We start from the raw sequence: 112,841 nt of genomic DNA, 5'->3' as shown, positions 1-112,841 counted from the left end.
GTTACTTAAAGGACAATTATGAGGCACTTTGGACATCTTCACAATATTGTTTATTCTTATAACAGTGATAAATAATATAATATTATGAAACTCAATTATTTCGTTTAAGAAAAAGCACCGCTTAAACAGGACATGTGCTGAATTACGACCTTAACTTTATTCGTTGTGCCAGACCTTGCGAACTTACTGCAATCAGATAATAAGGTCTCATATATTATTAGCTCGTATTTTTAATTTTATGAACCAGTTATATATGACAAGTTTAGATTCGCCGTACCTACTCTTATTACCAGCTTGGATTAGAGTAAAAGGAATTACTTTTAAACCCATGACCGTGCCTTAATGCAAAATAGATCGTCTATACTCCAGCCTTTCTTGATGAATACTGTTACCAACAAAGAAATTAGAAATGGAGGTAGAAAACGCATGTCATTTTATAACTTATTTATTTTAAATTATGCATAGTTATAAAATGTTATTTAAAATATATTAGCCGTCTCTAATTGTTCTAAGCTTATTATTCTATTTTATTTTCATTAATTTAAGAACAAGTTAATTATAATTATTACTAGTGATTTATATCCCCATTTGTAATTTGTTTGTTGGTAAACAGTACTCATCAAGAAAGGCTGTAGTATAGTGTGAAATTTTCTCAGTGAATTTTTTTCTAACCTCATTATTTTTGTCTATCTATAAAATATATTAAGCTTTTCTTCAACCGCATGTCGCGTTACTTATGCCCATTTTAAATTATGAACCAATAAACTATTTCAACTTTTTAAATTTGTAGATATTCTGTTTTAAATTCGAAGAAGTTATTAAAATGGATTATTTAAGTAATACTGCACTAGTCATGTTTTGTATCAGCATGCCTAGTGGGAGTTTTCAATATTTTCATACTATTACTATCGCGTTGACGTAAGCGCGATTTTATATGGAATTGAAACAGTTGTGCAGTAGTGCCGCTAGTTTAAATTCCTTAGAAAATCGCGTTTACGCTAATGCGACAGTATCAAAGTGCCACTAGGCCCTAACTTCGAGCTTCCGAACTTTGCGTTTTGTAGCCTTCGTGTTTCACTGATTGTTATAACAAGACCGTAGTCACGCTGATAAGCAGTTGCGGTAGCGAGTGCGATTTCTTAAACATTATGTTAGAACAAACATTGGAATGGAAATAGATTTTACTCTGGATTAACATATAGACTACTTTTTATCTCGAAAAAAACCACGGATTCTCTGATTTCCGAAAACCTGATGATTTAGATGTTATGATTGTTATAATATTTTGCTATTATCCGCGATAAGCCGACGACTAAAATAAATAAATTATTATATATTCATGATGAACTGCCGCAAAGTAACGCCTGCTTCTATCCGAATGTTTGTTACTCTTTCACGGTTCGGCTACTAAACCGAATCATCTGAAATTTGAAGTAAAGATGGATTATGGTCTGGATTAACACATGGGCTAGTTTTTATCCCGGAAAAATCCTTGCTACCTGAGGGATTTGTGAAAAACTAAATTAGTAACCTAAGTAAAATTCATAATAAAAAGCCACCAGAAACTAGCTGGGCGTATTCTGATAAAAACACCAGAGATTCAGTCGATTTCTATTGCAGTATCACTTTCTATGAATTTTTATAGCATATTGTATATTGAGGGAGGTATATCGTTGTGAAGACTGTATCACTGCGTCCGCTAGCGCGCCCGCGATAAGTTCATTCATGTGGACTCAATAGATTACGTGTCGTACGAGAAGCGTGCTCTGAGACGTGTGATAAATGTCAGGCGGGGCTGACACACATCGGACACGCTATAACGTGCTATAACTCGCATGCTATTCTAGTTCATGACCATTATAAGGAAATTATGCGCGATAATAAAGCTACCATATTACTCTCTGTTTGATTAGGTTTGACGGCGCTTATTTATTTAGCGCTCCGTCAAATCTTCATAGTTTTTATTCAACTTTTCTTTTGTAAAGTTTTTTATAGTTAATTAATTTGATAATTAAACATTTGATTTTTAGTTTGTTTGTTATGAAATAAATCAAAATCAACTCGACCTATTTTATCAATTCTTTCACCATTAGAAAGCTTAATCTACACCGAGTAACAAAGGCTTTTTTGTGTATACGAATAATATTTTAGTCGTATCTTTTAAATGTTACTACCTACTAATATTGTTTCTTCTTCAATTCACCCAGAGATCTTGGGTTCATTCCGCGCCTATGTCGGTTAGTAAAGTCCTTAACATCTGGTAATGACCTTTTTATAATCGGCAGACATACACGTTTGGGGTACTTGAAGGTAAAAAATATAAAAGGTAACATATGAAAAAAAAACAAAATATTTAAATATTTGATTCCTCATATTTATTACCCTAGCTTTTAACACTTATTTACATTAAGAATTACAAAACAATTATTATATTTTACACTCATCTACATAAAAATAGGCGCAGGTCATTTTTAACAAAACAGCTTCAAACAGACCGAGCAGTATAATTATTTATATGAATATTTATATTTTTCTTTTAATCTTACATAGTAAAATTAAAAGACTTTTTAATAGATGCCCAGCATCGTATAATAAATAATAAAATACCGCATTATTTAACAAAAATTATGCGAATAATTTTAAAGATAAAACTGCAATAACTACACTGTTGGGTCTGTTTAGGAAATTCGGACTAGTGGTAGGCGGCCACTGGGGCTACAGCCTTGACCACTGCCCCCAGGGGTTCCTTATGAACGACGGCATTGAAGCCGTTGTGAGGGTCAGCCGTGTATTCCACCACACGGCGGGTACCATCAGGCTCCACTAGTGAGTAAGAGCCTTGGACGACGTCTCCAGAACGGGATTCTTGCTGGCTCTTTGAGTCACCTGAAAAAAATATGATTACTGCTATGTAATTTTATGTCATTATATTCAGAAGAGATTGAGATAATTTAGAGATACTAATAATTACAGACAAAGTGGAAAAAAAGAGACTTCGATGACGTAGTCCGATGCGTTGGTCAGACCAAATCCGCGCCGCTCTCGACACCAAGGTGACACCTACACGAGGGTTTGAAAGTCGCCGAAAGAAGCCGAGCCACATAGCGCGACATTGTCAAGTAGCAAGCTCATTATTGAGGTCGTGACGCCTAACACAAGTTAGAGATCACGTCCCTTAATAATGAGGAATACTCGTATGTCGCAAGGAGGAGGAATATTATGTCACGTGACTACGCGTAGACATAGTTTCAGTAGAAATATCGAGATAAAAAATATCTTATCCCAATCCAAAAAAAAAAAATATTCAGTTAGAAAACACTTTTTCGTTTTGGGTCGTAATAGTACAATATCTTAACTGACGCATTCTGGTCTACGAAAGGAACAACTCCATAAATGATAATCATTATTTTCAATCCATTTTAATGGCCCACAAAAAAGCCTCCGTCATTATAGGAGACGGAACGTGCTACTTACTACTAAATATTTCATAATCAAATCCAGTAACCGGAAATAATAATTTTAGCGAGTTGATGATGATGAAATAGTGTTAATATTTATGTTATTTACCAGTTAGAGCATCCTGAATGTCATAGGCGTATGAATATTGTGGGTTGGGGTCGTAGTCTTCGACTGGTGCAACCTTGGCCACGGCGTATGGCGCGATCGCTGGCCTCGCGACAGCAAAGGCCGGTCGTGCCACTGCCACGGGCGCCAGTGGCGCTGCCAGAGGAGCAGCGAAGCCGTACGGCCTGGCGTAGCCTACTGGAGCTGGCAGTAGCCCAGCTGATACGCTGGATACTACGAGGGCGACAGCTAAGAAGACCTATAAACAAAAAAAATAAGTAAGTACATGATTAAAAAGAAAAACCTATTACCAATGCGATATTACTAATCTACGAGTATATAGTTCTATGCTAATCATTTACAGAGAGTTTATAGTAGGGGGTAATCTCTTGATCTACAGAACCGATTTTGAAAATTCTTTTACCACTAGAAAACCACGTTATTTGTAAGTGTCATAGGCTATGTTTATTTCCTGGACCCGAGAACTACGCGGGCCAAAAAACGGGGCGTCGGCTAGTCCTATTATTATGAATGCAAAAGTTCTGTTACGATGCATCCGATAGGTACGATGCGGGTATGTGGACGCCTGCCATAAGCCTAGGGTGTCAATAATTTATACAAATAAATAAAATTTACTTGTCTGTCTGTAAATTTAAATTAACAGCTTTCACTAAAATGCATATGAAACTATATGCATTTAGTAAAAAGCTAAATGAAAGTGTCTAATATCTAAAACGGCTGGACGTATTTTAGTGGGAATTTCATTGATAGATAGCTGATGTTACTAGGAACAGATATAGGATAACTTATGAAATATTTTATTCCCGTATTTCTACGGGAACGGGAACCACACGGGTGAAACCGTGAACCGTCCCCTAGTCTTCTACTAGTAGACTATTTGGGTCTAATAATGAGTTTTCATTTGTGGGAATCGATCCCACAGCCATGGCTCCAATAGGCAGGTCAAATAAGCCGTCAAACAATATCAAATTATGGTAAAGACATTATTTAAAAACAATATACCTTCATATTGATGTGGTGCTAGCTCTTAGTACCGAGTGGCTGTGATATCGAAGGGTTGGTTCGTCGGTTTATATACTGCACTGCAACATCACCCGCCCAGAAACGGTCCAGTTTATCATGAGCCGCTGTACCTGAATTATTTATGTAGCCAACAATGTATTTAGCTGCATTTAATACACTTCGCGATTAGAATAACTGGGTCACTTATGATTATGACACACGCACGACACAGTAGGTACAAGGTACCTAATAATTACAATAAATAGTTTTAGAAATAATAGAAGTTCAAACTTCATATGTTTTCTCAAACAGAAAAGTAGCATTTACGGTTAGTTTCATTATGGCTGGTGGGAGGCCGTGGCTAGTTACCACCCTACCGGCAAAGACGTACCGCGAAGCGATTTAGCGTTCCGGTACGATGCCGTGTAGAAACCGAAAGGGGTGTGGATTTCATCCTCCTCCTAACAAGTTAGCCCGCTTCCATCTTAGATTGCATCATCACTTACCATCAGGTGAGATTGTAGTCAAGGGCTAACTTGTGAAGAATAAAAAAAAATGTAGGATGATGCGGGTGACAGTTCGTTTTACTCTTGAAAGTTTGTCGCAATTCACGATAATAGTACGTATTATGAACGTCATACAGGCGACTGACACCGTACTCATGCTATCTGAAAAACACTTTAGTAATAGAGCTTTTGTGACAGCTTGTCTGGGAAGGAACTGCAACTTCTCTGGCGCAATAGACCTTAGATGGTATAGTCACATAGTTACTCCACTGATAACTGAGCCGTTCAAGAAACCCTGCTACCATTGTTAACTGCATAGTTACTTTACATGAGATGAAGTCTCACAAAAGGACTATGTTGTCATCGATATAAGTCCATGTTTATTTCTAGCTGTCAAGCTATTGCGGGCTGTAGGGATAGGTTGTTGTGTGTAAGTCGTGTTTGTGAGTTGTGGGCACGTTCAGAATAAATTTGTGACAAAGTTAGATGACAAAATAACAAGATCTGATTTTTTAAAAGCTATGGACGGTACATCTTGTCTGTGTTCAGTTCTAGTTCAGTTCTGAAGTCCGCGTGGAATTCAGTTTTTCACAAATCCCGCGGGAATCATGGACTATTTCGAAATGAAAATGTATTAATACAGATTTTAATTAGCTGAAATTTGGAATGCTAATAAATTTTATTAGCATTCCAAATTTCAGCCAAATCGCTTCAGTAGTCGCAGCATAAAAGAGGAACAAAGATTAGATTAGAAATTAGACTTAAACATAAACTTTCGCCTATAAAATATTAATTTGATAGCTGAGAAAGGGAGTGTTAATCGATTGTCAAAGAATACCTTAACCCTATAACATCCTGTAGTCACAAGTCCAGGACTCTGCTCGGAGTTTTCTCTCTACCACGTGATGGACCCGGCACCTGTACAGTGAATCCATGAAATGCCATGGAATGGAATAAGATATTCGTCTCTCTCCTACCTAGTATTTTAATCTACCTATATATCAAAAAGTAGTTGCTATCGCGTATCTACACATACTGGACGGATCGAGCCATACATGATGCAGTCTACAGCAAGTAGGTTTAATATTACATCAGCCACGTATAATATTAATAAAGTCTGCCTAAACGAGGTATCCCGCAAAACGGCCTTCGCGAAATCGACTTTTTATTGTATTGAACATACAAAAATAATAATAAAAAAAAAATTTACTCTCAAAAGTTTTCTTTTGTTGCTTCCGCAGAGTAACATGAGTGAATCTTTACAAACAACGTACTGAAGCCGGTGAAACCCATTAAAAAAAAACGTCACGCGTCTCCTTGACAACCGTATAAACAAATGTTTTTTATAATTTGTATTTCAAAATTTAACACCAACTACGTAAATTAATACATACATCATCAACTTGCTTGCTGAAATATTAATTTACGGCTGCTTTTTGAAAGAAAGAAAGAAAAGCTGAATATTTCAGACAGACCCAAAGATTTTATACTATTAGATATGGTTACATACGTACAAAATCGTCGCAAAAAGTGATACGAATTTAGCAACTGAGCGCATTTATTGTTTACTATATTATGTATTTATTTATATATAGTTTGTACACTTTCTGAACACACAACTCGTCATTGTAAACAATATTTAGATGAAATGAAAACCACCTTTGCTCGTCTCAGTTTCGACGCGCTCGTGACATATCTATTAATACTAAATCTTTGGACAGGCCTCAAACCCAGGACCTCATGATCCGAAGTCACATATGCTAACCACTGAACCCAAGAGACATTTTGATTATATTTATAATCACTGTATGGTGTATGGAGACATTTATTAATTTAAATCGTGCTATAGTTATAGCGATAAAACAACTAAGTTTTTGGGTCACAGCTGTGGGCTGTGTTACCAAGTGCGTGTGTGGTTCATACATAATACCTACTCCACAGAATAAAGAATGATACAGAATGAGTCTATACAAGCAGCGCGGTGAGGCCGGTGAAACCCATAAAAAAAATTAAACGTCACACGTCTCCTTGACATCCGCATATACAAGCTTTTTTCATAATTTGTATTTTTTTACTGACGCGACACTTCGTGTACTGACTCGAGAAAGTAAAGCATGGCTGCATCCTTGTCGTATTCCTTACGCTCTATCTGCCAATTATTCTTTAATCTGTGAACTACTCGAGATAATTCATAATGCCCTGCCCTTTTATGGTACGCCTAAGTAATAACACGTCTATTTATGTTTCAAGAGCTGTCAAAGATATAATAGGTGTAAGTATATTATTATGATTATAGCAATAAAGGTGGGTCTAACCGTGACATCGTATTTGTATAAAGTAGTTAATCTAACATTAGTAAACTAATTAATTTAATTAAAGAGCCATGTTAGTCCAGTGGATAGGACCTCTACCTTTGATTCGGAGGGCGTAGGTTCGAATCCGATCCGGGGCATGCCTCCAACTATTAAATTATGTGCGTTTTAAAAAATTAAATATTACGTGTCTCAAACAATGAAGGAAAAACATCGTGAGGAAACTTGTCTCTCGGTCGCAAAGAGCAAAGAGGTCGGTCGGGACTTTATTTCCGTGAAATTTAATTTTTTCTAGATACTTTGTCATAGTATCCTAATAACCGATCTCAATGAAAAAAATAATTATAAAATAGCTTTCCCTAAGCTTAACTAATTTAATTAGCTTTAAAAAATTATATATCCATGGAAAAAAGCTGAACCCTTTGAACCATACTCAAACTCCCGCAATTTGTTCTTTTTAATACTATTAGCGCCATCTATCAATGCTATTTATAACTAGTCTTAAATGTTGGCAAGAATCAGCAAGATTAGTAATTTGTTTGAAAGAATACATCTATCTAATTATTGTCAAATGATATTTCATCTTTATTAATAATAATCATTTTGACATTAATTTTGATTTCAATTATTTTTATTTTTTACACCACGGCAACACGCCAACACTCACTGGTTCTCCTGTCAAAAACATACGTAATTCAATATGGCAACATATTTATTTTGTATTGAAAACGTCACTTCGTATTTCTTTTTGTAATGAATGTAAAAATCTAACAAACAGTGTCCTTTGTTATGTTTAATAAACAGAAAAGGTGTGTGTGCCGTTTGTGTTAGTGTTTAACATGGCAGACTTCGATGCGATATACCCAGACGAGACGGAGCCCGAGGAGAACATAGAAGAGACGCATGTGACATTAGTTCCCGACCCGATAGTAGTCCGAGGGGCTGGAAACATGACAGTGTAGGTTTCATATCAGCTGTTTACCTTCCACTTGAGAATTAACCCATTTCCGTGTACAAAACATCGATACCACAAGGTGCACTGTGTAGCTCGCTGCAATGCTATTTTTGGTTCTTTGTTGTCTTAAGTTTGTAGCATTGTACGTTTTCTTGGACAGAGACATTGACCAGACGTCAAATTTTCATTGTAATTATTTAGTTTAGTGTAATTTTGAAACTCCCACATTCTGGGCATTAATATAGCTATTCAATTCTTAAATTTATATACAGGATGGTTTTTTTTTAAATAATTAATATTAGATATGTTTTTAAACAAGATTATGCTATATGAATATGCACCTTTCTCCTTTTTTTAAATTTAAATCTTTCGCTATAAGTAGTACCTAGTATGTCCAGTGTTTAACCTCTATGTTTACCATTAATGAAGTCCTGTTTAAAGCTTTATTTCTTTCAAAATATTTACACTAATAGCATAAATTTTAACAGTATGATACTACATGCCGATGTGCCAAAAACATGTTAAGCTATCTTCACTTATTATTATTAATATCTACAATTACAGAATAACAGAGCCGCAGACTTAAGCCAGATTTATATTTTTCTGATGTGTTATATTGTGACGCATTAGAACAGAATCTGTTTCATACATTTTTTATGTGACGCATCAGAAGCCATCACAACATGTCACAACACGCAAGTGTAAACTTTGCAATACAAAATTTATGACACCGATTCTGTTCTGATGCAACACATCACTGCAGACAAATGTAAATCTGGCTTAATTCACTAACTTTGACGTTAGTTGATATTTATACAAAATTGATTTTTTATGAAATAAATGTCATCTGGTGCCTACTGACAGCCATTTGTGGATATCACACAGTAGGTAGATGACATTTCTCAGTTGATTTGATGTTTATTTTAATAGGTTGATATTGACCAAATTAGTGAAAAGGCCAGCAGACAATAATCACTATGTTTTCATTTTATTTAAAGTCAAAAATGTTACTCTATTATTAGTGGCATGCACCTCATAGATGCAAAAATGTTCTGCTTTCGCTGAGGACATATTACGAACCTGTATTGGAGTAGGAAGTTCCCATTTTGAAAAAATTTTACATATGCTACCTACCCTGGTTAACAAGCTTATGCACACCACTGTCTATTATAGTTACCCATATTCTAATCAGGAGACCTATCAGTACTTAAAATCACAATACATAATTCCAATAAAAAATCTCAAGAATTGACCAACAACTGGTCAGTCATTAAAGCAGCAGACCTTTTGTAGCCACATTAGCTGCACAGTTTGGACTGGAAATCTGCAAGGAATCAAGAATTGTGGAAAAGCTTGGAGAAGGCCTTCATCCTAAAGGACAATCAGAGAAATTCCAAATAAAGGCTCTTATTTTTTCTCTTGTTTCTTTATTTGTCCTTCTTTTAAATTTTTAACAATATTAGTATAAAAATATAATACAAAACACTATTGAAAATTTATAAAAACAAACCCTCCCGCTGCGGGACATTTGAGTGCCCAAGCAACCGGCGGCCAGGACTCAAGAGTGAGGAATCATCTCACAATATGTGCCATCTCAAGAATTACTGCTATCTGTATCTGACTCTTCATCCAACAGTTAAGTGAAAGCTTGTTAAGATGTTGGTCGAGGCTTTTTCGCTATAAGACCATTGACATTGTCTCGTGAGTAAGGTCCCAAGTTATTTCATACTTTTTCTTTTTCGACTTTAAGAGACTATACCAGATTGTCATCTTTCAGCTTTAACCAGATTATTGTCTTTCGGCTTTAACCAGATTAGATATATTATTATTATATAGATAGCTCTTATTATTATTATCATTATAAACAGGCTGGACTCATCACCTAGACCTAGAAGTTGTAGTTCCAACTCTGCAGGCTGGACTATTATCATACCCACTGATACACCTTTCTGACTGATTGGAATATTTGTTGATATATAAAAGATATGACTATTTCTTTAAATGCCTATCAGTTATAATAAAAAAGTGTTGTTTACATCAATTCAATAAAATTTCACAAGTGTAAGTGCAAGCTCATAATTATGTACACACTAATGAATAAAATCTTAATGACTCTTGACCTTTACATGTTTGCATAACATTATAGTACAAAGTATTTATAAACAGCAATGCAATAATTAATAACACCCATTGGGTGCAATCATGATTAGTGATTACATTTTTCTTTGTTTGAACCAACCAAGTCTCAATTGCAATAGGGTACTTGACTCATATCAAATTTAATATAAACAATATTAATTTTGTTTGGTACATGGAATAAGGGTCCAAAATATATCAATTAGATTATTAAAAGTTAAGGATTTCTTATAAAACTTAATTTAAAAAACATATTTTTTTTTTCAAATTTCCAAACGTCAAGAACTCTGTCGTCCATTTTGTGAGTTATTTTTGTCAAACATTCTGTTTGGTAAAGGATTTGTTAATGTGACAGTATGAAACAGTTAATATATAGACTATCATCGCCAACAGCTTTTTGGCTCATATTGTCAAATAAATATTTAAAAAAAAATATTTTCATGTAACTTAGTTTCAAAAATATATGAAAAAAAAAATTTAATCTAGTCTCGATAATTAACTATTTGAGACCATATATTATAAGGTGAGCCAATAAAAGGCCAACTAGCCTATTGTTATAAAAAATATGCCTTGACCTGTAACTGCTGTAGAAAAGAGTTCTAATATCTAAGTGATAATGTGCAGATTAAGGTTTTGTTAATTTATATATTTGACTAGCTGACCTGACAAACGTTTTGCCTTATCAATATTAAAAATTCTAGGGGCTGATGGTAAAAGAATGAAAATTAAGGGTTATTTTCTTCTACTCTTTTTAACTTTTCAGGTTAAAGAGGGTTGAAGTTTCAAAAATCTTGAATAACATTATTTTTAATATTGTTCTGGTAGTACACATACTGTAAATTTTACAAATATAATTTGAAAAATGAATCACTTTCCATACAAACTGATTTAGTTATTGTGACAAAAAGTATCTTATAACCTTCTATGTATTAAAATCATGCCGAATTTCATTCAAATTAATTCAGTAGTTTCAGCATGATGCCCAGACAACAAAAATACAGACAGACAGATAGACAGACAAATAATTTAAAAAAATATTTTTGGCTGCAGTATCGATTATATGTATACCCTCCAATTAGGATTTTCAAAATACCTTTAATGTACAGAATTTCACCTTTTAGTTGCTTCACCTTCAGTTCTATTATAAGACGTATACATAGATAATCAAGTATTCTCAAATTAGGTTTTAGCAGATATAGGAGGAAAAACACTACATTTGTTGACCAAAATATCAATCTTGCTGCTGTATTTGGGTATCATACCCTGCTATTAAAATAATTCAGTTAAAAGACTGCTAATGCCTTGTCCCTGGTCATTCCCATATTATTTATCTGTAAGTTACTAAACGCTAACCACAACAGTAATTTACATTTAGGTAAATATTTATTCATTCTTGTACATTGTAATGATAAACACTGTAATAATAATTATGTCGTAAGGCACGGATGCTCGATTTTATCAGCAACTTCATTAAGCTATGTGTATGTAGTGAACTGTTAATGTTAGTTTGTCGAGTTTACTAGTCCAAGGCTAATTAAACCCCACATATTGTTATTAATTAGGTATCTTTATTAAAACCCGAATGTTGTAGAGTTCATGCAGGGTCAGATAATCTGACACATTTTTTTATTAAAGCAAGAGGTTGTGTGACCTTGTTGTTTGTTACAAAGCAAACTTTTTAGAACTATGGCTTTAAAAGCACTATTTTCGACGTGATTTTTTTGTTCCTACTCTGAATGTGTAAGTGCCGTAGGCTCCTTAATGGGATCTCAGCGACGTTACTGGGGGGGTTCAAGCGAGCGCACAAGCGTCGCCTGATGGGGCCGAACGCAGAAGCAGAATAGATGGACGGAACAACTCTCGAAGGGCGTCTTCGCTGAGACTCGGACCTCAGCTTAGAAGAAAACTTATATTATTTTTACTGCACCAATTACAGATTCGGTCTAAGCAACCGGTTCAGCGGAGAGTTCCCGTCTGGGCTACAGTCGCGCGTCGCGCCCGAGGAGTACCAGGCGACGGTGGCGCGTATCAACAGCGTGCTGAAGAAGACGCTGCCCGTCAACGTCAAGTGGCTGTTCTGCGGCTGCGTGTGCTGCTGCTGCACGCTGGGCTGCTCGCTGTGGCCCGTCATCTGTCTCAGCAAACGGGTCAGTTCTATTACTGTGTCGGTCTAAGCAACGATCAGGGCTTTAGTCGCCCAAAGAGTACCAGACAACGGTGGCGTGCATCTACAGCTTGCTGAAGAAGACGCTGTCCGTCAACGTCAAGTGGATGTTCTGTGGTTGTTCTGTGGCTGCCTGCGCTGCTGCTGCGCTCTGGGCTGTTTGCTGTGGCCCGTCATCTGCCTCAGAAAACGGCACAGTTCTAACACAGACACGACTACAGAGTCGGTCTAACCAACGGTAAGCAATGATGGAAGAATTGGACATGGTAGCCATCAATGTTCCAGGGTTGTGCATCCTACATATTTATAAGTCTCTCAAACTTCCTTCCATGTTTGATTGAAAAAGGGACACTGGCAATTACCCGGATGGTCACCTATCATGTGCAGTTTTGCACAATCGGTTGATAATGTAGAGCAGCCAGAATCTTCGAGCTACTCTTGTATTATTATTTATCATTTTGTTTTATATCCTATTTTTCGGAAACTGCTGTAAAATACTCTAACCGAATGTTTCGCCTTCTAACCGTTTAAGCTTATAAATATGTTTGGAAAATACCTTTAAAGATAAACTTTCCTAGACGATTTTGTGGACACAAGACTCTTAGCTCACGACACAATCGGATAAGGACGATTGATAATAACTACATTTAAATGAAAAATAATAATATGTATAACATTTTCGTTACAGACTCAACACTCCTTAAACAAACTCCTGGAATGGGAGAACAGTCGGCTATACCACAAGTTGGGACTACGGTGGCGTCTCACCAAGCAGCGATGCGACTCGTCCTCAATGATGGAGTATGTGCTACTCATAGAATTCATACCCAGAATACCTATATACAGGCCCGACTAAACACTGTTTTAACTGTAAACATTGAGTTATAACACATAGGAACGCAATCCGCGCACGCGAAGTGTAGATTAGTTATTCATACTAAAATTAGAAGGATTTCTGTTGCGTTTTGACACAATTTAGATTATTTGTGGTATAGAAATGAACAAGCACTTGGAGAAGGATATAAAATTCTTTATGTTGCAAAACAAAATTTCTAAATAAATTTATAATAATTAATTTCTTGTAAACCATAAATGATGTTAAAAATTGGTATATTTTCGATTGTTTAAATGTAATGTTTAAATAACTATTTTAAATTAAAAAAAGGGGTTTAGGGGGATGTAAGATTATGTGGAAAAAGATATAGTCACGCTATGGTTAGACACAGTAGGTACGTACGGTACAGTAGGTAAGGTACTAAAGGTAATGTTTCCAAAACAAAGTGCTCCTGACTGCATTTAGGCAAGCTCAATTTCGGCAGTAGTAGAAATTAGCTTACGTTATAGAACGAGTGCTTGCGATAGTCAGACTACCTCCTTTTTAACTGATTAAAAAAAGGGAGGTTCTCAATTCTACGCGTACGTTATTTTTTTGTTTGTTACCTCATAACTTCGTCATTTATTAACCAATTTTGAAAATTCTGTCCATCTGTCCATTCGATGAATTGATTGATAAAATGTCACTCTAAGGTCAATTCCTCTGCGCGTGCGCAGACTGCGTTTCTATGCGTAATAATTCTGACTGTAAATATGAACACTTATCGTAAATTAAAGCGGCGGATCAAATGGGCGACATGTTGATACGATTTAGACCTTATTTTGTATGGTATAAGGTGCATGTTTGTACTCGGTTTTATGCGAAACTAATTTACTTTGTAATTGTTTAATTTCTAACCCAAATGTTACCTGTCGTAACTCATAAATTGATGAATAGGTGATTTTTTTGACCAATATATTAATCCTTATCCAATTTGTCAGTTACAATAGGCAATATAATTTTAACTTAATTGCTTTCATCTCAACATTTTAAAAATAGCAGGCCATAAAAATGCGAAAATGTCTTTGAAAAACTTATCAAGATTTTCTATCTATGTCGAAGAAAACTTCATATTGAAATACATGAAGAATTCGTGGCTTGGAACTTACGCCTTATAAGCTAAGGTCTATAATTGATTGCTCTTATTTTAACAATATAAAATGTATCGCATCACAGTGCCGCCATTTTGATTCGAAGGTAATATAGACAAGTACCGCAACTTATGAATTGAATAAGCAAATGCGTATCCTAAATACAATCTCAAAGTTATGTGCATAGTGGCGTGCTAGTCCGTCAACCCGCATTGAAGCGGCGTCGTGGGTTAACGCTCCTTTTTTATGTATGAGCTAAGGTCTGTAACCAGCAATGCGATTTAGATTGAAAATAGAATTGCGGATTGTATTGTATTTTTAATTAGTGGTGGCTTATATAAGGCAGGCAAGGCTTTTTGTCTGTCATGGAGTGCACGCCACTTTGGCTGTGCAATTTCAAAACATAGCAAGTGACATGAATCTTTAACAGGAAAATCAAAGATCAAGTTATTCATGTATATAAATTACGGTATTCAGATTCACAAAATACAAAATTGTTTGAAATATTATTTATAATTTCATATACAACATCACATACAGAAGATTAAACAGTACAGTATGTATAATCATGCATTCTGAAACAAAAAATATATAATTAAAAAAAATAAAAAGTATTAATTGCAAAAGAATTATAGGCAGTGTTTGGGTTGATGTAAGGATTGTTGTTCCATACACATCTTCTCGGGCATTTCAAAGTAATCCCACTTCACACTTATATTATGTGTGCAAAAGTGTGTATGTGTTTGTAAGTGTTTTTACTATGTTTGTTTCTCTTTTACGCTGCGGCTACAGAAGCGGTTTGGCTGAAATTTGGAATGGAAATAGATTTTACTTTGAATTAACACATTGCTACTTTTCATCCCGGAAATATCCATAGTACCGCGGGATATGTGAAAAACTGCATTCCACGCGGACGAAGTCGCGGGCGTTTGTAAGTTGTGAAATAACGCTTTTTAGGGCAATCATGTAAAAACTTGTATTTCTTAAAAAATGTCACTTACTAGGTTTTGAATTTGCGCAGTCACTTGTACAGTATGTCGGGTCTGTGTATATTGTAAATAGGGTTAACAATGTCGCCAAGTAAGTGTTTACAATGCTTTTTGTGTATAGATATGACATTAATGAATTTGCAAAGCTTCAGTTGCCTTCAAAAGCGGTGTTATCTTAGTGTGTAATGTAGTTTTAAGTGTTTGTGGTGATATAAAGCTTTGTTCGGACTGATGGGTGTTAGGTCAGCGCTCGTAGATGGGAAGATATACCTTAATATAAGGGTACTAAAGACCTTAACTTAATATACTTTAATATAACCTAAATAAAGTCAGAATTTTAACAGGCATAACAACATTATACGTTTATATTGTTATGTATACACGCTTACACGTCAGATATTTATATTTATTTATATTCATATGAAGTTTTTTTAAGTTGAGCAAAAATCATGTAATGACGGATTTTTTTAATGTTTTAAAAAACTTTCTCAATAGTTTATTATGTTTTTATGTTAAGGTATAACCTTTTTTATGGTAGTCAAAGGTTTCCACGCGAAGTTGCAGACATCCGCTAGTATAACAAAAAAGTCGAAATTCTAAAATAGGTTAAAATAAATAGTAGATCCCTATTAGAAACGACCTTCACCCATCTGTTTAATGATTTTTTATCAAAATTTAGAAAGTTAAAAAATATATTGCGAGTAGGTTGTCCAAAAATTACCGGACTAAACTATTATTAACCATTATTAACTATCATTTATGATAGTTTGACCGGAGTTTATGAGGCAACCTATTCGCGATATATTTTTTAACATATTAAAGGAGACGGTGATGGCGGAAATAAAAGAATATTTTTTTTTAACTATTTTTGATTATACAAAACTACGAATTTACTTTGATTTGATTCTTTCGAAATAATATTCATTCTCTCCCAAGAAATGGAACACTAATCCTATTAATAAAATCCTTGTGTTTTTCTAAATTTCAATAATACGGGGTATAAGAGGTACCTGTAATGGATCATCTCCTTTGATATAAAACACTTTTCATTCATTAAACAGATGGGTGAAGGTCGTTTCTAATACGTATCTTAGACTTAAATGACGCCGTCAGTCCGGACAGTTGTTTTAAGTTGTTGAGGTTATAAGACCTGTGTTAAGAGGCAGAGGCTAGAGATTATGTGAATTAAATTTCTGTTTTTTAAATTTAATTTAGCAATTGAAGCTGTCATTATGTTTTCTTTCGCACAAGTGTAAAAGAATCGATTCGCTCAAGTGACATTACTCCAGATTTTACCATCTGAACGTTTATGTTACCGCAAATCGTTACTGCCTTTGTATATTACGAATTTAATAAGCAAATTTTTACTTAAATCCTTATTTAAGTTATAATTTTATTAAATGTTATAGGCGTACCATGTGACTCGGTCCTCGTATACGTAGTAAAGTAGTATAAGGTATGGCGACAGGGGAGTTAGTGAGGGGCAGGGGCAAGAATATCTAACACCATAATATTTTTTTATTAAAAGAAAGGTTACGAAATAAGGTTAGGTCACAGAATCTCGAAAACCGGTTTGACGTACAAAGTGACTTTGAAATTTGGCAGACCGCTTAGAACAGTTTTTGCAAAAGGGGCGAAGTCAGGGGCGTTCGCTAGTTATATTACACTCTAAATTAGCTTCACTTGTAACTATGTATGTAAGAAAATCTTGGAATCTTAATTTAACGCACATCCCGGTCTTCGATGTTCGAGTTCTGATGACAACACATGACTAGCTAATAAACGTCATTACAAATCCAATATGGCGGCCTCCCCAAGATGGAGGACTGGCTGTTTGAAATCCAACCCCATGATATGGATATCAAATAAAAGGGTTTGTTGTCAGAAATATGAAAAAATAGTCACGTGACTTAAATCCAATATTTGTAATTTCATTTATTATTTCTATTTATTACTATTTACTATTTATTTCATTTATCATATAAACAGGCGATTGTTTTGCCCCTGCATTTCTCTGTCCTCCTTTGACGTCATACTCATCCATGACATAAAAGACATGTCTTGTGTGTGACATAAAAGAGTAGAAATTAATAAAAATGGAACTAATAAATAATTAATTAATTATGAAACATGCCAATAACAAATATGCCCGACTAGTTTCGAACCCATAGGGGGCCCTTAGTCATGAGCTGGTTCTTGCATATGCATATGAATAGTTTAAATTCTAAATGAATAAATAATTATCATTTATTATCAAGTATCAAGGTAGTTTCAATCGTAAATAAATGACAGAACACAGGGTTACCATAAGAACGACAATAAGTTACTACAGCGCAGATGAGGACTGAGTTATGCGGTTCGTCTATATCGAGGGTTCCATTTGCCTCTCATAAGCAAACATCGGTGCTGATTCCAATGTCACACAAATATCTGAACTAAATTGAGAGTTCTTGGATTAGTGCTATCACAATCACAATATATCCTTTTAGAAAAGGATAGCACAAGTTTTAGATATGAATTATTTGATTTAGAGATTTCTGTATAATAGTATAACCGAATTTGCGCCATGCCAAGGTAAATATGCTTGTCCGCAAGTCTTGTTTTTTGATGAGAAGTGTATCTCGTACAAAGGAATCGTCTTAACATTTGTAGAATCTTTATACTAAAATCGGGTTATGTGTTAATAATAATTGAATGAAATAAGTCATTGAATGAATTTATGAAAAATCTTTGTGTTAACGTCTACATCAATGAAGTCCGGCCGCTCAGAGATTGCATTTCTGGCAGATCATGATCGAATGTACAAGGTTGTTGAACTGCGCTGTTTCAAGGTTATGCCAACTGTTTGTCTTTGTAGTGATGAGACAAAATAACGAGGTAATAGGCTACTTGACACTTTTTTAATATGGTCCTAAATTGTTCATTATTGTTCTACTAGATCGATTTTTTTTTTTAATTTTTTTAAACATTATTACATGAAAGTTTTAGTTTTCAAATGTGTTTTTGACAATACGAGCCAAAACGCCTGCTGACCATGACAACTATTTCATGATAAAACACTCACTATAATAAATCTCTTACAAATCGTTTGACAAAAATAGTTTGAAGTTTAGCGCATCAATTCAGTTAGTGACGTCACAAAATGGACGACAGCTATTTTGACATTTGGAAAATTTTAAAAAATACGTGATATTTAAATTAAGTTTTTTAAGAAATCCTTAACTTTTATAAATGATATTTTTTAATTTTTAAATGATATTTTTATAAATCATATTTCGGACCCTTATTCCATGTACTACACGAAATGATTATAGTTTATATTAAATATGATATGAGTCCTACCCTATTTTAATTGAATGTGTTTGTCCCATTCGATCCTCCATCTGTCAGAAACGCAATCTCTGAGCGGCCGAACTTTACAGAGTTTGTTCCACACTCCCTCTGGCGTCATCAGCCGCCTGTACTGCGTAGTTGAAGCCTGCATTGTGAGGTTTGCCTATAATAAATCTTTGATTAGATAGAACACGCGATGCTTGTCAGATGGCATGTTATAAGTGTACTTCAGTTTTAATGTTATATATTGTGTACTTTATAGAGCGAGAGACAATGGCCAGATCTTGGCCATTTTATGAAAGCTGAAAGTCTGTCCTACTATAAGTACCTAAGTATGGAAGGCAATAATTAGTTTAGTACTTATTGTATTGCTATAATAGGTGACACTTTTTAGGGTTTTAAATTGTATATTTTTTGAGACGTGGATTACATGAAAATTTTAATTTTTAAATATTTATTTAATAATACGAGCCAAATCGCTGTCGGGCATGATGATCTATATTTAAACTGTGTCATGACGTCACGTTGACAAATCCTGTACCAAACGGAGCGTTAGACAAAAAATAGTTATCAATTAGTTTGAGGTTTAGTAAATCGAGTAACATGTGACGTCACAAAATGGACGACAGCGTTTTTGACGTTTGGAAAATTTTAAAATACATGATTTCTAAGTTAAGTTTTATAAGAAATCCATAACTTTTATTAATTAATATCGATATATTTCGGACCCTTATTCCATGTACAATGCGAAATTAATATTGTTTATATTAAATTTGATATGAGTCAACTGCTCTAATTGACTGACTGTCAGCTATTATGAAATGACGAAGGTCAGGCTATCGCAGCGTCTTACAGTGGAATTCATAGACGTTGTAGGGGTACCCCCAGGGGATCATTCAGCCGCTTAGTGTCGAATTTAACCTCTATTTGAAATTTGACGCTCAGCGGGTGAATGATCCCCTAGGGGTGCCCCTACGTCTATGAATTTCACTGTTAGATCACAGACACAAGCCTTTTATGAGGGAGGGGATCAATTTTGCGTCGACCAGAGTTTGAGAGCGTATGTTATGCAGTCTTATGTTAGAAAATATTTCGGAACTGTGTTATTAGAGAAGTAATTGTTTATAGTAGTGTATTGTTTAGATATTTACGCCCTCTTTTCCCTTTTCAACATGTTGTCATGGGTTTTTAATAATCTACTAATATTATGTATAAGCAAAGTTTGTCACCGAAAGCGCAACGCATACGTGGACCTATAGACTCGTTTTTGATCGCCTGAATGTTGTTACGCCAAGGTCATCCCTTACTCATAAAGGTGGATTAAAATTTAAACATCAATTTTTCAAAGCAAAGTGTTTAAAGTTCACTTTACTTTTGACGGCCTCCGTAGCGCAGTGGTATGCGCGGTGGATTTACCAGACGGAGGTCCTGGGTTCGATCCCCGGCTGGATCGATTGAGGTTTTCTTAATTAGTCCAGGTCTGGCTGGTGGGAGGCTTCGACCGTGGCTAGTTACCACCCTACCGACAAAGACGTACTGCCAAGCGATTTAGCGCTCCGATACGATTTCGCTTAGAAACCGAGTGTGGATTTTCATCCTCCTCCTAACAAGTTAGCCCCCTTCCATCTAAGATTGCATCATCACTTACCATCAGGTGAGATTGTAGTCAAGGGCTAAACCTTTATTAATAAAAAAAATAAAGACGAAATTTGAGATTTAAATCCTAATCCATGTTTATATACGAGGTCAGTAAAGGTTTACTGTATAAATTCATATATAATTTTAAAAAAAATGCCATTATTAAACACAGTTCGTGAAGTCTTGCCACCGCAAAGTTTTATTGAGCAACGGTTGAAAAGCGAACAGGGTATGTTGACATTAAGTTGTAATTTAAGCGAATGTAAATATTTTAAGTACCTACATATAATATAGAGTATTTTTGTTCACATAATAAATCTCACTATGTGATGATAGACTTGTTTTATTGTAAACTTATTTTAATTGATTTAACCCATTGACCTCTTAAACCCCGCTAACTTATACTATCATCATCATCATCATCATCATCATATCAGCCGATGGACGTCCACTGCAGGACGTAGGTCTTTTGTAGGGACTTCCAAACATCACGATACTAAGCCACCAGCATCCAGCGAATCCCTAACTTATACTATACTACCCATCGATCTCCTGTTAAAAACTGAATACACAATCTGCGACCTAAAATGTCCCCACTCAGTGAGTGCCAAACACAACTTCTTGGCACTCAAATTCAAGTAGTCGCATTTGCAAATTCAACCTTAAACTCATCACTTAAGGTTGAATATGGGATTTATTGAATATTGGACTATATTTAAAGGCCTTTAGGTATATTTTTCTTTACAAATAATTTCTAAAACTGTCAAAGCAAAATTGGCCAGTTATTAAGTGAAATTTCTACATGATTGTGCATCCTTTTATTATAAGAGGTCAATGAGTCTCTCAAGGATGTTTTTAAATATTTCATAATACTTAAAACTATCGAAAAATAGTTAATTTCAATTTGAGATGATCGAAATAACCGACGAATCCAACCCAACGAAATTAGCCTTTGACTAGGATTTCATCATAAATTTCCTCACGATGTTTTTCCTTCACTGTTTGAGACACGTGATATTTAATTCCTAAAAAGGCACAGAACTGTAAAGTTGGGAGGTGCATGCTCCGGACCGGATTCGAACCTACGTCCTCCGAATTGAAGGCAGAAGTCATCCACTGGGCTATCACGGCTCTCTTCTACTAGAATTTCACCTGACGTTAAATGCCGATACCTACAGTAGGTATAATATGGAAACAGGCTATCTTTAAAAATGTACTAATTTTACATATCAGAATTAGGTACCTATTAATACTTTAATTAAATAAACCGCTTTTTTATATAATGTTTATATGTTATGGACATATATCATATAAACTTTATATAAAAAAAGCTTCTAATAGGTACAGGTCCAGTACTTACAATAAGGTTCCAGCCCTTTAGTAATGTCATTGGAATTTTGAATGAATGAATGAAATATACTTTATTGTACACCAAAAATAATAATTACAGGCAAGAAATTAACTTAAAAACTAATGTACAATTGGCGGCCTTATCGCTAATGAGCGATCTCTTCCAGACAACCAATCGAAAAAGAGAAAATAAATACAAGTAATAATGCATAATGACAGGGAATTTTGATAACTAAATAAAATATTTTATTATGTGGAATCTTGAAGTCACAATTAATGAAAATACATTTTTATTGTTAATTTTTTATTATAAATAAGTTGACGTACTATAGACATTAATATTATTTATACGATCAGAATACTTAAGGCACTTAATATTATGGTCCCACCAAAATAAAAAAAAAACTTACAAATAAATGACACATACAAAACTCATAAAAATACGCACATAATTTCATTAAACATATATTTTTACAGATAATTGGAAAATAAATTAACAAAATAGAAGCCTTTGGCTGTATTTAAGACAAAAACATCTTACTTTTTACATCAAGGATCATATTTTTTTACATTATTACCTATTAAAAAAAATTTTGATTTTTATAGACCGAAAAAAAAAAACAAATACAGTCCTTTAAACGCGTATGTTGATAAAATGTTAGCTGTTATTTTGACGTAGGTATTATTTTTTAACTGCTAAACATAGGTAATTCTCCTGAATACACTCTCGTATAGCGAGTCTCTTGAAGGTACATTAAAAAAAATGTCCGCTTGCAAATGAGAAATCGATTTAAATCCGACAAGATTGCCATTTCACCTGACACCTTTTCATACATAGATGATTTTCCTTACATTTTGATAATCAATCAATTAACTTAATGGTAATCGTTCACATATCCGTATCGTACGTATCGGACGCATCGCATTAAACGCTAGTATTCTTTGTATACATTGGCGTATCTAGAATTGTTTCCTAGAATGGGCCTGGCTTGTCATACCGCTGAGTAGAGTCGACACTCGACACTCAGTATAGACGATTACAATTTTTGTGGACGCTGTGATTTTTCGTTCTATATTTTGTATTTTGCCGTCCATCATAGAATTTGAAATCAGTAGCCCAAAATTATAGGGTTTATAGGGTACACCTATGTTTGTATAGAAAGTCACACGAATCGCACGAATCTACGGTAAAATTAAAAATCCGTTTGATGCGATGCGTCCAATTCGTACGATGCGGATATGTGGACGCCTATCATAATCCTCAACAAAAGATGAGATAGTAATAAGACGATTTAATTTTTAGTTTCTCTAAATAGCACTCGATTCCAAATATAATTTCGATTTTAATAGTTGTTTTATAATAAGTTTATGTATATCACAAAACCGTCTTTACAACTATCTATAGCATCTATGTGAGTAATATTTTCAGTAGTAGGTATAGTACTTAGGTCTTACACATTAAGACCTGTTTTTAGATAGATAAAATACTTAGATCTTGCACATTTAGACCTGTCTTCTAGAAAGTTGACGAGTTGTACACATATTTTATAGAAAAAAAAAACCAAAATATGCGAAACATTAGGCATGCACCCGAAAAAACTTCGCGAGAAATATTACAAATTTTTTTATTTATGTACAAAAATAAAAAAGTAATAAAATTTACACATAATCAGATCTCTCGTGCATCACACAACCATTACGAAGAAAAGTAATAATAATATCATAAGGCGTTTTAATTACTATGACTATGTTATGCATAATAAAAATAATATGTTATTTACGTTATCAACCCATATACGGCTCACTGCTGAGCTCGAGTCTCCTCAGAATGAGAGGGGTTAGGCCAATAGTCCACCACGCTGGCCCAATGCGGATTGGCAGACTTCATACACGCAGAGAATTAAGAAATTCTCTGGTATGCAGGTTTCCTCACGATGTTTTCCTTCACCGATTGAGACACGTGATATTTTCTTAAGAAACTATGTTATTTATTTACACTAATTATGTCATACAATACATTAATTACCGTTAAGTTTTATTACAAAAAAACATTTTCGCCTGTTGCCGGTCGGTCGTTAAGGTCAAATGGTAATAAAGCTATTTTAGATTACTTACATTTATTATGGCAAACCCATTAAACATAAAATGGAGGCTTTTAATACATCATCTATTTTATTTTATCTTATTTTTGTATGGCCAATAGGCTGACGTTTGACTCTATAGTCTGGTGAGTTCATCGATGACACTCCCATGATATGCGGGCGACGGGGGGAAAGACTGAGCGGGTGTGAAATTGTGCGTCCGGGGAAGTCGTGGGCTTTTCATTCATCGCTACACGCCCCCCGGCCCGCGCGGACCATCGGGAGTGTTATGAACGAAGTTGCCAAGCTATACAATCATGGCTCATAGAAAATAATGTTGAGGTCTAAAATGGGTCATGCTTATACTTCAAGTCAAGGCAAGTCACTCTTGCCTTGAAGACGTTTAAATTGTATGTAGCAGACGCCGAAAGGGCATTTCAAGTTAAAATAATACAGATATACATATATGCAATTGTTTTCAATATTTTTCATATAGGTATACATATAAAAGAACCAACCAATTTGGCGGAGTATCGTATAATCGCTTACCGATAGATTATATTTTTACACAAAATTATACACCTCTTAGTGCCTGTGCATATATGGCGAGGCGTAGCGAATTAAAGTGTTGATATCACCAGCTGGCCTATTCACTAATTTGGTCTTTAATATCAACCTATTAAAATAAACATCAAAAACATTACGAAATGTCACCTACTGTATGATATCCACGAAGGGTTGTCAGTAAGCACTGGATGACATTTGCTACATAGAATCGTAATTTCGAACTAAGAAATTTCATCTACACACTGAATGATATCCACAAAGAGTTGTCAGTAAGCACTGGATGACATTTGTTACTTAAAATCTCGATTTCGAACTGAGAAATGTCATCTACCTACTGTATGATATCCACGAAGAGTTGCCAGTAGGCACCGGATGACATTTTTTTTACAATCTCAATTTCGTATATGTCAACTAACTTACGTCAAAGTTAGTGAATTAGAGTGCTGGTATTGTCATTGTTGGACGTTGAAATAGTCGCAAATTAATTTACACATATGCTCTACTCGCTACTCGGGGATTTCATGACGTGTTGATTAATATTCATCTTTAGTATAGTTTAAAAATATCAGGATACGAGATAGTTTGATAGTAACAAATGCGCGTCGCCACGCTTCGCCATATATGAACCGGCCCTTACAGTTATTGCACACAAGGGTTATAGCATGATTTAAAAAAAAAAACGCTTACACGGCGATATTGTTAATAAGAACACCTAGAATGTGATAGAAAAGTACAAAACACTCAGTCTTGGTGCTAGTCCCACATCATATCACATCTTACAAATTACATATATTACTGGACGATTTCATAAAGATATTTATTTTGTTACAGTCGTATATACGAGTATGTTGATATGACTGATTGCGTAACTCAATAGGATCAGCTCGCTAGCATTTACAGCTCCATATATAAAATGTATTAAATCAATGTCAAATTCCTAAACCTGTCCGTTTTACAAAGATAATAGGGTAGTTGACTCATATCAAATTTAATATACAAAACAATATTAATTTCGCATAGTACATGAAATAAGGGTCCAAATATATCGATATTAATTAATAATAGTTAAGGATTTCTTATAAAACTTAATTTAAAAATCATGTATTTTTCCTAATTTTCCACACGTTTAAAACGCTGTTCATTTTGTGACGTCACAATGTTACTTGATGTGCTAAACATCAAACTAATTGTTAACTAATATATTTGTCAAACGCTCCGTTTGTAAGGGATTTATTATAGTGACGTCACGAAACTGTTGAAATATAGACTGTCATGGCCGACAGGAGTTTTGGTTGGTATTGTCAAAAACATATTTAATAACTAAAATTTTCATGTACTCACGTCTCAAAAAATTAAGAAAATTTTATTTTCAATCTTACCTTATCTTACGATAAGGAACTAAATAATACCATTAAAAAAGAGTGTCAACTAGCCGATTTGCTGTCAAACGGTTCCGATCGAGTTACGTAATTGCCCATATTATTTTGTTACATAACGAGTAGTTTCTTCTCTAAAAAGAGCTTTAAAAAGGTTTATTGCGATATAATCTTTCCCCCAAACACTTAACTTTAGTTTTACATGTTGTACACTAGTTTAGTTTTAGGTTCACTACTCCACAAAACTATGATTCGTTTTGTGGAGTAGTGTAGTTAACGGATAGTGTGTAAGCTGTCTAATGACCTATGTATAACCTTGAACAAATTTCACAAGGAACACACGTACGTTACACTAAAGTGTTTCTCAGATAGCATGGGTACGGCGACAGTTGCCTTATGACGTTCATAATATTATCGTGAATCGCGGTAAACTCTCAAGAGTAAAACGAACACTCACCGTACCCATGCTATCCGAAAAACACTATACACGCACGGAAGATATACAACGATAGAGTATAAAGGAAATTCTGCTAAATTATTCTCCTATTAACAGCTAAAGACTAACTCATTTGGACGTAATTGACTGGGAACTGTCCCTTCGAGCCGTTGCATTCACCGTAATACCATTCCTGGTTGATTTTGGACAGCACAGTGATCTTGTCACCTATACTGAAACGTAAATCACCTGGCTGCACCGGCGCGAAGTCGTACAAGGCCGTCGCGAGGCCGATATGCGCGGGCCTCTCGTTGGGAAGCGGGACCTTGACTTCGACGTAGTTCGACGGGAAGAGGCCTTCCTCCTGTTGCAGGCCTCGGCGTATCCTGCCGTACATCCATTCGTCGTTCTCTCGCCTTAGCAGATGAATCTTGGAATTCGCCTGTAACAAGAATTATACGATATTATAGACTAACGGACGCGAGGTTATTATAGACTTCTTTAATCCAGCCCTTACAGTAGTATCGCTGTAAAAATGGAGTAACTTCTCCCGTTTTCCCATCATTTCCCTTCACTGTTCTGCTCCTATTGACCGTAGCGTGATGAAAAGTATGGTATAACCTGCCCAGGAATATGAAGAATAATTGTACCAAGTTTCGTTAAAATCCGTCCAGTAGTTTTCATTTCTATATCGAACATACAGACAGACAAAAATTTCATTGATAGCATTTTTGGCATCAGTATCGATCACTAATCACCCCCTGATAGTTATTTTGAAAATATATTTCATGTACAGAATTGACCTCTCTACAGATTTGCGTAGTTCATTGATTCGTTAATGCTAGCGACTTCTAAATGAGAGTGGGCTATGAAATATTGATATTTTCTTTCTTACCAAAACTCTCGGTACCAGCCATAAGTTGGGATGTTGGTCATATTACACACCTCGGAGAGCACTTCGATTCTGTCCCGGTCTTTATCATAAAAGTCTGATAAATCATTACATCACAACTATCATCATCATTAACAACCCATGTTCGGCTCACTGTTGAGCACGAAGGCCCAACCCAAGCTATCATTTTACTCCGCAGCTTTTTAATCACGATATTTTTCCTTCAACGTTTAAGACACGTGATATGTAATTTCTTAAAATGCACACAACTGAGAAGTTGAAGGACACGGACCGGATTCAAACCCACACCCTCCGGAATCGCATTCAAAGGTCATATCCACTGGGCTGTCTGTGTCTGCTGTGGCTCTATTTTGAAATTAATAATGTGTAATTTGTTATGCTGTTTTGTATGTATTGAGTATATTTCACGCCCCCTTCGTCATCTCTCTACGCCCCCGAGACAGGAATTCATCAGTGATTGGGAACACCAGACCTATACAATGTACATGGAATACCTATTTACAGATTTTCCGTGAATAACAGACATATCCGTGTGACAACGTCATTAAATTCAAATCCGACTTTATACACATTCACATCTACGCCCCTCGAGGGAAAGTTAGCCCTTGACTACAATTTAACCTGATAGTAAGTGATGATGCAATCTAAGATGCAAACTAGGTTAACTTGTTAGGAGGAGGATGAAAATCCACACCCCTTTCGGTTTATACACGACATCGTTGTCGGTAGGGTGGTAACTAGCTACGGTCGAATCCTGCCACCGCCCTTTCTATCGATTCAAAGCAACGAAAGAGATATCGACGTGTAGACAAACGTAGAAAATTATCCCATGGTGCACATCTTAGGACTACTGGCTCTACTGAATAATTTGTCTACCTACCGATCAGGAGTCCCAGGTCAGAAAAATAAAACCATATCTACGAGTAACAAAAAAAGGAATTTTCAAAATCGGTCCATAAATGACGGAATAATCGCTGGACAGACATAACAAAAAAATCATACAACACAAGCTGAACGTAGAACCTCCTCCTTTTTGGAAGTCGGTTCAAAATTAATAGCTATTCCCGAAGTGTGTTGCAATACTATTCTAAGAACGCGCCTGTTGCAAAATGGTTGTACTAATTCTGAAATCTGCCCGTGCATTTGGATATAAATTCATCACAGTGTTGCCAGAATCGAATTTTTCTATTATTTTAATTTTACTTTCTGTAACCCAAATACAGTTACTTTTATTAAATACCAGCGGACCCTACCCAGATTTAGCTGCTTAGTTCTCTTTCCCGTGGGAATACGGAATAAAAATATAGGTGCCTATAACACATACAGCCTTTCTTGATGAGTACTGTTTACTAACAAAGAAAATTTTGACGGCCTCCGTGGCGCAGTGGCATGCGCGGTGGATTTACAAAACAGAGGTCCTGGGTTCGATCCCCGGCTGGGCAGATTGAGATTTTCTTAATTTGTCCAGGTCTAGCTGGTGGGAGGCTTCGGCCGTGGCTAGTTACCACCCTACCGACAAAGACGTACCGCCAAGCGATTTAGCGTTCCTGTACGATGCCGTGTAGAAACCGAAAGGGGTGTGGATTTTCATCCTCCTCCTAACAAATTAGGCCGCTTCCATCTTAGACTGCATCATCACTTACCATCAGGTGAGATTGTAATCAAGGGCTAACTTGTAAAGAGTAAAAAAAAATGAGGGTATTAAGCCACTAGTCATTTCACACCTAATTAATACAAATTAAAATTTATTTCTTCTTAAATTAATGAATATAAATTTGATTAATAAGCTTAGAACAATTAGATATGGTTAATAATTTAATATATCTTTCATTGACGAAAGAATTCTTTCAAATTGGTCCAGTAATTTCAATACTAACGAACAAACAATCAAATCTTTCATCTTTATAATATTACTATATTAATTGCTAGATAATTTTTACTTTCTTATATAAACGTAATACCTACCTAAATGCTCTGAGTTACAAAAGATGTGCTATAAAAAGACACGCGAATAATAAAACTAATTGCAATATCGTCGTCGGAACTCGGAGACATAAAAACTTGCAATCAAGTTAGGTATTCCTAAAGAATTGCATAAATGCAAGCGAGCTCACTAGTTTCTATATCTGCTGATAGTTTTTTTTTAATGCTTCATCGAAATATTTTTAAACAACTAGGGTTGGCATAAAATAAATATTTTAGTGAATAGATAAATTATAGTTATAACCCTAAATGATTGCATAGACGTATGACTTATGAAGTTAAATTGTTTAACGGTATGTATGGCTTTTTTCAACGGGTTAATGATTAGATGTCAATTTTAATAATTTTATTTAACATGGTATGCATCGATGTCCTATTGAAAAGTGGATGCACAATCAGCGACCAAAAAACGTCCCGACTCAATGAGTGCCAAACACAACTTCTTGGCACTCAATTCAAGTAGTCGCATTTGTAAATTCAACCTTAAAGTCAATCCTTAAGGTAAAAAAAAATAATAATAAAAGAACTCAAAAATTAAAAAAATTAAAAAAAACCCGACTGCCTAACCTGCTTGCACGAAGTCATCCGCGTATTATGTGTAGCAATTAATGAACAACGTTTTTTTAATTGTAGTTTTTTTTATTATAGCCATGATATACCATTTTGAAATCCTCTTAATGAGCCCTTGATTTTAATACCCGTATCGCAATATTCGAAAAAAAAAAATTTTTTTCTCGAGTCTATAGCGACTCACAGTCGTCGTGTTGGTTTTTTTTTAACTTCACCTATCTAAGAATACTTGGGTTATTAAGACGAATCTAACGATATCTTAATTACGTACATCCGTTCAGCTATTTGGAAGATATGAGGTAATAAAGTATATTACATACATAGAAGATACGCGCGAAAAACATAACCCTTCTTGCAGTCGGGTTAAAATGTATGAAGGTACAAACTAACAGACGATTATCTGAAAATGCACAAGTCAACAAAGATTACCAAGCCCTAACAATTGCGCAAAAGAAAATAAAATAACATAACGATAGCTCAATGACCTGGATCTAGGTTGCTCAACACCAACCTACTTCTTACAAATTGTAAAATGTAAGAAATATTGCAATTCAGCAGTTTATCGACGCTCTATAGCAGTTAGCATGTATTATTATTCAAAAAATATATATTACTGTTTATTTCACTAAAACTAAAAAACAAAACGTTGAGAGATTTTGTGTTTTTTGTTTTTTTTTTAATTTAGTTTTTACTGAAAAATCTAAGAAGGAAAGAAAAGCTCAGTACATATTTATACTCGTATACATTAATGTTGATTAATACACAGATTCACAGTATCAATACTAATGTTATAAACCTGAAGAGTTTGTTTGTTTGTTTGCTTAAACGCGCTTATCTCAGAAATTACTGGTTAGATTTTAAAAATTCTTTCAGTGTTAGATAGCCCATTTATCGAGGAAGGCTATAGGCTATATATTATCCCCGTATTCCTACAGCAACGGCAACCACGCGGATGAGACCGCGCGACGTCTATTAGTAATCAATAATTCGACCATTTCTGGCGTTAAGTTTTAAATTAGACTCAATTTTAAGTTACAAAGTGATAGACTAGAGTGTGATAGCTTATCAAATTGAGGTTAGCTGTAATGACACTAATAACTTGGCCTAGCATGCTAAATGTAGGTACATTGCCGTGTACTTCATATTGTTATAAATATACTCAGAGGCATAATTATCCGCCCACTTTAATATACTCGTGTCATATTAAAGTGGGCGGATAATTGTGCCTCTGAGTATATATATTGCGTACCCTTAACATTGGTTCCGAAATTGTATTGAAGAAGGAATATTCCAATAATAGTCATCATATCATCGTTATTAACCCATATTCGGCACACTGCTGAGCTCGAGTCTCCTTTTAGAATGAGGGGTTAGGCCAATAGTCCACGTTGACGCAATGCGGATTGGCAGACTTCACACACGCAAATAACAATTATTTTTTCTAAATAAGTAAAAGATTAATTTTCTTTTTTCGATTTCTTGACGGTGTTTTTCCTAAAATGCACACAACTGTAAAATTGGAGGTGCATGCCCCGGTCCGGGTTCGAACCTACACCCTCTAGAAGTCATATCCACTGGGCTATCACGGTTCCCAATAATAATATCATCTGCATACTAGATCACGCTACTCCTTGAACTGTATTGATTGATTCGTAGAGTATTGTTTCTTTTGTTTGTAAATTATTTGTTACTATCCGACGCCCCGCAGTTTTACCCGCGTAGTTGCCGTTCCCGTGAGAATTCGGGGATAAAATATAGCCTATGCTACTCGCTGATAACACAGCTTTCCATTGGTGAAAGAATTTTAAAAATCTATCCAGTAGTTTCGGAGCCTATTCGCTACAAACAAACAAACAAAAAAGAACTTTCTTTTATAATATTTGTGTGGATACAAAGATTTGGATACTACCACACGCCCTTAGATTTAGAGCAGGGTTTCTCAAAGTTTCGGCTCCAGGAACCCCTTACTAACAAATGGAAACCCCCCCATGAAAAACATTAATTTGACTGTTGAAGAAAATAAGTATTATGGTAGGACATACAGTACCAAATGATATGTCTTTGTAATATTAATGTGATGGGTGTGCTTGTTTCTTGTCGCAAATGGATTCAATGTTAGGAGTAATTTTGGACAATTTTAACCTTAATTCTGACTTGGTATCAGTTATCACGCCACCGTTAGGTAAATCTTGTCGCGAACCCCCTGCCGTCGAATGGCGAACCCCATTTTGAGAAACCTTGACTTAAAGCGTTAAATAACAATACATGTAAGTAGCAATCATTTTCCTGTCCGACACAGATATTGCGGATGGAATTTTTATCACAATTATCAAACAGTGTTCTGCAAATCGCCAACGTATTGCCCGATACGTGTAATGTAAACAATATAATGTACCTAAACAATGAAAGAATCGTGTAAACAGAAAAACAAAACCGGGAACTACGTCACGCGATCGCATGCGCCGTATTCGGTTACCTGACGTCAGAGCCGTTGAATCAATATCAGCAATCAATAAATATTTGCTAATTATTGTTATTGTAGAAGATTCGTATCAGAAACGTCTCTTTATTGGATGAAAAGTGTTTTATATCAAACTAGCGGACGCCCGCGACTTCGTCACTTCTCCCATCCTACGCCTACCCTACCATCATCATTAGCAACCCATTTTCGGCCCACTATTGAGCTAGAGTCTCCTCTATGAAGCAAGGGGTTAAGCCAATAGTCCACCACGCTGGGCCAATGCGGATTGGCAGACTTCACACACGTAAAGAATTAGGTAAATTCTCAGGTATGCAGGTATCTCACGATGTTATTCCTTCACCGTCTGAGACACGTGATAATTAATTTCTTAAAATTTACCCTACCATACCCCTACTCAACCCTACCCTTGCCCTGGGTATTCTATGTTTCGTCTCCTGGTATCTCCAACAATTTTCAGCCAAATCGGTGTAGTCGTTCTTGAGATATAAATAGTGTAACTACGTCTACTTTCCATAAATAGGTATATAGATATAGTACATCAAAAGATATATTGCGAATAGGTTGCCTAAAAATTTCGTGGCCAAACTATTATTAATCATTATTAACTATCATTAATGATAGTTTGTCCAGTGGCCTAATTCACTATTTTGGTCTTTATTATCAACTTATTGAAGTGGACAACAAAGTATCATCTACATACACCGTAAGTACCGGATGACATATTTTGTAATTTGTATCATAGTATGTGGATTTCATTTTGTCAATTGATTTGTTTTTAATTTTGATGGGTTGATTATAAAAACCATAATAGGAAATAGGCCAGCAGGAGCTTTTGAGCGATTAATATCGACTGCATCTAGTGTCAGCTTTAACGTTTTGTATGTTCTGTGAATTAGACTATCGAATTATGAAAGTCCATATATACTATGCACAAAAATTAAGGGAGCAGAAAAAAAATCCAAATTTTTGGGGGATTTTCAACAGGCTGTAACTTATACAAAAATGGTCGTACAGCAAAAAAATAAAAAGCAAATTGTAGCTCTAAGTGTTTAGTTTTTGGATCTGAGTTTGAAAATTTTTTTTTGAAAATATTTTTCGAGTAATCATAAGAAAACCACCGAAAAAAAAAATTTCGAAATTTTTTTGGTTTTTTTTTTAATCTACGGACGTGGAAAAAATTTTTTCGACTCAACCTCCATATGGACCGGATAGCTTGTTTATTCAGATTTAATTTCGTTTTGTTTAAATCTCGATACGAGCATTTCTCGCTGAGATATCGATGTTTGAATGGAAAAAGATCATTTTGTCTTTGATTACCAATATCTCAGCAACCAATGATCGCACAGAAATTTTGAGGTTGGTTTCAAAAACTTGAATAAATTCTCTACAAGGATTGGCAATTGAATTTTGAAAAAAAAATTTTTTTTCAATCATTACATGAATTTGAAAAAGCATCCAAAAAAGGGCTTTTTGTCGTTTTTTGGAAAATCAAGCGCCCAATCAAAAATATTGCGGAAACCACTGACGTTAAGTGTGCCTTTTACTGTTCAATATACCCACAAAAACCCTACAAAGTTTCAATTCAATCCAGCCAACCGTTTTTTTTTCCCACCTGATCGAATTTTTGAAAAAATTAAAGGAGCAAGAATTTCGTTCTGAAAATGTCATAATTTACGCTTTTGTGCTTGCGCACGTGTATGTGTGTGGTTTTATCAGAGATTGAGACCCTGTGGTTCGTCACTTCCACACACACACACACACACACACATACATCTTCGGAGAGTGCGTTTGGAGTCACAATATACTGTGGAATACACACATACACGTGCGCAAGCACAAAAGCGTAAATTATGACATTTTCAGAGCGAAATTCTTGCTCCTTTAATTTTTTAAAAAACTCGATCAAGTGGGAAAAAAAAACGGTTGGCTGGATTGAATTGAAACTTTGTAGAGTTTTTGTGGGTATATTGAACAGTAAAAGGCACACTTAACGTCAGTGGTTTCCGCAATATTTTTGATTGGGCGCTTGATTTTCCAAAAAACGACAAAAAGCCCTTTTTTGGATGCTTTTTCAAATTCATGTAATGATTGAAAAAAAGTTTTTTTTCAAAATTCAATTGCCAATCCTTGTAGAGAATTTATTCAAGTTTTTGAAACCAACTTCAAAATTTCTGTGCGATCATTGGTTGCTGAGATATTGGTAATCAAAGACAAAATGATCTTTTTCCATTCAAACATCGATATCTCAGCGAGAAATGCTCGTATCGAGATTTAAAAAAAACGAAATTAAATCTGAATAAACAAGCTATCCGGTCCATATGGAGGTTGAATCGAAAAAATTTTTTCCACGTCCGTAGATTAAAAAAAAAACCAAAAAAATTTCGAAATTTTTTTTTTCGGTGGTTTTCTTATGATTACTCGAAAAATATTTTCAAAAAAAAATTTTCAAACTCAGATCCAAAAACTAAACAGTTAGAGCTACAATTTGCTTTTTATTTTTTTGCTGTACGACCATTTTTGTATAAGTTACAGCCTGTTGAAAATCCCCCAAAAATTTGGATTTTTTTTCTGCTCCCTTAATTTTTGTGCATAGTCTAGTTTAGACCTAATCGTACAGACGGCGAAAAGCGACATTTTATTATAGTTACTGTGTTAAGAAGATGACAGAACCTAATTCGTTAAACAATATTTTAACAAAGAAATTATCGTTAGTATACCAATTCCCCGAAACAATTTAGTTAGCACATATTAAATGCACTCCAGGAACAAATGATTGAATGAATAATTGTCACGAACGCGTCATGTACGTTATGAACGCTAACAGGTTCGTCCGTGAGCTCGGCCGAGGTAAAATTAGAATAACACTGGAAAGGTTTTACCTCACTACACATAGACTAGTCGATAGTCATTACGATATACAGCTTAGAGTAATCGGCTTAAAACGGTAATACTGAATTACGAGTGGCTCAAATTCAATTAAATTACTCGTAACAAGAGGTAATAGACCCGTTGACTTTCGCTAACTATGGACTATACTTGGAGTATCTAATCGTGATCGAATGAGGAGATTCGCATAAGAACCAAAGCCACCGACATAGCTCAATGAGTCGCTTATTGAAGTGGCAATGGACGGGGCACATACTCGTAGTTCGAATAGCCCATGGACGTTAGAAACCGAGCTGGTACAGTGCCGGATTAAGGAAATTTGATGCCCTAACCAATCTTTCCCTGTGTGCCCCACAAGAGTTACATGTTCCTCGATTACAGGTGGTATTAACATTCATTATTTATGTTATTATAGAGGGGAGGTATCAGTGTTGGTATAAATAAGAGGGTATTTGACGACTTACGCTCAGTTGTTTGTTAGGCAGCGTAGACACCATCACGCTGCCAATCACGTTATTGATTTTGTGCAATAATGTGTTCTCGTTTTTTTTGTTTCCCTAAACGGGTTGCCTTAAATAGCTTAGAATAGTCCTAGACTGAGCTGGAATGGTCTCCCCCACTAGGTAGACCGATGACATATAGCGAGGTAACAAGGAGCCGCTGGATTCATATGCGGCTTACGACCATGGTGTTTAAGAAGCCTTTATAAGAGCCCTATGTCTAGCGGTAGAAGTCCATCATCTGATAAAGACAGCGAGAGAAAGGAAAGAAAGAAAAATACAATTATTTCAAAAATTGTGCCACGCTTTAACACTATTGTATTGCCTGATACCCAGACCACTAGACAAACACAAAAAGTAATTAATCATCAGAACACCACTGTCATAATTGGCACAACCTTGAAAAAGGATCCAGCTCAGCATTGTGCTGCATGTACCAAGCAAATGGTGAACATATTATAGAAATGACCCGTAGTATTTTTCTTGTTTTGTTTTTTTTTTTTTAATATGCTAACTTGACCGTTTAATTTGCCTCATTGGTTGGTTAACTTGTGTGGCTTCAGATTGATGTCATATACTTGCGTGATTTATTATCTACTCGTATGTTGTGATTTAGCTGCGCGATTCACATATTTGAGATAAATCTGTAATAGGATATATATCGAGTATCGACTGAATAGGGCGTTCGCGAATTGTTTGTTTTTCGCGTACGTGGCTTCAAGCCAAATAGCTGGCTATTATTAGGATGCATACGTTAAATGTTTGTTCTTATCATATTCGCTTGGCCAACTACAAGTTCATGGACACAAATCACTTGCCTTTTTCTCAAGGATCTATTTGAATTGCCCATTCAAGGTCCATTCATTCATTCAAGGTCAAAGCTCCCCTCATTGAAGGGTATTTCTATATAGATGCTATTCCAATGTGATGGGTTTAACATGAAAACTTTTTGACGACCTCAAACCTTTTTGCCCCGGTGAGGCCTATTGAGGTTTTTTAAATTGGTTCAGGTATGGCTGGTGGGAGGCTTCGGCCGTGGCTAGTTAAATTTTCATCCTACGCCTAACAAGTAAGCCCGCTTCTATCTAAGATTACATCATCACTTAGCAACAGGTGAGATTGTAGTCAAGGGCTAACTTGTATAGATAAAAAAACAGAAAAGAAAACTGACTCTCTGACGATCACTATGAGATATTAATGATACCGCAACCGACAGCTCAACATTGTCCTCAAGGCACGGTATTCTAACACCATACCAACTTCTAAACTCACGAACTATACAGAGAATTTCTCGAAAGAAAATAAAGGTCAATATTTTCATAGCCCTATCCAGAATTCAACCCCCTCTAGCTGGACTACATGGATTGATCACATCAATTGATTTTAGGAATCATTTACAAAGCCTATGTCCATCGACTAATAATGATGATTCGCTTTGCTTGACTTATGTTAACGCCAGTTACCGCTAAACAGTTGTTATTTCCTTCTACAGATTACAGTATACAAGCCAAGTTTTGTAATAAATAGATATCGGAATGACATAAACTGTTATAAAATAACAATAAAACGCATTATGTACCGGTCATGTACCCCGCATCAATGAGATTATACGTGTACGTAACTGCAATTACTGGAACGACTCGAGACAGACTTGTGTATGTAAGGTTAAGGGTCGAATCTTTATTGCGAGTATATCGACTAAGGAGTCTTCATTAAGGCATTAAAGGGAATTTTGACCTCGTTTTCCGCATTGCATTGTCCTTGTTAATAAACGGTGAATAAGTAATTGACACTAATACATTATTTATTCAACCTTCGATTTCTTTATTTTTTTATGTCCTGAGACGAATATATTGGGAATCCATGGATTCACCGTGCGGGTGCTGGGTCCATCGCGTGGCAGAGAGAAAAACTCTGAGCAAAGTCAAGGAAGCCAAATTTGGCTAGGCAGGGAGAACAACACGAGCGGAGAAAGAATTCCTTAACCCTACATCCATTGGTCACAAGTCCTATGTGAACAATGGATGTAGGGTTAAGGAATTCCTTGACAATCTATTAACACTCCCTTTCTCCGCTCGTGTTGTTCTCCGTGCCTAGCCAAATTTGGTAAGATCCTAATAGAGTAGCTTTGGATACCCGTTCTAATATAGAACTCGCTGCAGTTCTAGAGAGACCGAGGTCTTTAAGCAAGTTATAAAGAGATTTTGCTGGTTATCATCTCGCACCTACTTCTACGGCGTACAGACTAACCACATAGCCATTTTAGTTAGTTCATTTGTTAGGTCATAATATTTATTCACTTTTATACTGTGGTCCTTCAGAATGTTAGTCTTCCCCGGCACAGTAAGCTCTACAAGTACTATTCGCTTAGTTTGTTTGGACTAAAGGAAAATGTCTGGTCTAGATCTCGAAATAGCGACATCTGGGATTTTATAATATTTTTCATACGTATCCATTAAAAAGTTCAATCAGGTGCAGAACCTAGTTTAGTTCATATTTCATCGTGTAATATAGGCTACATTTTATACCCGTGTATAATCCCACGGGAACAGGAACTACGCGGGTGAAACAACGCTGCGTCTGCCAGTGTATCATATAATTATGAAAAGTTATGATTATTAATTTACAAGCAACCCAATTAAGGTTGGTAGCTGATATAAACGCCGGAAGCTATATTTTTGCATGCTAGATATAACCAATAAAGTTTACTTCTACATGCGCCGTATGGCTATTTATACTAATTTTTATTTTGATCCATAACAAAACGAATCAAGACACATTTTCGCTTGAGAGCCACGGTCAGGAAATTAATGCCATTATAAATATTGCAGGCGTTGTATTTAGAGCGGAACTATCTAGTGATTTTAGCGATACTGTAAAAACACATGGGTCGTGCGAAATTTCATGGTGTAGTGATATGAAATTTTCGTGTGTTTTTAAATAAGATATCCTAACATAGATTCATATTTTATGGAATACTAGCTGACCCGGCAAACGTTTTCTGCCTTATAAACTGTCATGCAAAATTACTAAAATTTCACTTTGGGATATAATAGAAGGGAGAAAAATACGTAACGACATGTTCTAAGACTTATACCAAATATACAAAAAAAAGTCTCATTGTAATCGATCGATTGTCGATATGTATAGGAGTGCGACTACCATCAATGTAACATGAGATGAAATAAATTACAAAGTCTATATGTCCGTCTTTTCGCGATAAACTAGAAATGTACTAAACTGATTTCCGTAGTTAGCCCTAATAAATAGTGATTCATGAAGAAGGTTTAGATTAGATTTATTAATTTTTCGAGGTTTTGTGTGGTTGAAATATGACGAGAGTTTGAAGGGTAACCTATGGGTTTTTGAGGTATTTACCACGCGTATAAATTCTTGTATTTAGAATACACACAATAACACGGCCTCCGTGGCGCAGTGGTATGCGTGGTGGATTTACATGACGGAGGTCCTGGGTTCGAGCCTCCGAGCCGATTGAGGTTTTCTTAATTGTTCCAGGTCTGGCTGGTGGGAGGCTTCGGCCGTGGCTAGTTACCACCCTCCTGACAAAGACGTACCGCCAAGCGATTTAGCGTTCCACTACGATGACGTGCTGAAAGCGAAAGGGGTGTGGATTTTCATTCTCCTCCTAAAAAGTTTGCACGTAGATTGCATCATCACTTATCATCAGGTGAGATTGTAGTCAAGGGCTAACTTGTAAAGAATAAAAAAAAAACAACGAAGCAGCTCTCGTCTCGTCTTTAGAGCAATAACCGTGACCGAAATTATTAAAATGGCTACCATTACATACTATACTTAGTTCCACTATATGTATATATATATATGCAGTACACTACAGTAGTCGCTTTCGATTTCTACGTTTCTAATAAGGCGACCACTGATAATTTTTATTACTAGCGGACGCCCGCGACTTCGTCCGCCCTTAAGCCTGATCCGTTCCTATCGCAAAATCCTTTCTTAGCGGACCTCTACTAACTATAACCTACATGTTATCAACCTATATTCGGGTCACTACTGAGCTCGAGTCTCTTTCCAGAATGGGTTACAAAAGAGATACAAAAAGTGTCATATAACCTTCGTGTTATGGTCTCAAACTGTGCTGTCTCATTGAAATTCATTCAGTAGTTTCAGCATGATGCCCGGTCAGGAAAAAGACAGACAGACAAAAAATAATTCCCGTACCAGATAATAACGACAACTGCGCAGTTTTCACTATAGCAAAAAAAGTTGCATTCCTTCAAAAAATACTTATTAATAACACCTGAAAATTTGGCACAACAAACTAAAAACACTCGCAAAATATATGAATACTCTTAGTATACGTTGGAGTTGACGTTACCTAACATCAAGGATGAAGTGACCATTTTGTCTTTATCATTTTGTTATGGACATATATATATATGGATTTCATTTTTAATTCTACTCCTAAAATAAAAAAATCATCTGATGAATCGGTTATATCAATCGCTATAGATGTTGATTTTATAAGTTTTGTATTTTTTTTTTTAAAGAATATTTGCCATATCTTTTAAATATGACTTATATTCCCATTCCCCTCCAACTAGTCGGGAATGACTGTATTAGGAGTGGGTACGACAACAGACCAACGGGGCGGGGATCGAACCACCACACCTCGGTGATGAGTCCGACCGCTCTTACCGTTGAGCTACTGAGGCTCTAAATGTATATTAATTAGGTACAAAGCTAAAAGTTGTACTGAAAGTATCAACGCGCCATGAAATTTTCTGGGATAAAAGTAACCTATGTTCTGCTTCAAAATGAAATTTCCGTGAAAATGTAATACAGGCAGATTTACTTTGACATTTATTATATTAGTATGGATAAGTAAATAAAGGTATACTCACATTAAAACATAAATCACCGGGAAGGTTTGAAAAATAGTCGAACAATGCAATCGCATATGGCTCTTCATAGTCATCTGATGTGTCTGGCAATTCAAACTCTTGGTCCTCCGGCCACACCACTGGTAGATCATCGTCCACAATCTCTGGTGGAGGAGGTGGAGGTATGCTTGGCATGGGTGGAGTTGACTCTCGCTCTGTTGACTCTTCGTGCTCCCAACTAAAGTGTTTTGAATCCTGCAATATATTGGTTAATGTCATAAACTGTAAAGCTATTTTGACGCCTCTTTTACCGTTAAGCATTGGCGTGCACAGAGCTGTTGTAAAACGTACAAGCTCAAATCTGAGATGTCTAAGATTCTATTCCAACAGTATTTCCCTCAACAAAAATTCTCACTATGCTCTACTACTACTAAAAGTAATGTGTTGAAAATTAAAATACATCTGTGACTTGTCAATTATAAACACGAAATTTTTCCTATTAGCCAAGAATTAATATTTCCTGTTTGGGGATACCAACTTCATACATAAAAATAATAATACCCCTTATTATCATCATATAAACAACTATGTTAATCATTATACTGAATGATTCACTACATGAATTTTAATTGATGATAAAATGTTGATAAGAATCTGATTTTTGTTTGTAGAATTCTGTACTTTGTATAAAAATGTGTAGGTATAGGTCAAATCTTTAGTTATCTTAATATTTATTTTCGCATTTTCATACGTCATTAATCTTTTATATTGTCTTAGGTCAAGGGTTTATTGTCAAATTGTATTAAAGATTTTAAAATCATTTTTGATCCAATATTCTGAGATTGATAAAACAGATCTATAGGCCAAGAATGTGTTCACCATAACATACTTGTCTACATGTTTCTTACATATTGGTATCTCTTTTGTCCCATTGCAATCAAAGTCAAATACAGAGCTTTAAATTTTGCTGCTATTGGTCAGCAAAATATGAAATATGTCACTGACAAAGTACAGTTAGCATTATGGCTACCTATTTCAGAAAGAAATCAGATGTGCTGGATTAGATGCAGTGCTGAAAGAGCTTCGTAATTATTTTCATACAAAAAGAAGAACACATACATCTTATTCCTGTGATTGGTACCAAACTTCCACAAAACAGCTGGACCATTTTTTATGAAATTTTGTGTGTGTGCAATTTTCAGACCTGCCCAAGGTCTATTTTTCATACCCCAAAATGATAATGACAAAGTCAGCTAGTGATATACAAACTGGCTTAGAAATGGTTATACTAATAAATATAAATGCAAACTCTAGCTATGATCATATTAATGACTCAGACTGTTTGCAATCTAATCAGTTGACGTAACCATTTTTGTGTAAAGACCCAGTCTGCCAAGATAATTGTATTGTATACCAACATATAAGAAATAATCTAATTAGGTTTCAGTATTTCATTACTTTCCAAAACCTAAGACTGTACTTATAATGATCAATAGGTAATCCTAGATTGTATAGGAGAGTGGTCTGATGAGTGTGACTTAGGAAAATATTGTATAATTTTGATTTTTAATGCATTATCTTTGTCATAAAACTGTTTAGCGTAAAAAAAAATATACATACAGCCAAACGTAGAACCTCCTCCTTTTTGGAAGTCGGTTAAAAACAATTTTTTATTTTATTTCATACTAGTGGACACCCGCGACTTCGGCCGCGTGTAATTTAGTTTTTCACAATTCTCGCGGGAACCAAAGATTTTTCTGGGATGCAAATTAGCCTTGGTGTTAATCCAGAGTAAAATCTATTTCCATTCCAAATTTCAGCCAAATCGCTTCTGTAGCCGCAGCGTAAAAGAGGAGCAAACATACTTACACACAAACTTTCGCCTTTATAATATTTGTGTGATTAGTGTCAAAAAATTCCTTCAAATTCCAAACTAAAATTTGAACCTGCCTTTTATGTCTTTAATAATTAAATTATTTAAGGATTTATGAGCATTCCATAAATACATTGTGGGAGCCAAGACCATTGTGTGGCTGAGAGAAAAACAGTCATTTCCTTTGATATGGCAAACAGCGCTTGGACAGTATATTATTTTGTGTAGCTCGCTAATTTCCTAATTAGTGTTCAGCTTTTCAAATGAAAATGTTCCCAAGGTTTAATTGTCTCATTTGAATTTCATACCAGCTAATTATTATGAGTTAACTACTCATTATATTTGAGTATCCTATTCATTTTTCTATTGTAAATTTTAAAAGCTGTATTGAAAGAAAATTATTGAAATATAAACCGTTGGACTGTAAATGAGTCATAATTATCTAAAGCTTTCAGCTATAGTCAGGCAAGTTCGATGATGACACTCCTATGATATGCGGGCGACGGCAAAGAATGAGCGGGTATGAAATTGTGCTTGCAACAGTTGTGGGTTTTTCATTCATCACCACACACCCCCCCGCCTGCGCGGTCCATCAGGAGTGTTATGAACAAAGTTGCCAACCTACATCTATTCTACTTGAATAGTAAAAGCCAAGCAGATAGCAATCTCAAGGTCAAACCCATTGCCTATAAACAGAGCAACATTATTTAAGATATGTAAGGAACACATCCTAAAACTGATGCTATTTTGCCTCATAGGTGTGTAATTACACAGACAAACTAAAATGTTCCTAAATAAGCCCTGTCACAAAAAGTATTGCTTATAAATTTTATGCCTTTAATTTTGAGAATTGTTAATAAATCCTACTATAAGTATCTTAATATGCAAAAAGTCATTCATCACGAAACCTCAAAATGCACAAATGGCTCAAAAGTGGGTATACAATAAATTCAGTACAAAGCTCAAATTTGGCAGCGATATAGTTTATAGTTAGTAAGTATTCACTAAGAATGCTGGATTAAAGAGGTCTAAGGGCAGACAAAGTCGCGGGCATCCGCTTGTTTAGTATAAAAATCACTCACCACATTGTCTGCAAAGCCATTAGTAACTTTCTGTATGGGTGTTGTTGTATTGACACTCATTGATGTTATTTGGAAATTGCTTCCAAATGTACTCTTTAATAAAGCAGTGTTATCTGGTGGTTTAGGCCTCGCCGGTTTAGAGCGAATTATTGTAGGACCTTTCAATGGTGCTGCCGAATAATGACTTGTGTTGCTTATTGTATCAAACGGATCAGCATTCAACGTTGGTTTCTTAGGTATACTGGGCTTTGAAATTGGAGGAGAAAATGGATCAACCATAGAGAAATCATCTAACGTGTCCTCCTTAGTTAATGGTTTTCTTGAATGCAGAAAGAGATCAAAGTCATCTTCAAATCCACTCTCGGCTTGGGAGGCATTACCACCACTGAATGAGTTATGATGGTTTGTTGAAGTTGTAGCGTCAGAACCAAAACTGTCGACGCTAACACCATCACTGCTGGACCTGGTTGTAAAAGTCGGTGAACTGGGCGGAGACGACAGATCTATCAAAGTTCCCATTTGTATATTAACACGTTCACATTTAGGAAACATTTTACTAGTGTCCACTTCACTGCTTAAATCTGTAAAAGTTTGGTTTGTTGCACTTGGGTGATTCACTGTGGTTTTCTTATTTCTTGATAGAAGAGACGTAAGTACAGTCGGTTTACGTATAAAGTGAGATGGTTTGGCCGGAACTTCTGGCTGTTTCGTCAGTTTCGGTGGAGGTGGCCGAGGTGGGGGCTTCTTTTTTTGCCCGAATTGAGGAGTAGGCTCAAAGACATCAGCACCAAATGGATCGTCATTCCAATTTGTGACAGGAGAGTACCTGTTCACGGCTACTCCTGGCACTCCAGGGGCAGCTCTTGTAGGGCCTTTCATACCTGGACAAAGATTCCATGTGTTAATATACAAAATAATTTCACTATACTCCTCAATTTAAATACTCTTTGTAGTAGAATCTGCATACAGTGTTAATACAGTGGCAAACTTGACATTTTAAAATAACTTATAAAACAAACAAATCAGGACAACTTTTTGTCAAATTGATTTAATATTTATTTAGATACAAAACTTATATATTAATTATTAAAAACCATAAAATCATTTCAAGGAAGTCATCAAACAATCTATGTACATCAAGTAAGGACAACCAGTCATTAAAAATATATGAATACAACCTGAAAAACTTGATGGCTCCAAAGTAATTATACTAATCACAAGTCACAGAATAATGAGTACAAAATGCGTAATTTCGCACTACAGTGTGAATACACTAATTAAGAAGCACTGGAACGACCGTTACTGTGAAACTGAAGTCTGAAACTGTCAGTACGCGGTACTTCGTCAACACAGCTGATAGCTGCGCGCAATCCAACGGATGTTTGACGCGATAAACAATAGATAAAACAGATCCACCCACTCAGGGCACATGTGCATTGCGCTTTAGCAGTTGACGACTTTACGCAGTATCCACTGTGTGCCAGGTACGGGACAGCACGGCCTTGATAAGTTGTTATGCACGTCATAACAACGCACATCAACGTATTATTTATATAAGTTTTTTTTATTCTATTCTCTATTTTTACAAATATATTGAAATTACTATTGAGTTAATTCTATAAAAAATATTATATACGTACCATGCTTATTGAACATTTCCATTGTTACTTTCGTATTCGTATTAGATTTTCTTGTCTTGAAGTAATGACACAACCGTAAACGAGTAAAACTTGTAAACTTATAAATAATTAATATCACTCTTTTTGTACCCCATGTCATACGTTATGTATACACTAAGTAATCATTTTGTATGGCGAAAGTATTTTATTTAATAGCTTTATTGTAAAATAATATTAAATAAAATATTTTGTATCACCGTTAATTTATCGTTTCTTCCACAGACGCACAAACAAATTACAAAACGTCAAATGATTATTGAAGCACAGAGACAAGACAAGACGTCGTTTCCATTGACGTCACAGAGTACCATAGAGTTGTACTTTGAATATAGGTAGTAGTGTAGTAGTCATCAGCTGCCATCTCTGTTTAACGCCATCTTTTGAGCAATGTACGACTACACTGAATTTATTGTATACCCCTTAGATACATATAGGTATAGATACATAGATAATAGAGGATATGTGACAAGTAATTATTTTTGAGGCTTCCGGTAACCATGTTTGGTCTCTAAATTGAGATAGGGCTGTTTTATCGATAATAATTAAGCACTCGACATAAAATTATACAAAATATTATGTTTACTAAAATGAAACATTTTAAATTCTGTCTTACTTATTATAATATAAAATTCCATACAATTGTTTTTCTCATGATAAGTGATAATGTGGTATTTTGTATTTAACACAGATTATTCAAATATATACAGATGTAGCGTACGTAACATGACGGTGTCGTACCTGCTAGGAATATGAAATTCAAAAACGAATACGTTCTCTTTTCAGTACGGTACGAACCGTCGCATCAGTAATTTTCAATATTATTCAAGAAAAATAGCGTTAATTGTTTCTAAATATTTTAAAAACTAAAGAAATAAGATGGAGTATTTTTTTATTGATTATTATATCAATTTACGTAATTGTTTTTATATGCAAATGTCAAGGGTTACTCTCTCTCTGGTTACTCTGTGGTATTTAATAAACATTGTATAGTATAAATTATTTAAACTATACAATGTTTTGTATTGGCACTCACGAACGTTGGCCTGTGTTTATGTCTTGATTGTGTAACGATTACTATCTGATGAATATGATGTTGTCCTAGACCACCAGCCTAATACTAAACCAAGGCAATAGGAAACAAAAATCATAATTCATCAACAAAATTTATTTATAGAAGTTGCAAAAGTTACAATTTTTGATACAACGTTATACGTTATACATAACAAAATTGACACTTTTGTATAAATGGTCTTTTATAATTATCGTTCTACTAGACAATTTTTTTTTTAAATATTTTTTTTGAGACGTTGTTACAAGAAAATTTTAGTTTTTAAATATGTTTTTGACAGTGCAATACTATACTAGTTATATTCCATTTTGGGAAACAGCATTCTCATGACTCTCTTATAACAGATTAAGGTACACTTCTTGCTAGGGTTGTCTTACTTGTTGCTCAGGTGATAAATTCTGCAATAGGTAAATTTTATTCTTTGGTTATATCTACTAAAATATTACTATAAAGGCAACATTAGTATTTATATGAGTAGGTACATAAAGCAACCAACCAGTAATTTTTTTTTTCAAATTTGTAAATTATATAATGATTTATTTATTTTGCTATCATCCGCGAAAATTCGGCGAACCCATGCGACAACGTCACCCAGGTCCGACAAAATACTCTCTACGTACGTTTCACCCCGAAACCGGAGCATCCTCAGGAGATGTTGACTCTACAACGTGCAATTGCAAAGTCAATTTTTTTTTGCAATTGCACGTTGTAGAGTCAACATCTCCTGAGGATGCTCCGGTTTCGGGGTGAAACGTACGTAGAGAGTATTTTGTCGGACCTGGGTGACGTTGTCGCATGGGTTCGCCGAATTTTCGCGGATGATAGCAAAATAAATAAATCATTATATAATCATGATGAACTTCCGCAAAGTAACGCCGGCTTCTATCCAATATTTAAATTTGTAAATGATATCTTTCTCTTACACTATTGGACACAATAAAAAAAAAATATATAAGTAAATGTTAAAATTAAAATTTGCTATTATTCAGATATTTTAAAATGGGGGAATTCCTATATTATCACAAACAAGAATGAATACGATGAAAAAGCATTCTCACCGGGATAGATGGGCAGGCATTGTCTTTGAGGCGCGGAAAGCATAATGTTAAATTAATGTAATCCTTCTTAAAATAATCACTACGTAAGTAGCTGTATCGTGATGGAAATTAAGCCTGTTAATGTTGTTTAGCCATTTTTGTCTTAAATCATGATTTTTTGAAAATCTGAAAAATATAAAATAACTATACATATAGAACATAAAATAATTTATTAATTTATACGTTTTTGCTTATTTATCTATTCATCGATATTGTAAACAATACTTGCCCAACACTACGTATACGGTCAAACCAAAACTCGTGAAATAATTCAATTCTTTAAAGGATTGACCATAAAACCACGTATTGTAAAGCTTTGAATTAGTCAATGGGCCTAATTTAAAAAAAAATACCTTTAAAATACTCAATATCAACAGAAAAATCAAAGATTTTAATACTTACTTGTGAAATAAAATTCCCGCTAGTTTTGATTGGGTTTTATTGGTGCAGGCAACAACTGCACACTTCACTATTGTATAATATTTAATTTATTTTGCGATTCACAAGCTATTGGTTATTATTTCCGTAATATTTCGAATACCGTTACGCCGGAACCACAACAATAGCCATTTTTGGTTGACAAAAACAAAAGATAATTTGGTCTCAACTAACATAATTGATGTTGTCATGTAAAATATGTCTAACCTCTTTACGCAATGACTAAAAAAATATCTATCTCGTTCCATTAAGGTAGCTTTCTTTAAGTTAGAGAGGTTACGAAAAAATTTTGTTTATTCTTTAAAAATTAATATCGTGACCAAATTTGACGTAAATTTGTCACAGGTCCATTATATATAGGTGTCAAAGCATATAGGTGTCAAAGGTATACCCACTTTTGAGCCACATACCACCATTGTCACTAATGCATATCACCATGGATTTTTATGGATTTTAATTTAATAAAATTTATTAATTTTAACAAAGATACTAATATTAAGAATCTAGGCCATACAGGAATATCAAACATCGAAAAAGCAGACCAACTTGCAAAACTCGGCGCTAGGATACCACAGATAGGACCTGAGCCTTTCTGTGGTGTTCCTAAAAGCTTAGCCAAACTCACCCTGTTACTACAACACTCTCATTCTCTGGAGAAAACGTTCAGGAAAGAATCACTCTAACGCACTGGTAAAATCCTTCAATAAGAAGACTGCTTCAGAACCACTAGCGCTCATTATGAAAAACCTATGTATCTTATTGAATACATAGGCTCTTACCAGACCTATGGACTTAATAGACGTCATGTTAAACCATATGCTCCGTGACACAAATCTGTGCAGACTCTGTTTAGTGGCAGAGGAAACACATCTGCAATAGCCCAGCTCTAATACAAAACTTTGAAATGCCCTAGGTGGAGGACCTAGGGCATTTCATAGTAAACCCGTGGAAATAAAAGTAAAACACATCCCAGTCATGAAACTGCTGCTGTACCTGGCGACAACCAGTATTGGATGGGAAATTTAGTCAGTGGTGATCACAATAGATGGGAAGCGGTTAACGTGATACTGGGACCTCGTGAAGACCTGCAGAACTGCTACGCCAAAAAGAGGAAGAAGGAGAAGAATATTAAGAATACAAAAGTATGTTTGTCAGTTTATTACAGTTTGCGACTATTTACTTTTTGTGGAACTGTTTTGTTTTTCACGGCTTGTTCACGGCTCTGCGGTAAATTCGCACGTGAATGTGGAGCGGGTCTAAGCTGGTCTAAGCTCATGATTCTATTATTCTGTGACTAGCTACTAATCATTACATCTGTGTTATTAATCAATATTCAGGGATCTGTCATTATCAACTGTCATGTCAATTGTCAATAATTCAATATTTAAAAATGGGAAAGTTTCATATTTTCCCCTATTTTTCCGATAATTAATCCAATTTTATTCACCGATGTTTTAAGGGTTTAATTACTTTAAATAATTAATATTCAGGAATAAAAGTGAAAATGTAGTACTTTAGTGCAAGTGTAGAAGTCTAAATAAAAAAATAGTAGTAGTGTTTGGCTACACCCCAAATGGAAAATTGTTTACTCACAAAATTTCATCTCTAAGATATACTTAAGAAAAACAAAAATATGTGCTCTAATTTCATTATTCATATGCCCTATGATATTTTGATTAATATTCTAGTTCATTTAGAACTTCGGGATATCCTTAATTTAATGCTAACGTGCAAAGCATTAAAGAAAATTATCATAAACGAAAATATTTTATGGCGAATAAAAAGTTCTTCTAGATTTATTTTGCAAAGGAATAAAAGGTAAGCATTCCGTTATTTCTAAATTATTATTAATATATAAACTACCTTTCTAGATCCACACCCTGAAAATCAGTTACATAGGTATATAGGTATATATATAACCACAGAATACAAAATAATAACTAAGCTAAAGATTTTAGGTGAATAATTTATAAAAATTTTGAGTTTAGCTTCATACATTAATAATTTTTATTTTATGATAGTGGCACATTTTGTGTGTATGGCATCAATCTCCTATTAAAAGTGGATGCACAATCAGCAACCAAAAAACGTCCCTACTCAATGAGTGCCAAACACAACTTCTTGGCACTCAATTCAAGTAGTTGCATTTGCAAATTTAACCTTAAACTCAATCCTTAAGGTTGATTCACTCTGAATTTGAGATTTTATTGAATATTGGACTATATTTAAAGGCCTTTAGGTATAATTTTCTTTACCAATAATTCTAAAACTGCCAAAGCAAAAATGGCCAGTTTTAAGTGACATTTTCTACATGATTGTGTGTCCTTTTATTATAAGAGGTCAATAGTGTATGGGTTAAAAAATTATTATAACTGTAGGAAGTTTTAGAGAAACTGAGGCGCCTAGAAGCTTACATCAAAAATTCTGCATAATCCATTTGAAATATATCAAAACAATGTATGGTGGGATGTTCTCTTTTTATATATTATAGTCTCAGACCAATTATTGTATAGGACCTGCCCTTGCTGCATATTACCCCTCTATCAAAGTAAGATCAATGATCTAACCCATGTATAAAAGCTGTTTCTATAGAATCAATGTTTCATTTTTCTAATTGTTTTTTTTGTGTAAGGGCTCCCTAATAATGCAAGTATGTGTATTGCATAGCATAAAAAATGTTCAACAATTTCAGTTTAATAGAAGATGAAACAATATTTCATATGTAAATATCTAATTAAAAAAAATATATGAAATTTGTAAAAACAATATTTAGAAAGAATTTATTCTTCTTAAAGAACAGCAAAACATTGTTCAAGTGATCAAATATTCTCTGTAATGAGTCTAAGCAATGTGATTGTTTTAGTCTGTGTAAAAATTACATGTGTGTGTATTGTGAATCATATTTATAGCTGTGTGTAGTATAAGGACGAAATATATTTAACATAAAATATTTATCACCAATAAATATATAATTTATTGGTGTTTAATATTTTGGATGTGTGAGTTTACCTCCTCCCCCTCAAAAACAACAATTTTATTGGAGAATTTGAATGTGATGCATCTCCATATCTAATTCCTCTATGAAAAAAGTCCACTTTACTTTACTGGCTTAGCTTTTAGGACTAGCTTAGCTTACTATAGCTATTTGATCTATACTAATATTAAAACAAAGTAAAGTTTGTAGTATTGTAAGGGGTAATCTCTAGATCTACTGAACCAATTTTAAAAATTCTTTTAATACTAGAAAGCCACGCCATTCTTTGGTTGGTTCAAAAACATGGTTTTTTACTAGGGTATGCACTATGCACCTATGAATGTTACAAAATAGAAAAATTCATTAAATGCATCTATGAAGTGCACACACTGGTCATAAGCTATATTGTTGCTGTTGTGTTGCTCGGTTATTTTTATCATAATCATATAATTTAATCTGTAAATATTCATAAAATGCACTTTGATGGCATTGTTAATCACACAAAATCACTCAACCAAACCCAGCCTCACTACCCACATATTCAAACTGCTCCTAGTCTGGATCCTAAAACTAAGGAAATACTCCAATACTCCAACAAGATCTTTAAATGTGCCTACCGGTAAAATCATTTTGTTGTTCAAAAGATTCCTTGACGAAAAACCAACACTCCCCTTCTCTGCTTGTGTAGTTCTCCCTACCTATCCAAATTTGTAAGGCCCTATTAGAGCAGCTTTGGATACTCATTCTAATATAGAACTAGCTGCAGTTCTAGAGAGGCCAAGGTCTCTAAGCAAGTTATAGAGAGATTTTGCTGGTAATCCTATTGCACCTACTTCTACGGCGTACCAACTAACTACATAGCCATTTTTAGTTAGTTCATTTGTTAGGCCATAATATTTATTAACTTTTATACTGTGGTCCTTCGGAATGTTAGTCTCCCACGGCACAGTAAGCTCTACAACTACTATTTGCTTTGTTTGTTTGGACAAAAGGAAAATATCTGCCACTACCACGCCACTATAAACTATAAACTATGTTCTTTGCTCGGGGAGATGGGCCTCGTCAACCTTGGCTGGTAATCCATCTAGGAGAAGGCCAACTCTGAATACAAACGGCCAAACAGGGGGGGAAACTTGTGGAACCATTTGGATGGCGGAACAAACAAAAAACAAAAATAAACTACCCCAGGAGGGTACCGACCGCACTGCGGAAGGAGAATCCCTCACTGATTCGTCAGTCTGCCCCGCGTATTCTGGGGGGGGCAAATTCCGCACACCCAAATCACCAACAGATGACAGGAGTCAGAAAGATAAGAAGAATGAAGAATATGAAGAAGAAAAAGAAGACCCGTTCAGAAGAAAAGGATTACAGAGGACCCCACCATCAACGGAGAAGCAGACATCACAGGACATACAGCAAAATCGCCCTAATAAGGAACAAACTTCAAGGAAACTGACACAGCAAGTTTTTCATCACAGCTTCTTTCACAAAAACCGGAATAGAGACTCAACGCCAACCGACAAAACAGAATCTGAGGATAATTGTACAGAAACTCAGACTGCCACAAACAATTTGACTGAGAATAAATGGCAATCAGTGCCTGAAATTCGTCAAAATAAAAGGAAGAGAGTAAGTACCACCCCACCACAGTCAAATGCAGTACCTGTCTACAACAAATTTGCAGGCCTAAATATAGATGATAAAGAACAGGAAACTGCCATAAAAATAAACCGACCGCCACCAGTAGTTCTATATGGAATTCAGGATGTAACTAAGCTTACTGACCTAATAGAGACAGTTGTGGAAAAATCTGATTTCTCATACAAAATAGTAAGTAAAACACAAATGAGAATTACCTGTAATAACAATGATGTCTACAAAAAAGTGATGCAGATAGTCAGAGAACATAACCTTATTGGTCATACATTTACTCCAAAAGGTGACAGACCATATAGAATAATAATAAAAAATCTACATCATACAACTCCCCAAGAATACATAAGGGATGCTATAGAAAAAACTGGCAACAAAATCAAGGGTGAAATTATTAATGCCAAATATGGACCAGAAAAAATTCCACTTTCTACATTTTTTGTCAACTTGGAGCCTGGACCAAATAATAAAGCTGCCAAGGAAATCAAGCAAATCTACAACACGATTGTATTAATAGAAGACCCTAAACGCAAAAAGGTTATACCTCAATGTAAACGTTGTCAACAATATGGTCACACCCAAAACAACTGCATGAGGCCGTACAGGTGCGTCAAGTGCGCTGGTGCACATAAGACCACTGAATGCAGTAAAAAGGATCGTAATACCCCTGCCAAATGTGCTCTCTGTCTCGGTGATCATCCAGCTAACTACAAAGGCTGTAACGTCTATCTGGAAATTTAAAACCGTAAATTCAATAAGAATAAGACTAGCAAGATTTACAATAAAACATACACACCTAAGAAATCACATCCAGGAACAGAAAATACCAAGGAAGAACTAGATATAGGAAGCCAAAAATACACTAACCGTGATACAGACAATACTTACAATAACAAAAATCATAGAACACAACCAAAGGGTATAACAAGAACATATGCACAAGCTACTGCCAACAAAGATGTCACTAATCTAGACAAACTAGAACATCTACTCACAAAACAAGCTGAAAAGCTAGATATACTCATCCAACAAATGAGCACTCTTATGGGCTTGTTAACCACAGTCATTAACAAACTAGCCAATTAATGGCTCTCCGAATAGCAGCATGGAACATAAATGGCCTTTTAGGGCGCAAATTAGAATTATCAACGATAATAAATATAAATAAAATTGATGTCATGCTCATAAGTGAAACACATCTCACAGAAAATACAAACTTTTCGCTACAAAACTTCTGCGTGTACACAACAAACCATCCTGACGGCACAAGCCACGGAGGAACTGCTATTCTCGTCAAAAAGAACATCAAGCACAATGTTGCACCGTCATTTCAAATGGACTACTTACAAGCGACTACTATATGTGTACATGACAAAGTTGGTACTTTTAATATAAGTGCTGTGTACTGTCCCCCAAAGCATAAGATACTCGAAACAAATTTCACAACCTACATTAAATCCTTGGGCCCAAGATTCATAGCGGGAGGGGATTGGAACGCAAAAAACCAATGCTGGGCTTCCAGGCTCACTCTGACAAGGGGTAGAGAACTAAAGAAATCAATGGACAGAAACAATGCTAAAGCACTTAGCACAGGAGAACCCACCTACTTTCCTGCAGATCTCAATAGAAAACCAGATCTTCTAGATTTCTTCATCTACAAAGGATTTACAGAACACTTCTTGAATGTAGAAAGCTGCTATGACACATCAGATGACCACTCACCTATTATTGCTACTGTCAGTACGACAATAATTGAAAGAACTCCTAAACAACATCTCTTCAATAAAAAAACTGACTGGTCTGCTTTTAGTGAATATGTTAATGATCACCTTTACCTAAACATACGCCTAAAGACAGAGGATGAGATTGAAATGGCAACAATTAACTTCACAAAATTAGTGCAGAAGGCATGCTGGCTGAGTACTCCAGAGCTAATAACTAAGAAAACAGCACTCCAAAATGTACCAATGACAATAAAGAATAAAGTACTCGAAAAAAGGCGTCTAAGAAGAAAATGGCAAACTCAGAGAAGACCAGAAGATAGAACTAGACTTCATAAAGCAATCTTCGACTTAAAAACTTATCTTAAAGACATTGAAAATGAAACACTTCAGAACAAGCTAGAGTATATGTCACCAACGGGTAATAAAGAGTACTCACTATGGAAGGCTACAAAGTCGAGTACATGTGCGCAGACTCAATCACATCCCCTAAAAGTAGATGGAAATATCTGGGCAAAAACAGACTTGCACAAAGCGGAGGTGTTCGCCAAATACTTGGAAAAAATATTTACGCCAAACGATAGTGACGAAACTTACAACAATGAAACGGAGATTGATAATTACTTATGTAGCGACCTCCAACTAAGTCCTCCTGTCAAAAGTTTTACTACGGCCGAAGTTTTGAGAGCCATAAAACATCTCGAAAATAGAAAAGCACCAGGCTTCGACTTAATAACCGCAGAAGTCCTTAAAAATCTCCCAAAAAAAGCTATTGTCTTTCTTACAACTCTCTTTAATGCTATACTGATTGAGATTGTCGTACTATCCACAGATATGGAAAATATCACAAATAATCATGATTCCAAAACCTGGAAAAGATCACTTCTTGGTATCATCATACAGACCTATCAGTCTCCTACCTTTGTTGTCGAAGCTGTTCGAAAAGTTACTTCTGCAACGATTAAAAACGCACATATCAAAAGAAGCTCTCATACCAGACCACCAATTTGGATTTAGGGAAGGTCACTCGACTGTCGAGCAAGTACATAGAGTGGTCAATAAAATAAGACAGTCTCTCGAAAAGAAAGAATATTGCTCGGCGGCCTTTTTAGACGTTCAACAAGCTTTTGACAGAGTGTGGCATAAAGGCCTACTATATAAAATAAAAAAGGACTTCCCACACAACATTTACACTCTGCTTAAATCTTACTTGGAAGACAGAATATTTCAAGTCGTGGAGGGCGAAGACAGCTCTAAGTTTTACGAAATCAAAGCAGGTGTCCCGCAAGGATCAGTGTTGGGACCAGTGCTCTATACCCTGTATACTGCTGACTTGCCTGATACGCCAGGTATCCTCACAGCAACGTTCGCTGATGACACTGCGGCGCTAAGTAGTAACACAAATCCCAAAGTGGCATCACAAAAACTTCAGAACCACCTAAATGACATAGACCAGTGGATGCGAATTTGGAGAGTCAAAGCCAGTGCATCCAAATCTACTCACGTCACTTTTACACTCAGACCCGAAAACTGCCCAGAGATAAAACTTGGTAAAGAGACTCTACCACAGAGCAACGAAGCTAAATATCTAGGTTTTCATCTAGATAGAAGGCAAACCTGGCAGGCTCACATAAAAAAGAAGAGAGAGGAGCTCCGTATTCGCACTACATCCTTAATGTGGTTACTCGGCCGCCACTCCAGACTGTCACTCAACAACAAGTTACTCGTGTACAAAAGTGTTCTAAAGCCAATCTGGACGTATGGCTTGGAGCTGTGGGGCACAGCCAGTCACTCCAATATTGAGATACTCCAGAGATACCAGAACCTAGTATTCCGCACAATACTAAACGCCCCCTGGTTCACCAAAACAGCAGACATGCATGAGTATCTTGAAATGCCGACTGTCAAGGAAGAAATAAGAAAGTACGCCATAAAACACAAAAGCAGACTACAAGAACACACAAATAGTCTTGCCAAATTGCTTATCACGCCTGGTAAGACCAAAAGGCTAAAGCGATCCACTGTGGATGAATTATGTGGTGGACAGTAATACCCGAAAAAAGGACCATAACACGAAGAGTCACTTAATGGAGTGACCTTTAACTAGAAACATGATCTGCTATGAAAAATTCAGTTTATAGTCAAGCGACTGATCACTGATAGATGTAACTGAACACAAAAAAAAAAAAAAAAGATCTCAAAATAGCAACATCTGCTGGGATTTTATAATGTTTCTCATACATATCCATCTATTAATAAAGTCCAATCTAGTGCAGCACCTAGGATTGAGTAAGGCTTACTAGATGATTTTGTTATTAAAACTGCTTTGACGAAGTTAATTTGTCTTTTATTTGTAGTCAATCCTTTTTGAGCTCTAGCTGCTGCAAGGCTTATAGCTCCACGTATATAATTATATATAATTTCGTCTCTATCATGACGACGTGAGTAAAGACCCTGATCCAGGAGCACCTTGCATCCAACCAACAAGTGCCTTGCTGTTCCTATTGCCTCACCACACATATAGCAAGATTTTTCAGTGGCTTTCCCACATCGTACTAAGTTGCTCTGATCTGGGAGAGTCATTTGAATGGCATTAAGATAGAATTTTAATAAGGCAGGAGACCAGTCATATTGCAAGACGCTCCACTTTAGTGCAACCGGGATGCAGAACTCACCTAAGGATAACCACTCATTTTATATTTCTAAATTCATTGTGTTTTGTTTTATAATTTCTTTTTACGTTTTAAAAGGATGAATTGTTTGAAAATAATGTCTTACATCTTTGGAATCCCTATTAAATGAACATGTTTTTAAGCTAAATGTATAACTTTGCGTAGTATATTTTTTTTCAATGTGACTGTTAAATGTTCATACAAAAAAAAATTGTTTAACATAAAAAATAATATTAGTTACGTTTTTCGGAAAAAACTTACTTTGTAATAGAAAAAATTAAACTTTCATTACTTAAACAACTATTCAAAAATAATTACAAAGTATAAAATGAACGCTTTAGTAATTTTTCAGCACATGGTATGACTAATCTGCATTGAAGGTAGGGTAGTGTAGGTTAGGGATAGGGAAGAAGTGCACATAAGTCAAAGTTTTTTTTTTATTCTTTACAAGTTAGCCCTTGATTACAATCCACCTGATGTTAAGTGATGATGCAATCTAAGATGGAAGCGGGCTAACTTCTTAGAAGGAGGATGAAAATCCACACCCCTATCGGTTTTTACACGACATCGTACCGGAACGCTAAATTGCTTGGCGGTACGTCTTTGTCGGTAGGGTGGTACCAGCCAGACCTGGACCAATTAAGAAAACCTCAATCGGGCCAGCCAGGGATCGAACCCAGGACCTCCGTCTTGTAAATTCACCGCGCACACCACTGCGCCACGGAGGCCGTCAAAAAAAAGTGAAGCTTGACTGGTGCTGGTGGAAGTGCTATAAATTGCTGGTATCAAGATATATACATTTAAACTAATACACTAATTTTCTGTATAAATAAGAATCATGTAAGTTAAATGTAATCTGTTTGCAACTTATAATGTAATAAAAATGTGTATTTTTATTATTGCAGTAAAAAAATCCAGTTATCATGGTACAATCGATGCAGAGTATCATATAACTGGTGCAAAGGAATTAGCAAATGTAAGGTAAAGATTTCCTTCAATAAACAACATAATGCACACAGGAATAATTATTATTGGTCCTTGGGCCAAGAACAAAATATCAAATTCATGACCATACTCAAACTTTGCGTGTGATGTTTTTGGATAGTGAAACAAAATTTTGAACATTGTGATGGTATTTTTTTTTAAAGAATATTTGCAGTATCTTTTTAATATGATCAATATTCTCATTCCTCTCCAATTAGTCGGGAAATACTGTATTCGGAGTGGGTACGACAATAGTCCAACGGGGTGAGGATCGAACCACCACCCCTCAGTATGAGCTATAGAGGTAAGGTATTGCAACAGCATGGTGGTGTGGCATTTTTCTTCCAACCTTTTCCAGACTTTGGTGCAGCTATTACAAAAATACCCCTTAAATTGTCTGACCATTTTTTTTTTTTTTATTATTATTTACAAGTTAGCCCTTGACTACAATCTCCCCTGATGGTAAGTGATGATGCAGTCTAAGATGAAGGCGGGCTAACTTGTTAGGATAAAGATGAAAATCCACACCCCTTTCGGTTTCTACACTGCATCGTACCGGAACGCTAAATTTCTTGGCGGTACGTCTTTGCCGGTAGGGTGGTAACTAGCCACGGCCGAAGTCTGCCACCAGCCAGACCTGGACAAATTAAGAAAATCTCAATCTGCCCAGCCGGGGATCGAACCCAGGACCTCCGTCTTGTAAATCCCCGTGCATACCACTGCGCCACGGAGGCCGTCAAAGTCAGTTAATTTTAATTTTTTTTATCTATTTTGCAAAAATTGTCTCCTAAGTTGTATGAGCCTGGAAATGGCTTAGAAGGAAACTGCCCACTAGCGGCGAAGGATGGAATTTAGATGAAGGTAAGCCGTCCCAAGGAAAAGGAAATTCATACAAAGTGATACCAACTCCGGTTACTCATATATAGATACAGTACAACAATGAATATACATGGATTTTTAAAGGTGACCTGGAGGTAATCGGCTTGCATGAACGCTTCGCCGTTGCTGCCCAGGACATAACCACAGTGTTCATTTGTTTGACTCTTCATTAATATCACATAAACAGTTGGGATTGTATGGCATTTTCCTTCCATAGGTACTTACACAATTTTGTCTGTCTTGTAGGATATAGTCCAACATTCGGAGAACTACATGCCATGGCTGCAGTTACGCAATAATCGAACTTTGTACCTTTCCGTGGGCTCAGAACTGAGATGTTATACACTGGAAAAGAAACGTCTTATGTGGTCAGTGAATGTACCCACGGTAAAGAGAGAAGACAAACGCACAAATGATATCTCAAGGTTTCTTATGAAAGAAAATCTGATCCTTTGTGGAAGCAGGTAAGCGCATATTTATTTCACACTATAGTGTTTTTCTGATAGCATGGGTATGGTGACAGATCGTTTCACTCTTGAAAGTTTGCCGCGATTCACGATAATGGTACGTATTATGAACGTCGTAAGGCAACTGCCCCCATGCTGTCTGAAAAACACTTAAGCAGACTTGATTCACGTGGAATTAGTTTTCTATTACTCTACATTTTTTTCATACAATCAATCTGCTTCAAGCATGCTACTTACCTAAGCTTGGCCTACCCACAAAAGTTGCATGAAAATCGGTCTATTAGTTTTGAACAATGTGAACTATTAATAACTGATTTTTTAAATTTACACCAATGTAAATTTATCACATTATCAGCTAGTAACAAAGGCAATATTTTACATCCATATTTCTACGGAAATAGGAACTATGCGGATTAACCGGCGGAAGGTTACATTATATAGAAATTGCAGAACTGATAGGGTTTGGCATATTTAGAAAATAAAAGCTTTCCGTGCATTAAAAGTTTATTTTACCTATTACAGTAATCGACAATCTTGTTTAAAAAAACGTTACAAAATTACGTGCTTCCCGAAAAAGATAATGAAAATAAACTGTAAAGTTTTCACTTCAGAAGTAAAAAAAAACTTGTTTCTTTCCCGGGTTGAACGTGCGCCCAAAAGTTGGTAACATCATACCTGTCACTGTCATATTTATTTTAAGCGAGCAATTTTTTGTGAGAATTTTTCAACGTACATTTGGGGCCAGTGGCGGATTAAAGGTCCAGAGCGCCCTAGACAATCACTTTATCGGCGCCCCTGTACCAGTACCCTGTACAGGGGCTAATAATATATAAATTTTAACTAGTTGTTCTTGCAATTACGATGACATTGTATCATTAAACCCTAGACTTTAGTAGATGAGGACCCTTGTACTTACGCTAATGCGCGAATGAAATATGACGTTATTACTGTGAAGAAATCAAGAGGGACGACAGAACGAACATCATGATTCCTCTCTGCTCTGGGAAATAGGCCTTAAAGTGTTTTGACGGATGATGGTGTGTTATGAATATATCATTCGTCGTCGAAAATTACATATCGTCGATATGTAATTTTCTTTATTTAGTCAAAAATTCTAAGCTCGCGCGCCCCTTGTAATTACACGCCCCTAGGCACATGCCTAGTTTGCCTTACGGATAATCCGCCTCTGTTTGGGGCCCCTTACTAATTTTGATAGATCACGCTACGTCACTGCTTCAGCTGGGCATGTTTCAGTACGAATGTAAACTAATCATTAATTTTCTGCTACAATAGAGATGGAAGCACAATAGTGTATGCATTGGACTCTGCACATAGACCTCTTCTGTTGATGCACATAAAAGACAGCCACGAGGCTGGACGTGTGGAAGTTTCTGCCGTGGAAAAAATAAACGACTGCATCATCACAGCATCTGAACGTAGTCCGTGCATATGTTTGTGGGAATGCCGAAGGTTGCCCAACAGTTTCTTTTATAACAAAGTGCTGAGTAAGTTGTTAATCATATTCAATGTCATCTATTTAATCTATGTAATTCAATAGTAGATTTCTTTTCTCCACTTATTAAATTTTTCGTAAGTAGATGTTTCATTTGTAAGTCTTTTTTGATCCATCTCCAAATTAGGGTCACCATTCTCACTAGATGAAGACATAACAATTAATGTTGCGAAACATGTAAATTACGGTCACAATGAATTTCTTTAAAAAAATCAAGTATGGATTATTCACGGCAATTGTTTTTAAAATTCTCGCTTTTTAATTTTATTTTTCTTTCACATGAGAAAAAGGTAAAGGTATTACACCGTACATGATGTCCCATGTCTTCAAATCTCGCTCTATTCGCATCTCAATAAAAATTATATAAAAAAATTAACGCATTCCACAGACCAGAACGCTGCATTTCATTCCAATTTAAACTTTTTTATTTATTTTAATTTTATTTATTAAAGTTTTAATATAATATACATTCATTGAATAAACTAAACAAAATTCAGGCATATCTAGAGTTAAATATTTTAAGTATTAATTTATATGTCAAAAACATGTCATGCGAATACAGTAAAATGTAATTTAATTTTGTAATTTTAATAATTAATTTCATGGATAATAGAATGTTCAGATATTGAGGTCTAGCGTAAGGTTTACTTTTGCGGGTTCTGTACATTCCCTCACATGCGAGGATATCCGCCAACTGTAATATTATGTATTTGAAAATTGAAATGGAATCATTATATTTTTCAGGTAGAAAAGAATACAGGCTTCCAGATGAAGTCGGCTGCAGATGTCTTGCAGTGACGTATGCACATAACAAACTGGCTCTTGGTCCCAATGGAAACACAAGGCCTCTTTTGTTTGACACCCATACGTAGGTTGACCTTTTGTTCATAATCTTTCTTAATTCATCATCATCATCATCATCACCATCATCATCATCATCATCATTAGAAACATTGATAAAACTGATACAGGATAGAAACCTTTCAGTGTTTTTTTTCAAAACTAATCAAATTACGTAATTTTATGTATCATGTATCATGTGTTGTGTTTTTGATTCATTATGAGACAGCCTGTATATTTTGATTATTATAATATTACAGTGTAAACTCTATATTATGACACTAAAGGAACTGTACATTTTATGACATTATAGAGAGTTGTCGATAAATGGAAATAAGAATAATGTATGACTAAAACTTGTTTGTCAATTCACAGTGATTTTCTTTTACCATGAGATGTGTTCACAGTTGTGCGGTTTTCACTAATTTTGACAACTTAAAAGGTACTTATTGAGAGGGTGTAATAATAAATAGCATGTATCATTGCATGGAAGGCAAGCTAAACCAATCAAAGCCATGTGAATGTTATTTAAACGGGTACATACCACGATAAAACGACGAGATTTTTATTGTCGATATTTATTCATAATGAACAACCACGAAATAAGTTTAAAATCTAAGCCATGTGATGTTGACGCTTTAGCGAGTTTGTCGTTAAATCGAGTGACGTCCATGGAGTTGTAGGTATATCTAAAATTATTTCCTATTCCAGTGGCACCTTCTTAATGAAATCAGAGGCGACGCGAACCGCTAGAGACGTGGTGCGCGACGTCCAGTGGCACGACGCGAACAGAGTGGCGTATGTGACTCACTCGGGGAGACTCGAGATGATTGACATTAGGAGCTCGGAGGTGGTAAGTAACGTCACAATAGACTACTCGCCTGCTGTACAAAACTAAGAAGATTTTTTGCATATAGGCAGTTTAGTCTCTGCGAGATCGAATCAGAAATGAGGAGATCCGCAGAAGAACCAAAGTCACCGACATAGCTCAACGAGTTGCGAAGCTGAAGTGGCAATGGACGGGGCACATAGTTCGAAGAGCCGATGGGCGTTGGGATCCCAAAGTGTTGGAATGGCGACCCCGCACTAGTAAGCCCCCACCAGGTGGACTGACGACATCAAGCGAGTCGCAGGGATTCGCTGGATGCAGGTGGCTCAGTATCGTGATGTTTGGAAGTCCCTACAAAAGGCCTATGTCCTGCAGTGGACGTCCATGGGCTGATATGATGATGATGATGATGAGGCAGTTTAGATGCCTAGAAACTCTAATCACATTTTTATTTGTCAAAATAATCTTGTAATTGTGATTTTTTTATTAAACAAATTGTATTTTTTATTACGTCACAGCAAACGCCAATCATAAATTGTAACGTCATTGACTACAAGGCATCGGTTTGTGATTGGCGCTTGCGGTGACGCGATATAAACACATCACTGCAAACGCCAATCACGCTGTTATCTCCATGAATGACGTCACTTTTGTGTTGTGTTTCGGCGGCAAAAATTTTACGTACATATTTTTTCATTGATATCAAATTTTTTACTGGTTAATTATTGACGGGACAAAATAAAATATAGCTTTTAATTCTTCCATAATTCAGTTTAAACACTGTTTACAAAAGAGGAGAACAAAATATTTATTAATGACCATACTGGTTAAACTCTTTTAAAGCCTCAGCCAAAGGACCGAAGCCTCTGTTAATATGACCATGTAAAATTGTATTTATAAATCGCTGCGTGAGACGATCCATCGCCATTGGAAAAATGAGGACGAGCGATGGGGAAAAGTGCCATAATTTGTTTTTTGATTATTAATATCTATAATTTTAACATAATTATACTAGTTTGTTGATTGCTTTGGAAAAATAAATAAATAACCTTTCAAAAAAAGTCATAGTTTATGTATAGTGTTTGATATTTAAAATACAAATGAATCAAATCAAAAGTTTTTCGCGCCAAGCCGCGATGCCGTGCGGTAAAGAGTAGACATTGGATTAACGATTAACGGACTTCTGCATATTAACGGAAGTTAACGTGTCCGTTAACATTTTTAAAAGTGCAATATGTAATTTGGTGGTTACAAATGGTTCTGGATCTCAGATTCTGGAAAAGTTATTCTGATATTTGGGCAAATGATATTTCAAAGTGTTAGCTTCGTTATACAAAATACACAATTTGTAAAACTTTTCTTGATAGTTTATTTTTCTGAAAAATACATGTTTTGCTCACATTTTGCTTTCAATCTCAGGAAAAGCAAACTTATTTTCTTTAAATTTTGTTTTGTATAGAAAATTAAGTATATATCTTGAACATGGCCATTTACTTGCAATTAGGTAAAAATGGTTTTGGCGCTCAATCGCTCCGTGCTTTTCACTCACGTGAAAGTCATAATTCGGCGTCGCGTTCGCGCTTCGAATTTTATCCATATCGTACCGACGCGTTGCGCGCTCTTAAAAGTTAATCCGTTAATCAAAATGTTAACTTCGTTAATGAATGATTAACGGATTAACGAGTTAATGCCCAGCTATGCTGTTATCCCACAGGTGTATGAATCGAAGGACCCGTTCCAGTCGTCTCTGTATTGCCTCAAGACAGACGCGAACCGTGCTGTGCTGTGCGGCGCTTCCGAGTATTCGCGTTGCGTGCTCTTCGACGAGCGTTCTACGCGACACGTTCAGGTCTTTTATTTACAATTTTTTTTAATAGCTGTTTATCATGAATAAAAATGAAAATTAAAAAAATAATATAATAAGCGTGGTGGACTAAAACCTAACTGCTTTCATTCTGAGAGGAGACTCGTGGTCTATCCGCATGGGTTGAAAATGTGTTTTTTTTTATTCTTTACAAGTTAGCCCTTGACTACAATCTCACCTGATGCTAAGTGATGATGCAATCTAAGATGGAAGCGGGCTAACTTGTTAGGAGGAGGATGAAAATCCATACTCCTTTCAGTTTCTACACGACATTGTACCGGAACGCTAAATCGCTTGGCGATACGTCTTTGCCGGTAGAGTGGTAACTAGCCACGGCCAAAGCCTCCCACCAGCCAGACCTGGGCCAATTAAGAAAACCTCAATCGGCCCAGCCGGTGATCGAACCCAGGACAATCTTGCAATCCATGCGCCACGGAGGCCGTCAAAATAATGATAATGATCGTAAAATATATGTTTTGTACATATATTTCACTGTTAAAAACATAATTTATCTATTACAGACAATGATAATTTTATATTATAGATCGGTTACGTCCCTACAAAATCACCGCAACAAGTAATCCGAATAACAGGCAACAACACTGAGAGCACACATGCACAATTTTGTCTTTGATTCCAATATTTATTTATGCTTAAATAGTTTTGACACTTCCTGAACACAATTCGACATTGTAGAAGATATTTAGGTATTATTTGTTTAAATAACGTTGTTGACCACAACTAACATTGAGATGTGTAAATTTCCTCTTTTGAGTGCTTCAATTTTTCATGACCTACTAAAGCCATACTTAAGGAGTACTGTTTACCAACAAACAAATTAAAAATGAGGGTATAAATCACTAGTCATTTCACACCTAATAATAATTATAATTAACTTGTTCTTAAATTAATGAAAATACATTCGATTAATAAGCCTGAAACGATTGTTATATAATTAGTTAAAAAATTAATTAATTAATAGTTAAAATATTTTATAAAACAACAATACAAAATTTAAAGTAAAAAAGTTATGAAACAACATGCGTTTTCTACCCTCATTTCTAATTTGTTTGTTAGTAAACATACTCCTCGAGTATGTTTACTAACAAACAAATAGGGTAAGGCTTTAGTATAGTAACACATCTAACAGTATTTAACATCATTGATTACAGATGTATTTCACCCAGAAAAGGGCGTCTCCAGTGTACAGCCTGGATTTTGATTCAACTAAACTGATAGCGGCCGCAGATCGTGGAGTGGCCACTTTGAACTTCAACGTGAGCGCGGCGATGACTCCAGCTAATGATTACTCTTACGTATTTGAACATATAAATAGATAAATGTATTGTATTATCAACTAATTTAATCTTCTATAATTATATTATAATATAAATGTCTAAGTTACCGTGATGTGGAGATGGTTTTATTTATTTCCTGTCCTAGTTTTAGTGAGATATCAAACTAATGAGAAAATTCATAAATTAAACACAGTACCTACATTCCCAGTACTTAAGGCCTAGTTCGGACTACTTTGGTATTTTAGTCGAGTACGAACGATTTTTGGGCAGTAAATCTAAAAATTGTTCGTACTCGACTAAAGTATTCAGTTTGGAAAAAGTCATAGATTTACGATTCGGTACAAGAAAATATTTGCATCCAAAACTTGATTGTACCATAGACAAAGAAGATTCTTCCGTAGACAGAGATTATTGTATATTTGATTGTCAATTGGTCAGTGACCAAACTGACCAATTTGACGTTTACATTACAATAATCATAATGAAAAATTGTAATTGTCATTTGTCAAATCATTCAAATTTCAAATGAGGTTAGAAAAAAATTAAATATGAATTGATTAAATAGTAAAATAGAACTTTTCACAATCCCCATAGCAGGCCGTAATGTTCAGAGACAAATTATTTCGAATTTTTAGAAATGCCTATCGCTTAAACAGTCTCAAAGTTGGTGTAAAAATACGAAATATAGCGCCGGTAACATTGGGTTTACTTACCACAGTTTCATGCGAAGAACACTTGCACAGAACAGATGCAACCTGGGAGCCGGACACTTTGGAACACGAGTTTCTGATCCGACAGGCTACTACTGTCAGTGTGAATGCTGCTACACAATTGCTAACAGTAACTTTAGTCGCAGTCCAAGACACTAGCGAAAGGTAAACAAACGTATTAAATGACATGGTTTTGCTTGCCTCTATATTGTATAGTGATAATTAACAGACAGCAGATGATCCACTTAAAGGTAAGTGTGTGTTAAGCTTCATGTAATTGTAAGTTATTACACAGGTATGATCTGTATATGTATAGGACCAATGCATCGGTGTTAATACAACTAAAACATTTTAAAAAGACCTTTCACTACCTGTCTTCAGAGGATCCTCGAGTACTTACTTTGGTCACATTGCCAGGAGAGAAGGACATAACTTAAGAGAAACTGGTTATCACTAGTAAAGTAGAAGCGAAGAGACCTCGAGGATTTAGCCTTATGCGTTGGTTAGATCAAATCAGCATCACTTTCGTTAGAAAAGTACACAAAGCTATACAAGTTGCGGAAAGCTAAGCCGCATATCTCGACATTGTGGGGAAAAAAGTTGTGAATGTGTGATAGGGGTCATGACCTTCAGTAATGAGGAACATGATGTGGAGAGAGAGAGAGATCTATATAAGTCTAGTTTTTAAGTTGAGATGATATACACAAGTAAAGAAACAGTAATGCTTCCAAATAAAAGGATAATATTGTATTTTTCTTAATATCAGTGCCTATTAAATATTCTCTAAAATTAGATACGCTGTGCACCATAACATTAATTCCTTTTTTTAGGGAATAATCTAGTTTCTTGATTATTTTTACAACTTTTTGGGTAAATTTTCAAGCTACAAAACCAAAGTTTGTTCTTATTGCATACACTACTTATAGGGTATGGTCATTTGGTGGGTTAAAGAAGATAGGCAGGTACAGCCTATTTTTTAACATTATTCTTTACAAGTTAACAGTTGACCACATTAGCCTGATACTTTATCAGCACAATTTTGCCTCTACCCTATGCTTCAACTCCTATGGTAAATCTAGTACTGCTTGATTATTAACACAGTTATATATTTTAATAAACAGATTAAGAGATGCACTGACGAAGGAAATATGTCTGGTGAAACAAGCACTTGAATGGGGAGATGAGGGCACACCGCCACACCATTGGGATCAGTTGGTGGCCATCCGGGGTTCCCTGTGTGACCTTAAGCACAACCTGAGAACTCTCTTCAGTAAGTAGTTTTATCTGATTCGTCGTCATCAACCCATATTCGGCTCACTGCTGAGCTCGAGTCTCCTCTCAGAATGAGAGGGGTTAGGCCAATAGTCCACCACGCTGGCCCAATGCGGATTGGCAGACTTTCACACACGCAGAGAATGAAGATAATTCTCTGGTATGCAGGTTTCCTCACGATGTTTTCTTTCACCGATTGAGACACGTGATATTTAATTTCTTAAAATGCACACAACTGAAAAGTTGGAGGTGCATGCCCGGGACCGGATTCGAACCCACACCCTCCGGAATCGGAGGCAGAGGTCATATCCACTAGGCTATCACTGCTCTCTCTCTGATTCTCTGATCTGATCTGATTACTACCGTAAAACATAAAGATTACAATATTTAGCAGCATAGTTAATTAAAGGTAATACTAAAATTATTATAATTAACAACATATTCATATATATTAAAGATATATTCACTATTGGAGGGTGTATCCTCCTCTTTAAAAATAAAGAGGAAATAGGCACTTTCTGAGGAAGCACTCTTGGATAGTAAACGAATGCTTGTGAACAATTGTGTATGTTGAGATGGATGTGTGGTGTGACAAGAATAGATAAAATAAGGAATGAGTATATAAGAGGAAGTCTGAAGGTGGCGCCAGTGACAGAAAAATTGAGGAGTAGAAGGTTAGCTTGGTATGGACATGTAATGCGTAGAGAGGAAAGTCATATTACTAGAAAAATGTTGAATGTGCAAGTGGAAGGTCATAAGAGGAGAGGAAGGCCAAAGAAGAGATGGTTGGATTGTGAGAAAGAGGACATGTGTGTAAAAGGAGTGGATGATGAGTTGACGAGTAATAGAAACGAATGGAAAAGATTAACATATTTTTCCGACCCCATTTAAGTGGGATAAGGGTAAGGAGATGATGATGATGAGGCACTTTCTAAGGAAGCACGTCCCATCGTAATTATCATTTTATCATGCCTGATAAAAATGATGATCCCATCATCATCATTTTTATCAGGCATGATTGTAGAAAAGCATAAGCTTTTTGAAAACTAAGTCCATATAACAAATAATATTTGAAAAAATAAATCTATTTTTTAAGTTGCTAAGATATTTAGCCAAAAAATAATAATTCTTTATGGATTTAGAGGTCCAAATCATACTCTAGTACTAAATCTATTGCTAGTAACAAGCACTATGTTGTTGGTATACTACTGCTGGTTATAATAATTGATTTGTAATTAAAATTACAGGTTACATGGATTATGCTGAAAAGTTAGCCACAACAGCAGCTGAAATATCTTACCTCTCTGGAAACATAGCAGCCTCTGATGCCATTTGCGAAAGAATTGATCATGCTTGCAGGTAATCATTTGTTCAAAAACAAGTAACACGTAAAATAGGGTATTTGACTCATATAAAATTTAATATAAACAATATTAAGTTTACATTTACGAAATTATATAAGGGTCCAAATTATATTGATAATAATAAATAAAAGTTATAGAAACTCAATTTAAAATTCCTGTATTTTTCAAAATTTCCAAACGTCAAATACTCTCGTCATCCATTTTGTGACGTCACTATGTATTTGATGCACTAAACGTCAAACTAATTGTTAACTAATATTCTTGTCAAATGCTCCGTTTGTAAAGGATTTGTTAACGTGATGTCATGAAACAGTTATATTTCAACTGTTTCATGACATCATGGGCGACCATCAAACAAATACATATCTTGGGTTTCTGTTTGTTTATGTTTATACTTCATATAATGAAAAATGTCACATTAAATTCAAGGAAACTAATGTATGATTTTCATCTAGTCATCATTCTGTTTGCAGCAGAACAGGAAATATCACTCTCTTTCATACCAACACAACAAAAGAGAGAGCAATATTTCCGATTTGTCGCTATTGGTCGATTTGTTTCATCAAATAATGGTTTAAAATACCAGTAATAAAACAAAATTAATTTTATACAAAAGTTTTTAATAAGTTGTGATATATATTTTTTACATCTAATATTAAATCTTTTTTATAAATCCCTTAAGTTAGTTTAGAGATAAGTAAAATAATAATAACAAGAAATCACTTTATAAACTTAAATGTAACATTTCATTAAGTAAATCTAGAATTAGAGTGACAATTTGTGGTAAATCCAACATATCAGTCAGTATTAAAGAATTTTTATACCAATTTATCATAATTATTATCACAAATTAAACAGTAAAGAACATAATTTATATAAATTAATGAAACAAACTCTTGGTTTTGTGTATGTATGTATCAATTTAATATTTAAGTTTTAAATTCATATTCAATTCATTATAATATTTAGTATATATAAAAGAATGGTTAAAAGGTTTGCTTGTAAAGAACAGAGTTAAAAACTAAAATCTTATGCATTGTAAATAGTACAACAAAATGGTTAGTTTTAGAATTTAAGTTGGATCGTGCCGCGTTGCAAGAACCAGCTCATGACTAAGGGCCCCGTATGTGTTCGAAACTAGACGGGCATACTCTGACTTTGTATCACGTGAATTAACCAATATCCATAATATGCATTCTCTTTTGTCATAAAATTAAAGACTCCTTTATACAATTAATAATGTATGAGGAAAGATTTCTAAAAAGGTTTCTTTGTGATGATTTATTTAGCTAAGAAGCATTTTTACTGTGTTGTGGTTTAAAATGTTGCCATCACAATAGTTGACTCATATCAAATTTAATATAAACAATATTATTTTTCGTGTAGTACATGGAATAAGAGTCCGAAATATATCGATATCAATTAATAAAAGTTAAGGATTTCTTTTAAAACTTGATTTAAAAATCATGTATTTTTTTCAAATTTTCTTAACGTCAAAAACGTTGTCGTCCATTTTGTGACGTCACAAAGTTATACTAAACGTCTAATTGTAACTAATAATTTAGCCAAACGCTCAGTTTGGTAAAGGATTAGTTAACGTGACGTCATGAAACAGTTGAAACATAAACTCATCATGGCCGACAGTGTTTTGGCTTGTATTGTCAAATAAATATTAAAAAATTAAAATTTTCATAAAATCACTTCTCAAAAAACTATGATGAAATTGTTTCAATCTAGTAGAATGATAATGATCAAGTTAAGACCATTTAAAAAGTGTCAAGTGTAACTTTGCAAATTCGTCCGTAACACTCCCGATGAGCCGCACGGGCCGGGAGGAGGGTAGCCCCGCGCGCACGACTTCATATCCGCGCAATCCTTCCCTCTGTCCCGCGCGCACGACTTCACACCCGCACAGTCCTTTTTCCTGTCGCCTCTTATATAGCCTCTCGCGCGCTAATCTTATCGCACGCACCCGCAGTCGCGTCTTTTTTACATGATTTTTTTTGGCTTCGGCCGTGGCTAGTTACCACCCTACCGGCAAAAGCGTACCGCCGTGTTGATTTTCAGCCTATTCCTAACAAGTTAGCCCGCTTCCATCTTAGATTGCATCATCACTTACCATTAGGTGAGATTCCAGTCAAGGGCTATCTTGTAAAAGAATAAAAAAAAGTACTTTTTTTTCCACCACTAAAAGCGAAAAGAGTAAAACCTTTTATCCTTCCTATGATTTAATCTACCAACTGCAATCGGTCCCCCATGACACTTTAGTAACTGCAAATTTAGCATCCCGGGCTTCCCTACTATTTCAAATGAAATAAAATAATCAAGAAAATTGACCAAACAACATACAACATCGAGTCAACGACAAATCCTTTTTATACCTAAACAATAACTTCTCTGCATCTAGACTTACAATTAAACAACAAAATTCACTTTACCATTAACACTAATTAATAAAATATAACAAATATATAAAAAGATGATACATTATAATTCATTATATGGATTATGTACAGCGATTGCATATTAGACTTACAATGAAAACAGAATTATAAGTTACACAATTAATTTATTGCAATTTTTATATATTTAAACAATTTCACTTTTTTTAAAGTTTGACATAATATACTTAATAATAGTTTATTACAATATTTTTTATGTACAGTTTGCGCGATAAGAGCTGACAAACAAATTTGCAATTATTCGAATATATTGACCAAGATCTGATCAATTAAAATCTAACCATAATATGATATGTAGTTTGACAAGAGGATTTAAAATGTATAAATAACCCATTGTTCTCTTATAAATAAACAGACGCACAATCATGTAGAAAATTTCACTTAAGAACTGGCTCATTTTGCTTTGACAGTTTTAGAATTATCGGTTAAGAAATTATACCTAAAGGCCTTTGAATATAGTCCAATATTTAATAAAATCCCAAATTCAGAGCAAATTCAACCTTAAGGATTGAGTTTAAGGTTGAATTTGCATGTGACTACTTGAATTAAGTGCCAAGAAGTTGTGTTTGGCACTCATTGAGTGGGAACGTTTTTGATTGCTGATTGTAAATCCACTTTTTAATATGAGATTGATGAAATAACCTACAACAATTCAACTATTAAAATACTTGTATTATTTTACTTTAAATGATGGGCTTACCAAAACAAATTACTATATTTCATTGATTTCTATTTTTAATGAGTATATTCGAAAAATAAAAATAAATAACTCACATGAAATAAAATAAATAAATCCAAGGTGCAGTCTATATATTGATACAATATTCGCTGTAGATCTTATTAATAAATAAATTAAAAGAATATAAATAAAAAATCATTTATTAAAAAAACTAGCTGACGAGGTAGAATTCATAACAGCTAAAATTCCCATTCAAAATAAAACACAAAAAAATTGATCAAGACATCTTCAAGTTTTATCAAGAATAAACAGCAATTAATTTTTATATACATATATGATTTAAATTGATTTCCTTAGTCCAACTTTAAATGTCAGCTCTCATAGCGTGGCATATATTAAGTTTATAATAAATTCTCAAGGACCCAAACTTCTGTCCATTTAGGCCGGCCGCACACAGTCGTTTTCCGAATCAGTTTCCCGTGTCCCGAATACCGAATGCATGAAATCAATATAAAACACATTATATGACGCGTATGTATGTTTTTTTCGAACGAAGTCCTTGCGACAATATACATTCCGAATTAAGAAAAAGGTAAAGTCTGCGGTAGTCTCACGGAATTCCAAATTACGCATTAGTAAAACGAGTGCAAAGGCGGCCTGAATGACGCATATTTGCGTTTTTTTTCTTTGACCGAACAAATTGCATACATAACGAATGCGAGCCTTTGCGACAATATACATTCCGAATGAAGAAAAACGTTAAGTCTGCGGAAGTCTTTTTTTTTTCTGAACGGAATAAACTCCGTACATAACGAATGCGCAAGTATTTGCAACAATATAAATTCTGATTGAAGAAAAACGCCTGCGGTAGCCTTACGGAATTCCGAATCGAAAATTACGCATTCGGAAAACGAATACGGAAAATCGAGTGTATGCGGCCGGCTTTATACAAGTACTGTTATTCCAGGGCGTGTAACACTCAGAAGCAATTGACTCACGAGTTGCAACAGGAGAGCTTGGAGTTGCAACAGCAAGCTATCATCAATGCACCACATCTCGAGGACAAACTGAAAACGAAGGAAGATGTCAAACAATCTGTCATTAAATAGACATTTTTTTTATGTAACAGTATTGGATAAAAAATTATTGTAAATATTATAGACATGTTGCTATTAAAATACTGAATACATTTTTTGTACTTTATTTTTAAACTAGCTGACGCCGCGCGGTTTTGCCCGCGTGGTTCCTGTTCCAGTAAGAAAACGGAGATAATATATAGCCTATAGCCTTCCTCGATAAATAGGCTATCTAACACTGAAAGAATTTTTCAAATCGGACCAGTAGTTCCTGAGATTAGCGCGTTCAAACAAACAACCTCTTCAGCTTTATATATTAGTTTAGATATAGATGCATCAGCTGCTGAATTCATTGGTTAATGTATTTTCTTAATTCATTAATGTATTCTTTCAGAAAATTAATGTATTTTTTTACATAAAATATATCATAATTATTCTATTGCCGGCTCTTCTCAGCAGAACCTGCCTTTCGAATCGATGGTAGAGGCTTTACAAATAGTCAAAATTGACGTTTCAAAATTTGTTAAAAAAATACAACCGACTTCAAAAACATAAAACGTATCAACTAAACTAAAAAGCGAAAAATAACATCATATTACGTTCTACCTGCTGATCACTTAGAAGGCGGTGCTAAACCGTTACACACAAAAAAATTAAAACATAAGACTAATTGAGAACCACCTTTTTTGACGTCGGTTTAAAAGTGCTTGTAAACTAAGCCTACTTGAAATAAATGAATTTTGATTTTTTTGAACTTTGGGGGTGAGTCTCGATGTCAACAGCCAGTGGCAGTGGCAATACCTGTTCAGAAGGTGGCGTCCTTGTTGAGGTGCGTCTCGATGTCGACGCGGCAGATGGGGCAGTGCTTGTTGGTGCCGAGCCACTGGTCCACGCACTCCATGTGGAACAGGTGCATGCAGGGCAGGCGGCGGCAGTCGGAGTCCACCTCGAACACGGACAGGCAGATGGTGCACTTCTCGTCCTGGTGGTGCGGCGCGGGGCGCGCGTACGCGTGCCGGTACGTGTTGCGCTCGATGACGGCCCGCGAGGCTCCGCGCGCGCTGCGTCGTTCGGCCTCTGCCACGCGTACCAGCGCTGCCATCTGCGTCGCCAGCGCGCCCGACCCCTGCACATACCACATACTTATACAACAAGATACTTTTTCTAATGCACAAACTTCTGGTGCCCCATGTCGAGCACGAGTCTCCTTTCAGAATGAGAGGTGTAAGGCTAAAAATCCACTACGCTGGCCTGATGCGGATTGGCAGACTGCACGATTGACGGCCTCCGTGGCGCAGTGGTATGCGCGGTGGACTTACAAGACGGAGGTCCTGGGTTCGATCCCCGGCTGGGCAGATTGAGATTTTCTTAATCTGTCCAAGTCTGGCTGGTGGGAGGCTTCGGCCGTGGCCAGTTACCACCCTACCGGCAAAGACGTACCGCCAAGCGATTTAGCGTTCCGGTACGAGGCCGTGTAGAAACCGAAAGGGGTGTGGATTTTCATCCTCCTCCTAACAAGTTAGCCCGCTTCCATCTTAGACTGCATCATCACTTACCATCAGGTGAGATTGTAGTCAAGAGCTAACTTGTAAAAGAATAATAAACTAAAGAATTAAGAAAGTTGTCAGATATGTAGGTTTTCTCACGATATTTTTCCTTCACCGTTTGAGACACGTGATATTTAATATCTTAAAATACACATACCATGGAAAGTTGGAGGACCATGTCATGTCCCGGACCGAATTCGAACCTACGGCCTCTGAATCACAGAGGTCATATCCACTAGGATATCACGGCCACGTCTCGGCACGCTCGACAGATGTGATAACTTATACCTGTTGTCGTATGCGTGAAAAAAAGGGAAGTTAGACAAAATGGCGCCGTAACGCGTTACGTTAGGAACCTGTTTACCCTCAAATAAGAAGTTATCATTTCAAAAACACACCACACCGCTCGCACGGTGGCCGTTGACCTTCAGCTAATTGTTATGTCTATCTACAAGTGATAGTATGACCCTAAAAATCCGTTTTAAAGTAAATATCTTTCGTTAAAGGTTATTTTTGATAAGACAAAAAAAAAATTCAACCGACTTCATAGTCACAAAAATAAACTAAAAAAAAGCGAAAAATAACATCCGTATGTGCTACCTTCTGATCACTTTGAAGGCGGTGCCAAGCCAGTGGCGTATTAATTAAAGCCGTTTCTGAAAGAACCACGAGAAAAAACCGTCTGAAAATCTTAAAACTTTACGATTTAAACGGCTTGAGTGAATGCATCACTGTGTTGGCACTGTTTTCAAAGAGATTAAGAAACATTGTAAGAAACTTTTTTTAATAAGTATACTTTCATAAATATGCATATGGTGAAAAGCTAATAATTACAAACAGACACAACAGTGCTCCGTATTTATTCAACACTAGCAGACGCCGCGCAGTTTCACCCGCGTGATTCCTGTTCCCGTAAAAATACGGGAATAAAATATACCCTTATGCACTCTGAGCACTCTGGGACAGTGTATGCTTCCCAACACTGAAAGAATTTTTCAAATCGGTTCAGTAGTTTCAGAGCCTATTCAATGCAAACAAACAAACAACCTCTTTATAATATTAGTAAAGATAACTTTGCAACCCTGCATTATAATTATATAGGTACAAATTACATGTATTACAATCAATAACTTGCTTACCAAAGTTAAACTTTGATTCATTTTTGGCTATTAAATTGCAATCTGTAAAATATTTACAGCTGCAGTAACACCATCCGATCTCCTTAGAACTCATAAGTGAATTAATTTTAACATTTTATTTTAAACAGAACTCTATGACCTCGAACCCTAAACAGTAAAGTAAAAAAAAAAATTAAATGAAAAAAAAAACGCGCCAATTTTTTTTTATTTTAAAGAAATGTATTAATGCGTAAAAGTTTTTTTATATATCACATATCACTCGTTACAAGGCAACCAGTGAACTGATTACAGGTAAGACACCGCGTGGTAATCTTGAGTGACCGAAAAATGATGTATTAGAACGACAGCATGTCGTAGTCAGACTATCCTCATTTTATAATGGCTGAAGATTTGTCAGCCTGTACCTTAGGTAACTAAGGTAGCCAATTATAGTTTCCGTGGTGGCTTTGGAAGATAGATTTCAACGGTACAGTAGGGGTTATTAAAATAATAATGAGTCACTACATCAATTTTTATCGTACTCGTATTTTCGTTTTTGTGATTTATGTTTTTCGATGGGTTGCCGTGAAGTGACTGGCGATTGGGGACATATTTTCTCATATAATACTAATAAAAAAAATACTATTTATAATTGGAAGGTTGAGGGACGGGACTTATGAATCGCGCTACCCTCCAAACCCAATATTCAAAGCGGTCCAAACTCCATATTGTCTACTTTAGGGGCATAATTTGAATTGTCTCTATTTATTGTTTTTATTATTTACTAGCTGACGCCTCGCGGTTTTACCCGCGTGGTTTTCGTTCCCGTACGACTACGGGGATAATATACATTAATGCAAATACAAATCTTTATTGATTAAAACATACTAGGTTTTACAAAAATCATTATTAAGACCTTCTTTTGGGCATGATGGTGCCTGTGACAGAGAGCCTCACTCTTTCATAGCCAAACATAACATATGTATAATATAATATAGCCTAGAGCATAGCCTTCTTTGATAAATGGACTATTTACCACTGAAATATTTTTTCAAATCGGACCAATAGTTCCTGAGATTAGCGCGTTCAAGCAAACAAACAAACAAACTCTTCAGATTTATAATATTAGTATAATTATACTGACAAACTTTCGGCCTTCATAAAATGCGGCATGTCTAACTCTCACAGTCTCTCAGTCCATATTGCAATTGATAACTTATCAATATACCGAAGGGAACGTAAGGGTCGCAGATTAGAACGTAATACTATATGTAGATTATCGCGCTTAATAAGTCGTAAATATATTTAAGTAGAACGCGAGATTTTTTTACTTGATTAAAATAATTCGTAAGTACATTTAGGTAGGTAAAGCACGAGATTTTTTTTTGATTAATAAACTTTATTTTTTCTTGATTAATAAAATATATTTTTTCTTGATTAATAAACTGGATCACAGTTAGAAATAGCAAACCGGTAAGTGAAGAATGCCAAGAACATTGACCTCTTATAATTAAAGGATGCACAATAATGTAGAAAATTTCACTTAAATGAAACTGGACAGATTTAGAATTATTGGTAAATAAGATTATACCTAAAGGCCTTTAAATATAGTCCAATATTCAATAAAATTCCAAATTCAGAGCAAATTCAAGCTTAAGGATTGAGTTTAAGTTTGAATTTGCAAATGCGATTACTTGTATTGAGTGCCAAGAAGTTGTGTTTGGCACTCATTGAGTGGGAAGGTCTTTTTTGGGCGCTGATTGTGCATCCATTTTTAATAGGATTTTTTATAGGATGGCCAAGAATTACTATTTGTTTCTTTTGTCATGTGTCACAGTGCAAAAAAATGTTTCCAAAATATTTCAGCACAGCTAATTGCCTCGACTGGTGACAGAAAGGCTGGGTCATTTTTTGCGCAAAGGATCAGCCTGGCTGTCCAGAGCGGAAATGCAGCCAGTATTCTTGCCACCATTCCACGTGGGCATGATTTGTAAGGTTAAGGTTAGCTAAAGTTTCTCTATTATTTTTTCATTATAAAAATGTAAAATAAGGTTCAAAATTATAGCAAAAATATTTACTGCTCATAATTTTTAAAAGTGGGTTTCTATTAACAATATACTAGGCTTAGTTCGATAAGATACTTTCATTTATTTAATCGAACAATGTAGGTTTTGAAGACAGAATTAGTAGACAATCAACTGAAAACGCATCAGTGTAATAAATGAAGTGTTTTATTTATATTAATTTAAACTTGATAAGTTTTTGAAGTGTTAACTTCTTTTTGGAGAGTAAACCGCTTCGTAACGTAACGAGTTACAACGCCACTCTGTCTGGCTTCCTTTTCTGTCACGCTTACGGCATCAGGTATAATGTATCACTTCTGTCTAGCACATTTTTTTGCTGCATTAGGATATTGGAACCCCTAAGGCATAGACAGAGGGTTCTGTTAAAAATAGACAAACTGTGATATTAATTATTTAATGAACCACCATTTTATCATCATTATCAACCCATATTCGGCTCACTGCAGAGAACGAGGCTCCTCTCAGAATTACAGGGGTTGGGTCAGTAGCCCACCACGCTGGCCCAATGCGGATTGGCAGACTTAAGAAAATTCTCAGGTATGCAGGTTTTCTCACATGTTGTTTTTTCATGATGATGATCAACATTATGTTTTTCCTTCACAGTTTGAGACATGTGGTATTTAATTTCTTAAAATGCACAAAGTTGGAGGTGCATGCCCCGGAACGGATTCGAACCTACATGCTCCTGGAATCGGAGGCAAAGGTGATATTCACTAATACATATTGGTACTTAATTGGTTGACGATTTGGCCTGAGCATTTGTTCAAACTGCACAGTTTTAAATAAACTTGGATACTTTCACGCAATCCTAGAAAATAGTCTGTGAGACATAGTAAAGCTTTAAAGAGTCTGTTTTAAAAGGAACCCTAAATATATAATAAAATGTAATTGACAAGCCTACAAGCGCAAATCTGTTAAAAACGGATTATATTTTAACCTAGCATATTACATTGTTATCTCTCGCAATTATCACCAAACAATTGATCAATCATTCGTAATCCCCGGATTATAGATAGATCCCCGAGCCGCCGCTTGTCGGGGCGACCTGTCACATTACTGCTTATAATTTTCATTACCGGTATTAATTAAACGTTCATTTTATTCCGAGGTCATTAAAAATCTATAAAATTAGAACAGTACTGTATCATAAAAGTGTTCCCTGATAAAGGTTACTAAAACTCGAGTAACCTAACCTAACTTTTTTAGATTAAAAATCGTCATTAATAGAAAGTTGCTTTAACTGCGAGTAACTTAAGCTATTTTTTTCCCCCGCATTTCAATGGAATCGGGAATTATGCGGGAGAACTCTAGGGGACTACAATCAACTAAAAGGCATATTTTAACATTTTCATCATTATATTTAATGTAAGTTTATAAACTGAAAGTATGTAAGATTTATAATAACTGCGCATCTGTAATAACTAAAGTCTTTATTTTTTCCCTTTTAATGCAACATCATGTCTTATTGCCGCCATATTGTATTTTTAACTGGTTTAACGGCTCTGAGTTCTAGGCTAGAACTCTAGCTCTTTTAACCCTGCCATACTTAAGAAGAAGAAGAAATACTTTATTACACACAATATATAAAAAAAAACTTCAGATGTGTCAAGGGACACCCGGATGAAACGAAGTTCGCTAAATCTATCATTGCTATCGCTATCGCTATCGCAATCGCTATAGCTATCATCGCTATCTCTATCGCGGTCAGGATCCTTTTGGGGTCGGGAGGGCCTTTTGAGGACCTTGGAGCTCTCCAACTGTCTTCAGGTCACGGATTACAACTATAGCAAAAATATTACCCTCCTTCTGACGCAGTCGGGTTAAAAGTGTCGGTTTAACTTTTGGTCTTAATATATTCCGTCTATCCCCCTTTCGCAACGCGCGATAAGGAACTTCGTTCCAATAATTAAAATAAAAAAAAACATTAAAATTGAAATGGAATTGTAATTACTGTCATATCATTAATGACACTCGAGCGACTAAGAAGAATCGATTGACGTAAGATTAAACTGAATCGGCCTTTGCGTTTGATCTCAAGAGTGCCTCCTTTACGTCGCACAATCAGGAGAAAAAAAGCTAATTTTTAGCCCAAACAAATTTTCTCCTTCTATGCATTCCGATTTTTTAAACCATCGTTATAAAAAAAAAAACACCCTGTACAGTGTTTTAGATAGGTACATTTGCTATATTTAGTTTTGTTGAGCAGGCTAATTCAAGGGCATTACTAGTTATTATCTAATAAAACGAAAACACACTAATTCCCTGTAGATAAAATCGTTTATTCACTAATAAGGGCCAGATAAAGGGCGATTATAAAATCAAATCGCATGTTCCGCCGATTTTGGTGAGCATATTACTTTAAAATCTGACAGACTTATTATTAACCAATGAATCACTCGTACACATATTATGTAGAATGACATCAAACGAGTAATTAAAAAAAAAATCAAACATCATACCGCTGTCGTCCATTTTGTACGAATTAAGAATGTCGAATTTTACGCTTATTCTTAATGCAATCTGAGATGTAAGCGGGCTAACTTGTTTGGAGGAGGATGAAAATCTTCTCGAGATTTGTCTTGGTGCTCATCTTAGACCTAAACAGGTAAGCTGCTTATTCGGTTCATCTTCATCACCATTAAAAACCCATATTCGGCTCATTGTTGGGCACGAGTTTCTTATCAGAATAAGAGGGGTTAGGCCTAAGTCCACTACGCTGGCCCAATGCGAATTGGCAGACATCACACACATACAGAATTTCGAAACTTGCAGACAGGTACAATATTTAATTTTATAAACTGCACATAACTAAAAAGTTGGAGGTGCCCCGGACCGGATTCGAATCTACGCCCTCCGTATCGAGGGCAGAGGTCACATCCACTGAGCTATCACGGCTTACTGGATTACCCGCAATTAATATATAAAAGAATCTCACCATGACGGACGGCTGTATGGAGATGTGCAGATGCGAAGGCTGCATCTGCAGGTAGTGGTGCATGTGGTGGTGGATGTGTTGCCCGTCACTGGAAACAATGCATTTATTTTATTTAACCTTTTATTTTATTTAATCTTAATAGCTCAATGGTAAAGAGGCCAAACAAATAAGAGTTTACTCCTTAAGAATCGATTTTTTATATATAGCCTCCGGTATGAAAAAAAAGCGTTACGTTTTTTGTGCGCAACCTATTCGGCGCACCTTTCACCGTGCAGCTCCTCGGTTGCGCACTTTTCACTTTTCAGGCGTTTCAGGTATTTTTTATTAGCCCTTGATTGCAATCTCACATGATGGTAAGTGATGATGCAATCTACGATTGAAGCGGACTAGCTTGTTAGGAGTAGAATGAAAATCCACAACCCCTTTCGGTTTCTACACGACCGAAACGCTAATTCGCTTGGCGGTACGTCTTTGCCGGTAAGGTGGTAACTGGCCACGGCCGAAGCCTCCCACCACCCAGACCTGGACCAATTAAGAAAACGTCACCTAGAGCCGGCGTATGATGAGGTGCCAAATTGATTACCGAATTACAGAATCACCCTGTGAGAGTGAAATACTTGTTACAAATTTATTCGATGACTTGAGCTCAGTTATTTGTTAGGCATCGTGGACACCGTCATGCTGCTAGTTGTGTTAGTGATTTTGTAGTGTAATTCATGTTGTAATTATTAAATTATTAATAGTGTTTTGTGCTGTAATTATTGATTATAAATTGCTTTGTGTGAGCATGGAAGGTAAATGTTAATGCATTAGAATCATTGACCTCTTATAATAAAAGGACAATCATGTAGAAAATTTCACTTATAAACTAGCCAATTTTGCTTTGACAGTTTTAGAATTATTGGTAAATAATACAGAAAATTATACCTAAAGGCCTTTAAATATAGTCCAATATTCAATAAAATCCCAATTTCAAAACAAATTCAACCTTAAGGATTGAGTTTAAGGTTGAATTTGCAAATGCGACTACTTGATTTAAGTGCCAAGAAGTTGTGTTTGGCACTCATTAAGTGGGGACGTTTTTTGGTTGTTGATTGTGCATTCACTTTTTAATAGGAGATCGATGATCAGAACGCATTAACACTCACATTCCATGCCCACCGAGGGATCCCTCAAACCTACCCCCAAGGTCACAAGTCCTGGGACCTGCTCGATGTGTTTCCTCTACCACAAAATAATGGTATAATCACTGTCGCTGCAACATGTTATAGTTTTCTTGTTGTTGTTGTTGTTGTAACAGAAAAGCATACTTACAGCATGATAGCCGGTGGCAGCAAATCCCGGTCGACATGCTCGTCAGGGAACTGTAAGCAAACAACACAAATATTATGAAGTTCCAACAGCCGAGACATTTGACAATTCACAAAATCCACAATCAATTCAAAAGGGTGGTTCGAAGCCATTTATTAATAACTGACCACCTTCACCAACCTGTGTACCGGATGATATAATAGATTGAGACGAATATCTTAGCATTTCATGGATTCTTCCCGTAGTAGAGAGAAATACTCCGAGCAGAGTCCTGAACTTGTGACCACAGGATGTAGGGTTAAGGAATTCCTTGACGATCGATCAACACTCCCAGTCCTCTGCTTGTGTAGTTCTCCCTGCCTAGCCAAATTTGGTAAGATCCCATTAGAGCAGCTTTGGATACCCGTTCTAATATAGAACTAGCTGCACTTCTAGAGAGGCCAAGGTCTTTAGGCAAGTTATAAGAGATATTTTGCTAGGAAGACGAATATCTTAGCATTCCATGGATTCACCGTGCGGGTGCCGGGTCCATCGCGTGGTAGAGAAAAACACCAAGCAAAGTCCAGGACTTGTGACTATTGGATGTAGGGTTAAGGAATTCCTTGACGATCGATCAACACTCCCCTTCTCTGCTCGTGTTGTTCTCCCTACCTATCCAAATTTGGTAAGATCCTATTAGAGCAGCTTTGGATACTCGTTCTAATATAGAACTAGCTGCACTTCTAGAGAGGCCAAGGTCTTTAGGCAAGTTATAAGAGATATTTTGCTAGGAAGACGAATATCTTAGCATTCCATGGATTCACCGTGCGGGTGCCGGGTCCATCGCGTGGTAGAGAAAAACACCAAGCAAAGTCCAGGACTTGTGACTATTGGATGTAGGGTTAAGGAATTCCTTGACGATCGATCAACACTCCCCTTCTCTGCTCGTGTTGTTCTCCCTACCTATCCAAATTTGGTAAGATCCTATTAGAGCAGCTTTGGATACTCGTTCTAATATAGAACTAGCTGCACTTCTAGAGAGGCCAAGGTCTTTAGGCAAGTTATAGAGAGATTTTGCTGGTAATCCTCTCGCACCTACTTCTACGGCGTACAGACTAACTACATAGCCATTTTTAGTTAGTTCATTTGTTAGGTCATAATATTTATTCACTTTTAAACTGTGGTCCTTCGGAATGTTAGTCTCCCACGGCACAGTAAGCTCTACAAGTACTATTCGCTTTGTTTGTTTGGAAAAAAGGAAAATGTCTGGTCTAGATCTCGAAATACCGAACAAGGATACAAGGAGCTGAAAAGACCGAAGATATACGAGGTATTTTTAGGGCACGAGCCGTAATGCGAGGGCCGCTAAATAGAAACCGCTAATATCATCCGGATCTTCTATAGATATAGAGTAGTTACCGCGAGCATAACGGGCGCAGGTCTGGCGGGCGCAGGCGGGAAGTGCGGGCTCACATCGCCCATCATGTTGCGTCGCTGCACCTCCTGTGGAACACACGTCATATTAGTCTATGATCCGTACTAGAAACGGAGGTCCTGGGTTCGATTAAGGTTTTCTTAATTGGTCCAGGTCTGGCAGGTGGGAGGCTTTGGCTAGTTACCACCCTACAGACAAACGCGTACCAAGCGATTTAGCGTTCCGGTACGATGTCGTGTACAAACCGAAAGGGGTGAAGACTTTCATCCTTTTCCTATCGAGTTAGCCCGCTTCCATCTTAGATTGCATCGTCACTTACCATCAGGTGAGATTCTAATCAAGACCTAACTTATAAAGAATAAAAATAATTTAAAAAAGACCTTCACTTATCTGATTAATGGACAAGAGAAATGAAAATTAAAAAAAAAATATTGCCTAAAATTTTCCTGGCCAAACTATTAACCATTATTAACTATCAAACAATAAAATAATAGTTTAGACACGATAAAACACTTCATCCATAAAACAGATGGATGAAGGCAGTGGCGTGCACTTGCACGGCCTACCCTAAGGACTCATTACAAACCTGGACTGAGGAAGGAATTATTATATATAAGACTCAAAGTGATTACAAATATAAGAAAACTAATGTCGAACAAAGGTTATGATTCACGACACTTGTCAGGACAACTTAATTAACAAATCAAACTGTAACCAAAATAAGACCCTAAAATGTCAGAGAATAACCTTGAGTGGAGTCACGTACTTGTGAACGATGTGTGTAGGGTTAAGGGCGCCTTTAACTGTTAACAAACACTCCCCTTTTCCACTCAAGTCACTCTCCCCGCCTATCCCAAGTAAGCCATAAAGAATTACACAACAAGAGATGTGGACGGCTCGAACGCCACGAGCACACTGAAGCGGTCCGTACCGCATGTTATTGCTATGCGGCGATAACAGAATTTTGCTATTTTGTACGATTTGTACTTATAGTGCATACCCTAGTTAAAGTCCTTGTGCACGCCGCTGGGTGATGGTCGTTTTGTAATACAAACATGTGCAAACAACTCACGAGCATGTGCTGCTGCCGCTGCCACAGTCGCTCGTGCACCAGGTACGGCGGCGCGCGGCTCAGCGGCTCACCCACTGACAGACAAGTTCCTCTTATTATCTTAACAATGGTTACATAAACATTAACACGTTCGCTGCGTCACGAGGTCAATTGACCACGTATAGCTTCTTCAAGAGTTCTTAAGGTCGATGGACCCCTTACCGCACCACATAGTTTTAGTATGAGGTCAAAAAACCTCGTGCCGCACCAGAGGAAAGTACAGAAATATCAGTGCCGCAGCAAACGTTTTAATATAAACAATATTATATTCGTATGTACTTGGAATAAGGGTACGAAATTATAAGTACCAATTTAAATTTAAAAAAAAATGCTTAAGTGTTGATTTTATACTTGATTATTTTTGAATAGTTGTTTCAACTAATGAAAATTAATACACCTGTATGAAATTAAGATAATTAGGCGCGTTTGTTCGCTTCATTTTTGACGCGCTACTGACATATTTATAGTATATCTTTGGTGTGTAGTGTAGTGTGGTGTGTGCGCGGTGAGCTCAGACTAAATACATAAGGACTAGTATCGCACCCAAATTCACGAACAAAATTTTCTGCCATTTTCTAAGGAAAACTAGCTTAGATTTCATACATGTTTTATACTAAACTAGCTGTTTTTGTTCGTTTTTTACACCATATAACTACACAAAAAGGTATTTTTACGGAGGTTTTTAACCGACGGACACGATTGTAAACTATGAAACATCGATTCTTTAGAAACAGTGTTTATAATCGCATAAGATCGTTGATCATATACGTTGACAGAAAAATAATGTCTTGCGAGGCAGGTCTTTATCTAATTAGTCTGAGGTGGTGAGCGGCGCCGCACATGTCGTGGCTATGTACAGGGTGTAGATGTAAGTGGTGTAGTGTAGGGTGTCTCACGGTGCGCGGCGGGCGGGTTGTGCGCGGGCGGCTGCGCGTGCGGCGGGCGGTAGTGCAGCGCGGGCGCGTGCTCGCGGTGCGCGGCGGGCGGCGGGTTGTGCGTGGTGAGCGGCGCGTGCGCGTGGGGCGCGCGCGGCGGCAGCGCCCCGACGCCGGGCGCGTAGGCGCCGTGCGACGGGCAGCAGCACCCGCGGCAGCGCAGCATGCACCGCACCCTGACAACATTTACACTATTATTAACACTTCAATTACGTCATACTGGTCGAATCAGGCAGACTTCACACACGCAGAGAATTAAGAAACTCTCTGGTATGCAGGTTTCCTCACGATGTTTTCCTTCACCGTTTGAGACATGTGATATTTAATTTTTAAAATGCACACAACTGAAAGGCACACCCTCCAGAATCTGAGGCAGAGGTCATATCCACTGGGCTATCACGACTCTTAATTTGATAAAATTAACATAATTATATATATAACTTAGCAAAAATACTATACTTGCCTTGCCCGATGCATTAAGTGTTGATGGGATGGTACAGGTGGTGTGTGATAGAGCGGTGGTTCCCGATGTGGAACTGACTCGAACAAGGGTCTCGGAGACCGCACAGCACCCTCAGAGGCATGCGGGGCTCCACTTTCTGGTGACTGGCCCGTACGACCCGGGGAACTCGTTAGATCTATTACTTCTCTCTGGAAATAAACAAATAAACTTAATATTAATAATAAAGGATAATTTAAGGCCTTGTGATAGATAGAGATGTGATAGCCCAGTGGATACAACCTCTAAGATTCTAGATTCTAGATGAAGACATAGATCCATACTTAATATTATAAATGTGAAAGTGTACGTGTCTGTTTGTTTGTCCGTCTTTCACGGCAAAACAGAGCGACGAATTGACGGGATTTTTTAAGTGGAGGTAGTTAAAAGGATGAAGAGTGACATAGGCTACTTTTTGTCTTTTCCTAAAATGGGGGGTGGAAGTTTGTATGGAGCGTTTCACAATATCCAAGGTAGAAAGCTAAAAATTGGTATGCAGACTATTTGTGACTAACAAAAAAACTGTGCATACTTTTCAGTTTTCAAGGCAGGAAGCTAAAAATCATTACTAAAAATGTAGGGTAGAGGTAGGGAAGGGGTAGGGTAGGGGTAGGGTAGATAGGAGTAGAATTAGGGTAGGGTAGGGGCAGGGTGGGAGTAGGGAAGGGTAGGGAAGAAGCGTAATTTAGTCAAAGCGAAGCTTGACCGGGTCCACTAGTTATGTATATTAGCAATAGCAAGGATAAATAAATTAATTAATTAAACAAATAAAAAAACCTGATGTTTTCTAATTGTTGAAAACAATTAGAAAACAGTCTCAGAAGATACGCGCGAAAAACATAACCCTTCTTGCAGTCGGGTAAAAATGTGCATACTTACAGAATTTGGTTCATCTCCCAGCACTTGCACATCATCATCAGAACTGGAATCAGAAACCCAGTCCAGTTGTAAATCTGGTGCAGACAACGCATGGCCGCTGCTGCCACTTGACGATTCTGCTGATTTATTTTCCTGGGAATAATATTAATTTTTAGCTATAGACATATCTTACCATGCCACCAAGTATTTTACTGTAGGCCTTAGACATACAGCATAACATATCTTGAGATATGAGAACGAAAATTCCATGGCATTGGCTACAAAAATTCTGTCTTCCTTATAAGAGACAAAATCAAGGAGGCCATGGTCAACACCAATCATATTTTTTTTTTTTTTTTAATAATTTATTGGATGTAGAAAAAGTATTGTATGCCACTGCACATAATTAGCCATTGTAGCACTCATGGTGTCTATTGTGCTAAGTCACTCATGCAACAATGGCCCTCATTACATGATAGTGGCATGAATAACTATATTATACCTGATTATTGTTTTGTGTTGAAGGGCTGGGTTCAGGTTGTGAGGTGTGTCTGGCGGAGCTGGTTCCGGGTTGTGGTGATTGGTCTTTGACTCTTCTATCTCCGCTGCCATCACAACATCTTCTATCTGAGTCCTCTAGTTTAACAGTTACTGTACTATTATTAGCAGTGACTGTTCTATTCCATGGACGGTGAATGCTAGGTTCAGATTTAACTGTGACCTGCTCATTGGGTTCAACTTTAACAGTTCCTCCTATACCAGATGACTGTGAGCTATCAGAGGACAGTCTAGGAGAATTCACTTCAGATTTAACAACCACTGTACCAGGTTCTGTTTTGATATTTAGGACAGGATTTGATGAACTGGATGAAGTGTTGCTGCTATGGCCACATGGCACCCTGTGGTGATGGTGATGATGATGAGCACCATTATGGTAGTTAAAGTAATTTGGATTCTGTCTCTGACCTCCGTGTGATGGATTATGCAAGAAACATGTGTGTTTGTTCTTTTTACACACACAGCCCGGCCGAGGTTGGTAGTTCACAGGTTGGCTGTGATCTTTAATTAGAGGTGCATTATGGTGCTCTTGCATAGGTACTGAAGCGGAGGCTTCAGACTCTGGTACATTAGGTACTGCTTGTGTGGAAGCTTCAGACTGGTCTCGAGGTTCTGCCTTAACACCCACTTGCCGACATACATCACTACCCTCAATTAATCCATAATTATTCAAATATTGACTATTCCCTGCTCTTGGATCATCTCTGTTACCATTATCGCACTGCTTCTTACTAGGTGTTGATGGGCTTTCTTCTTCATCAGAACTTAGTTCTATTGGATTTGTACTAGAGTGGGTCTCTTTTGACTGTTTTCTCCTTGGAGATATATTTAATTTTCGACTCGGCCTCTCTAAGCTGTTCGGTTGGCCTTCAGTTCGGTTCACATCAGGCGGAAAGTTGCTATAAGAGTGTCCTGCACTTGGTTGTAACGCTGTATAGCCAGCATTGGAATAACTAGCTTCTTGCATTGAGGGCCGAGCAGAGAGTGTATAATTAATAGGCTGTTGAAGCAAGTAATTTCTTTCTTCACTAGGTACAATCATGTTCATATTCATAGGGCCGTACGGACCCACTACATAATCTCTACCATAGCTGTAAGTACTAAGCTGGTATGCTGGTTTGGGTTGATAACGTATATTAATGTCACGAAATGTGCCATTCAGATTGGTGCCGTCAGAATTATTTCTAATGGAGTATTCAATGGAACTCGAACTGTCTGGCAGTGGTTGGTATTCCTCTGGCACAGGTGTGTGTGCTGACAAAGGCGCTACATTCACTTCATATGGTTGAGTGGGCATTGTAGAGTTTATGTAGTTGGATGAAATCGGATTCTTTGGTGTTGGTGCATTCCTTTCTGTAGATTCATCAGCGGAGGCGGGAAGTACTTCGACATCATCATCACTTTCAGCAAACAATGGTTCGCATTCCATATCCTCTGTAATATAAAATATAAAGATATAACCATGCATTATTAGTTGAGTATAATAACTTTTAATTTGCAATGTTTTTGTAATCTGAATTAATAAGCCGTCATCAAAAATATGGTTAAAAAAATTTAAACATACCATTCCTTGGTTGATTATCAGAGGAAGTCGAATTGTTATATATCGAGCCAAGTATAGCAGCTATTGAAGATGGCCCGGGTATATCCCATGCAGACAAGGATTGCTCACCGTCATACCCCTCTTCAGTCATTTCCATGTTATTATTTTTTAATCATAATTTCTAAGATAGTAATTATTTACGTCAGAAAATAACTTGCTGTACTTGTCAACACAATACATTGGGTAAGTAGTTTATGTTATGAAATAATATGATAAAAAGGACAAATAAAGCATGTGTTACCTAATATTAAGATGTTTTTACGGCAAATATTTTACCTTACATTAAAAGCTAAAAGCGTGTAAAAGAAAATTGAACCAAATAAATATTAAATTGCGATTTGCGACGACATTTTTATTTTGTATTTTTTTTTCATTTTACCACAGATTCCTTAATATTATTTTCCAAACTCTATTCTTATGAGGGTTACACATTGTCTATGGCACATTTTTTAAGGGAGGCTCAAAGAATATTTGCTCCGAGACTATTTATCTCATTATTTACTTGAAAAATATAGCAGAATATTATAGTATATTTTTAGGGAACGCTATTGTAATTAATACCTTAAGTTAATACCGATAATGATTAATCAAAGTCTGTATTAAATGGCTCAATCACTCGCTAAGCGGACGCAGAGCCATGAAACCAAAAAGAAGAAGAAGAGTGAGTCATGTTTTGATAATAAATCAATCACTTTGCACAACACAACACTATTTTTGCTAAGCTATAGCTTTATATCCGCACTTTTTAGTAGCCTTTTGTGAGGTAAACAAACGGGAAAAATAAAAAATAATGGTAACACAGGAAACATCAATTCTTTGGATTTGACAATTCAGAATTGACTTTAGGTTTTTAAAATCTTTAATCTGTGATTCAGTTTGTCGCTGTTATTTGAGTAGGAATGTTGAAAATTATTTTTTCATCACTTAAAAAAATATTTTTCGTGTAAACCCTTAATTTGTTGGAATAAGTTTTATAAAATTATATATATTATTTCATTACCTGAATAAAAATTAGTTCTTACAAATAATAAAAATTAAATTAGCTATGTCTTATTTGCCTTTATTTTTAAAAGGTGAAGTTGTAAAAGGATTCGGAAGAGGATCAAAGGATTTAGGGTGTCCTACAGGTAAATCCTTATTTTTTCATGATTTTATGACAAAAATTTGTTCAACTTTTACTTTACTACACTTTTTTTCAGTAAGCAATAAACATAATTATTATATTCATTCTAATGCATTCATAACTGTTTAAATACATCCTAAAGTTTCTCCTAAATTAAATTAATGAGTATTTTGTTCATAGACCTATTAGCTATTAATTAATCAAAGGTTTTTGTGGGAATATAATAATTAGGATGTCATAAAAAAAGAAAATGTCTTACTTAATGTGTATCTATTATACCATTATAATTAATTTATAGCTATCATAAATATTATAAATATAATATAAATAAATCTTTAGTTATTAACTTCCATTCATTTATTTAGTCCATAAATTCAATAATGTTTTTTTATAAAATACAGAGTATGTATGTCTACCCGTGCTAATGACTCCAAGTAACGACCCCATATCCACCGATTCAAAAGTAATCACCATCTGTATTATTGATGAAACAGTACAACAACTATTGAGCATTTCACATAAACTCTTGAGTAATGTCCAAATTTTTGAATAAAGGAATAAATATTCCTTTAAAGCTTGCTAATTTACACAGTTGTGGGTTTATTGGTTACATTCTTGTTGGGAATGGAGAGACCTGATTATCTTTCATTGAATAATTATGGTTTGCCCTTCAAATACTTTACTGACGTCATCCAGACATATATTTTTATAGTAATAGTTGGCAGTTACCTTTAGATAGATCAAGATGGCATAATATCCTTGGGGCAAAAATCAGAAAAGGAGTAGGACTCACGGACGAGAAGAACTTTACAGTAGTAGAGAGTTTTAATATCCACTATATACATAGTAGTATCCATTGTGTAGTAGAGAGAAAACCACTACGAAGATTACGAAGGACTTGTGACCAATTGGTGTAGTGTTAAGGACATCCATCCATCCAGGAGCACCTTGCATCCAACCAAAAAGTGCCTTGCTGTACCTTTTGCCTCACAAGATTTGGCAGTGGCTTTTCCCCATCACACTAAGTTACTCTGATCTGGGAGAGTCATTTGAAAGGCAAAGATTTTAATAAGGCAGAACACTACCAATGCTCACAAAATATATCTGCATTGCCCCAAATACATTAAAAGCACTACTAGCTATGTAGCAGTGCTTGCCTAAATGATTTCAATTACAAAAGCTGTAATACTCTACTATCAAATATAATAGTTTAATATCTGCCATCCAATGATTACATTGCTATATTACCTACATGGATTTTATGATAACAACCATTCCTAAATTTTAATACCAGTACTTAATTCTGTATTTGTCCTGTTTATGCTATCATACAAGTAAAAAGTTTAAAATTACTATGGTAGCATTGCTTACTTTGTAGTGAAATAACTAAGGAAGGAATGTTTTTATTAATATCACACTAATACCTTTTATTATAAACGCGAAGTTTTTTATGCTGCTACTAATTAGAAACTCATTCGAGGCTCTTGGTCATGAGCTTGTTCACATGCTAGGCATAAACCAAACTATATTTTGTAACAATGTTAAACTGTACCTATACATCCTCTTGAATAACTCCTGATGGTAAACCACATAAAAATTCGTTGCGTAATTTAAAATATCTCTAAAGATAAGTATAGACAGCGGTAAGCGAATAACTTCTTTGGAATAAATTATGGAAAACATTCACGGAGGTTTTAATTCTGAAATATGTATGTTACATGGTAGATACTAGGTAGTTTAATATTAAAGAACATATTTGTGTAAATATTAACATTTGAATGTTTGTTCAATGTGTCTGGCTTATTTCACAACTTTAAGGTCGCTGCATACGGAACGCGTTTTCGGCGTCGACGAGATGATTTGTGTAATTTCTTTTTTTTGGTGATGTTAAATTTAAATGTCGCAGGCGCGTGGTTAAGTTACCAGCTAATTGAACGGCTAGCCCATTTACTAAATTAAGACAAAAAAATATTAACAAAATTTGACATTTGGCTAGGGTGACCATGAGTTCACAAATTATGACATATCTGAAAATAGGACTATAAATAATTTTCGTTGGTTAATGAAATCAATACAATTAGCCACTTTTGTTCGCCTCAGTTTCGATAATGACATATCTATAATAGTATAAGATCATTGCCTAAGCGTCCAATCCAATAGCTGGCTAATATGACTGCGACATAAATAACTTTGCCGTCCCATTCGTAACCCTGTGACGTACGTTTACGCTTTCGTAAGTTGTATTTCGTATGAAACATTGACATTTTCAAAACTTGTCGTCTTGTCTCGTCCGTGATAAAACACGTTACGTATGAAGTGAGCTTTATAGTACATTGTAGGCGTAGCTAATTATTTACGTACTACATTGATAGGCTTGGGATTCTGCAAATCATTTCTTAACTCTGATTCTGCAGTAAGTGTGTTATGAGTATTATGATAACTGATTTCGTCATGTACATTTTTATATAATGTTTAAACACACCCAGATACTGGAAAACACCCATCACCCATACTTATCACACATTTTTTGATTTTTCCTTGTGGAAATGGGACCCACGGCCATGGTTTTTTGTATTCTTTACAAGTTAGCTCTACAATCTCACCTGTGGATACAGAATTTAGAGACATTATCCACTGTGACATGCAGCGTTCAATTAATAATTTTCATATTAAACCTGCCAATCCGCAATGGAGCAACGTGGTGGGTCTGACCTCCATACTTCTTCATAAAGGACGCCTGGCTCTGGAGTGTACCTTTAAAATATTGATGATGATGGTACATTTACCTGTTCATATAGATATATGTACATTTGTAACCTTAAATGTTAATTTATATGTGTTCCAAGTAATTCCTACTTCGCACACTTTGAGATTATTTTGCGTTATCATTAATCCATTTTGTCGTTTATCAGCGTGTCTATCTTGTGTTTCAAAATTATTTATAGCTACCATAACTTGTGGTAAATGGTTTTAAATGTCTACAAGTGTCGATAAGAGAATATAGGTCTACTTTATGTTATCTCCTAATCATTAATTAACTTTTCAAATTAGTGCTTGTCTATCATGTTAGCTGTAGAATCTGTATTCATTAGACTATCGAGTAACTTTGCATATTGAAACATTTTGAAAATGTTGAAATGGGATAAATAAATGGGAGAAATAAAATAAAACTTTAAAGAATTTGAATTTAAATTAATTGTCTTTTAATTTCGACCGTTAAGTAGTATAAAATCCTCCGCGATTTATACAACCTTTGATGTAAAGGCACCGCCAAACTTCTAGTTCACTCTGAAATTGCAACATACCAAACTGCGCAGCCCCGCTCAGATGTTTTGGTTTAGCCATACACCAGTAGATACTCGTGTCCAGAGTGGATTTCGCTTTGATAACCATTTTTAGGCCGGACTATCATCTGATATTTTTTATCTCTTGGGAACAATACTTTTCAAATACACTATTTCCTTATATGTACCTACTTCTGATTTTGACAACGTATTTCTTTCTGTTAAAGTTAAAAAAACTTCCCATTTCTTATATTAAGTTTAATATTTATATTATTCGGTTCTTTACTGTAGACTTATTACTTAATTAATTAATTACTTTTATTTATTATGTATTTGTATATTTTAAATGGGTTTTTAGCCTGAAATAAAGACATATTATTATTATTATTATTATTATTATTAGTAAGGATAAGTTAACAAAGCTTTGGTTGTTTTTGTGTTATTATTACTTACCTACCTGATTATGAAAAGTTCGGTACTTTATCTTTTATATCAAAAATATTTACAAGCAATAAAACACATTCTAATACTGATTGATAAGATTTTAATTAGTAAATTACCTATCTGTTTAGTTTTTATCGGACAACTCCTTTTATTTACCTTCATATACTTCTTATGTTTTGTGTTTCAAAGATGCAGATAGGTATAATCAAGTTATGTAGAGACATCTAAGTTAGGCAGGTAAATAAAACTTTGCTTGGGCAGCGGGTGACGTTGGTGCTTTGTTTCGTCGGTTTATCGCGGAAAAAGAACAAAATTAATCAATTAATCGCTTTTTATGATGCACTTCCACAAAGTAGCGCTTACCTCTACTTTATACCTGTTTTTATTTTATAAGAGTTTTGCCGAAACAAAACCCACCTACGTGCGCCAATAAGTGCCCCATATTGAACCCCAAACATTTTGAATGAAAATCTCCTCATATTACCTCACCACGACTCATTATACATACATACGTAAAATACATATGTAAGTATTAAAATTAATGTGTGTAATCCACATATCTGGAATTAGGTTAGTAAGACAATTAGGAGTTTATCGACAGTAAATGACTCTGTCTCTTATACCTACCTCCGTACTCGTAATTCGCAAATGATCAAGCGTGTTCTCGTTTCAATTGGTTTGATTGTGAGGCACAGCAGTTGTATTAACATGAATGATCGCCTGATACCGACGTCTACCTAGTTATCTTTAACGACGCTTTGTCGGTATTTAACTCAGCTGAGCTATCCGCTAACTTTGTTTGTCCCTTTGAGAAGAGAATGAAAGCCTCCAAAAGACGTTTGACATATGATTTTGCATAGTGACTAAGATAACATAAGTGACTAAGATTTAAAGACCATGCTTTTCATAATAAAATTCATAATAAAAAACCAAAGAATTCTATCTAAAAACACCAAAGAATCTGTAGATCATACGGAAAAGCAACCTTACGAAATAATACTCGGTACTTATCTTAATGTACCCGTAAACTCCAAAGAAATACTCGTACTTGTATCTTATCGCGGCCAGAATTACAACATAATGACATAATAAACTGGTTATCAAAAGAATTTTTCGACTCTAGTACTTAATATACAACTGCAGAGATACCATTACGCTATATTTACATTCTTGCTAGGGCGATCTTTTATAAATTTATACAAAACTAAAAAGTAATTAATTAAAAATCGTAAAAATAAATGTACTTTATTATTTTAACCTGTTGATAATCATACGGTATACTTACTAATATATTTACATGTCGCTGCCATCTAGTATAGTAAGCTTATTAGACGCATAAGTAACTGGCTTTACGGTTCTGGGTTCTAGCTTGGTTCACACGATACTGACACGTCGCAGATTGACATAGCAAACATTTTAATTTTAGACGTTTAGAATAAGCACATACTTATATGTGGCTTGCTCATTCAAGACCGCCCTCACGAGCATACGGCTCGCTTTACAAAAACACTGTAAGAGTAGGTCAGACAAAACTGCGTGGAATAGTGGAGCCCAGATTTTGAATTCTATAGAATTCTTAAGTAATAGTTGTGTTATAATTTGTTAACTCATAGTAAATATCAAAAATTCATGGCTGGGCGCAAGCCGTCTTGCCGACTGCTGACAAGCCGACTGGGTAGGCGTCCACTGTTCCGCATCGTACGTATCGGCCGCAACGCATCAAACAGATGTTTAATTGTACAATAGATAAAATCCGTACAATGCGGATCAGTAGACGCACTAGTTTTATCCGTTAGATGCGATGCGTCCGATGCTGATCTTTGGAATACATTCCTGTCATTCAGCTACCTTACCTAGTTGAGTTTAAAACTTTATAGTTAGCTCTCAGAGATTAACTTGTTGCATTTGAGCGATTTAATTGAAAGCGGGCGTTTGATGAACGGCTTGGGTGTTCTATTCGCTAGCTTTAACCCATCTGGGTACGACATACATAGAATGTATTTAATTTACTTACCTTTTAAAGCTCTTTATTTTAATACTCAACTCGTCTTAGAAAAACTAACACAATGCATTAGATCTCCCTTGGATTTTATAAAGAATTTTATGCGCTAGCCTTGCGCTATCAAAACGAATTTAATGACGTTTCATTTATCAAAATCGGTTCGACCGGTTACTAATGGACATATACCTAGTCCTACGTTTAGATCAAACACAAACTTTCCATTTGGGCAACAGTATAGGTAAAAAGTAGCAAGGATTTAAAAATAATTCTCTAATAGATCCTTATTATTTTATTATACTTAGTCTGGACATAAATACTGTGACAATTAAAAATGTAGAAAATATTACATTTGAATTTGGAATCTGACGTTTTATATGATTTATCATTAGGTATTTTAAGGTTTTATTAATTTAAAATACTTTCCTGATATTGTTTTCAGGATATAGATCTATCTATATCCTGAAAACAATAACTTTTTAGTTGTTACCCTACCGGAAGTAGACATGAAGTGCTTATCACTCGCTTGATACCTATTCCGGTAGGCGACTATTTAGCCAACTTCAATTATGAGCTTTTGTCATCGATTTGTATCGTATACCTACGTATAAACGTATACGTTTGTATTTCCGGAGCTATCTCAAAATTATGAGATATCCCATTTTCATAGCAATTTCTTTTATAAATGCATATTATTTCAGGGATAGTTTTAATATTTAACTCATTAATTAATTATTAAAATTAATAATTATAAAAAAATTAAAAGGCGTTTACTTTTTCCTTGGAAAAATTATGCAGATTTATCTTTGGCAGTCTGATAATTTGACTGCGTCCGTTGCGCAGTGGTATGAGCGGTGGATTTACAAAAGGGAGGTCCTAGGTTCGATCCCCGGCTGGGCCGATTGAAGTTTTCTTAATTGGTCCAGGTCTGGCTGGTGGGTGATGGTGTTAGGCTTCGGCCGTGGCTAGTTATCACCCTACCGACAAAGACGTACCGCCAAGCGATTAAGCGTTCCGGTACGATGTCATACAGAAACCGAAAGGGGTGTTGATTTTCATCCTCCCGTACAACAACGTAACAACGTAGCCCGCTTCCATGTTAGATTGCATAATCGAGGACTAACTTGTAAAGAAAAAGAAATCTAATCATTTTGACAATGAATAATGTTAAGTATTTTTAAATGTTAGCCTTTAGTTTTAGTTCGTTAGTTAGTTAGTTAGTTAGTATTCTCCGTTGAAAACAAAAAAATACTCGTGAAAGAATTATTTCGGTACGTTAATTAATTCCCGAGAATAGATATAGAATTTTAAAGTGAGCGCGCGTTTAACGCCGTGACGTCATCAAACAACATTTGCTCGCCCGTTATAGGCAATTTTGTATATCTGCCTTACCTACTGACGAACCAATGGTTAGAATTGAAAATTCTTTTTGTGTTGTTACGTTTAACGAGGAAGGCTACAAGCTATATAACATTACGCTACGACCAATAGGAGCAAAGCACCGATCAAAAATGTGGCCAAAACTGGGAAAATAATGTTCGGTCGTCGCCGTCGGTTAGTCTTCCTAATAACTACTAACTATAATACCTCACTGCCTTTCATCTTTGTTTATTAAAATACTTCGTGACGGCAGATTTTAACCTGGCTCCGTCTTCATAGCTTGTTATAGTCGCGTAACTAACTGTTCATATAATTTCTTCTTACAGCGAACTATTCGCGCGAAGTTGTCCAAGCGTTACCGCAAGACATGAAACCAGGAGTTTACTACGGCTGGGCCAAGGTCAACTCGACGCCCGTGCAGAAGATGGTTGCGAATGTAGGCTGGTGTCCCTTCTATCAAAATAAGGAAATGACTGTGGTACGTATTGCTTAGCAACTTCGTTCGTATCACTCCCGATGGTCCGCGCGGGCCGGGGGGCGTGTAGCGATGAAAGAAAAACCCACGACTGATGCGCCTCACTTCCCCGCACGCAAGATTTCACACCCGCGTAGTCTTTCCCCCCGTCGCCCGCATATTATGGGAGTGTCATCAACGAACTTGCCAGACTATAATGGTCTCGGGTAGGGTAGGTAGTTGCCAAGGTTTTTTTTTTCACATAAATATAGTTTTTTCAGATTTAGCAACAAAAAATATAGTATTTTATGGAATAACCAAAAATCAACATTTACTTGAAAAAAAAACAATATTTATTTACTCTTGTTGCATTTTCCAAAATTTATTTGTCTGAATTAAGAGTGACGGCTTTTTCACATCTGATTTTAAAATTTTTGAAAACCAAATCCAATTTTTTTTAATTGTTTGCTTAATGTTTGGAACTCAGTAATATAGACAAGTTCGGATAGGCTATCACTTTTTTTTTTACTAAGTATATATTTCTTCAACAGTATTTAGTAAGCAGACCCGAAAGTACAATATTATACATTTAACATTATAGTAGGGTTGGCAACACTAGTCTCGGGTAATGTTACTTCGCGTAATGTTTGGACGGAGTGATGTTTGATATCTCGGAGTGATGTGTAATGTAATGGTACGCGTTCGAGTGATATCTCATTGGTAATATTACGTGCATTACTTACACGTCTCTCAGGATGTAGTGATAAGATGACATACCAAGCGAACTTGTGCGTTGTAAATAAAGGAGCATTATACTGCAGACACACACGCAGTTTATAACAACACGTGTCAACGGACTTTCCTAGGGCCTTAGCCATGTGGCACGTCGATTCTCTTTCTACAATCGCTAATGCTTCGACAACCAACAAAATGTATGGGAATGGCAGATCCGATCGACAACTTGATCACGTGACCTGTCGATAGTGAATGTCATTCCCATTTTTTAATTTTCGAAGCCACTTGGCTACAGGCTCTGAATTGGTTAACTATACCTGCCCCAAATTCTATTATTATTATTATAGCCATAGGTTAAAACATGAAGCATGGACTGACTTTTCAGCTGACTTTGGATGACTTTGGATGACTTTTCAGCTATTATAAAATTACGTAGGCCTAACTTTATAAAGCGCCGATTAGACTACACGATAATTAGGTCACCAATTTAGGACCCTAATTAGTACTCTCAAATGGTATTCTATGTAACCGCCTAATTGAAGAAATTATACTTTACTAAGCTGCCCTATTTATATTGTAGCCTAATCCGCCTATTTATATTTCTAGCCTAGCCTAGTCATCAAAGTATAGGAAAGGGTTGAACAGCTAAGACCCAACCCAACTCCAATGTGGGTTGGCGAGCAGTAAAATTAATATGTTAGATTATTGAGGATATTTTTTATCATAGAAAGAGAATGGTTTTCGTATTTTATTCAGGTTTTTTACCAATATTAGATTTATAGTACCTAATAATGACAAAAGTAATGGACTTTGTATGTTGTATGAGTTCCAAGGGATTAACTCGATGGAGGCAATCCGATTAAAGGTTCAAACTTGAATCATACGAGTACAACTAAAAACGTAAAAAAATAACAGTCTTTTGTATATTATTACACGCATTAGCGACTTTTCTCTTTCAGTGTACATTCAGATATTATGTAGGTAATTATCCTGCAAATTCTGTAATATTATACTTTGCTATTTGTCGACGGCAGGCGATATCAATAAAATAAAAAATGAATCTTAAATCTTCCTAGGCGCAACCGATTTCACTAATTCTTTTTTTAGAATACTCCTAAAATTAGGAGGATGGTTCTTACGGAGTTTTTCTTACGAGTTGGGCCTAGGGGTAGGGTAGAGGTAGGGTAGGGTAGGGATAGGGAATAAGTGCAAATAAGTCTTGACCGAGTCCGCTAGTTGACTATATTACTGGTGTAGTGGTCACTAGTTGACAGAGCCCTGCATATGAGAAAAGAAGATGCGTTTTGTAAGAGTACTAGGGACTTCAACAACATACGGATGAAAACCACAGTGTCTTTCAAATTTTGAAGTTCCAAGGATTTTCAAAAAGTAATAATGAAGTCCTCATTGATAATGAGGACTTCATTATCATCTTATTTTAACGGCCCACACGGCCAGGCGTCTTTCCTTATAGGAGAGGGGATATGGAGCTTAGGCCCACCATGCTGCTTTAATGCAGGTTGGCGGGTTTAAGGTTTTCATTATAGACTACATCAGATGTACATAGTGACCGGGACCAACAACTTAATATGCTGTTCAAAGACAGGGCTATAACACAATCAACTTCTCAACTCTGGGTTGTGATTTAATTGAAAATTCCTTTGAACAAAGAAAAACTCAGAATGAGACAGTTAGTTAATAATGAAGTACCTACATGCTAATAACAAATATTAAATTTTTCAGGAAACCCATGTGATGCATGACTATGGAAAGGATTTCTATGGATCGAATTTGAAAATATGTCTGATTGGATACTTGAGACCTGAAATGAATTTTAACTCCGTAGATTCTTTGATAGAAACCATCAAGAATGACATAAAAAATGCAGAAGAGCTTTTAGAAGCTCCTGAAGCGATAAAATTGAAAGAAAGTGATTATTTTATTGATCAATGATGATTGATCAGGTGTAGGTAAATTTAGATATGTTGATTTTTTGTTTAATGTTACCTTAATTATGATTTAAATGTATTTTATTTATATGAATGTTACAAATAGACAATAAAATATTTATTTTTTACTTAATGTAAATTGTGTACATGGAATATGAATGACATATAAACGAATTATGTATTATATTAGGTATAGTAATGGTAATTAATCAATAATTTGCTGCTTAATTCCACATTTTTGTGATATTTTTATACTGTACCAAATCATTATGTAAATAAAAATATATTTTACATGTTTTTAAAATTACTGTACAACTTATATATTTTTATCTGCCTACTTATAACCTCAAAAATGGTTAGTGATAAATCTAGAAGTACTAATATTATAAAGTTTGAAGAGTTTGTTTTTTTGTTTGGTTAACAGGCTCATCTCAGGAACTACTGGTCGGACTTGAAACATTCTTCCATTAGATAGCCCATTTATCGTGGAAGAATATAGGCTATATATTATCCCCGTATTCTTTCGGGAATGGGAACGGGTGAAACGGCGCGGCACCAGCTAGTTATTTTATACAACCATGGAAGTTTCAAACTCATCTAAAGCTGATTGAGTCTTTCCTTATAAAACAAAGGTTAATACAAAAAACCTAGTTTACTCCATTTCATTGAGGTTAGATTTATTAAATTTTTTTTTTAGGTTAGATCCTTAATCAACTGAACAATAAATATAAAACAAGAAAGGGTTTACTTTTAAATAAAACCACCTGAGTGTGGGTAAAGTTACCTTTTGAAAAAGCCTTTATTTGTAATGCTTTAACAAATTCCAATGAATAATAAAAATATTATCACTCATTTATATTGATATAATTGGAAATAAAATGCAAATCTTAAATTAGGGCTCTCTCTCCAGGTATCCTTAGTGTTGTTTTCTTCTAAATGAACATCCTGAAACAAAAACAATTGATTTATTAGTTATTTCCAACATTATACTAATATTATAAAGAGATGCTTTGTGAGAATGTAGGGGTAATCTCTGGATCTAATGAATCAATTTATAAAAATATTTTATCAATAGTAATAAATATATTGAGAGTCATACTAGCTCAGTGGATATGATCTATGCCTCTGATTCTAGAGGGTGTAGGTTTGAATCCCGTCATCTGCATGCACCTCCAGCTTTTGAATTATGTGCATTATAAGAAATTAAATATCACATGTCTCAAAAGGTGAAGGAAAAACATCACAATGAAACCTGAGAATTTGTTTAATTCTCTGCATGTGTGAAGTTTGCTAATCCACATTGGCCTAACCCTACTCATTCGGAGATTACTCAGCAGCAAGCCAAATATGGGTTCATAATAATGATGATGATGATGATACTATAATTTTTTCCTGTATTCCCAAGGGAAATAGGAATTGTGCTAGTACATCTGTGGGCTTGTTCTTCTTCTTTTAAAGAAAGAAGATCTGTGGGCTTATGATAGTCATATCTATAACTCAAGCTAGCATTCAGCAGTTGTCCGAGACTGGTTTTTGGATGTCCATCAGCTGATTGAGTTATGACAATAGTCCAGTGAGCGGGAATCAAACCAGGACCTTTCAATGAGTCTAACCCCTTTTACCATTGAGCTACTGAGGCATACATGGGAGCTAAAATAGCTAATTTAGTTCATTGTTGCAATGTCAATTGATTTTCAGAACCAACTGTATCTGAATTTGTGAAATAATTTTTAACAGGTCTTATAGATATTTCAGTTGCATTGCAAATCATGTCAGGTGTGATTTGCAATGTTTGAATATCATTTTGTATATGATCCTACTAATCCTACTAATATAATAAACATGAAAGTTTGTTTTGATGTTTGTTACTCTTTAATGCAGCTAATACTGAAGCGATTTGGCTGAAATTTAAAATGGAAATAGATTTTACTCTGGATTAACACATAGGCTTACTTTTTATCTAGAAAAAAAACCATGGTTTCCCGAGATTTGCGAAAACTGATGATTTTGATAATCTGAAAGTTTGTTACTCTTTCACACCTCTACTACTGAACCAAATTAGCTGAAATTTGGGAGGATTAGTGAAAAAGTAAATTTCAATAGGCGGTCCGCTAGTATTTAAATATTAGTGTTGGTCGATCCCCCACTAGGTGGATCAAGGACATCAAGTGAGTTGCAGGATACCACTGGATGCTGGTGGCTTGAGACTTGTGTTAGGAAGTCTATACAAGAGAGCCTATGTTCAGCAGTGGATGTTCATCGACTTTTAATGGTGATAATGATGAATTAAAAATTATAACTTTTTTTTTTCTTTTATCTACCACCTGTTTTAGCAGTACTTGAACAACAGAACACCAATATATTTGCAGATATTTGTTTATTATTTAATACCTTAAAAATTATCAGTGATTAGTCTCAAAAAGGTGTAATCACTAATGTAAGCCATAATGAGACATTTCATAATATTATTTACACCATTGCACAATAATACAATTGACATGTGCAATAAGCTTCCCTAACATTATGCAATTTCATATTTAATGAAATTTAATTTATTTGATTAATTCAAATAATACAACAATACATTTATTGATGAATTGTGACATAGTATTTTTGTGGGTCACCTAATCAGATTTGTTTACTACTTTATATAACACACTTTGCAATGTTATCAATTTATTATATACCAATATTTACATAATAAATAGAATTATTATGTAAATATTGGTATTTATAATTCGGAGATAAAATTAATGTGGACCTGCATAACCTACTTTGTAAACCTATTGAGCTATTTTACTTGGTAAACATTAATTTTTGCTAAGTTTACTAGCGAAAGCTTATTTATGCTGATTATTTAGTTGTTACCTTCAGTTAACCTGGCGCGACCACCAGTGGGCTGGCAGAGAATCGTCGAGCATCCTGCACATACAACAACTCTCTGAGCGTGACTGAATACGGTTGTGATTTTGTAACATCCTGGGCATTTCACATCCATGAAGTATGAGTTTGGATGTGGCACCAGCCTTTTGAGCTTGTGCTTCCTCCTCTCTGACGCGGGCGACGGGTGCAATAAGTCAATTGCGAGCTGAAACAAAACAGCGTGTTTAGGTTAACTCTCACGCCGTCACTTACCAGCTTGTGCATCAAATGTTTTGTATCACAATCACTACGTATATTGGGAGGGAATTATGTTTGAATCCAACGATAAACGATAGTAATGTTTATTGAATTAATTTGCCACAAGTTTAACTTTTGTGTCACATTACAAACGTCAAATAGTGCCATGTGTTTATCTTGATTTGTACGCAGTTACAGTTTTCGCTGGATGTTTGCACATTACTGATCAACTGTTTATTTATTTGTATACACATTAATCACTGAATTTTGATGCTGTATCAGTTTATTCGGAGCCAAATTTTTAATAATACACACCGGCATGGTTTCAGCTTCGATGCAGAACCGGAAAAGGAAAAGCGATTTATGAACCACAGACAAGACAGAAAGTTCATAAATAGTTTATTTTATAGACAATGCTGCCAGTTTAAAATTTCAGTATTTTGCCATTAAAAAAATCTATGGATAATCTGAGATCATGCATAAATGCCTTGGGAACGATTAAACTTTTTGTATTTACTGTTTAATTTGATAGTTTTCGGCTATATTTGAAGTGATTGTCAAACATTGTTTGCTCAAAAATTGTCAAACATGGGGCCTAATTGTGTAACGCAAACGATTGAATTTGACAGTTGAAATCGTACGTTTTTACTTGTCAAACGGCTATTTCGGATTGTGCAAGCCAATGGAAAGCCATCGGTTGGGCATAGTTAGTTCATTACGATTAGATCGTTATTTTTATACGAAGAGTGAATGATTTGATATGATTTGACAGTTATTTGCGATTGTCTTCGAATTGTGTAAAGTTTTATGTTCATGGCTTATGTCAAAAACTTACGATGGGTCTTGAGTCACCTTTGATCGTAAAACGGACAAATTGTGGATGTCCAAAATTCCAAAATAATTATTTATATTTTATTAAATATCTAAAATTAATATTTTTTTCCATTCTAAATCTCTCAATTCAGTCTCTCCGTCCACAGTTAGCATTTTTAGGACGAAACTTTGCGAAGTGTTTTGTTTGTAAACAATGAACTCTGTTAAAAAGAGTAATAAATAATATATTCTTTGCAATGAACCTATAAAGTCAAAACAATGAAGTTAATTGAGTGCTATTAATCGATTTATATAGGATGCTGAGACTTGGACTCTGAGAGAAAGTGAGAAACAGAATATACACGCTCTAGAAATGTGTTGAAGAAGAATGCTTGCATATCCTGGACACAGTCTCACTCCTCCAAGAACTGGGGATCAAACAGCATCTTTCTTCCAGCATCCAATGTCTTTTTACACATACTTTCTTTAGACGTACCAGAGAAAGAGACGACAAGTCCATAGAGCGACATAAACACACTACCTACGATATTTAATACCATACCATGTTTTAGATTTCTGCGACATCTTGCATGTTGTTGTATCCAATGTGTTGGGATCTGTGTTCCAGGGCTTATGTGTGTGGTTTAGTTAAGTTTGCTGGTTATTAAGCAAAAAGGAATCGAATTTCATTTTTAAAATTATGATTATGGCAAATGAACTCTTTTGTCATCGCTCATAGGTACATTTACATTTTCCATTGGTGCATGCTTACCCTAGGAATCCTAGGATTCTGAGCTACCGAATAGGAATAGGAAATAATAGTAGATAAGCCAATGGGTGGGAGTAGAATAGGATAGGAATAGGGAATGAGTCAAAGCGAAGCTTGTCTGTCTGCTATATTATCTTAGTACACAAACTACACTTACATTGAGACTAAATGTTGATGTGTGTATTTTATAATATGCTCAATATTAACAATTTTGCTTTACAGGATATTTGGAATATGCCCTATAACTGCAGACTCCAATATTGCAAAAAGCACCTGCAATACAGTGGAATAACATATTGGTGTGCTGAAGAAGATGGCAAAGGCTTTTAGCTGATAGGACATTTGTACTGATGACCCTGTTATCTGGTCAAATCATGTGTGTATTATCAAAATATTTGTATTTGTATATTTGATATTTGAAAATAAAAGAATACTTACTTCGCTGAGTTTGTTTTTTGTAGTCTTTTCCAAAACTAAAGCTTTTTTAACATTTTACTATTAATATTTTTTTTTACCATTACAATAATTAAATAAATTATTCAAAAAAGTGTAGTTGTAAAAAATACATTTATAATACCCCCTGCAGTTTCACCCACATAATTCCTGTTCCCGTGGGAAGGAATACATGGCCTATAATACTCAAATGTGGATTTTTATTGGTAAAATAATCTTCAACATTGGTTCAGTAGTTCCAGTGTTTACCCCTACAATCTCACAAACTGTATCTTTTTATTACAGTATCTTGACTACTAGTATTCTAAGAATTATGAAAATGAGGGTGAAATAGGGGTTGGAAGTTTATAAAAAAAAGATTTTTTTAAGTTTATTTATTATAATAATAATAAATACAGTAAACATAGACTTTCAGTTAGACATTTTTTAAACCCTGAAACCACAAAGCTTAAAAATAATCAAATATATACTTCTCATCCAAACAGTAGGCCTGTACAGTACTTGCAGACACTGTTTTGATGATTAGTATATTTTCTTAAATTAGAATATAAATCTGCTAAAGCCTAACTAGCTACTCCATAAAGGGGCCAGACAAGACACTGAGGGATCATGGATTCAGCCCTGCCCACTGTACTTGAAAACATATTGGCCATACTTAAATGTTAAAGCATGTTTATTTATAAATATGTTTTACCGTAAATAAATTATTACAGATGCTATCTTTCTAACAGCTAGCAGGATAGGTACAATGAAGTTACATACTAAATAATCAAATTTATTTTATAATTAACAAAAATGAGTAAGAATATAGATGGATGGCTGACATAGAGAGCTCCTGGAATTAGACACACACACACCACATAATTCTTAAGCTGGCTCAGCTAGTCAGTCTTGTTGTCAAAGCACTCATCTTCATGTCTCTGAGTCAATATCAGTGGTTCATCATAATGGTCTGTTCATAATAATCAATTTAGTCTGAAATTAAAAAAAAAATTAATATTTCATACTAAAAGTTAGATAGAATCTTTGAGAGGAAAACATTAGCAGTGGTGTCCTGGGTTTGATCCCTGGCTGGGCCGATTGAGGTTTTCTTAATTGGTCTAGGTCTGGCTGGTGGGAGGCTTCGGCCAGTTACCACCTTACTGGCAAAGACCTACCACTAAGCGATTTAGCATTCCGGTACGACGCCATGTAGAAACCAAAAGGGGTGTGGATTGTCTTACTACTCCTAACAAGTTAGCCCGTTACCATCTTAGATTACATCATCACTTACCATCAGGTGAGATTGTAGTCAAGGGCTAACTTGTAAAGAATAAAAAAAAAAACCTGCTCCAATGTGGATTGGTAGTTATGGTGTTAATATACCACTATCAGATGTTAATGATAATTACTGTTCCGAAGGTCTTGTGTTTGATCCCCGGCTGGACCAATTGAGACATACGGCCAAGCGATTTAGCATTCTGGTGTGATGACGTGTAGCAACTGAAAGGGTTGTGGATTTTCAGTTTAACTTGTAAAGAATAAAAAATGAAATAAAACAGTAACATTTTGCTCTCAGTAGAGGATTTTGAATGATATATTTAAATGCCTAGATAAACTAACTCTGCAAACCCATTGTAATTATGACACTGTTGTTGGCTGGTGAAGGAATAAAACACCCTAAAGAGCTATAGAACTATTCAAATCCTTTAATAATAAGTCTGTTTGTGAAGTCACTCATCACACACTTAGGTAAACCTATGTATATTAGTGCCGATTCATACGAGACTTAGAGATTAACACTGGGATAAAAATAACATGCGGACTTTTCTAAGAGACAGAGGAAATGCCCACCCTCTCCTTTTGCGCAGCCCGGATGTGCTAAATACTTCCCAACAAAGAAATTACTGCTATAACTAGTGCAGGGACATGTAGTAGACAGCAGCGCGATCACTTATTAATCGGGCATTGTTGATTGTTCTTCAGTTGGCTAACTGTAAGTTAACCACTTGTAGTTACGCTAACCACCTTAGCCCTGCCTTGCCTGAGTTAAGGGTTGTTTTAATGAGAAACTTCTTAAGAAATGGACATCGACAAAATTATATAGAGGTAGTTTTCTTTTCTGTTTACTTTTATATTTTTGATTAACAATAACACAAACGAAGTAAACTTTGCTCCTAAGATCAATATAATTTAGTAAAACTTTGCTCAATTTCTAAATTCTCTTTAAAACCTGAAAAATAAAAATTTTGTTTTGTTTTGATAAATTAAAAAATAAAATTTCTAATCCACAGGTTATTAATATGCTATGTTTCACCACAGACTAATAGGATACCCCGTTATTTTGACACTAGCCTACACAGACAACAGAGAGATTACCAAATAGTCCAAATAGCCCTTGGTTAAATTCGTTAATTGCGTTTTGTTACTTGAGTTGCATGTACCATTTTCTCACGCTATTTTCTTCAATAGTAGATATTTTTCGTGAAATTTAATGCTTCTTTAATGTTTTAAACAAAAGACATAAAATTTTGTTAAAATATATGCATTATTATGGAGTTTGACTTAAATTTGATAATATTATTAACGATAGTTTCACTATCGTTTTGCATAAACAATACGCAATCTTCATGAATGATTTCAGTTCATCGTTCACCATCCGGTCTTCATATAATGAACTGATTTAGACAATACCAATGTAAAGTTACGATTGATCGTTGATCGTAGCCGATCGTATAAACTTTACGATCAATGAACTCCGTTAGACAATTAGGCCCATGGGCCTAATTGTCTAACGCAAACGATTGAATTTGACAATTGAAATCGTACGTTTTTACTTGTCAAACGGCTATTTCGGATTGTGTAAGCCAATGGAAAGCCATCGGTTGGGCATAGTTAGTTCATTACGATTAGATCGTTATTTTTATACGAAGAGTGAATGATTTGTTAAGATTTGACAGTTATTTGCGATTGTCTTCGAATTGTGTAAAGTTTTATGGTCATGGCTTATGTCAAAAACTTACGATGGGTCTTGAGTCACCTTTGATCGTAAAACGGACAAATTGTGGATGTCCAAAATTCCAAAATAATAATTTATATTTTGTTAAATATCTAAAATTAATATTTTTTTCCATTCTAAATCTCTCAATTCAGTCTCCCCGTCCACAGTTAGCATTTTTAGAACGAAACTTTGCGAAGTGTTTTGTTTGTAAACAATGAACTCTGTTAAAAAGAGTAATAAATAATATATTCTTTGCAATGAACCTATAAAGTCAAAACAATGAAGTTAATTGAGTGCTATTAATCGATCTATATAGGATGCTGAGACTTGGACTCTGAGAGAAAGTGAGAAAAAGAATATACACGCTCTAGAAATATGACACAGTCTCACTCCTCCAAGAACTGGGGATCAAACAGCATCTTTCTTCCAGCATCCAATGTCTTCTTACACCCACTTTCTTTGGACGTACCAGAGAAAGAGACGATAAGTCCATAGAGCGACATAAACTCAATACCTACGATATTTAATACCATACCATGTTTTAGATTTCTGCGACATCTTGCATGTTGTTGTATCCAATGTGTTGGGATCTGTGTTCCAGGGCTTATGTGTGTGGTTTAGTTAAGTTTGCTGGTTATTAAGCAAAAAGGAATCGAATTTCATTTTTAAAATTATGATTATGGCGAACGAACTCTTTCGTCATCGCTCATAGGTACATTTACATTTTCCATTGGTGCATGCCCACCCTAGGAATCCTAGGATTCTGAGCTACCGAATCTGAAGCTAGGAATAGGAAATAATAGTAGATAAGCCAATGGGTGGGATTAGAATAGGATAGGAATAGGGAATGAGTCAAAGCGAAGCTTGTCTGTCTGCTATATTATCTTAGTACACAAACTACACTTACATTGAGACTAAATGTTGATGTGTGTATTTTATAGTATGCTCAATATTAACAATTTTACTTTACAGGATATTTGGAATATGCCCTATAACTGCAGACTCCAATATTACAAAAAGCACCTGCAATACAATAGAATAACATATTGGTGTGCTGAAGAAAAAATGGCAAAGGCTTTTAGCTGATAGGACATGTACTGATGACCCTGTTATCTGGTCAAATCATAAATGTGTGTGTATTATCAAAATATTTGCATAGATTGTGAAATGCTGATGATATTTGATTTGGTCTTTGATATTTGAAAATAAAAGAATACTTACTTCGCTGAGTTTGTTTTTTGTAGTCTTTTCCAAAACTAAAGCTTTCAGTTTAACATTTTACTATTAATATTTTTTTTTACCATTACAATAATTAAATAAATTATTCAAAAAAGTGTAGTTGTAAAAAATACATTTATAATACCTGTGTATGTTCACCCCCCTGCAGTTTCACCCACATAATTCCTGTTCCCGTGGGAAGGAATACATGGCCTATAATACTCAAATGTGGATTTTTATTGGTAAAATAATCTTCAACACTGGTTCAGTAGGTCCAGTGTTTACCCCTACAATCTCACAAACTGTATCTTTTTATTACAGTATCTTGACTACTAGTATTCTAAGAATTATGAAAATGACACCTCTGAGGGTGAAATAGGGGTTGGAAGTTTATAAAAAAAAGATTTTTTAAGTTTATTTATTATAATAATAATAAATACAGTAAACATAGACTTTCAGTTAGACATTTTTTAAACCCTGAAACCACAAAGCTTAAAAATAATCAAATATATACTTCTCATCCAAACAGTCAGCCTGTACAGTACTTGCAGACACTGTTTTGATGATTAGTATATTTTCTTAAATCAGAAAAACGAGTCATCATCATGGATCAGTCATCAATCATGGATTCAGCCCTGCCCTATGTACTTGACAACATATTGGCCATACTTAAATGTTAAAGCATGTTTATTTTTAAATATGTTTTACCGTAAATAAATTATTACAGATGCTATCTTTCTAACAGCTAGCAGGATAGGTACAATGAAGTTACACACTAAATAATCAAATTTATTTTATAATTAACAAAAATGAGTAAGAATATAGATGGATGGCTGACATAGAGAGCTCCTGGAATTAGACACACACACACACCACATAATTCTTAAGCTGGCTCAGCTAGTCAGTCTTGTTGTCAAAGCACTCATCTTCATGTCTCTGAGTCAATATCAGTGGTTCATCATAATGGTCTGTTCATAATAATCAATTTAGTCTGAAATTAAAAAAAAAATTAATCTTTCATACTAAAAGTTAGATAGAATCTTTGAGAGGAAAACATTAGCAGTGGTGTCCTGGGTTTGATCCCTGGCTGGGCCGATTGAGGTTTTCTCAATTGGTCTAGGTCTGGCTGGTGGGAGGCTTCGGCCAGTTACCACCTTACTGGCAAAGACCTACCACTAAGCAATTTAGCATTCCGGTACGATGCCATGTAGAAACCAAAAGGGGTGTGGATTGTCTTACTACTCCTAACAAGTTAGCCCGTTACCATCATAGATTACATCATCACTTACCATCAGGTGAGATTGTAGTCAAGGGCTAACTTGTAAAGAATAAAAAAAAAACCTGCTCCAATGTGGATTGGTAGTTATGGTGTTAATATACCACTATCAGATGTTAATGATAATTAATGTTCCGAAGTTTTGTTTGATCCCCGGCTGGACCAATTGAGACTTACGGCCAAGCAATTTAGCATTCCGGTGTGATGACGTGTAGCAACTGAAAGGGTTGTGGATTTTCAGTTTAAATTGTAAAGAATAAAAAATAAAATATAACAGTAACATTTTGCTCTCAGTAGAAGATTTTGAATGGTATATCTAAATGCCTAGATAAACTAACTCTGCGAACCCATTGTAATTATGACACTGTTGTTGGCTGGTGAAGGAATAAAACACCCTAAAGAGCTAGAGAACTTTTCAAATCCTTTAATAATAAGTCTGTTTGTGAAGTCACTAATCACACACTTAGGTAAACCTATGTATATTAGTGCCGATTCATACGAGACTTAGAGATTAACACTGGGATAAAAATAACATGCGGACTTTTCTAAGAGACAGAGGAAATGCCCACTCTCTCCTTTTGCGCAGCCCGGATGTGCTAAATACTTCCAAACAAAGAAATTACTGCTATAACTAGTGCAGGGACAAGCAGCAAGTAGTAGACAAGCAGCGCGATCACTTATTAATCGGGCATTGTTGATTGTTCTTCAGTTGGCTAACTGTAAGTTAACCACTTGTAGTTACGCTAACCACCTTAGCCCTGCCTTGCCTGAGTTAAGGGTTGTTTTAATGAGAAACTTCTTAAGAAATGGACATCGACAAAATTAGATAGAGGTAGTTTTTCTTTTTTGTTTACTTTTATATTTTTGATTAACAATAACACAAACGAAGTAAACTTTGCTCCTAAGATCACTACAATTTAGTAAAACTTTGCTCAATTTCTAAATTCTCTTTAAAACCTGAAAAATAAAAACTTTGTTTTGTTTATAAAATTTAAATTTCTAATCCACAGGTTATTAATATGCTATGTTTCACCACAGACTAATAGGATACCCCGTTATTTTGACACTAGCCTACACAGACAACAGGGAGATTACCAAATAGTCCAAATAGCCCTTGGTTAAATTCGTTAATTGCGTTTTGTTACTTGAGTTGCATGTACCATTTTCTCACGCTATTGTCTTCAATAGTAGATATTTGTCGTGAAATTTAATGCTTCTTTAATGTTTTAAACAAAAGACATAAAACTTTGTTAAAATATATGCATTATTATGGAGTTTGACTTAAATTTGATAATATTATTAACGATAGTTTCACTATCGTTTTGCATAAACAATACGCAATCTTCATGAATGATTTCAGTTCATCGTTCACCATCCGGTCTTCATATAATGAACTAAATTAGACAATACCAATGTAAAGTTACGATTGATCGTTGATCGTAGCCGATCGTATGAACTTTACGATCAATGAAGTCCGTTAGACAATTAGGGCCATGTGTTTGAGCTTTGATCATGCCCTCAGACCAATTGGTCTGAGATCATGCTTATAGTTGGTCATCTGAGTTATAGTTATTAACGATAATCTGTGGTTCTGTTCTGTGGTAAAGCTGTAGAGGTGAGTCGTACTCGCTAAAACGCGTACGGAGTATTACGAGTACGAGTACGCCGAGAGACGCGCTCCAAAGACTAGCTCCACGAGTATTTAGAAGTACGAGCCATTAGGACCTATAGAATAGATACGTACTCCTAAATACTCAGTGGCCAGCGATTTTACATCATATTATC

At 35.6% G+C, this 112,841-nt stretch overlaps 8 protein-coding genes and 2 long non-coding RNA genes across 13 annotated transcripts; 4 read left to right on the top strand and 6 right to left on the bottom strand.

Annotated features, from left to right (window-relative positions):
- Positions 1-2,352: 2,352 nt before the first annotated feature.
- On the bottom strand, positions 2,353-4,701 carry LOC112052447 (larval cuticle protein A2B-like). Its single transcript, XM_024091531.2, has 3 exons — positions 4,588-4,701; positions 3,568-3,823; positions 2,353-2,886 (listed from the first exon to the last, which is right to left on the bottom strand). Exons 1-3 carry the CDS (start codon positions 4,591-4,593, stop codon positions 2,693-2,695), a joined length of 456 nt encoding a protein of 151 aa, XP_023947299.1. The 5' UTR covers positions 4,594-4,701; the 3' UTR covers positions 2,353-2,692.
- Positions 4,702-8,088: 3,387 nt separating this feature from the next.
- On the top strand, positions 8,089-20,918 carry LOC112051735 (cysteine-rich hydrophobic domain-containing protein 2). The gene is made up of 3 exons (XM_024090515.2): positions 8,089-8,363; positions 12,433-12,643; positions 13,349-20,918. The coding sequence occupies exons 1-3, from the start codon at positions 8,245-8,247 to the stop codon at positions 13,514-13,516; spliced, it is 498 nt and encodes a 165-aa protein (XP_023946283.1). The 5' UTR covers positions 8,089-8,244; the 3' UTR covers positions 13,517-20,918.
- Positions 20,919-22,222: 1,304 nt separating this feature from the next.
- LOC112051732 (uncharacterized) lies at positions 22,223-45,466 on the bottom strand. 3 transcript variants are annotated; one of them, XM_024090511.2, is made up of 4 exons: positions 45,187-45,466; positions 43,547-44,427; positions 40,613-40,846; positions 22,223-26,837 (listed from the first exon to the last, which is right to left on the bottom strand). In XM_024090511.2, exons 1-4 carry the CDS (start codon positions 45,323-45,325, stop codon positions 26,520-26,522), a joined length of 1,572 nt encoding a protein of 523 aa, XP_023946279.2. In that variant the 5' UTR covers positions 45,326-45,466; the 3' UTR covers positions 22,223-26,519. The 3 variants fall into 3 exon arrangements, with proteins under 3 accessions (XP_023946279.2, XP_052744433.1, XP_023946280.2); XM_052888473.1 differs by lacking the exon at positions 45,187-45,466 and adding an exon at positions 44,850-45,087; XM_024090512.2 differs by lacking the exon at positions 45,187-45,466 and adding an exon at positions 44,725-44,863.
- Positions 45,467-49,183: 3,717 nt separating this feature from the next.
- On the top strand, positions 49,184-65,635 carry LOC112055473 (F-box/WD repeat-containing protein 4). Its single transcript, XM_024095603.2, has 8 exons — positions 49,184-49,647; positions 57,755-57,830; positions 58,959-59,176; positions 60,473-60,684; positions 61,437-61,560; positions 62,244-62,385; positions 64,076-64,210; positions 65,398-65,635. The coding sequence occupies exons 1-8, from the start codon at positions 49,463-49,465 to the stop codon at positions 65,563-65,565; spliced, it is 1,260 nt and encodes a 419-aa protein (XP_023951371.2). The 5' UTR covers positions 49,184-49,462; the 3' UTR covers positions 65,566-65,635.
- Positions 65,636-66,025: 390 nt separating this feature from the next.
- Positions 66,026-73,200, top strand: LOC112055474 (uncharacterized). The gene is made up of 4 exons (XM_024095604.2): positions 66,026-66,398; positions 67,355-67,503; positions 68,753-68,864; positions 72,978-73,200. Exons 1-4 carry the CDS (start codon positions 66,127-66,129, stop codon positions 73,117-73,119), a joined length of 675 nt encoding a protein of 224 aa, XP_023951372.1. The 5' UTR covers positions 66,026-66,126; the 3' UTR covers positions 73,120-73,200.
- LOC112055497 (E3 ubiquitin-protein ligase Arkadia) lies at positions 71,678-89,444 on the bottom strand. The gene is made up of 11 exons (XM_052888472.1): positions 89,021-89,444; positions 87,401-88,890; positions 86,920-87,051; positions 86,005-86,192; positions 85,503-85,717; positions 84,568-84,641; positions 83,480-83,563; positions 82,085-82,134; positions 80,771-80,858; positions 73,888-74,212; positions 71,678-73,077 (listed from the first exon to the last, which is right to left on the bottom strand). Exons 1-10 carry the CDS (start codon positions 89,154-89,156, stop codon positions 73,892-73,894), a joined length of 2,778 nt encoding a protein of 925 aa, XP_052744432.1. The 5' UTR covers positions 89,157-89,444; the 3' UTR covers positions 71,678-73,077; positions 73,888-73,891.
- A 600-nt stretch (positions 89,445-90,044) lies between these two features.
- On the top strand, positions 90,045-100,715 carry LOC112055488 (putative riboflavin kinase). Its single transcript, XM_024095624.2, has 3 exons — positions 90,045-90,186; positions 97,616-97,767; positions 100,222-100,715. The coding sequence occupies exons 1-3, from the start codon at positions 90,105-90,107 to the stop codon at positions 100,429-100,431; spliced, it is 444 nt and encodes a 147-aa protein (XP_023951392.2). The 5' UTR covers positions 90,045-90,104; the 3' UTR covers positions 100,432-100,715.
- A 481-nt stretch (positions 100,716-101,196) lies between these two features.
- LOC112055487 (40S ribosomal protein S27) lies at positions 101,197-104,017 on the bottom strand. 2 transcript variants are annotated; one of them, XM_024095622.2, is made up of 3 exons: positions 103,863-104,017; positions 103,296-103,515; positions 101,197-101,372 (listed from the first exon to the last, which is right to left on the bottom strand). In XM_024095622.2, exons 1-3 carry the CDS (start codon positions 103,866-103,868, stop codon positions 101,344-101,346), a joined length of 255 nt encoding a protein of 84 aa, XP_023951390.1. In that variant the 5' UTR covers positions 103,869-104,017; the 3' UTR covers positions 101,197-101,343. The 2 variants fall into 2 exon arrangements, with proteins under 2 accessions (XP_023951390.1, XP_023951388.1); XM_024095620.2 differs by lacking the exon at positions 103,863-104,017 and adding an exon at positions 103,697-103,816.
- Positions 104,018-106,344: 2,327 nt separating this feature from the next.
- Positions 106,345-107,685, bottom strand: LOC128199342 (uncharacterized). The gene is made up of 2 exons (XR_008251991.1): positions 107,416-107,685; positions 106,345-106,557 (listed from the first exon to the last, which is right to left on the bottom strand). It is a non-coding gene; the product is annotated as an uncharacterized LOC128199342 (long non-coding RNA).
- Positions 107,686-110,182: 2,497 nt separating this feature from the next.
- Positions 110,183-112,540, bottom strand: LOC128199338 (uncharacterized). The gene is made up of 2 exons (XR_008251988.1): positions 111,122-112,540; positions 110,183-110,771 (listed from the first exon to the last, which is right to left on the bottom strand). It is a non-coding gene; the product is annotated as an uncharacterized LOC128199338 (long non-coding RNA).
- Positions 112,541-112,841: the final 301 nt, after the last annotated feature.

The sequence above is a fragment of the Bicyclus anynana genome, chromosome 22, assembly GCF_947172395.1.
Source record: "Bicyclus anynana chromosome 22, ilBicAnyn1.1, whole genome shotgun sequence".
In the NCBI taxonomy this organism is placed as follows: Eukaryota; Metazoa; Arthropoda; class Insecta; order Lepidoptera; family Nymphalidae; genus Bicyclus; species Bicyclus anynana.
Note: the sequence above shows the minus strand (reverse complement) of the source record. Positions and strands in the feature narration are given on the sequence as shown.

Coding starts and splice junctions, on each gene's coding strand:
- LOC112052447 (XM_024091531.2), bottom strand. Junction 2,887..3,567: donor CATTCAGGATGCTCTAACTG/GTAAATAACATA, acceptor TATTTTTTTCAG/GTGACTCAAAGAGCCAGCAA.
- LOC112055474 (XM_024095604.2), top strand. CDS start 66,127: ATGTTCAGAGACAAATTATTTCGAATTTTTAGAAATGCCTATCGCTTA. Junction 66,399..67,354: donor GTCCAAGACACTAGCGAAAG/GTAAACAAACGT, acceptor TTTAATAAACAG/ATTAAGAGATGCACTGACGA. Junction 68,865..72,977: donor AGAATTGATCATGCTTGCAG/GTAATCATTTGT, acceptor CTGTTATTCCAG/GGCGTGTAACACTCAGAAGC.
- LOC112051735 (XM_024090515.2), top strand. CDS start 8,245: ATGGCAGACTTCGATGCGATATACCCAGACGAGACGGAGCCCGAGGAG. Junction 8,364..12,432: donor GGGGCTGGAAACATGACAGT/GTAGGTTTCATA, acceptor CACCAATTACAG/ATTCGGTCTAAGCAACCGGT. Junction 12,644..13,348: donor TCATCTGTCTCAGCAAACGG/GTCAGTTCTATT, acceptor TTTTCGTTACAG/ACTCAACACTCCTTAAACAA.
- LOC112055488 (XM_024095624.2), top strand. CDS start 90,105: ATGTCTTATTTGCCTTTATTTTTAAAAGGTGAAGTTGTAAAAGGATTC. Junction 90,187..97,615: donor GGATTTAGGGTGTCCTACAG/GTAAATCCTTAT, acceptor TTCTTCTTACAG/CGAACTATTCGCGCGAAGTT. Junction 97,768..100,221: donor AAAATAAGGAAATGACTGTG/GTACGTATTGCT, acceptor TAAATTTTTCAG/GAAACCCATGTGATGCATGA.
- LOC112055473 (XM_024095603.2), top strand. CDS start 49,463: ATGTGCTCTAATTTCATTATTCATATGCCCTATGATATTTTGATTAAT. Junction 61,561..62,243: donor CTTTTGTTTGACACCCATAC/GTAGGTTGACCT, acceptor TTCCTATTCCAG/TGGCACCTTCTTAATGAAAT. Junction 62,386..64,075: donor ACATTAGGAGCTCGGAGGTG/GTAAGTAACGTC, acceptor GTTATCCCACAG/GTGTATGAATCGAAGGACCC.
- LOC112051732 (XM_052888473.1), bottom strand. CDS start 45,084: ATGTGCGTTGTTATGACGTGCATAACAACTTATCAAGGCCGTGCTGTC. Junction 44,428..44,849: donor TTTCAGACTTCAGTTTCACA/GTAACGGTCGTT, acceptor ATCTTTGTCCAG/GTATGAAAGGCCCTACAAGA. Junction 26,838..40,612: donor CCGGTGATTTATGTTTTAAT/GTGAGTATACCT, acceptor TTCTTGTTACAG/GCGAATTCCAAGATTCATCT.
- LOC112055497 (XM_052888472.1), bottom strand. CDS start 89,156: ATGGAAATGACTGAAGAGGGGTATGACGGTGAGCAATCCTTGTCTGCA. Junction 87,052..87,400: donor CAACACAAAACAATAATCAG/GTATAATATAGT, acceptor TATTATTCCCAG/GAAAATAAATCAGCAGAATC. Junction 80,859..82,084: donor CTGCCACCGGCTATCATGCT/GTAAGTATGCTT, acceptor CATTGTTTCCAG/TGACGGGCAACACATCCACC.
- LOC112055487 (XM_024095620.2), bottom strand. CDS start 103,801: ATGTGTATACAAATAAATAAACAGTTGATCAGTAATGTGCAAACATCC. Junction 103,516..103,696: donor CATGGCACTATTTGACGTTT/GTAATGTGACAC, acceptor GTTTTGTTTCAG/CTCGCAATTGACTTATTGCA. Junction 101,373..103,295: donor TCGCGCCAGGTTAACTGAAG/GTAACAACTAAA, acceptor TTTTTGTTTCAG/GATGTTCATTTAGAAGAAAA.